Source organism: Dendrobates tinctorius, unplaced genomic scaffold (assembly GCF_039654945.1).
Source record: "Dendrobates tinctorius isolate UK_male_01 unplaced genomic scaffold, ASM3965494v1 ptg000015l, whole genome shotgun sequence".
Classification (NCBI taxonomy): Eukaryota; Metazoa; Chordata; class Amphibia; order Anura; family Dendrobatidae; genus Dendrobates; species Dendrobates tinctorius.
The window spans coordinates 27,297,679-27,441,857 of record NW_027361683.1 but is presented as its reverse complement, the minus strand read 5'-3'; positions in this window follow the sequence as shown (position 1 = coordinate 27,441,857).

Genomic DNA, 144,179 nt, shown 5'->3' with positions numbered 1-144,179 from the left:
GATGTACTTAAACAGTGGAAGCTCCCCACAAGTGACCCCATTTTGGAAACTAGACCCCCTAAGGAACTTATCTAGATGTGTGGTGAGCACTTTAAACCCCCAAGGGCGTCACAGAAATTTATAATGCCCGGGCATGAAAATAAAAAAATTGTATTTTTTCCACAAACATGATCAATTAGTCCCCAATTTTTTTATTTTCCCAAGGGTACCAGGAGAAACTGGACCCCAAAAGTTGTTGTCCAATTTGTCCTGAGTACGCTGATACCCCATATGTGGGAGAAAACTACTGTATGGGAACACGTCGGGGCTCGGAAAGGGAGGTAGTGACGTTTTGGAATGCAGACTTTGATGGATTGGTCTGCGGGTGTCGTGTGCGTTTGGAGAGCCCCTGATGTACCTAAACTATTGAAACTCCCCACAAGTGACCCCATTTTGGAAACTAGACCCCCCCATGGAACTTATCTAGATGTGTGGTGAACACTTTGAACCCCCAAATGCTTCACAGAAGTTTATAACGCCCGGGCGTGAAAATAAAAAAAACATTTTTTTCCACAAAAATGATATTTTTGCCCCCAATTTTTTATTTTCCTAAGGGTAACAGGAGAAATTGGACCTCAAAAGTTGTTTTGCAATTTGTCCTGAGTAGGCTGATACCCCATATGTGGGGGTAAAACACTGTTTGCGCGCATGGCAGAGTTTGGAAGGAGCACCATTTGACTTTTTCAATGCAGAATTGGCCGGAATTGAGATCAGACACCATGTTGCATTTGGAGAGCACCTGATGTGCCCAAACAGTGGAAACCCCTAATTCTAACTCCAACCCTAAGCCCAACACACCCCTAGCCTTAACCCTAGCCCTAACCCTAACCCTAGCTCTAATGGGAAAATGGAAATAAATACATTTTCTTTTAATTTTATTATTTTTCCCTAACTAAGGGGGTGATAACAGGGGGGTTTGATTTACTATTTACAGCGGTTTTTATTTTTGGCAGCTGTCACACGCTAAAAGACACTTTTTATTGTAAAAATAGTTTGTGCATCACCACATATTGAGAGCTATAATTTTTCCATATTTTGACCCACCGAGTCATGTGAGGTCTTATTTTTTGCGGGACAAGTTGGTGTTTTTATTGGTACCATTTTCGGGCACGTGACATTTTTTGATCGCTTTTTATTTTGTTTTTTGGGACGCAGAATTTACAAAAACCAGCGTTTCATGAATTTCTTTTGGGTGGTGCGTTTACGCCGTTCCGGGTGCGGTAAAATTTATAAGGTGGTTTTATTCTTCGGGTCAGTATGGTTACAGCGATACCTCATTTAATGCTTTTTTTATGTTTTGGCGCTTTTATGCTATGAAAACAATTTTATATAAAAAATAATTATTTTTGCATCACTTTATTCTGTGAGCTATAACTTTTTTATTTTTTCACTGATGATGCTGTGGGCAGCTCGTTTTTTGTCGGACAAGATGACGTTTTCAGCGGTACCATGGATATTTATATGTGTCTTTTTGATCGCGCGTTATTGCACTTTTTGTTCAGCAGTATGATAATAAATCATTATTTTTTGCTTCGTTTTTTATTTTTTAAGGGCTTCGCTTAAGGGGTTAACTATTGGGACAGTTTTATAGGGCGGGTCGTTACGGACGCGGCGATACCAAATATGTGTACTTTTATTGTTTGTTTTTTTTTTAATTTCCAAAAAATGAATTGATTGGGGAATATTTTTTTTTTTTTTTTATTTAGCGATTTTTTTAAAATTATCTTTACACTTATTTTTTTTTCTTTTTACTTTATTACAATGTCCCAGGTGGGACATCACTGTCCTGTGATGGATCGCTGATCTGTCACGTCACAGATCACTGTGACAGATCAGCGATCTGTCACAGGCAGTCCAGAAGGCTTCCTCATGCCTGCGCTTTGCAGGCACTGAGGAAGCCAGCTTCCTGCAGGCCCCCGGAGGTCCCCGCCGCCATATTGGATCCGGGGACCTGCAGGAAAGGAGCCCCCCGCAGCAGCACTGCACATTGCGCTGCTGTGGGGGGCTCAGGGAAGCACGGAGGGAGCCCCCTCCCTGCCGATGCTTCCCTTTAACCCCCGGTACACCGCGATCGTGTTTGATCGTGGTGTGCAAGGGGTTAACGTGTTGGGGGCGGTCCGTGACCGCCCCTGACACATTGTGCCGGGTGTCAGCTGTGATAATCAGCTGACACCCGGCCGCGATCAGCGGCGCTCACCACGTAGGCGCCGCTGATCGCTGTGACGTAATATTCCGTCCATGGAAATTAGGTTCAGGGTCACATGGACGGAATTTTACGTCCATTGTAGGTAAGGGGTTAAAGGGATCAATGGTATGCAAGTCAGGGCAAATCCATTCAGTGCTTTGGTTCTGACCCAAGGCCTCTCTTAAAGGGATCTTCGGTAAGGAAGTTAGGGTAAATCCCTCAGCGCTCTGATTCTCACCCCAGGCTTCTATTAAAGGGATCATTGGTATGCAAGTCAGGGCAAATCCACTCAGCGCTTTGGTTCTGACCCAAGGCCCCTCTTCAAAGGATCATTGGTATGGAAGTGAGGGCAAATCCACTCTGTGCTTTGGTACTGACCCCAGGCCTCTCTTAAAGGGATCTCTGGTAAAGAAGTTAGGGTAAATCCCTCAGTGCTCTGATTCTCACCCCAGGCTTCTATTAAGGGGATCATTGGTATGGAAGTCAGGGCAAATCCACTTAGCGCTCTGGTTCTGACCCCAGGCTTATGGGATATTAGGGGTAGTAGTCCGTTGGTTCTGGCTAACGGGATGATGTGGGATATTAGGGGTAGTAGCCTGGTGGCTCTGGCTGATGGGATGATGTGGGATATTAGGGGTAGTAGTCCGGTGGCTCTGGCTGACGGGATGATGTGGGATATTAGGGGTAGTAGTCCAGTGGCTCTGGCTGATGGGCTGATGTAGGATATTAGTAGTCCAGTGGCTCTGGCTGCCGGGACGATGTGGGATATTAGGGGTAGTAGTCCAGTGGCTCTGGCTGACGGGATGATGTGGGATATTAGGGGAAGTAGCCCGGCGGCTGTGACGGGGTGATGTGGGATATTAGTGGTAGTTGTCTGGTGGCTCTGGCTGACGGGATGATGTGGGATTTTAGGGGTAGTAGTCCAGTAGCTCTGGCTGACGGGATGATGTGGGATATTATAGTGAATGTGACTATGCGGAGTGGGCGGGGCTCTACACTCAGCTTTATATATATAGATATAATCATTATAATTTGTTTTAACTAACAGTATTTAGTTACTATGCCCGGTGCAGCGCCGTGTTCTTCAGCTAGTAGGAAATAAAAAAGAGAGAAGCCCTCAACAGTTTTTACTGGCTTCCCATGGGCATACCCACCGTGGGCGCAGCGACGTGCACCTATCATGATGAGGCCACCTGTTTTTCCTGCCGCCGGCCCTTTAAATCTTCGGGCACGGCGGCTTTACAGGTGCGCGCCTTCGCGCAAGCATCAGTGACTCAGTGGCCAGGTGCCCTACACATAGGGGTTAAGAGCACCTGACGTTAAGAGCGCTCTGCTGTCCCCGTCTCCCTCCCCTGGCTGCAGCGTGCCGCTGAACGTATCAGGTCAGGCATCTGGAGGAGCTCCTAGTACCCGCGCCTCCAAAGGCAATCACTGTTGTTCTGTTTGGTCAGTGACATCACGCCGGGTCTGGGTGAGTGAGTGCTGGCTGGGCTGATGTATATACAGGGGCTGGCTGTGGCTGATGAATATACAGGGGCTGGGGGCTGGCTGTGGCTGGGCTGATGTATATACAGGGGCTGGGGCTGGCTGGACTGATGTATATACAGGTGGTGATGGGCTCAGTGGGCTGAGCAGGACCTGGTGATGTACATACAGGTAGTGCTGGGCCCAGTGGGCTAGGGCTGGACCTGGAGATGATGTATATGCAGGTGGTTCTGGGCTCGGTGGGCTGGGGCTGGACCTGGTGATGATATATACACAGGTGGTGCTGGGCTCAGTGGGCTGGGGCTGGACTTGGTTATGATGTATATACAGGTGCTGGGCTCAGTGGGCTGGGGCTGGACCTGGTGATGATATACTTTATATACAGGTGGTGCTGGGCTCAGTGGGTTGGGGCTGGACCTGGTGATGATATATATACAGGTGGAGCTGGGCTTAGTGGGCTGGTGATGATGTATATACAGGTGCTGGGCTTGGTGAGCTGGGGATGGTCATGATGTATATACAGGTATGGGGCTCATTAAACTGTATGGAGCAGTTTCAGTCGCCTTTTCGTTCTAAAATTTTACAACCTGAACGACCATGGCTTGCCCGCCCCCCCTAGTTTTGATCCTGAGTACGCCCATGCAACTTCCTGAGGTGTTTCCCAGCATGAGAAACACCGGCACGGTTGTTCTTATCAGCGGTAACCCTACTGCCAGTAAGACCATCAGTCAGAGCGCTGCAGGGTCATGCTGTCAGATGACCCCGCAGCTGTGACTGTGACCCACAGCGGTGACCTGTGGTAAAAAGCTTACAGCAGGTCAGCAGGCGTGGGCTGATGAGACTACTGCTCCCATCAGGCTATGTCTGCTGTCACTGATAACAGTGACAGCAGGAGCCTCTGACTGGAGACGTAGTCTCATCAGCTGGCACATGTGCTCACAGTTAAACAAAAAAAAATGTCATAATTACTGTATTTTTCGGATATTAAGACGCACTTTTCCCCAAAAATTTGGGAGTGCATCTTATAATGCAGATATACCTTACTGGCTGCAGTGGAGCAGGGTCCCAGGGTCATGACTGGAGGAGGCAAGAGTGGAGCCTTGCTGCAGGCCGCAGGCTGGGATGAGAGGGTGTTCGGATGTGCGACGCACCGCTACTGGTGTTCAGTGCTGCAGGTGTACAGTGCTCCGGGTGTCCAGTGCTGCGGGGGCTTTGCCCACATTTTGTGAAAGGCCAGAGCCCCCGCAGTTGTGGCTGCGGGGGGTGGCGCATGCGCAGATTGAGATCTCGGCACAAAGATCTCGGGAGAGGAGATCTAAGCGCTGAGATCTCCAGCAGCGACCCTGGGACCTCGCTTCACCGCAGCCACCACCCCCGGTAAGCAATAAGACACAAGGATTATAAAAAGCACTACCATTTTATTAAAAAAAAGTATTTTTCTATTTTTTGTCTCAAAATTTGGTGTGCGTTCTATAATCCGCAAAATACCGGCATACACATAAAAAAATTAAAAAAAATTATACTCACCTATCACCAAATCCCCGATGACCTCGTCTCCTAGAAAAAATGGAAAATAATAAACCAACATATACTAACCTGTCCGCCGTAGTCCACATAATCCCCAGTGTCCCACAGTAATTTCACTTGTAGAATAGTCACATCAGCAAATGTGACTGCTCTACCTGGCCGCCGGCAATACACTGACAGGAGGTAATCGCTCCTGCAGTATATCACTGAGCTGCTGTGAGAGAGTTCACAGGAGTTCATCAGCTGATCAGCTCCGGTGCTCTCACTTATGGCACCGCTGCATGAGAACTTTTTCACGGAAGCTCAGTGATACTCTGCGGGAGCAATTACATCCTGTCAGTGTATCGCCGGCTGTCTCTGAGAGCAGTCACATCAGTGACTGCTCTCAAAATGATCAGGATCATCGTGGGACATTATGGATTATCTTCTCTGCAGACAAGTGAGGAATATTATGGTTTATTTTATTTTTGTTGCAGGAGATGCTGGCGTCAGTGGATTAGGCGTTTGGTGAGTATGGTTTAATTAAGATTCATTAAATGATTCTGTCATTATTTCAAATAGAAGACTTTATTCTGGGTGTGTGTATTTTATGCAATATCACTTTGGGGTTACTAATGGATATGTGTCTTGTAGACGCCTCTCCATTACTAACCTGTGGGCTTGATGTCACCTGACAATATAAAGGTGACATCAACCCCACAAATATGAACCCAACTTGCAACCACTACAAGTTGGAAGAGTGAGGCTAAGCACCAGATTTGGCACACCTTATAGATGTGCCTTTTCTGGGGCGGCTGAGAGCTGATGTTTCTCGTCTGGGAGGGAGCCAATATCTATGACCTCTTCTTAGGCTATTAAAATCAGCCTGCAGCAGTCTGCCTAGCCTTTGCTGATTAGATTTTATAGTGGGCCCTATGTCAATTTTTTTCTGGGGTACCCCTGTAAACTATCCAGTAAATGCGAAGCAAACAGCTGTGAGCTGATTAATTGCCTGGGAACCTTTATGGCTTTTGGCTCCTTTCCAGAATATTAACATCAGCTCTCAGCTGTCAGTTTTCCCTCTGCTGGTTTTTAAAATTACATGGGAGCCCACAAAATTGATTTTCATTTTTTTCTTTTACAGTTGCTGTTTGGTTACAGCCTATGTATGTTAACAGAATGTTAACGCTTCTGCATAGGCTGGTGACAATGTGTGTGTTTGTTTGTGTGTGTTTGTGTTTACTTATCGGCTTAGTAATGAGGGTGTCAGACTGACACCTTTTCATTACTAAAGCCCCCGTCTCACATAGCGAGCTCACTAGCGAGATCACTGAAGCGTCACCGATTTTGAGACGCAACAGCGACCTCGCCAGCGATCTCGCTACATGTGACGCAGTGGCGACCGCCCCCCCCCCGCTGGATATCACTGATCGTGCTTGAATGTCCTGGGCCATTTTTTCATTGTCAGTGTCCCGCTGGCCAGCATGCATCGCTGTATTTGACCCACGATGAGCGACCTCGTTGGTGACACAGAACTCAGGGACGCAGGCTGGAATCGTTCAGAAAAGCTGCTGTGTGACAAGGTACCAACGACTGCCGAGGATCGCTGGATGGTTGCTGCATCACTGAAGAGATCTGCCTGTTTGGCAGCTTACTAGCGACCATTTAGCAACGCATCAGCGATTCTTACTAGGTCGTATCGTTGTCGGGATCACTGGTGTGTCGCTAAGTGAAATGGGACCCTTAGCCTAGGGTTAGGTGTCAATGATAACTGCTGACACCAAGCCCTAATCCCATTACCCTGATTAGAGATGAGCGACTTTGCCTTTTTTCGAGTCGAGTCGGGTTTCACGAAACCCGACTTTCACAAAAGTCGGGTCGAACGAAATCAGCCGATTATTGTGGAAAGTCGAAGTCCGACTGAAACACGAAACTTAATGTAAGTCAATGGGGAAGAAAAGTCGGCAGTGAGTGGAGGACTGCAAACACACCTAGAGTGCCCATTTTAATGCCAAAAACATCAATTCTTATTCCTTAAGCTTGTCAACCTTAATTTACTTTATAATAATAGTTAGACATTGAAAACTGGGGGTTATTTGGCTAAAGTTGTGGGGGGGGTAGTGCTGGCTCCAGATTTTCATGGGCCCAGGGCCAAAGAGTGTCACTGGGCTCCTTTAACACATGACACAATTCATGATCCTTTGATACGGCAGAGAAATAGCGGCACAGTACAATGAAAAATTCTTCAATTCTTAAATCACATGACTGATATCCATTTTAAATTCTCCAATAGCTCCAAAAACAGACAGTATATTCCTCCATACAGTATTATGGCCACCGCATAGTGCGCCATACAGAGTAATGAGGCCCATATATTTCTCCATACAGAATCATTGGTCCCATATAATGTTCCATACAGTATATGATGAGCTCCACATAATGCTACAGTATATGTTGGTCCCCATGGATGAAGCTCCAGTGTCTTATGGGCCCAAATAATGCTCCATATATAATGGGCCCCATTTCTAATGCTCCAGTGTATAATGGGCCCTGTAAATGCTGCTCCAGTGACTGATGTCCACCTTTGGAATGCTCCAGTGTATGGTGGGTCCCAGATATCATTCTCCACAGTATCGTGCTCCCCAAAAATTGCTCCCAACCTTTAAAACAATTAAATAAGTCTCCTTGCTAGGGAATCTCTGTATTAGTCTGGACTCCTCGTCGTCCCCATCTTCCATCTCTCTGCACTTGGGCTGTTTAGGCAGAGGGCGTACAGACGTGATGTCATCGCGCTCTTTGACCAGAATGTCACTGTCAGAAAAAGTGTTTGGTTTCCATGGGCAGTCTGGTTGCAAAGCTGAACCTTAAAGGAATGTCCAGAAGGGAACCACCAGGAGTGGAGCCTGTGGCTTAATTGGACTCAACACGGGCAACCTCAACCATGCCATCCACAAAAAGGCTGCACAGATTGCAAGCTTAATTCCGTTAACGAACGAGACTCAGTCATGCCCCCGCGGTCCGCGTCCAGCTTACTAGAGGGACACGCGAGGCTCTGGCACGCGAGATCGGCCAATAACAGGTCTGTCATGCCCTTACATGTCCGGGGCTGCACGCGTGCTACAATGAAAGGACCATTGTGTATCGCTTACAGGTGCGGATAACACGCTGAACCCCATTAGTGATGGGGATCTGGGATTACAATTCTTCCCCGCGAACAAGCATTTCCCAGTAAGTGCAGGTCAACCGTAATTCCGGAATTAGGCCTAAACGGCATTCCAGAAAGAATGTGAAAAAATTAAGTGTCCAAGCCACAGTTGCTGTAGCTTGCTTAACAGCTGGGCTCCTCTGCTGAGTAGCACACAGTTCTTACATAAACAGGCGGCATAGCTTGGTTCATGGGTGGCCAACTCTGCTGAGTAGCATACACAGTTACTAGGCCCAAAGTATTAAGTGGTGTAAATGCAGTCAAAAACTGATTCTTTCATAAACAGGCGGCATAGCTCGGTTCACGGGTGGGCTCCTCTTCTGAGTAGCAGACACAGTTACTAGGCCCAAAAGGATTTTCAGGACAATATGTGGTAAAAAATTATTAGAAACACACATGGTGTAGCTCCTTCACAGGTGTACTACACCGCTGGCTACCAGACACAGCTACTATCCCCTAAAACTGTCTATTATCATTGAAAACCATTATTAATGTGAAAAAAAAGATACGCTTTAGTTTAACGAAACGTTCTCGAACAGCCGAATTTTAATCAAAGTGTTGTAGTTCAACGAACGGATCTAACACCGCCCAAAACAGCTAGAATTTGAACTTGGCCAACAGTTCCACTCAAACACCACTCATCTGTAATCAGGAGGCAGACTCAGACGGTCTCAGGCACAGTATGAATTCAAGAAGATTGCAGAAAGTTGAGAAAGGGTACAGTATCACCAGATAACAGGTATATATAGCATAGTTTAAACATTTAAAATCTCCGTGTTTATTTCCGGAGTCCGACAAAAACAATCACAGCCTCAGTATGGATTAGACAACAATCTAAAAAGTAGAAAAAAGGAAAGTTTTTGAAGCGTACACCAGTATACACTGTTGGGGTATTTTTAAATCTTCAAATATATATTTCTGTCTCAGTAAGACAGTCCAGACTCTCCGCAAGAGGAAACGAGATGGATAAAAGTACAGACATAAAGTCGAGTGATTGCAGAAATTTAGGGATTACTAATCAGTGGAAAAACTCCCGGGAGAGTTCTCAGAGGCGATGCTGACCCTCAATTACTTTGTGTTTGGAGACAGCGAAAACAGTTCTTTGTGAAGAAAGGGTTGCTGTATCGCAATACCGTTAATCCCATCACCGTTACTCATCTCCATCAAATTTTGATCACAGGGAGAGATGTAGACATGGTCCTCACTGCCTATCATGATCTGTCAAGTAACTTTGGAGTGCAAAAGACAGAAGCCACAGGCTGTAGGCGATTCTATTGGATTGGCATGAGAGGGCACATTTAAAAATGTGAGCAGGAATGTCACACGTCTGTGAGTAGGAAAACTGTGAAAGCTGATGATAAACCACCACTACATCTCATTGTGAGTCGACGTCCATAAGAAATGGAAGCTATTGATCATCTGAAGCTAGAGCCCGGCCCGCAGGACAGGGCATAGCTACGTCTTAACCATCATCTATCAGTTCACCAAATTTGTAGTGGCAGTCCCAGGGAAGGATTTGACAGCCCAGACTACACAGCGGAGGAGCAGGGAGAGGTAAATATTGCAAATGCTGGGGCCCTGCCCAAGCAAGGGGGGCCCACTCATGGGCTTCGGTACTGGCACTGGGCCCCTCATAGTACGCCGGTGTGTCTGATGGCGGGTGTGCACCCCACTGTCAGAGACACTTGATTGCACTATGAGGGACCTTGTGCCAGTGCCGGCGCCCAAGAGTCAGCCCACCCACCTGTCCAGGGCAATGGCACTCACACGGTTGTGTGCGCTAGGTGGTGACCCCAGGCATGGGGGGGAGGCAGCCCAGTTAGGGAGGTTTAAAAAAATGGCATATGTTGATGTTGGACATTCAGTAGCTGCAAATGGAGGAATTGGAGAAGTCCGAGGAAGAGGAGGACAAAAGCTAGCCATTTTTCTGGCAACCTATGTGTCATCAGGGGAAGGTGGGACAAAATCCTTTGAAACCCATGCATGGTCATGTTAATGAAGGTTAGATCATCAACATTTTGGGTTGACAGACGGGTCCTTTTTTCTGTCAGGATTCAGCCAGCAGCACTGAAGACTCTTTCCGATAGCACACTAGCAGCAGGGCAAGCGAGCTCCTGTAAGTCATATTGTGCCAACTCAGGCCAGGCGTCCAGTTTAGAGGCCCAATAGTCAAAGGGGAATGACCTGTGAAGGAGAACATCGATATGGGACGAGAAGTAGTTTGTAACCATAGTTGACAAGTGCTGTCTCCTGTCACTTTCAATCGATGCAGTATTACCAGTCTTGTGAGCGGGACATGAAAAATCAGTCCACAACATAGTCATGAAACCCCTGTCTCCAAAGCCACTTCTGATGTGTGCACCACGAACACCTCTTCCATGTTGCCCCCTACGGCTCGTTGGAGAACCATCACCGCTGCTGTGTGCTGGGAATGCCTTAAACAAACGGTTTACCAGAGATGCTTGTTTGTTAGCCAATATTAGGTCAAGGTTCTCCTGTGGCATGATGTTTTGGAATTTGCCTTTATAGTGTGGATCCAGGATGCTGGCCAACCAGTAGTCGTCATCATTCATCATTTTGGCAATGCGGGGGTCCCTTTTTAGGATCTGCAAGGCATAATCTGACATGTGGGCTAATGTTCCAGGTGTCAATGATACACTGCAAGTGCTGGGTGGAGGACCACTTTCTGGCAAATCCACATCCCTCCAGTCATGCACAAACCCTGTACGAGACCTTGCCATGCCAACATTTTCTCTTGCCCGATGAGAAGCATCCCCCACCCCTAAATAATCATCCCCATCATCATCCTCCTTCTCCTCTTCCTCTTCTTGCTCCACCTCGTCCAGGAGAGATCCCGGAGCAGACAATGGCTGACTGTCATCAAGGCTTCCCTCCTCCTCTTCCTCATCCTCCTCGGCTGCAGACGCCTGCTCCTTATTGTGCGTCAAAGTTTGCATGAGCAGACGCATAAGTGGGATGTTCATGCTTATGATGGCGTCGTCTGCACTTACCAGTCGTGTGCATTCCTCAAAACACTGAAGGACTTTACAGAGGTCTTTCAGCTTCGACCACTGCACACCCGACAACTCCATGTCTGCCCTCAAAGTGTCTGGCTGTGTATCCTCCCACAAATGCATTACAGCCTGCCTCTGTTGGCACAGCCTCTGAACCATGTGCAGGGTGGAGTTTCACCTTGTTGCAACGTCGATAATTAGGTGGTGCTTGGGAAGTTGGAGCAATCACTGCAGCTTCTGCATACAACTGGAGTGTACGGGCGACCGGCGGATGTGCGAGCACAGTTTTTGGACCTTCTGGAGCAGGCCTGTTAACTCCGGATAATTATTGAGGAAGCACTGCACCACCAGGTTCAAGGTGTGAGCCAGGCAAGGTATGTGTCGGAGTTTTGAAAGGGCTATGGCTGCCACAAAATTCCGGCCGTTATCACTAACTACCTTGCCTGCCTCAAGATGTAGACTGCCCAGCCATGACTCAGTTTGTCGCTGCAAGTAGTCGGCCAGTACCTCCGTGGTGTGTCTGTTGTCGCCCAAACACATCATCTTCAACACAGCCTGCTGACGCTTACCACTAGCTGTTCGATAGTGGGACACCTCATGTGCAACACTGGCGGCTGCGGATGGAGTGCTCGTGCGACTGCGCTCTGTGGACGAGCTTTCGCTTCTGGAGGAGGAGGAGGGTCGAACGCCTACAGCCAACTGTTTCCTATACCGTGGGCTAGGCAGCACTGTCCCACCGCCGCTGTCCCCTGTGGACCCTGCATCCACAATATTAACCCAGTGCGCAGTGATGGACACGTAATGGCCCTGGCCATGCCTACTGGACCATGCATCTGTTGTGAGGTGCACCTTTCCACTCACTGATTGCTTGAGTGCATGGACAATGCGGTCTTTCACATGAAGGTGGAGGGCTGGGATGGCTTTGCGAGAAAAGAAGTGCCGACTGGGTAGGTCATAGCATGGTACTGCGTAGGCCATAAGTTCGCGGAAAGCTTCACTTTCAACCAACCGGTAGGGCATCATCTCTAATGAGATTAGTTTGGCAATGTGGGCGTTCAAACCCAGTGTACGAGGATGAGAGGATGAGTACTTTCTTGTCCTACACATAGTCTCTTGTAGGGTGAGCTGGACTTGAGAGCTGCATATGGTGGAACTAGCGGTGGACATGGCAGACAGAGAGAGGGTTGATGATGGTGATGGAGTTGGTGTTCTTTCTGATGGCCTAGATTCAGTCTTTCATTGCAATAACATTGTGATTCCCTGACTGCTTTGGCCTTGCAATCTGCATATATAAAATGCCTCCCAGTGGATGGCCATGGAACAAGGAGGTGGAATAAGATTCTGCAGGTGAACAACTGGCTACTTCGCTGGTGCCGTCAGCAAGGACTTGGGTTTCTGGACGACGGAGTGAATTACCTATGTGATGGGCTACTTGCTACCTTACAAAGACTGGAAAACATGAATTTGGAAGTCGCCTAGCTACACTTATAAGGAGATCTTTAAACTAGAACAATGTGGGAAGGGAAGAAAAAGGCCAGAAAAAGCCATACACCTGACAAATACTATTGAGAATTCTGCTATTAGAAGTGGAAGGGAAGAACAAAGGCAAAAAAATCTAAATAATAAAAATATTGAAGAAAGAGAAACCAATCACAAACTAAAATGTTTCTTTACAAATGCACAAAGAATATGACTTCATTGGAATCGGTGAAACTTGTTGGGACGATACACATGAATGAAATAAAAGGCTAGAAGGATACAACTTATTTGCAAGAAACAGACTTGATAAACGAGGAGGAGGTGTAGCATTGTATCTTAGAAAAGTGTATATCTGCATAGAGATTGAAGCTTCAGAGACTGGGAGTTCTGTGGAAACTGTTTGGGTAAGAATACAAGGAAAGAACAATGGAAAGGACACCATTGTAGGCATTTACTACAGGCCTCCTGTGCAAGCTGAAGATATGGATGACCTCTTTATGCATCAGATAGCCAAGTTCTCCAAACAATATGACATAGTGGTCATGGGAGATTTCAATTATCCAGACATATGTTGGGAATCTCTCAGGTAAAACTAACAGGTCAAGGAAATTCTTATCCTCTCTTGCTGACAACTTTATGTTCCAAAAGGTAGGGGAGAAAACAAGGGAATCTGCTACCTTGGATCTAATCCTTATAAACCGGAAGGAAATGGTTGAGGAGGTAAGAGTGGCTGGGACCCTAGGAGGTAGCAACCATGCTATTTTAGAATTTTGGATAATTAGAGGAGGAAGTCCTGTGAAGACTCAGACGTCAAGGTTAGAATTCAGAAAGGCAGATTTTAAGGGACTCAGAAAGAGAATTGGAGGGATTCAATGGCTGGATATCCTTAAGGAGAAAATTGTCCAGGAAGGATGGGAAATCTTGAAAAATGAGATTCTCAAAGCACAATCGTTAACAATTGCGAAAAGAGGGAAGAATAAGTAGCATTTAAGGAAACCAGGATGGATGAACACATAACTTAAACACATGCTAAAAAGGAAGAAAGAAATGTTTATCAAATGGAAAGAGAGAGGCATATCTAAAGAAGAATGTAATGCTGTCTGCAGAACCTGCAGGGCACAAATCAGATTAACTAAAGCTGACAATGAATTAAGGTTTGCAAGAGACATCAAAAGCAATGAAAAAGGATTTTGGGAATATGTCAAAAGTAAAAGAAAAGTCATAGATGCTATAGGATTTTTACAGGATGAAAATTATGAAATGGTAAGACAGGATGTTGAGAAGGCCGAACTTTTAAATTCCTATTTTGCATTTGTTTTTCTCTCAGAAAGGAAATGTAACATCAACTGATCTTCACTGTCCTATTAAGGGAATAGAATAATCCAGGATATCTATAAACAGAAAGATAGTGAGGAAACACTTACATAATCTAAATGAATTCAAGTCTCCAGGTCCAGATGAATTACATTACTGAAGGAGATAGCAGAAGAAATTTTTAACCACTCTCCATAATCTTTGAAAATTATTGGAGAACAGAAGTCCCAGAAGACTGGAGAAGAGCAAATGTTGTTCCTATCTTCAAAAAAGGGAAGAAGGTGGACCTAGGGAACTATAGGGTGGTGAGTCTGACCATCTATACCAGGAAAGATCTTTGAGCAAATTATTAAACAACATGAATGTAAGTACATGGATAAGAATGAAATGATTAAACAGAGTCAGCATGGTTTTGTAACTAAAAAGTCATGTCAGACTAACTTGATTTCCTTCTATGACAGAATCACTGACTGGGTGGATCAGGGAAATGCTGTAGATACAGTATATCTTGCCTTCTGCAAAGCATTTGACAAAGTATCTCACACAATCCTTACTGAAAAAGTATGGAATGAGCAAGGCAACTGTTAGGTGGTTTCATAACTGGCTTAGTGATCGGACCAAAAGGGTGGTCGTAAATGGCTGTACATCCAGTTGGAAGAATGTCTCAAGTGGGGTACCATGGGGCTTTGCCCTGGGCCCTGTATTGTTCAACATCTTTGTCAATGATTTAGATGACGGAATTGAGGGTAAACTGATTAAATTTGCTGATGACACAAAGCTGGGAGAGATAGCTAATACTAGATAAGAGAGAGAGGATTCAAAAAGATAAATAAACTGGAGCTGTGGGCAGCAACTAACAGAATGTTTTTTAACAGAGAAAAATGCAAAGTAGGCAATAAAAATTAAAAATGGATATACAGAATGGGAGGCATAGGGCTAAGCAACAGCACATGTGAAAAAGACTTGGGTAAACTAATAGATCACAGACTGAACATGAGCCAACAGTGTGATGCAGCAGCAAAAAAGGCAAATACAATTCTAGGATGTATTAACAGAAGCATACAGTCTAGATCATGTGAAGTCATTATTGCCCTCTATTCATCTTTGGTCAGACCTCATCTGGAATACTGTAAACAATTTTGGGCACCAAATATTAAAAAAGACATCAAGAAACTGGAGCAAGTTTAGAGAAGAGCGATCAGAATAGTGACCGGTCTGCAAACCATGTCCTACGAGGAACAGTTGCAGGATTTGGGAATATTTAGCTTGCAAAAGAGAAGACTGAGAGGAGACTTAATAGCTGTCTACAAATATCTCAAGGGCTGTCACATTGTAGAAGGATCATCTTTATTCTCATTTGCACAAGGAAAGACTAGAAGCAGTGGGATGAAACTGAATGGGAGGAGACACAGATTAGATATTAGAAAAAACTTCTTGACAGGGTGATCAATGACTGGAACAGGCTGCCATGAGAGGTGGTGAGTTCTCCTTCAATAGAAGTCTTCAAACAGAGGCTGGACAGACATCTGCCTGAGATGATTTAGCGAATCCTGTTTTGAGCAGGGGGTTGGACCAGATGACCCAGGAGGTCTCTTCCAACTCTACCATTCTATAATTCTATGACATACAGTCATGGCCAAAGGTGTTGGCACACTTGAGATTGTTCCAAAAAAGAAGTATTTCTCTCAGAAAAATATTGCAATTACTCATTTTGTTATACACGTTTATTTCCTTTGTGTGAATTGTAACAACACAAATAAAAGCAGAAAAAAGACAAATTGGACATAATTTCCCACAAAATCCCCAAAATTGACTCTACAAAATTGTTAGCACCTTTCCCTAATTGTGGGTAAACAATTGTTGTTTCAAGCATGTGATGCTCATTGAAACTCACCTGTGGCAAGTAATAGGTGTGAGCAAAATGAAAAGTACACCTGAAATTTGAAATTTTTGCAATTTTCCAACTTTGTATTTTTATGCCCTTAAATCACAGAGATATGGCACACAAAAAACTTAATAACTAACATTTCACATATGTTTACTTTACATCAGCACAATTTAGGAGCAAATTTTTTTTTTGTTAGGAAGTTATAAGGGTTAAAAGTTGACCAGTGATTTCTCATTTTTGCAACACAATTTTATTTTTACGGACCACATCACATTTGAAGTCACTTTGAGGGGTCTATATGATAGAAAATACCCAAAAGTGACACCATTCTAAAAACTACACCTCTCAAGGTGCTCAAAACCATATTCAAGAAGTTTGTTAACCCTTCAGGTGCTTCACAGGAATTTTTTGAATGATTAAAAAAAAATGAACATTTAACTTTCTTTCACAAAAAAATTACTTCTGGTCCAATTTTTTTTATTTTACCAAGGGTAACAGGAGAAATTGGACTGCAAAAGTTATTGTGCAATTTGTCCTGAGTATGCTGATACCTGATATGTGGGGGAAACCACTGTTTCGGCAGAGCTCAGAAGGGAAGGAGCGCCGTTTGACTTTTTCAATTCAAAATTGGCTGGAATTCAGATCGGACACCATGTCACGTTTGGAGAGCCCCTGATGTACCTAAACAGTGGAAACCCCCCACAAGTGACCCCATTTTGGAAACTTGACCCCCCCAAGGAACTTATCTAGATATGTGGTGAGAACTTTGAACCCACAAGGGCTTCACAGAAGTTTATAACGTACAGCCGTACAATTAAAAAATCATATTTTTTCCACAAAAATTATCTTTTCACCCCCAATTTTTATTTTCCAAAGGGTAACAGGACCCCAAAAGTTATTGTGCAATTTGTCCTGAGTACGCTGATACCCCATATGTGGGGGTAAACCACTATTTGGGCGCATGACAGAGCTCAGAAGGGAAGCAACGCCATTTGACTTTTTTGGCTGGAATTGGGATGCCGCGTTTGGAAAGCCCCTGATGTGCCTAAACAGTGGAAACCCCCCACAAATGACAACATTTTGGAAACTAGACCCCCCAAGGAACTTATCTAGATGTGTCGTGAGCACTTTGAACCCCCAAGGGCTTCACAGAAGTTTATAATGCCCGGGCGTGAAAATAAAAAAATCATATTTTTTCCACAAACATGATCTTTTAGTCCCCAAATTTTTATTTTCCCAAGGGTAACAGGAGAAATTGGACCTCAAAAGTTGTTGTCCAATTTGTCCTGAGTACACTGATACCCCATATGTGGGAGAAAACAACTGTATGGGCACACGTGTGGGCTTGGAAGGGAAGTAGTGACATTTTGGAATGCAGACTTTGATGTAATGGTCTGCGGGTGTCATGTTGCCTTTGGAGAGCCCCTGATGTACCTAAACAGTGGAAACCCCCCACAAGTGACCCCATTTTGGAAACTAGACCCCCTAAGGAACTTATCTAGATGTGTGGTAAGCACTTTGAACCCCCCAGTGCTTCACAGACTTTTATAACGTCCGGGAGTGAAAATAAAAAAATCATTTTTTTCCACAAAAATGATTTTTTTGCCCCCAATTTTTTAATTTCCTAAGGGTAACAGGAGAAACTAGACCCTAAAAGTTGTTTTGCAATTTGTCCTGAGTAGGCTGATACCCCATATGTGGTGGTAAAACACTGTTTGGGCGCATGGCAGAGCTTGGAAGGGAAGGAGCACCATTTGACTTTTTCAACGCAGAATTGGCTGGAATTGAGATCTGACGCCATGTTGTGTTTGGAGAGCACCTGATGTGCCCAAACAGTGGAAAACCCCAATTCTAACTCCAACCCTAATTCCAACACACCCCTAACCCTAATCTCAGCCCTAACCCTAGCCATAACCCTAACCCTTGCCCTAACCTTAGCCCTAACTCTAGCCCTAACCCTAGCCCTAGCCCTAACCCTAACCCTAACCCTAATGGGAAAATGGAAATAAATACTTTTTTTTTATTTTATTATTTTTCCCTAACTAAGGGGGTGGTAAAGGGGGGTTTGATTTACTAATTATGGTGAGTTTTTATGTTTGGCAGCTGTCGCATGCTAAAAGACGCTTTTTATTGTAAAAATAGTTTTTGCATCATCACATTTTGAGAGCTATAATTTTTCCATATTTTGACCCACAGAGTCATGTGAGGTCTTATTTTTTGTGGGACGAGTTGACATTTTTACTGGTACCATTTTTGGGCACGTAATATTTTTTGATCGCTTTTTATTCTGATTTTTGGGATGCAGAATGAAGAAAAAACAGCATTTCAAGAATTTCTTTTGGGGGGTGCGTTTACACCGTTCCACGTGCGGTAAAATTGATAAGGCGGTTTTATTCTTCGGGTCAGTACGATTACAGCAATACCTCATTTATGTAATTTTTTTATGTTTTATGCAATGAAAACAATTTTATATAAAAAATAATTATTTTTGCATCGCTTTATTCTGCAAGCTATACCTTTTTTATTTTTTCGCTGATGACACTGTGTGGCGGGTCGTTTTTTGCGGGACAAGATGACGTTTTCAGCGGTACCATGGTTATTTATATCCGTCTTTTTGATCACGCGTTATTGCACTTTTTGTTCGGCGGTATGATAATAAAGCATTATATTTTGCTTTGTTTTTTATTTTTTAAGGGGTTCGCTAAAGGGGTTAACTAATGGGACAGTTTTATAGGGCGGGTCGTTACGGACGTGGCAATACCAAACATGAGTACTTTTATTGTTTTTTTTTTATTTCCAAAAAATGAACTTATTAGGGAATTTTTTTTTTATTTATTTTGAGATTTTTTATAAATTATTTTTACACTTTTTTTACTTTATTATACTGTTCCAGGGGGGACATCACTGTCATATGACAGATCGCTGATCTGTCACATCACATATCACTGTGACATATTAGCGATCTAACACAGGCATTGAATCAGGCTTCCTCATGGCTGTGCTCAGCAGGCAGTGAGGAAGCGGGCTCCCTGCAGGCCCCCGATGGTCCCCGCTGCAATATTGGATCCGGGGACCTGCAGGGAAGGAGGCCCCCGAAGCAGCGCAGCACATCGCGCTGCTCTGGGGGGCTCAGGGAAGCACGGAGGGAGCCCCCTCCCTGCCGATGCTTCCCTAAACCCCCGGTACACTGCGATCGCGTTTGATCACAGTGTGCCAGGGGTTAACGTGTCAGGGGCGGTCCGTGACACATAGTGCCAGATGTCAGCTGTGATAATCAGCTGACACCCGGCCGCGATCAGCGGCGCTCACCCTGTGAGCACCGCTGATCGCTATGACATACTTTCCCATCCCTGGGAATTAAGTCCCAGGTCACATGGATGGGATAGTATGTCATATGGCAGACAGGGGTTAAAAGACTTTTTAATGTCTGTGTGTGTTTTTTTAACCCTTTCACAGTCTAGGGTTAATAATGGATCGGTGTCTTATTGATACCTCTCCATTATTAATTGGCTTAATGTCACCTTCCAATCAAATGGTACCATTAACCCTTTGTTATTAACCCGTTCGCCACCACTACAGGGTAATGGGAATAAAGAAGATAAGTGTCAGAAAAGGCACATCTTATAGATGCACCTTTTCTGGGGTGTCTGGGGGAAGATTTTTGTAGCCTGGGGGGGGGCAAAAACAATGGCCCTCTCAAGGCTCTTAAAATAGCACTTACCTGGTTTACCTCTCTGGTTGACAAATTACCGCGGGAGCCCACGCAATTTTTTACAACGAATTAACACCTTAAATTAACACCTACACCTCCCAAATTTTACGCACAAACCCTCATCTAATTACCAGTGAAAGACATATAAAAAAAATCATGAAATGAAATGGTTTACTGTATGTAAACCATGTGTGGTTTGGGAATGATTTTACAGAAGCCGACAAATGTTTCAGCGGCTATTCGGCTATGTAGAACTATATGAAATATAAATATATATATATATGTGTCTCTATGACATGTGTGTGTATGTATGTGTATATATATATATATATATATATATATATATATATATATACAGTTAGGTCTATAAATATTTGGACAAAGACAACATTTTTCTAATTTTGGTTCTAGACGTTACCACAATGAATTTTAAACAAAACAATTCAGATGCAGTTGAAGTTCAGACTTTCAGCTTTCATTTGAGGGTATCCACATTAAAATTGGATGAAGGGTTTAGGAGTTTCAGCTCCTTAACATGTGCCACCCTGTTTTTAAAGGGACCAAAAGTAATTGGACAGATTAAATAATTGTAAATAAAATGTTCATTTCTAGTACTTGGTTGAAAACCCTTTGTTGGCAATGACTGCCTGAAGTCTTGAACTCATGGACATCACCAGACGCTGTTTCCTCCTTTTTGATGCTTTGCCAGGCCTTCACTGCTGTGGTTTTCAGTTGCTGTTTCTTTGTGGGCCTTTCTGTCTGAAGTTTAGTCTTTAACAAGTGAAATGCATGCTCAATTGCGTTGTGATCAGGTGACTGACTTGGCCATTCAAGAATATTCCATGTCTTTGCTTTAATAAACTCCTGGGTTGCTTTGGCTTTATGTTTTGGGTCATTGTCCATCTGTAGCATGAAACGACGACCAATCAGTTTGGCTGCATTTGGCTGGATCTGAGCACACAGTATGGCTCTGAATACCTCAGAATTCATTCGGCTGTTTCTGTCCTGTGTCACATCATCAATAAACACTAGTGACCCAGTGCCACTGGCAGCCATGCATGCCCAAGCCATCACACTGCCTCCGCCGTGTTTTACAGATGTTGTGGTATGCTTTGGATCATGAGCTGTACCACGCCTTTGCCATACTTTTCTCTTTCCATCATTCTGGTAGAGGTTGATCTTGGTTTCATCTGTCCAAAGAATGTTCTTCCAGAACTGTGCTGGCTTTTTTAGATGATTTTTAGCAAAGTCCAGTCTAGCCTTTTGATTCTTGATGCTTATGAGTGGCTTGCACCGTGCAGTGAACCCTCTGTATTTACTTTCATGCAGTCTTCTCTTTATGGTAGATTTGGATATTGATACGCCTACCTCCTGGAGAGTGTTGTTCACTTGGTTGGCTGTTGTGAAGGGGTTTCTCTTCACCATGGAGATTATTCTGCGATCATCCACAGCTGTTGTCTTCTGTGGGCACCCAGGTCTTTTTGCATTGATGAGTTCACCAGTGCTTTATTTCTTTCTCAGGATGTACCAAACTGTAGATTTTGCCACTTCTAATGTTGTAGCAGTTTCTTGGATGGGGTTTTTCTGTTTTTGCAGCTTAATGATGGCTTGTTTCACCTGCATGGAGAGCTCCTTTAACCGCTTGTTTCCCTCACAGCAAAACCTTCCAAATGCAAGCACCACACCTCAAATCAACTCCAGGCCTTTTATCTGCTTAATTGAGAATGACATAACGAAGGGATTGCCCACACCTGTCCATGAAATAGCCTTGGAGTCAATTGTCCAATTACTTTTGGTCCCTTTAAAAACAGGGTGGTGCATGTTAAGGAGCTGAAACTCCTAAACCCTTCATCCAATTTTAATGTGGATACCCTCAAATGAAAGCTGAAAGTCTGAACTTCAACTGCATTTGAATTGTTTTGTTTAAAATTCATTGTGGTAATGTCTAGAACAAAAATTAGAAAAATGTTGTCTCTGTCCAAATATATATGGACCTAACTGTATCTGCATTCTATGTGTCTATATCTATTCTTTCGTTTGTGTTTGAAAATCTGTCATAGGGCTACATTATATGTCCATTTTGCAAGCCTTTCGAGAAAATCTCGGCATATGGATGACTACGAATTATATACGGATGCTTACATGTGCAAAATACGCGACCACACCTTGATTACGGATGACATACGGCGCACTATTTAGGGGACATTTCTCTGTATTACGCATGTAAAATACAGACCGCATTTCTCGTCGGTTAGTGTGACCCCAGCCTAACAGAGATACCAGTGTCCGTGTGTGTAATACTTGTGGCATACATGTGGCAACCATGTGCCACATCAGTACCACACGTACTGGTGCCTGGGAAGCAGTGGTACAGTTAGTGCTGTTCCCCGGCGCTGGGTGCCTGTTGTGAGCTCATTTTCGGGTTTGCCTCTGGCTTCTGGTGAGGGTTGTGAAGCTGGCTGTGTTGACAGAGGAGTAGTGAGTTCTCTATCTGGACTCCCTCTGTTGGTGAAGGGAGGTAATGAAGCTGATCTAAATGGCAGAGACCGGCCAGCTGAGGAAGAGGACTGCGATTGGACATCAGGAGTTTCTGATTGGATTTAAGGCAGCCGACTCCCTAGTTTCTTGCTGGTGATTTTTCCTGACTGTGGCTTCTGGTTTCCAGTTTGGTTCCTGCCTTCCTAAAGCTAAGTTTTCTATGCTATTTTTCATATGAGTTTTGTCTGGTTTACTTAGTTTTTGTGTTCAGCCAGCCCTGGCTGGGACTGGGCTGAATCCCCATTTTGTCTCTGATCAGTTGATCTCTTTTGCTCTGTCTTCAGAATATACCTGAGTGCTGATATAGTGATTTGAAGTCTAGCGACTTCAGGACCATTTTCTATCAGACGTGTTGGACATTTTTTTTGGCAGGGTTTTTTGCGTGATTGCAGACAGCAGCTTTTCTTTCCTGTCCTTTCTAGTTAGTGAGGGCCCCATCGTTTGCTCTGCCTATGATTCTACCTGTGTCTGTGTTTTCATCTTGTTTCACCGACAATACATGTTGGGGGCTGTCTATTGCTTTGGGGTCTGCTCTGGGGCAGTTTAGATTTTCCCTTTCTTTATTTAGGCTTATTTAGTTCTCCTGCCATGACGAGGCATCTAGGACCACCGTAGGCATGCTCCACGGCTACTGCTTGTTGATGTGGATAGGATCAGGGGTCTGCAATCCGCTAGTTACCAACCTCTCCGGTTTTCTGGGCTTAGTTTGCTTTTTGTTTATTCCTCCTCGGTGACTCATTCATAACAGAATCACCAGCCACACCGCAGATTCTAGGGTACTCAAAAGCAGGAGAGAATTGTAAAAAAAAAAAAGTGTCAGAATTTTTTTTTTTTTGTATGTATATTTTCTCCTCTTTTTTTTTCTGGGGCCGTAGTAGGAATTCTTTTTTTTTTTTTTCTTTTTCTCCTTGATGGAGATTAAACAATTGTCTGATCATGTGGAGCAGCTCGCTGCTGAAGTGTGGGGGTGTGGGGAATTTCTGCCTATCTCACTCATTCACATGCTGTTGAACCAAGGATCCCTACTCCTGATGTGTTTTCTGGGGATCGGTCTAAATTTTTGAATTTTAAGAATAATTGTAAATTATTTCTTGCCTTGAAGCCTAACTCATCGGGGAGCTCTGCGCAGCAGGTTAAAATTGTCATCTCCTTGCTGCACGGTGATCCCCAGGATTGGGCGTTTTCTTTGACACCTGAAGATCCTGTTTTGACTAATGTGGATGCATTTTTTTCAAGCCTTGGGGTTGTTATATGATGAACCTAATGCTATTGATCAAGCTGAGTGAGCCCTGTTGGCATTGAACCAGGGTCGGGATTCTGCAGAGTTATACTGTCAGAAATTCCGAAAGTGGGAGGTCCTTACTACATGGAATGATAGTGCATTGACAGCTCTCTTTCGGAAGGGTTTGTCTGAAACTTTAAAAGATACTATGGTGGGATTTCCTGTTCCCTCTGGTCTTGACGATTCTATGTCATTAGCCATTCAAGTTGATCGGCGTTTACGTGAACGCAAGACTACACGGGAGGCGCTGCCACATTTTGAACAAATGTCTGAACCTATGCAATGTGATGGAGTTTTGTCTAGGGCGCAAGGTCAGGAGTTTAGAAGGCGTAATAAGCTGTGTTTTTTCTGTGGAGATGCCTCTCATGTTATTTCTGTCTGCCCTAAATGAGAGAAACGTTTTGCACACACATTTGCTGTGGGTGGTGTACAACCTAAGTTTCTTTTGGCAATTACTCTGATCTGCTCCTTATCCACATTTTCCGCGAAGGCTTTTGTGGATTCAGGAGCGGCCTTAAATCTAATGGACTTGGATTTTGGTAAAAGTTGTGGTTTTCCTATGACACCTCTGCGGACGCCTATTCCTTTGAGGGGTATTCATGCTACTTTGCGAAGAATAAACCTCAGTTTTGGACCAAGGTGATAATGCGGGTCGCCCCAGGCCACCAAGAAAATTGCATAATTTACATGATACTATTGTTCTGGGTTTTCCCTGGTTGCAAATCCATAATCCGGTTTAGGATTGGAAATCTGTGTCTGTGGTGATCTGGGGTTGTCGGTGTGCTCTTGGCGACTCTCCTGTTTTCTCCACCTCTCCCCAGTCACATGATGTTCCTGACTATTTGGCTGATTTTTACGATGTATTTAGTAAGAGCAAGTCTGTGTCCTTGCCTCCTCATAGGAGTTATGACTGTGCAATTGAGTTGAGACCTGGGTGTAAATTTCCCAAGGGTCAACTTTTCAATTTATCTGTACCCAAACACGAGGCTATGCGATCTTATATTAAGGAGTCGTTGGAGAAGGGTCATATTAGACCATCCTCTTCGCCCTTAGGTGCTGTTTTTTTTTTCATGGCCAAGAAAGATGGTTCATTAAGGCCTTGTATTGACTATCGTTCCCTCAACAAAATTACGGTTAAATTTCAGCATCCGTTACCCCTGATTTCTGATTTATTCTCCACAGTTAAAGGTGCTTGGCTTGCTGGTTTACTAAGCTTGACCTCAGGGGGGGCGTATAATCTTATTCGCATCAAGCATGGGGATGAATGGAAGACGGCGTTTAATACTCAGGAGGGACATTTTGAGTACCTGGTGATGCCTTTTGGGCTCACTAATGCCCCTTCTGTCTTCCAATCCTTCATGAATGATATTTTCTGGGACTTTGTGGATAAGTTTTTGATCATCTATCTGGATGATATTTTGATCTTTTCCAGGGATTGGGATTCTCATGTGGAACAAGTTCAGACTGTGTTCCGGATTTTGAGAGAGATTTCCTTGTATGTTAAGGGATCGAAGTGCTTTTTTGGTGTACAGAGGATTTCATTTTTGGGATTTATTTTGTCTCCGTCAACTATTGAAATGGACCCGGCCAAGGTACAGGCCATTTATGATTGGGTTCAACCCACTTCTTTGAAGGCTCTCCAGAAGTTTTTGGGTTTTGCTAATTTTTATCGTAAATTTATAGCTAATTTTTCTGGTATTGCTAAACCACTGACTGATTTAACTAAGAAGGGTGCTGATGTGCTGAATTGGTCTTCAGAGGCTGTTTCGGCCTTTCAGGAGCTGAAGCGGAGGTTCACTTCTGCTCCGGTTTTGCGGCAACCTGATGTCTCACTTCCTTTTCAGGTGGAGATAGACGTTTCAGAGATTGGTGCAGGAGCTGTTTTGTCCCAAAAAGATCCGGTGACGTCTAAAATGAATCCCTGTGCCTTCTTTTCCTGAAAGTTCTCCCCATCTGAATGCAACTATGATGTGGGGAATCGGGAATTGTTAGCTATGAAATGGGCATTTGAGGAGTAGAGACATTGGTTGGAGGGAGCTAGACATCAAGTTGTGGTCCTCACTGACCACAAGAATTTGATTTACTTTGAGTCGGCCAAACACTTGAATCCTAGACAGGCTAGGTGGGCCTTGTTTTTTACGCATTTTAATTTTGTGGTCTCTTTTCTTCCAGGCACTAAGAATGTTAAGGCAGACGCCCTTTCAAGGAGTTTCTTTGCTGATTCTCCTATTGTGACCAAGCCTACTACCATCCTAGGTGAGGGGGTAGTTCTTTCTGCCATCTTGCCCGATATAAGACGTGCTCTGGAAGAATTCCAGGAGGACAAACCTTAGCGTTGTCCTATGGGAAAATTGTATGTTCCTGACCAGTGGAGGAAGAGAGTGATGTCAGAAGTTCATTGCTCCGCATTGGCAGGTCATCCAGGTATTTTTGGTACCAGAGATTTGGTGAGTCGGTCTTTTTGGTGGCCTGTCTTATCTCGTGATGTCAGGAATTTTGTGCAGTCCTGTGGGACTTGTTCCCGGTCTAAACCCTGTTCTCGCTCTAGTGGGTTGTTGATGCCCTTGCCGGTGCCTAAGAGGCCATGGACCCATATTTCAATGGATTTTATTTCTGATCTTCCTGTCTCTCAGAGAATGACTGTTATATGGGTGATTTGTGATAGATTCTCTAAGATGGTCCATCTTGTACCACTCCCAAAGTTGCCATCTTCCTCAGAGTTGGTACCCTTGTTTTTACAACAGGTGGTTCGGTTGCATGGGATTCCTGAGAACATTGTATCGGACAGAGGAGTTCAGTTTGTTTCCAGATTCTGGAAAGCCTTTTGTTCCAAGCTGGGAATTCAGTTGTCCTTTTCCTCTGCGTTTCACCCTCAGACCAATGGGCAGATGGAGAGAACAAACCAGACTTTGGAGTCCTATTTGAGATGTTTTATATCTGCTGATCAGGATGATTGGGTTTCATTTTTGCCCTTGGCCGAATTCGCTTTAAATAATGGAGCTAGTTCTGCCACCTTGATTTCGCCCTTTTTCTGTAACTTTGGGTTTCATCCTCAATTTTCTTCAGGGCAAGTGGAATCTTCAGCCTGCCCAGGTGTTGACACTGTGGTAGAGAGAATGCAGCAGATTTGGGACCAAGTAGTGGATAAGTTGTCTCTCTCCCAGGAAAAGGCCCAGCAGTTTTCTAACCGGCATAGGACCATTGGTCCCCGGTTTAAAGTGGGTGATATGGTATGGTTGTCATCAAAGAATATCTCTATGAAGGTGGCTTCTCCAAAGTTCAAGCCAAGATTTATTGGACCTTATAAGATTTTGGAGATTCTTAATCCGGTTTCTTTTCGATTGGCTCTTCCTGTTATGTTTAAGATCCATAACGTGTTTCATAAGTCGCTGTTGAAGAGATATGTTGAGCCAGTAGTGCCTATGGCTGCACCTCCTGACCCTGTATTGGTTGAAAGTAATGTGGAATATGAGGTAGAGAAAATACTGGATTCTCATCTGGCTAGACGGAGACTCCAATGGTCAAGTGGAAGGGTTATGGCCAGGAGGACAATTCTTGGGTCTCTGCCTCTGATATTGATGCCGATAGACTAGTTCGTGCTTTTCATCGAGCCCATCCTGAACGGCCCGGTGGCGTGGATGAGGGTTCGGTGACCCCTCCTCAAGGGGGGGTACTGTTGTGAGCTTATTTTCGGGTTTGCCTCTGGCTTCTGGTGAGGGTTGTGGAGCTGGCTGTGCTGACAGAGGAGTAGTGAGTTCTCTATCTGGACTCCCTCTGTTGGTGAAGGGAGGTAATGAAGCTGATCTAAATGGCAGAGACCGGCCACCTGAGGAAGAGGACTGCGATGGGACATCAGGAGTTTCTGATTGGATTTAAGGCAGCCGACTCCCTAGTTTCTTGCTGGTGATTTTTCCTGACTGTGGCTTCTGGCTTCCAGTTTGGTTCCTGCCTTCCTAAAGCTAAGTTTTCTCTGCTATTTTTCATATGAGTTTTGTCTGGTTTACTTAGTTTTTGTGTTCAGCCAGCCCTGGCTGGGACTGGGCTGAATCCCCATTTTGTCTCTGATCAGTTGATCTCTTTTGCTCTGTCTTCAGAATATACCTGAGTGCTGATATAGTGATTTGAAGTCTCTATGAGACGTGTTGGACATTTTTTTTGGCAGGGTTTTTTGTGTGATTGCAGACAGCAGCTTTTCTTTCCTGTCCTTTCTAGTTAGTGAGGGCCCCATCGTTTGCTCTGCCTATCTTTCTACCTGTGTCTGTGTTTTCATCTTGTTTCACCGACAATACATGTTGGGGGCTGTCTATTGCTTTGGGGTCTGTTCTGGGGCAGTTTAGATTTTCCCTTTCTTTAGGCTTATTTATTTCTCCGGCCGTGACGAGGCGTCTAGGACCACCGTAGGCATGCTCCGCGGCTACTGCTAGTTGTTGTGGATAAGATCAGGGGTCTGCAATCCGCTAGTTACCAACCTCTCTGGTTTTCTGGGCTTAGCTTGCTTTTTGTTTTTTCCTCCTCGGTGACTCATTCATAACAGGTGCCAAAGAAGGATCCCATAATTCTCCCATGCTCTGCCAGCGATCAGCGTGAGCAGGGGAGAATGATAAGAGTTATATTCAACTGATTACAGTGACAGCAGCGGTTGATGGGACTATTACTCTCATAAGCCTACCTCTGCTGTCACTAATAAGAGTGAGAGAAGGCGACAGCTGATGGGAGTAATTCATTAGCCGCCGCCTGCGCTATAAATAAATAACATAGTGTGGGTTCCCCTGTATTTTTGATAACCAGCCAGGCAAAACTGACAGCTGCAGACTGCAACCCTCAGCTGTCAGTATGAGCAAGGCTGGTTATCAAGAATAGAGCGTTTCACATGCCATTTCTTAAAATTATTTAACTTAATCATTAAAAAAAAACGTGGGGTCTCTCCTATTTTTGACAACCAGCCAAGCTAAAGCCGACATCTCTTGGCTAGTATTCTCTGTCTGGTAAAGGGCCATGGATATTGACCCCCACAGCCTAAAAATAGCAGCCGCCCAAAAAAAGGCACATCTATTAGATGCACCAATTCTGGTGCTTTGCCTGGCTCTTCCTGCTTGCCCTGTAGCGGTGGCAAGTGGAGTAATATTTGTGGGGTTGATGTCACTTTTGTATTGTCTGGTGACATCAAGCCCACAGGTTAGTAAAGGAGAAGCATCTATAAGACACCTATCCATTACTAATCCTATAGTTGTACTGTAAATAAAGACATAGCAAGTATAAAGTCCTTTATCTGGAATAAAACAAAACACACATTTTTATTTAAAAATAAAAATATTTCACTATCCACTATGACTAAGGGCGCACTCAGCTCCAGAAACGAGTCAGAGTGTTTTTCTGTCACCAACATGGAATTTTAAGTATTTAACTACTATGAAATAAAATTTGGATATTTTATCTAATCTTGGATGTGCCAGTCAATTTTCACCTTTTTTATCCACTTTTCTGATAGTCAGCAATATTGAGATGGCACCCGACATAATAAGGACAGCTTCATCTCATTGCCTGATGAGCAACCATTTTATTTTTTTAGTGTTTAAAGGAAGTTGCTAGATATATGCCTCTCCAGAGCATCCCAAACATGCTCAATGGTGACATGTCTGGTGAGTATGCTGGCCATGCCAGAACTGGGATGTTTTCAGCTTCCAGGAATTGTGTACAGATCTTGCAACATGGTGTTGTGAATTATCATGCTGCAACATGAGGTGGTGGTCGTGGATGAATGACATAACAATGGGCGGCCTCGCCATGTTATCTCTGTGTACTCAAAATGGCATCAATAAAATGCACCTGTGCTCGTTGTCAAGAACATATACCTGCCTATACAATAACCCTATTGCCACCATGGGCCACTCAATTCACAATATTGTCATCAGAAAACCGCTTACCCATTCAATGCCATACACTCAGTCTGCAATCTGTCCTGTACAGTGAAAACCAGAATTTATCCATGATTAGAACACCTCTCCGACGTGCCAGATGCCATAGAATGTGATCATTTTCCCACTCAATTGTAGGGTGAGGCTGAGACGATGACATTGTGGCAAGGTGTTGTTAGGTTGTTATGATGAAGTTTTATATATTAATGTTATATGTGTGATAAAAGTAATGTTATGTTTTAGCCCTATGTCCAGTGTGTGTTTGGTTTTCCTACAGGCTATGCCTAAGGCCGTCCCTAGGAATGCGGGAGGTCTGTCCACTAGGGGGACCATACAGTAGATAAATATACAATTTGCACTACACTAAGGATAAGATCGTTAATAGAGTTGGAATTATCCCACAGTTTGGGAGGGGTTAGATCAGGTTTTATAGAAAATGTTTCCGGGTTAGAGGCAGTCTGTGAATCAGTTAGTCAAAGTCAAGGACTCAGTCAAGTCAAGTGCAAGTTCTGAGTGGAGTAAAGAGCAAGACTAAACATAGCAGAGCTAGCAGGTCCTAGTGCAGTGAAGGTGCAGCAGAGAAAAACTAGTTAAGTCAGTGCAAGTTTCCTAAAAGAATGAGGGCACATCTCGAGGCACGTCTGGACACCGGGACAGTCTTGGGACTAAGGTCCAGAAGAGGTATAGAGAGTCATGCCTCTGACTCCGTGATGAGGAAGATGTCTGCCGACTTGCGGAGTGGGATGAAGATAGTGGGTCTTAGGACAGGATGGGGACAAAGAATGATGAAGCACCAAAAGAGACTTTCATTTAATCTGTATGATGCTGCCATGTGTAAATTAATTGTACAGTAAAGTTGGATCTGCTAACCCGGACCCAAGGTTTTTTGTCTTGTTTGTAGCTGGATCCGTTCCTATGAATGGGAAGGTAACAAGTAGTGATGAGCGAATTTGTTCGGAAAATGATCGCCAAACATAAATTCAGCACGAATATGGCACATTCGGATTCGTGATTGGAAACCCGAGCAAAATTTTATAAAATCGGTAAAAATTGGTAAAAGTGTGGGAAAATATTTTCAGCACTTTAGCAACGATAATGGTGGTGTATAATGAGCGTTTGGCACCTGTTTAATGAGGGGAGGGGGTTTGCAGAGCTCAGAGGCGCAGCATTTTTGCAAGCACATCAGTCATTTTATTTTCCTAACTTTATCAGTGCACATTGCGGCTAGCCAATCAGGGCGCAGGAAACACCAACAATGTTTTGACACAACGGCTTGTGTCATTGGCTGCTGAAATCACATGTCCGTCTGCATATAAATAGCGGACATCTTGTTTGAGCGACATTGTGACACTGATACAGCACAAAGAGACTGCTCCTGATGCTGCCACTGTTACTAGCAAGATTTCAGCTACTTAGGTTAGGCGGTTGTATATCAGTCAGATAGTGTAGCTAGATAGTATCCAGTGAGGCTGTCAAATTTACCTTCCATATAATTTTTTTTGGGGGGGTATTTCTGACATTCTCAGAGAAAGCCATCTGGGCACATGTCCTACAAGTGTGCTGTGCATTGCTTCTATAGTGATCCATGTACGAGTATAGCATTCTAATAATATTATTTCACTAGCTAAACATGAAAAAACCTGCATGTCCCACATTGTAGCTAGTTAGAGAGGTGGTTGCATATTAGTCAGATAGTGTAGCTAGATAGAGTTCAGTGTCCCTGTAAAATGTACCTTTTTTATGGGGGGGGGACATTTCCGAGTTTGTCAGACAAAGCCGGCAGGGCACAAGTGTGTGTTGTGCAATGCTTCTATTGTGCTCCATGCACAAGTATAACATATTAAATAATATTTTTTCAGTAGCTAAATGTGAAAACGCCTGCTGTATCCAATCTTGTCATTTATTACTGTGGTGATATGAAACTGTCTGCAGACCTAAGGCACATAGAAAAAAAAATTCCAATTTTTTCTGTTGCTGAATGAGATACAGCCTGCCGTATCACACATTGTCATGATGTGGCGATGATATGAACCTGTCTGTAGACCTAACGCGTATTTAAAAAAAATTCCAATTTTTTATGTTGCTGAATGTGATACAGCCCGCCGTATCACACATTGTCATGTTGTGGCAGTGATTTGAACCTGTCTGCAGAACTAACGCGCATTAGAAAAAATTCTAATTTTTTCTGTTGCTGAATGTGATACAGCCTGCTATATCCAAACTTTAAAAAAATGCTATTTTTTTTCTATTGCTGAATGTGATACAGCCCGCTGTGTCACATATTGTCATGTTGTGGCAGTGATATGAACCTGTTTGCAGACCTAAAGCGCATTAAAAAAATTCTAATTTTTTTTGTTGCTGAATGTGATACAGCCCACTGTATCACACATTGTCATGTTGTGGCAGTGATATAAACCTCTCTGCAGACCTAATGCGCATTAAAAAAAAATTCTAATTTTTTTCTGTTGATAAAGGTGATACAGCCTGCTATATCCAAACTTTTAGTTTAGTGCCGTTGAAATTCTTCTGTGTGCAGAGCTGTTGCACATTAAAATTATTTTTTTATTTTTTTTACAAACGTGATACAGCAGGCGAGATCTGAGTTTGAAATTGTTTTGAGCTTGTCTTCTAGATTATGTGCTTCTTTGGCATCCAATTTCTCATGGGCGTCTTTTATACCTAGCTTGAGACACGCATCTGATATACCTATCTTCTGACGAGCAGCAAATGCTCTCTGGTAATTGGTATTGGGTAGATGAGTAATAGTTGTAGGCTGGATCCTGGATCTTGTACTTCCCATAGCCGCCCTGTTATTGATCCTGTTGTACGTTCCCATTCCCTCCCAAAAAAATTCTTCTGTTACTAACGTCATACATCAGGGGACATTTCACTTTTAAATTGTTTTGAGCATCAACTTAATCTTTAACAGTCCTTATCGACAGGCCCAAATATTTCTTCAGTTACTAACGTCATACAGGAGGGGACATGTCACTTTTAAATTGTTTTAAACATCTATTCAATCTTTAACAGGCCTTATCAACAGGCCCAAAAAAATTCTTCTGTTAGTAACGTCATACAGCAAGGGGACATGTCACTTTTAAATTGTTTTGCGCATTTATTCAATCTTTAACAGGCCTTATCGACAGGCCCCCCAAAATTCTTCTGTTACTAACTTCATACAGTAGGGGAAAATTCACTTTTAAATTGTTTTGAGCATCCACTCAATCTTTACCAGGCCTTATTGATAAGCCCCAAAAAATTCTTCTTTTACTAACGTCATACAGCAGGGAACATGTCACTTTTAAATTGTTTTGAGCATCTATGCAATCTTTAACAGGCCTTATCGGAAGGCCCAAAAATATTCTTCTGTTACTAACGTCATACAGTAGGGGAAAATTCTTTTTTAAATTGTTTGGAGCATCCACTCAATCTTTAACAGGCCTTATCGACAGGCCCTGTTAGGTGTCAGATTCCTGACTCTGCACAGCAGGAATCCAGAGCCAGACATCCAGCGGTCTCCCATTCTCCGACCGCTCCGGGTGGTGCTCAGCAATCACGGCGAGCCAAGCGTGCTGCTCAGACTTGCTCTGACAGCCTGGATGTTGCTGCCACCTCCGGTGCAGCAATGGTAGCGCAACCTGCTCTGCAGGGAACCGCTCCAGAGGCTAAGTCCTCATGCCGTGCTACTGGGCATGCCCGCAAGGTGACCTCTCACTGGAGAGCTGGGGTCACATCTTCAGGTCCTGTGTCGGATCTGATCAGGGTACTGGAAGGTCCCGGAAGCGCATGGCTATAAAAAGCCCGCATGGCGGCTCGGCCATGCGCTAGTGTAGCATATTATGCTGTGTATGTATGGTGATGGATGCATGGATTGGTGACTGACTTATTATGAAACCCCTTCCCTTGGATACTATGAATGGTGACTGTGTGTTGGGTTAGTCAGCTCCAGATTGTGGCAAGCTACACGCCACTGTTCTTTCCACGCCTACACTAGCGTCCGTCGGTGCCCTGTTCTCGGCGCCGACGCTTGCGGCTATAGTTGCCGCAGCGCTGCATTAGCAGCAGCTATTGGTGTTCGCGGCTTCGACGCCACACGCCGGCTCCTGTGACGTTAACAGGGCCAGCGTCTTTACATTTATTTCTGCCAAGCGACTCTGTGTCTGCACAGAGCAGCTCCTAGCATTCGGGTGACGTTAACCCGTGCGCACTACTTCACTTTCTGGTGCATCTGCCATTACCCAGCAGCGGTCGTACCATCTACTGCATGGTGGACCCCGGGCGGCAAACGCACCTCCTATTATTTTATATCTGGTACGTTCCGCCGACCATAACATTACACTAGCATCAGGGTCTGGCTGGTAATGGCAGATGTGCAGCAGTTGCAGCGCTATATTCGGCAGCTGGAGAGCAGGTTGGCGGCTATTGAGAGCGCCAACTCAGCTGCGAATACCGCGTTGACTGACGCTCAGACAGTTGCTGAGGCTGTCTCACGTGTGCCCACACTATTGCCCACGCCGACAATCTCTCGCCTCCCGCTCCCCGACAAGTTCTCGGGTGACAGCACCACCTGTAGGGGATTTATCAGCCAGTGCTCAATTCAGCTCGAGTTACTGGCTACGCAGTTCCCTACAGAGCGGGCTAAGGTGGGATTTATCGTCTCTTTATTGTCTGGCAGAGCTTTACAGTGGGCTACACCTTTGTGGGAACGTGATGATCCGGTGGTTCAGGGTGCTGCCCAGTTCCTCGCGGCCCTGAAGCAGGTCTTTTTGGGACCCCGAATCACGCACAACACCTCTTTACAATTACTCTCCCTAACACAGGGGTCACTCTCGGTCAGCCATTATGCCATCCGGTTCCGGACATTGGCTTCCGAATTAGAGTGGCCGGACAAAGCTTTAGTCCCGGTGTTTTGGAGAGGGTTGGCTGAGCACGTTAAAGACGCTCTAGCTACCAGGGAGATTCCCACAAGTCTGGATGAATTGATTGCAGTCTCCACCCGCATTGATCTCCGGTTTACGGAGCGTGGGCTGGAACGTGCACAATCCAGACGAAGGGTTAATTTGGCTCCCACCTTCACCGAGCCGCTGAGATACCCCGCACAGGAGCACGTACCCTCCGAACCTATGGAGGTGTCCCGCACAGACTCCAAGCCGCCACTAGTTATGTACGTTGCTACCAGTGTCGACAACTTGGACACTCGGCCAGCACATGTCCTTTGCAGGTGAAAAAACGCCCACGTCCTGTGGTCATAGGAGGTGGTCAGTCCAGCATGAAACCTTTCTCACCCAAACCGGTATTCCGGGGTACCTTAGACAGTGGCCCCCTCACCTGGGAGGCGGAGGTTATCGTGGATTCCGGGGCCGAAGGGAATTTTATGTCCTCAACCTTCGCCCAGAAACGCGCTATCCCTCAGGTGTTGCTGCCTCAACCACTGACCATCATGGTGACCCATCAGACAGTCCCACTCGGGCTTTCTATCTCTCCGTCCCATCGAGAGATCTTATCCCTGCTCATTTTGCCAGACGGTATTGACCAAGTGCTACTTGGTCTTCCCTGGCTCCGTTGCCACTCTCCTCATTTTGAGTGGGCATCAGGGAAAATACTGGCCTGGAGCAAAAATTGTGAGGGAAAGTGTCTGAAGGGCAGTCTTCAGGTGGCTTCCACTGAAGTGCCTGCGAATCTCTCCACACTTCCTAAACCCTACCATCAGTACGCGGACGTCTTCTCCAAAAAATCTGCTGAGACGCTCCCGCCACACCGCTCATATGATTGCTCGATAGATCTCATGCCAGGCACAGAACCTCCTAGAGGCTGTGTGTATCCATTATCACTCCCTGAGACAGAAGCTATGTCACAATACATCCGGGAGAACCTGGCTAGAGGTTTCATCAGGAAGTCGGTGTCGCCGGCTGGGGCAGGGTTCTTTTTCGTTCAGAAAAAGAGCGAGAGTTACGTCCCTGCATTGATTACAGAGGTCTCAATGCCATAACAGTGAAGAACAAGTACCCTCTTCCGTTGATCTCTGAACTGTTTGACAGGTTGCGAGGGGCCCGGATCTTTACAAAACTAGATCTACGGGGGGCATACAACCTGATCCGCATTCGCGAGGGAGACGAGTGGAAGACAGCCTTTAACACCAGGGATGGCCACTATGAATATCTGGTCATGCCCTTTGGCCTATGTAATGCGCCAGCTGTCTTCCAAGACTTCGTCAACGACATCTTTCACGATATGCTGTCTACTTCGGTGGTGGTCTATCTGGATGATATACTCATCTTCTCGCCAGATTTGACCACTCACCGGAGAGACGTATGCAGGGTCTTCGACCGTTTACAGGCGAACTCTCTATACGCCAAGCTGGAGAAGTGTCAGTTTGAGCAGGAATCCTTGCCGTTCCTGGGCTATATCATCTCGGCCCAGGGATTGGCTATGGATCCGGCCAAACTTCAAGCGGTGATGGACTGGCAAGAATCCCATTCACTCAAAGCGGTGCAGCGCTTCTTAGGGTTCGTAAATTATTACCGCCAGTTTATACCGCACTTCTCCACATTGGTGGCTCCTTTGGTTGCTCTCACCAAGAAAGGAGCTAACCCTAAAGCTTGGTCAGAACAGGTCTCCAAGGCCTTCTTGTCTATCAAATCCCACTTTGCTGGCGCTCCCATCTTACATCGTCCCGATGTGAACAAGCCATTTATTCTGGAGGTAGATGCCCCTTCCGTCGGTGCAGGAGCAGTCCTCTTCCAGAAGGATGCTCAAGGTCGGAAGCATCCTTGCTTCTTTTTCTCAAAGACCTTCTCACCGGCGGAGAAGAATTACTCCATCGGTGACAGGGAGCTGCTGGCCATGAAGTTGGCCTTTTCTGAGTGGAGACATCTCCTGGAGGGGGCTCAGTTTCCCTTCCAGGTATACACGAACCATAAGAATCTGGTCTATTTGCAAACGGCCCAGCGCCTGAACTCCCGTCAGGCTAGGTGGTCACTTTTTTCTTTTCCCGCTTCCGCTTCACCCTGCATTATCTCTCCGGAGAGAAGAATGTCCATGCGGATCCTCTTTCAAGCTCGGTGGTTTCGGCGGAAGAGGGAGAGGCTGTTCCTCAGCTTATTCTACCGTCGGAGAGTCTTACAACCGTGGCTCCAGTTTCACTCGAGTCAGTGCCAACGGGCAAGACCTTGGTTCCTCCTCAGCTAAGGCCGGAGGTCCTCGCCTGGGCACACGCCTCCAGGGTAGGTGGTCATTTTGGCAATAAACGGACCACCGAACTCCTGGCTAGGTCATATTGGTGGCCACATATGGCTCGAGACGTTAAGGAATACGTGCAAGCATGCATTTCGTGTGCTCGGAACAGACCCTCTAGACAGAGGCCGGCGGGGCTGTTATATCACCTGCCAGTGGCGGATAGACCGTGGGAGATGGTTGGCATGGATTTCATAGTTGGCCTGCCCAAGTCTGGTGGCAGTGCGGTCATCTGGGTGGTCACCGACCATTTTTCCAAAATGGTCCATCTGGTGCCACTCGCACGGCTGCCTTCCGCCCGTGATCTTGCCACTTTGTTCATAAAGCACGTGTTCCGTTTACATGGCATGCCGGACAAAATCGTGAGTGACTGAGGTCCCCAGTTTGCGTCTCGGTTCTGGAGGGAGCTCTGCAGCCTACTCCGCATCGAGCTAAATCTGTCCTCCGCCTACCATCCCGAGACGAACGGCTTGGTCGAGAGAGCCAATCAGACCTTGGTTACCTACCTGCGGCATTTTGTCTCTGCCAGGCAGGATGACTGGGCATCCTTGCTACCTTGGGCTGAATTTGCCCTAAACAATGCGGTGGCTGAATCCACTGGTCAGACGCCCTTCCTCCTAAACTACGGTCAACATCCATGCGTTCCTGTCCCGATACCAGTGTCCTCCACTGACTCCAGGGTGGCAGACTGGGCAGTGGAGGCCCGGGACATTTGGGATCGCACTCAGGATGCTATCCGTGCTTCTAAAGATAGGATGAGGGCGTCCGCCGACACGTACCGGCGACCCGCTCCAAGCTTCTCCCCTGGCGACATGGTGTGGCTCTCCACCCGAAACATCAAACTACGGGTCGAGTCCCCTAAGTTCGCGCCGCGATATATTGGACCATACAAGATCCTTGAGTCAATTAGCTTGGTGGTCTACCGCCTGGCTCTTCCTCCACATTTAGCCATTTCTGATGTGTTTCATGTGTCCCTCCTCAAACCAGTTCACATGGTCCGGTTTTCTGAGTCATCAGCCGGGTCGTCAGACTTATCATCTGACGAGTTTGAGGTTAAAGCCATCGTAGGGCGCAGGTTTGTCCGTGGCAAAAAGTTTTATTTAGTGGATTGGAAGGGTCATAGGCCCGAGGCTCGAACCTGGGAGCTGGTAGAAAACATCTACGCACCGCTCCTGATCGCAGCTTTTGAGCACAGTGAAGCACAGAGGGGAGGGGGCCTTAGGAGGGGGGGTAATGTTAGGCGTCGGATTCCTGACTTTGCACAGCAGGAATCCAGAGCCCGACATCCAGCGGTCTCCCATTCTCCTCCGAGTGTTGCTCAGCAATCACGGCGAGCCAGGCGTGCTGCTCAGACTTGCTCTGACAGCCTGGATGTTGCTGCCACCTCCGGTGCAGCAATGGTAGTGCAACCTGCTCTGCAGGGAACCGTTCCAGAGGCTAAGTCCTCATGCCGTGCTACTGGGCATGCCCGCAAGGTGACCTCTCACTGGAGAGCAGGGGTCACATCTTCAGGTCCTGTGTCGGATCTAATTGGTCCTTTCCAGGGTACTGGAAGGTCCCGGAAGCGCATGGCTATAAAAAGCCCGCATGGCGGCACGGCCATGCGCTAGTGTAGCATATTATGCTGTGTATGTATGGTGATGGATGCATGGATTGGTGACTGACTTATTATGAAACCCCTTCCCTTGGATACTACGAATGGTGACTGTGTGTTGGGTTAGTCAGCTCCAGATTGTGGCAAGCTACACGCCACTGTGCTTTCCACGCCTTCACTAGTGTACGTCGGTGCCCGGTTCTCGGCGCCGATGCTTGCGGCTATAGTTGCCGCAGCGCTGCATTAACAGCAGCTATTGGTGTTTGCGGCTGCGACGCCACACGCCGGCTCCTGTGACGTTAACAGGGCCAGCGTCTTTACATATATTTCTGCCAAGCGACTCTGTGTCTGCACAGAGCCGCTCCTAGCGTTCGGGTGACGTTAACCCGTGCACACTACTTCACCTTCTGGTGCATCTGTCATTACCCAGCAGCGGTCTTACCATCTACTGCACGGTGGACCCCGGGCGGTGAACGCACCTCGTATTATTTTATATCTGGTGCGTTCCGCCGACCATAACAGGCCCAAACAAATTATTCTGTTACTAACGTCATACAGCAGAGGACAATTAACTTTTAAATTGTTTTGAGCATCAACTCAATCTTTTACAGGCCCCAAAAAATTATCCTGTTACTAAAGTCATACAGTAGAGGAGATCTCAATTTTAAATTTTTTGTCATACAGGCCTCATCTACACCTAAAAATTTTGTTTTACTGTGACTAACTTGATTCAGCACGTCATATTTTAATTTCTCATTTAGTGCCAGTGAAATTCAGCTGTGCAGAGTAAAAAATGTAATTTTTAGTTGCTAATACTGTGCTTATAGCACACTATGTGAGCAACATGACTGAAAAAGCGAGGTCATGGTGGATGGAGTATTAGGCTCGGTGTTCGAGGTCTAAATGGGGTAGGTGGTGACATTGATGCCACTTTATAGGTGTCTGGCACTAATTTTTGGAAATATGTCCACTCTTGGTTTGGTTTCCATTTGCTGGGTTAGCAGTAGTGGAAGATGCATCGGTCCCTATTATACTAATTATGCTGTGGTGAAATTGATGCCACTTTGTTGGTGTCTGCCACTAAATTTTTGGAAATGTGTAGACTCCTGGTTGAGTCTCCTGAGTGTGTTGCCTGTAGCAGTAGACCATCGAGATTGACAGTCATCCATCGTCATTAAGTCAACTACCCGTTTTACTATTTTTACATTTTTCTGACAATAGTGATCAACGAAACTGATATTTGTGCCACCTAAGTGTGGCTGAGCATCAATTTAAATTTTTTTTACCACTTATATAGCGCCAATGATTCAATATTCGCTTCACAGAAATTCACATACATTATTGCAACTGTCACCTTTGGAACTCACAATCTAAATTTAATAACTGTATGTCTTTGGAGTGTAGGTAAAAAAATAAGTACTGGGAGGAGACCCTTGCATACATGGTTAGAACATAAAAGCTCTTTGCAGATGCTGTCCTTGGTGGAATTGGAACACAGGACTCCAGCGCTGCAAGGCTGCTAATGTTTTTGCATTGGGGACTCAACATTTCTATGGTTGGAAGCCTATCACTGTGATGCAAACTGTGTGTGTCACTGCTGTCTTGGGGAAACCCACTGTCAATATTGTCTTCAAACATATTTTGATACTGCAGATACTGCGTCCCTTTTTCAGTTGGGGAGGCAACTGTCAAAATGTACTTTTGTATTATGGATAGAACACACTGGCACCCAGAAGTTAGCACTATTTTAGAGCATAACTATACGGGTCATAATCATGTTGCAGATAGTGCTGTAAGAAGGCGCCCATGGGTCTGTCTCTTTCATGAGGTCCAACTCCACAGTGTGTTTGTGGTGGGATGACAGTCAAGCTTTCTTCGTTCACCCCCTTGTGGCAACCATGGACAACAGAGAGGGAATCATTATCCGGTTCATCTCCTAACTGGTGCGCGTCCATCACCTTCCTTCTCATCTTTTTCATGGTCCTTCTCCATTTGTTCCTCCTCCATTTGTTCCTCTCATGGTAACTGCCTGTAAGACGACATTATAAATATTGTTAACCCTAAAGGCATCCTTCTCTGCTTCCTCGTCTTCCCCCAGGATCACCAGCACCTCCTCACCCAGACTATTTAATGTGTGGTCCAGCATTTACATGACAGTAATAGTGATTCTGATTATAGCATCGTCACCGCTAAACATCTTATCAGCCATTTCGAAAATATGTAGAAGGGTGCAAAGGTCCTTCATCTGTGTCCGCTACGCAAGTGTTATTTGCACCACGTCCCTACTGTGATGTGCCAGGCTATGCAAAATGTCATACTGCACCACGTCAGAAGTCAATAAATGAACAGTCGCACTCAAAAACGAATTATTCTTGCAAAAGAGTCTTTGAAAAAATTATTATGATCTTTTTATATTTATTTGAATTTTTCAGTAGAACAAATAGTGAAACACCGCAAACAAAGGAGATATTCCAGATGTGAGTATTATATGGTTACGTTTCAACCTAACCCTAGGTTTTTCTCAAACCATACTGCAAGATGAAATGTAAAAAATAATTACAACACTGAACAAAGTGAACAAAATATCAGAAGAAACTGTAAACATAATGGACATAATTATGTACAAAAAGTAGAAGAATTAAAAAGGGTGTTGTTGAAAGACCCGATACATACAACACAAAATCACATATATAGAAAAGGTGACAACATAGGGATCTAGGAAAAACCCAAAAAGATGTAATGTTGGTCAGAAAATAAACTTGGAGGGCGTTACAGGCTACTGGCAAAAACAATGCTTTTATTTTATTATGCTTCATAAAGAGTATGGCCGAAGGGTGGTGGAGGTAAGTGGCAGACACAGAAAAAGTATGGCAAGTATCGAGTGTACTGGCCTCAATAGAAGTTTCAAGGTGTAGGATAGGGAGATTTGTGTCAAAGTCCCAGTTAGGGGCTGTGGAAGAAAATGCAGGTAATAAGATAAGGAGAACGGAGGAGAACAAGGGTGCCAAGAGGTGCTGCTGTACTGACCTGGTAACATGTGAGCGGCAGGAGTCTGCGGTGCTTATGAGTATAGGCTCAGAATGGCGCTGTTTATAATTTACACTACACAGCCGCGCAGGTGCCCTGGTTCCCTCCTGCCCTGACTCTCCACAGCGCATGCTCCACTGGGCCACTTTCTCCCCATACGTCTCAAGCCTCATATCGGCGTCATGACGCTCTAGCCTCCCACTGGTGCTGTGACGCATGCGCTCTGCATCTCCCCTCCTCCTAGCCTCTCAGTGATTTTGAGCATTTATAAACCGCGCCATTCTGAGCCTATACTCATAAGTAGAGTTGAGCGAAACGGGTCAAAAAAATTCAAAAGTCGCCGACTTTTGGCAAAGTCGGGTTTCATGAAACGAAACCCGACCCTAGGATGAGGTCGGCCACGAGGTCGGCGACTTACGCGCCAAAGTCGCGTTTCAAAAGTTTGTTTTGCGCTCTTTTTCAGCCAATCAGGATCCACGGACACTGTGGGCAACGTGATGACATAGGCACGGGTCACCACCATCTTTCAGAAGGGCATGCAAGTGATTGGCTTGCTTTGGTGGGCGTCACAGGGGGTATAAAAGGGCGTGCACGCCGACCGCCATCTTACTTCTGCCGATCTTAGTATAGGGAGAGGTTGCTGCTGATTCTGTAGGGAGAGCGTTAGGCAGGGAAGAAGACAAAAAAACTGCTTCTGCTGCTAGCGATTTGGCCTGCACAACACACCAGTCACTGTGTGTGCAGTGCAAGGGGAGGCTATATAGTGGTGTATCAGTGGTGTTGGTTGTTGGGCTGCCTTCTAAGGCTTCCTGACATTCCTGCATTGCTGTTTACCCACTGCTCCGCAAACTGCTTTTTTAAAATCAATCCCAATTTTTTTTTTTGTCCTGCTGAGACGAAAAAAAAACTGCTTCTGCTGCTAGCAATTTGGCCTGCACAACACACCAGTCACTGTGTGTGCAGTGCAAGGGGAGGCTATATAGTGGTTTATCAGTGGTGTTGGTTGTTGGGCTGCCTTCTAAGGCTTCCTGACATTCCTGCATTGCTGTTTACCCACTGCTCCGCAAACTGCTTTTTTAAAAGCAATCCAATCTCCCTTATCCTCTAGTCACTTTTGTCACAGCTGTGCCATCGAGCCTGTCACATAGCGCTCAGATATTCATTGGGCCTCACACAATCCAAAAGTGTCCAGTGTCCAAAAGTGTGTGCAGAGATTCAAAATCTCCCTTATCCTCTAGTCACTTTGGTCACAGCTGTGCCATCGAGCCTGTCACATAGCGCTCAGATATCAGTGGGCCTCACACAATCCAAAAGTGTCCAGTGTCCAAAAGTGTGTGCAGAGATTCAAAATCTCCCTTATCCTCTAGTCACTTTGGTCACAGCTGTGCCATCGAGCCTGTCACATAGCGCTCAGATATCAGTGGGCCTCACACAATCCAAAAGTGTCCATCCAGTGTCCAAAAGTGTGTGAAGAGATTCAAAATCTCCCTTATCCTCTAGTCACTTTGGTCACAGCTGTGCCATCGAGCCTGTCACATAGCGCTCAGATATCAGTGGGCCTCACACAATCCAAAAGTGTCCAGTGTCCAAAAGTGTGTGCAGAGATTCAAAATCTCCCTTATCCTCTAGTCACTTTGGTCACAGCTGTGCCATCGAGCCTGTCACATAGCGCTCAGATATCAGTGGCCTCACACAATCCAAAAGTGTCCATCCAGTGTCCAAAAGTGTGTGCAGAGATTCAAAATCTCCCTTATCCTCTAGTCACTTTGGTCACAGCTGTGCCATCGAGCCTGTCACATAGCGCTCAGATATCAGTGGGCCTCACACAATCCAAAAGTGTCCATCCAGTGTCCAAAAGTGTGTGCAGAGATTCAAAATCTCCCTTATCCTCTAGTCACTTTGGTCACAGCTGTGCCATCGAGCCTGTCACATAGCGCTCAGATATCAGTGGGCCTCACACAATCCAAAAGTGTCCAGTGTCCAAAAGTGTGTGCAGAGATTCAAAATCTCCCTTATCCTCTAGTCACTTTGGTCACAGCTGTGCCATTGAGCCTGTCACATAGCGCTCAGATATCAGTGGGCCTCACACAATCCAAAAGTGTCCAGTGTCCAAAAGTGTGTGCAGAGATTCAAAATCTCCCTTATCCTCTAGTCACTTTGGTCACAGCTGTGCCATCGAGCCTGTCACATAGCGCTCAGATATCAGTGGGCCTCACACAATCCAAAAGTGTCCATCCAGTGTCCAAAAGTGTGTGAAGAGATTCAAAATCTCCCTTATCCTCTAGTCACTTTGGTCACAGCTGTGCCATCGAGCCTGTCACATAGCGCTCAGATATCAGTGGGCCTCACACAATCCAAAAGTGTCCAGTGTCCAAAAGTGTGTGCAGAGATTCAAAATCTCCCTTATCCTCTAGTCACTTTGGTCACAGCTGTGCCATCGAGCCTGTCACATAGCGCTCAGATATCAGTGGGCCTCACACAATCCAAAAGTGTCCAGTGTCCAAAAGTGTGTGCAGAGATTCAACATCTCCCTTATCCTCTAGTCACTTTGGTCACAGCTGTGCCATCGAGCCTGTCACATAGCGCTCAGATATCAGTGGGCCTCACACAATCCAAAAGTGTCCAGTGTCCACAAGTGTGTGCAGAAATTCAAAATCTCCCCTGTCCTATAGACACCTTGTACCTTGTTTTACATTACTATATAGTTTGTTGGATTTTGTCTACATTTCTACCAAAAATGAGGAAGGCTGGTGGAAGAGGCTGTGGAATTGGGCGGGGGTTGGCAGCTGGTAATGATGGTGTTGGTGGTGGATCTGATGGTAGTGGCAAGAGCAAAATAGGACCGAATGCAGGAGGTGCTGACCCTGCGTCATCGTCTGGCTACATAAGGCCTCGAACGCTTAGTTTTCTAGGAGTTGGCAAACCGCTTTTAAAGCCAGAGCATCAGGAAAAAGTTTTGTCTTACATTGCTGACTCAGCCTCCAGCTCTATCGCCTCCTCTTCTTCAGTTGTAAAAAGTAAAAGCACTGAGTCGTCATTGGAGGCTCATGTTCATGAACCACACCTTTCCTTGTGTCCTTCACCCCAACCAAGATTGAAGGATGACGCAGGCCATACTACTGATTACTCCATGGAGCTGTTTTCACATACCATGCCTGGATTATCAAGTGAAATGGTGAATTACCCAGGCCAAGATGAATCTGACATGGAGTGCACTGATGCACAGCCGCTGATGGATGATTCTGCTGGTACATTGTGACGTCCGCCTGCGGGTCTGGGCTGCAGACAGACAACACCCCGAGAAACACTGATACCCTTTACCCCTATACAGGGATCTGGATTTATAGCAGAGCCCAGGAGGCGCTGTCTGAATAGGAGCAGTGACCAGAGCAGGACGGTCGTCAGAAAGGTGTTCCAATACAGGACACAAACGTGGAGATATGCGGGTCTAAACCAGTCGGGCAGCAATGGTACAAAAACGGTAGACAGAAGCAGAGTCAGATTCAGGCCGAGAGTCATAAACCAGGAGAGTAGCAGAGGTACAGAATCGTTAGGCAGAAGCAGAGTCAGATTCAGGCCGAAAGTCATAAACCAGGAGAGTAGCAGAGGTACAGAATCGTTAGGCAGAAGCAGAGTCAGATTCAGGCCGAAAGTCATAAACCAGGAGAGTAGCAGAGGTACAGAATCGTTAGGCAGAAGGAGAGTCAGAAGTCCAGGCCAAAGTCAGTCAGTCAGAAAGTAATTCACACAGCAACACACAGGGGAACCAAGAATATATCCGGCGGCTTGCAAGACCAGTCCCAAGGTATTTCAGGGATCAGGTCACCCCTCATAGGTTCCTGGACTGATGATGTCATCAGTACCGCCCCCAGGACCAGGCCAGATGGAGATGCAGTAACCTCTTGATGACTGACAGAGGGGTGGAGCCTGCGTCCACTAGATGCCTGCGCAGGTGCCCTTACTCTGTCAGCACCATAACTCCCGGGCGAGCCATGGCGCCTCCTAGTGACCGCGACAGGAGCAGCAGACCCAGAATTTAACGGCGACGTGACAGACCGGCGCCTCCTAGAGGCTAAAGCCGGGACAGTAGGCTCTGAGCCTGACGTGACAGAACCACGGCCCCTTCCAGTGGCCGAGGCAGGAACAGCCGTCCCTGAGTCTGACGATAAAGTGGCGGTCCGGCGCCTCCTAGTGGCCGCGACCGGAACAGCAGGCCCTAAGTCTGGCGGAAACGTGACATACATTCACTCAGAGCACTACATTGTCCTCGCAGTGTACAGAGCCAGATTCTGACCCTGATGAGACTCAGGTGCCCCTTCCCGCACACTATACCACCATACACGGTGACACAGAGGATGGTGCACATGACATAGAAGAGGAGGTGATGGATGACCCAGTTGTTGACCCAGATTGGCATCCATTGGGGGAAGAGGGTGCTGCTTCCAATAGCTCAGATGAGGAGCATCCACAGCAGACATCGACATCGCAACAGCTGTTATCTGGCAGGTCCGGAGCACTCCAAAGACAGGTTCCAAACATCAAAAGAGTTGCTGGACAGCTTGTCCAGAGGGTCAAAAGATCACAGCGTGCTAGGCCGCAAAATGTCTGCCAAAGTAGGAAGAGTGCAGTGTGGCACTTTTTTGACCAAAATCCTCATGATCAGGCCAAGGTTATCTGTAAGAAGTGCGCAAAGACCTTTAGCCGAGGGAAAAATCTGAAAAATTTGAATACCAGTTGCATGCTTAGACATTTAACCAGCATGCACTTGCAAGCGTGGACACAACACCAAACCTCAAGTGCCACATGTGCAACTGATCACAACGAAGGTAGTCAGCAACGCTACATTGTTTCCCCCACTGTAAGCCCACCGGTTAGCACAGCAGCAAATGCTGAGGTGTCGTTGCAAGACCACAGCAGTCAGGGAATCCCACTGTTATATCAACGAAAGACTGATTCTAGGCCATCAGAAAGAACACCAACTCCATCACCATTATCAACCCTCTCTCAGTCCGCCCTGTCCACCGCTACTTCCACCATATGCAGCTCTCAAGTCCAGCTCACCCTCCCAGACACTATGAGTAGGTCAAGAAAGTACTCAGTCTCTCATCCGCGTACACTGGGTTTGAACGCCCACATTGCCAAACTAATCTCGTTTGAGATGATGCCCTTTCGGTTGGTGGAAAGCACAGCTTTCCGCGAACTCATGGCCTATGCAGTACCACGCTATGACCTACCCAGTCGCCACTTCTTCTCTCGCAAAGCCATCCCAGCCCTCCACCATCATGTGAAAGACCGCATTGTCCATGCACTCAAGCAGTCAGTGAGCGGAAAGGTGCACCTCACAACTGATGCATGGTCCAGTCGGCATGGCCAGGGCCGTTACGTGTCCATCACTGCGCACTGGGTTAATGTGGTGGATGCAGGGTCCACAGGGGACAGCGGTGGTGGGACAGTGCTGCCTAGCCCACGGTATAGGAAACAGTTGGCTGTAGGCGTTCGACCCTCCTCCTCCTCCTCCTCCTCCAGAAGCGAAAGCTCGTCCACAGAGCGCAGTCGTACGAGCACTCCATCTGCAGCTGCCACTGTTGCACACGATGTGTCCCCCTATCGAACAGCTAGTGGAAAGCGTCAGCAGACTGTGTTGCAGGTGATGTGTTTGGGCGACAGACACACCGCCGAGGTGCTGGCCGAGTACTTGAAGCGACAAACTGAGTCATGGCTGGGCAGTGTACATCTTGAGGCAGGCAAGGTAGTTAGTGATAACGGGTGTAATTTTGTGGCAGCCATAGCCCTTTCAAAACTCAGCCACATACCTTGCTTGGCTCACACCTTGAACCTGGTGGTGCAGTGCTTCCTCAAAAATTATCCGGAGTTAACAGCCCTGCTCCAGAAGGTGCGAAGACTGTGCGCGCACATCCGCCGGTCGCCTGTACACTCCGTTCGTATGCAGAAGCTGCAGCGATTGCTCCACCTTCCCAACCACCGCCTCATTATCGACATTGCAACAAGGTGGAACTCCACCCTACACATGGTGGAGCGGCTGTGCGAGCAGAGGCAGGCCATAATGCATTTGTGGGAGGATACACGGCCAGGCACTTTGAGAGCAGACATGGAGTTGACAGGTGTGCAGTGGTCGAAGCTGAAAGACCTTTGTAAAGTCCTTCAGTGTTTTGAGGAATGCACACGGCTGGTAAGCGCAGACGACGCCATCCTAAGCATGAGCATCCCACTTATGCATCTGCTCATGCAAACTTTGACACACCTTAAGGAGCAGGCGTCTGCAGCCAATGTTGATGAGGAGGAAGAGGAGGAGGGAATCCTTGATGACATTCAGCCATTGTCTGCTCAGGGACCTCTCCTGGACGAGGTGGAGGAAGAAGAGGAGGAGGAGGATGATGATGGGGATGATTACTTAGGGGAGGAGGATGCATCTCGTGGGGCAAGTGAAAATGTTGGCGTGGCAAGGTCTGGTACAGGGTTTGTGCGTGACTGGAGGGATGTGGATTTGCCAGAAAGTGCTCCTCCACCCAGCACTCGCAGTGCATCATTGACACCGGGAACATTGGCCCACATGTCAGATTATGCCTTGCGGATCCTAAAAAGGGACCCCCGCATTGCCAAAATGATGAACGATGACGACTACTGGTTGGCCAGCATCCTGGATCCACGCTATAAAGGCAAATTACAAAACATCATGCCACAGGAGAACCTTGACCTAATATTGGCTAATAAACAAGCAACTCTGGTAAATCGGTTGCTTGAGGCATTCCCAGCACACAGCAGCGGTTATGGTTCTCACACGAGCCGTACGGGCCAGGGGCAGCTTGGCAGAGGTGTTCGTGGTGCACACAGCAGAAGTGGCGTTGGAGACAGGGGTTTCATGACAATGTTGTGGACTGATTTTTCAAATACCGCTCACACAACTGGTAATACTGCATCGATGGAAAGTGACAGGAGACAGCAGTTGTCAACTATGGTTACAAACTACTTTTCCTCCCATATCGATGTTCTCCCACACAGGTCATTCCCCTTTGACTATTGGGCCGCTAAACTGGACACCTGGCCTGAATTGGCCCAATATGCCTTACAGGAGCTCGCTTGCCCAGCTGCAAGTGTGCTATCGGAAAGAGTCTTCAGTGCAGCTGGATCAATCCTGACAGAAAAAAGGACCCGTCTGTCAACCCAAAATGTGGATGATCTAACCTTCATTAAAATGAACCACGCATGGGTTTCCAAGGATTTTGTCCCACCTTCCCCTGATGACACATAGGGTGACAGAAAAATGGCTTGCTTTGGTCCACCTCTTCCTGGTACTTCACCTATTTCGCCTTTTGCATCAGCTGAATGTCCAACATCAACATATGCCACTTTCTAAAACTCCCTAACTGTGCTGCCTCCCCCCCCATGGCCGGGGTCACCACCTAGCGCACGACACCGTGCGAGTGCCGTTGCCCTGGACAGGTGGGTAGGCCGACTCTTGGGCGCGGGCACTGGCACAGGGTCCCTCATAGTGCAATCAAGTGTCTCTGACAGTGGTGGTGCACACCCGCCGTCAGACACACCGCTGTACTATGAGGGGCCCAGTGCCAGTACCGACGCCCACGAGTGGGCCCCCCTTGCTTGGGCAGGGCCCCAGCATTTGCAATCTTTACCTCTCCCTGCTCCTCCGCTGTGTAATCTGGGCCGTCAAATCCATACTGTGCCTGACACCGTCTGAGCCTGCCTCCTGATGTATAGACATATATTTTGAATGTGTACGCTATCCATACATGTTATCCGGGGATACGGTACCCTTTCTAACCTTTGTGCAATCACGTGCAATCCATACTGGGCCTAACACCGTCTGAGCCTGCCTCCTGAGACATATATTTTGAATGTGTACGCTATCCATACATGTTATCCAGGGATACGGTACCCTTTCTAACCTTTGTGCAATCACGTGCAATCCATACTGGGCCTAACACCGTCTGAGCCTGCCTCCTGAGACATATATTTTGAATGTGTACGCTATCCATACATGTTATCTGGGGATACGGTACCCTTTCTAACCTTTGTGCAATCACGTGCAATCCATACTGGGCCTAACACCGTCTGAGCCTGCCTCCTGAGACATATATTTTGAATGTGTACGCTATCCATACATGTTATCCGGGGATACGGTACCCTTTCTCACCTTTGTGCAATCACGTGCAATCCATACTGGGCCTAACACCGTCTGAGAATGATAGATGGGGCCCACCATACACTGGAACATTCCAAAGGTGGACATCAGACACTGGAGCAGCATTTACAGGACTCATTATACACTAGAGCATTAGAAGTGGGGCCCATTATGTTTGGAGCATTATTTGGGCCCATAAGACAGTAGAGCTTCATCCATGGGGACCAACATATACTGTAGCATTATGTGGAGCTCATCATATACTGTTTCAAACATTATATGGGACCAATGATTCTGTATGGAGAAATAGATGGGCCTCGTCATGAGATGTAAAAAGTGAGGTATTTTTCATTGTACTATACCGCTATTTCTCTGCCGTATCGGAGCATGATGAGTTGTGGTATGTGTTAAAGGGGCGCTCTTTCGCCCAGGGCACATGAAAACCTGGAGCCAGCCCTCCCCCCCCACAGTCTGTAGCCAAATAACCCCCATTTTTCAGTGCGTAACTTATATTATGAAGTTAATTAAGGTTGACAAGCTTAAGTAAGAAGAATTGATGCTTTTGGCATTCAAATGCGCACTGTTGGTGTGTTTCCTGTCCTCTCACTGCCGACTTTTATTCCCCATTGACTTACATTGGGTTTCGTGTTTCGGGACGACCCCGACTTTTTCCTATAATCGGACGATCTTGCTCGACCCGACTTTTGGAAAAGTCGGGTTTCACAAAACGAAACGCGACCCTAAAAAAACAAAAGTCGCTCAACTCTACTCATAAGCACTGCAGACTCCTGCCGCTCACATGTTACCAGGTCAGTACAGCAGCACCTCTTGGCACCCTGGTTCTCCTCCGTTCTCCTTATCTTATTACCTGCATTTTCTTCCACAGCCCCTAACTGGGACTTTGACAATAATCTCCCTATCCTACACCTTGAAACTTCTATTGAGGTCAGTACACTCAATACTTGCCATACTTTTCTGTTTCTGCCACTTACCTCCACCACCTTTCTGCCATACTCTTTATGAAGCATAATAAAATAAGAGCATTGTTTTTGCCAGTAGCCTGTAACGCCCTCCAAGTTTATTTTCTGACCAACATGGCATCTTCTTGGGTTTTTCCTAGATCCCTATGTTGTCATCTTTTCTATATATGTGATTTTGTGTTGTATGTATAGGGTCTTTCAACATCACCCTTTTTAATTCTTCTACTTTTTGTACATAATTATGTCCATTATGTTTACAGTTTCTTCTGATATTTTGTTCACTTTGTTCAGTGTTGTAATTATTTTTTACATTTTATCTTGCAGTATGGTTTGAGAAAGACCTAGGGTTAGGTCAAAAAGTAACCATATAATACTCACATCTGGAATATCTCCTTTGTTTGCAGTGTTTCACTATTTGTTCTATTGAAAAATTTAAATAAATATAAAAAAATCATAATAATTTTTTCAAAGACTCTTTTGCAAGAATAATTCATTTTTGAGTGCGACTGTTCATTTATTGACTTCTACCTGTGGTTTATTCACGCTCAGTCAGCACCTATCTCCATAGCACGAGTGCGCGTCTTTTCTCTTCTACTAATACTGCACCAGGTCTCAGCGCTACTGCCACAGTCACTGCAACATGTGCAGAGTTGAATTCCATGGTGTGGTAACTTCGCATATCAATCGGTTAACTGGTAGTCCGAAAGATGGCTATATCCACTTAAGTGTAATGATGAAAGTGGACACACAACGACAGTGTTTTCTACAGCAGCGCATCCATGCTGGGACAGTGGTGTAGAAATTGCTGTACCATCAGGTTGAAGATACGAGCCATAAAAGGCACGTATGTAAGGTTGGCCCTGTGTAGGCCAGATTTGCGCTGTTATTACACATGACCTTCCCTGGCTACAGGTTGAGTGTAGGCAGCCACTGGTCAACCTCGGCATGGACAGCTGTCCACAACTGTTGATCTGTATGACTGCGATTTCCAAGGCATATTAATTTAAAAGCTACCTGATTGTGGTGAGCCATGGCTGCGCAGTACACAGCTGGGGGGATTCCCTCTGCAGTGTTGTAACATTTGTTTCATTAAAGCCGTGGTTGAGGGCACAGGTGGAGGCCCTAAAGGGATTGGAGGAGGCAGAAGCACTGGAGCAATTATTACATGCAGAGGTTTGTTCTGCAAGTCTTTGGGATTCAAAGACTTGGTGTCTAGTGACACCTTGCTGTCTAGTGCTTAAAGTCTCCATCCCCTGGTGTGTAGTAGTTTTCTTCTCCTAGTCAAGCTGTTTAGTAGTTTAGTTCTCCAACCCCTGTAGTCTAGTAGTTTAGTTCTCCATGTTCTAGTGTGTATTTGTTTAATTCTGCAATCATAGCAGTTTAGTAGTTTAATTCTCCAACCCCTGTTGTCTATTAATTTAGTTATCCATCGTATGTTGTGTAGTGGTTTAGTACTATAACCCTGGCTGTTTAGTAGTTTAGTTCTCCAACCCCTGTTGTCTATTAGTTTAGTTTAGTTATCCATGTTCTGGTGTGCATTTGTTTAGTTCTGCAATCATAGCTGTTTAGTAGTTTAGTTCTCTAACCCCTGTTGTCTATTAGTTTAGTTATCCATCGTATGGTGTGTAGTGGTTTAGTTCTACAACTCTAGCTGTTTAGTAGCTTAGTTCTCCAACCCCTGTTGTCAAGTAGTTTAGCTATCCATCTTATGGTGTGTAGTGGTTTATTTTTCCATCCCCAAGAGCCCTGCAAGCCTTGGGGATTGCAAAACTTGTGGAGCAGACCCTTCCACGACTCCAACTACAGCCACCAGTCACCCAATACCCAGTCATCTAGCTGTAATTCCCCTGTCCATGCTTGTGCGTCCAGGTGTCATTGTTGAAATGCACAATGGCAGATATAGAATTTTCAGGGAAAAGATGATGATGTCTGCGACTTGTTGCTGTAGTGCAGGCACATCTAATCTTTGAGAAATAATGGTGCCAGTGCAACTGTTATTGGGGAAACTGCGACGGCCATCAGGTTTCTGAAACCGTCTGTATCCATAAGGCGGAAAGGTTGCATTTCCATAGCCAACAGATTGTAGTGGCTTTGCAATAATCACAGAGCTCACAGGCCATGAGTCATGCAGAAACAAGCGCTGTGATCTTAGTAGTGAATAGCTCTCAGCTGGCCCCTATGGTCCAGACAATGACACAATTGGGCCATGAACCATCCGAGGAGGCTGCAGGCTGTTCACAATAATTAGTTCTCAGAAAACTAATAGTGAGGGTACGGTTTATCCACGTCCAGATTGCAATACATAGAATAAGCGTATATCGCGATGTACAATCATTGCTAACTCCACGATAACTCTACACTCGTCACTGCCAGCAACAATCCTGTTTGTAACCCAATAAATAAATGCAGGCCGATTGGACGCCATTGTTCTTTTGAGGTACACACCATTAGGGTGTTCCATCCCTTCTTCCTCAGAGTAGCAGTCATATACAGGCCCCTAGGCTCACCCACCCACTTCCTTGACCACTTTTATGCATTGCGTCCACACTTTATGTTCGCAGAATTGACAAACCTTATCCTGGGAGACTTCAACAGCTCCTCCTCACCAACTGCATTCCAGCTTCTATCTCTAGCCAATTATCGTGGTCTCTCACAACTTTCAAACTCTGAGACACATAAAGACGGTAGCACCCCTGATCTGGACTTTATACGGTTCAGTTCAATCTCCTACCTAGATGACTCACCTCTTACCCTTTGTTCCCCCATGAATCTAGGAGTATAACCACAGTTTAGACATTTTTAGGTGCCCCCTAAAAGCACATCTGTTTAGGGCGGCCTATCAAGTTCCCTAATCAAAGTCCTTTTTATATACAGCTCTGGCAAAAATTAAGAGACCACTGCAAAATTTTCAGATTGTCCGATTGTTCTCTTTATAGGTATACTAGCTGAAGAGCCCGGCGCCGGCCTGGCATAGTAACTAACTGTGGTTAGTTATAGCAAATTATAATTATTCTTCATCCCATAGTCGTGTGCCCATATACCCATCACACATCCTCCATCCCATAGGCCCGTGCCCATAAACCCATCATACATATCCTCCATCCCATAGTCGTGTGCCCATATTCCCATCTTACATATTCGCCATCCCATAGTCGAGTGCCCATATACCCATCATACATATCCGCCATCCCATAGTCCTGTGCCCATATACCCGTCATACATATCCTCCATCCCATAGTCCAGTGCCCATATACCCATCACACATCCTCCATCCCATAGTCCCGTGCCCATATACCCATCATACATATCGGCCATCCCATAGTCCCGTGCCCATATATACCCATCATACATATCCTCCATCCCATAGTAGAGTGGCTATATACCCATCATACACATCCTCCATTCCATAGTCCCGTGCCCGTATACCCATCACACATCCTCCATCCCATAGTAGAGTGCCCATATACCCATCATACATATCCTCCATCACATAGTCGAGTGCCCATATACCCATCACATATCCTCCATCCCATAGTCCCATGCCCATATACCCATCATACATATTCGCCATCCTATAGTCCCGTGCCCATATATACCCATCATACATATCCTCCATCCCATAGTCCAGTGCCCATATACCCATCACACATCCTCCATCCCATAGTCCCGTGCCCATATACCCATCATACATATCGGCCATCCCATAGTCCCGTGCCCATATATACCCATCATACATATCCTCCATCCCATAGTAGAGTGGCTATATACCCATCATACACATCCTCCATCCCATAGTCCCGTGCCCGTATACCCATCACACATCCTCCATCCCATAGTAGAGTGCCCATATACCCATCATACATATCCTCCATCACATAGTCGAGTGCCCATATACCCATCACATATCCTCCATCCCATAGTCCCATGCCCATATACCCATCATACATATCCTCCATCCCATAGTCCCGTGCCCATATACCCATAATACATATCCGCCATCCCATAGTCCCATGCCCATATACCCATCACACATCCTCCATCCCATAGTCCCGTGCCCATATACCCGTCATACGTGTCGTACATCCCATAGTCCCGTGCCCATATACCAGTCATACATATCCTCTATCCCATAGTCCAGTGCACATATACCCATCACACATCCTCCATCCCATAGTCCCGTGCCCATATACCCGTAATACATATCCACCATCCCATAGGCCCGTGCCCATATACCCGTCATACATATCCTCCATCCCATAGTCGAGTGCCCATATACCCATCACACATCCTTCATCTCATAGTCCCATGCCCATATACCCATCATACATATCCTCCATCCCATAGTCCCGTGCCTACATACCCATCATACATATCCGCCATCTCATAGTCCCGTGCCCATGTACCCGTCATACATATCCTCCATCCCATAGTCCAGTGCCCATATACCCATCACACATCCTCCATCCCATAGTCCCGTGCCCATATACATATCCGCCATCCCATAGTCCCATGCCCATATACCCATCAAACATATCCTCCATCCCATAGTCAAGTGCCCATATACCCATCACACATCCTCCATCCCATACTTCTGTGCCCATATAAATATCCGCCATCCCATAGTTCCGTGCCCATTTACCCGTCATACATATCCGCCATCCCATAGTCGAGTGCCCATATACCCATCACACATCCTTCATCTCATAGTCCCATGCCCATATACCCATCATACATATCCTCCATCCCATAGTCCTGTGCCCATATATACCCATCATACATATCCTCCATCCCATAGTAGAGTGGCTATATACCCATCATACACATCCTCCATCCCATAGTCCCGTGCCCGTATACCCATCACACATCCTCCATCCCATAGTCCCGTGCCCATATACCCATCATACATATCCTCCATCCCATAGTCCCGTGCCCATATACCCATCATACATATCCTCCATCCCATAGTCCAGTGCCCATATACCCATCACACATCCTCCATCCCATAGTCCCATGCCCATATACATATCCGCCATCCCATAGTCCCGTGCCCATATACCCATCACACATCCTCCATCCCATAGGCCCGTGCCCATATACTCATCATACATATCCTCCATCCCATAGTCCCATGCCCATATACCCATCATACATATCCTCCATCCCATAGTCCCGTGCCCATATACCCATCATACATATTCGCCATCTCATAGTCCCGTGCCCATATACCCGTCATACATATCCTCCATCCCATAGTCCAGTGCCCATATACCCATCACGCATCCTCCATCCCATAGTCCCATGCCCATATACATATCCGCCATCCCATAGTCCCATGCCCATAGACCCGTCAAACATATCCTCCATCCCATAGTCAAGTGCCCATATACCCATCACACATCCTCTATCCCATAGTCCTGTGCCCATATACATATCCACCATCCCATAGTTCCGTGCCCATATACCCGTCATACATATCCGCCATCCCATAGCCGAGTGCCCATATACCCATCACACGTCCTTCATCTCATAGTCCCATGCCCATATACCCATCATACATATGCTCCATCCCATAGTCCCGTGCCCATATACCCATCATACATATCCGCCATCCCATAGTCCCGTGCCCATATACCCATCATACATATACTCCATCCCATAGTCCCGTGCCCATATACCCGTCATACATAGCCTCCATCCCATAGTCCAGTGCCCATATACCCATCACACATCCTCCATCCCATAGTCCCGTGCCCATATACATATCTGCCATCCCATAGTCCCATGCCCATATACCCATCATACATATCCTCCATCCCATAGTCCCGTGCCCATATACCCATCATACATATCCTCCATCCCATAGTCCAGTGCCCATATACCCGTCATACATATCCTCCATCCCATAGTCAAGTGCCCATATACCCATCACACATCCTTCATCCCATAGTCCTGTGCCCATATACATATCCGCCATCCCATAGTTCCATGCCCATATACCCGTCATACATATCCGCCATCCCATAGTCGAGTGCCCATATACCCATCACACGTCCTTCATCTCATAGTCCCATGCCCATATACCCATCACACGTCCTTCATCTCATAGTCCCATGCCCATATACCCATCATACATATCCGCCATCCCATAGTCCCGTGCCCATATACCCATCACACATCCTCCATCCCATAGTCCCGTGCCCATATACATATCTGCCATCCCATAGTCCCATGCCCATATACCCATCATACATATCCTCCATCCCATAGTCCCGTGCCCATATACCCATCATACATATCCTCCATCCCATAGTCCAGTGCCCATATACCCGTCATACATAGCCTCCATCCCATAGTCAAGTGCCCATATACCCATCACACATCCTCCATCCCATAGTCCAGTGCCCATATACCCATCACACATCCTCCATCCCATAGTCCCGTGCCCATATACATATCCGCCATCCCATAGTCCCGTGCCCATATACCCATCACACATCCTCCATCCCATAGGCCCGTGCCCATATACTCATCATACATATCCTCCATCCCATAGTCCCATGCCCATATACCCATCATACATATCCTCCATCCCATAGTCCCGTGCCCATATACCCATCATACATGTTCGCCATCTCATAGTCCCGTGCCCATATACCCGTCATACATATCCTCCATCCCATAGTCCAGTGCCCATATACCCATCACGCATCCTCCATCCCATAGTCCCGTGCCCAAATACATATCCGCCATCCCATAGTCCCATGCCCATAGACCCGTCAAACATATCCTCCATCCCATAGTCAAGTGCCCATATACCCATCACACATCCTCCATCCCATAGTCCTGTGCCCATATACATATCCGCCATCCCATAGTTCCGTGCCCATATACCCATCATACATATCCGCCATCCCATAGTCGAGTGCCCATATACCCATCACACGTCCTTCATCTCATAGTCCCATGCCCATATACCCATCATACATATGCTCCATCCCATAGTCCCGTGGCCATATACCCATCATACATATCCGCCATCCCATAGTCCCGTGCCCATATACCCATCATACATATACTCCATCCCATAGTCCCGTGCCCATATACCCGTCATACATAGCCTCCATCCCATAGTCCAGTGCCCATATACCCATCACACATCCTCCATCCCATAGTCCCGTGCCCATATACATATCTGCCATCCCATAGTCCCATGCCCATATACCCATCATACATATCCTCCATCCCATAGTCCCGTGCCCATATACCCATCATACATATCCTCCATCCCATAGTCCAGTGCCCATATACCCGTCATACATATCCTCCATCCCATAGTCAAGTGCCCATATACCCATCACACATCCTTCATCCCATAGTCCTGTGCCCATATACATATCCGCCATCCCATAGTTCCATGCCCATATACCCATCATACATATCCGCCATCCCATAGTCGAGTGCCCATATACCCATCACACGTCCTTCATCTCATAGTCCCATGCCCATATACCCATCACACGTCCTTCATCTCATAGTCCCATGCCCATATACCCATCATACATATCCGCCATCCCATAGTCCCGTGCCCATATACCCATCATACATATCCTCCATCCCATAGTCCCGTGCCCATATACCCATCATACATAGCCTCCATCCCATAGTCCAGTGCCCATATACCCATCACACATCCTCCATCCCATAGTCCCGTGCCCATATACATATCTGCCATCCCATAGTCCCATGCCCATATACCCATCATACATATCCTCCATCCCATAGTCCCGTGCCCATATACCAATCATACATATCCTCCATCCCATAGTCCAGTGCCCATATACCAGTCATACATAGCCTCCATCCCATAGTCAAGTGCCCATATACCCATCACACATCCTTCATCCCATAGTCCTGTGCCCATATACATATCTGCCATCCCATAATTCCATGCCCATATACCCGTCATACATATCCGCCATCCCATAGTCGAGTGCCCATATACCCATCACACGTCCTTCATCTCATAGTCCCATGCCCATATACCCATCACACGTCCTTCATCTCATAGTCCCATGCCCATATACCCATCATACATATCCGCCATCCCATAGTCCCGTGCCCATATACCCATCATACATATCCTCCATCCCATAGTCCCGTGCCCATATACCCATCATACATAGCCTCCATCCCATAGTCCAGTGCCCATATACCCATCACACATCCTCCATTCCATAGTCCCGTGCCCATATACATATCTGCCATCCCATAGTCCCATGCCCATATACCCATCATACATATCCTCCATCCCATAGTCCCGTGCCCATATACCCATCATACATATCCTCCATCCCATAGTCCAGTGCCCATATACCCGTCATACATAGCCTCCATCCCATAGTCAAGTGCCCATATACCCATCACACATCCTTCATCCCATAGTCCTGTGCCCATATACATATCTGCCATCCCATAATTCCATGCCCATATACCCATCATACATATCCGCCATCTCATAGTCGAGTGCCCATATACTCATCACACGTCCTTCATCTCATAGTCCCATGCCCATATACCCATCATACATATGCTCCATCCCATATTCCCGTGCCCATATACCCATCATACATATCCGCCATCCCATAGTCCCATGCCCATATACCCATCATACATATCCTCCATCCCATAGTCCAGTGCCCATATACCCATCACACATCCTCCATCCCATAGTCCCGTGCCCATATACCCATCATACATATCCACCATCCCATAGTCCCGTGCCCATATACCCATCACACATCCTCCATCCCATAGTCCCGTGCCCATATACCCATCATACATATCCTCCATCCCATAGTCCAGTGCCCATATACCCATCACACATCCTCCATCCCATAGTCCCGTGCCCATATACCCATCATACATATCCACCATCCCATAGTCCCGTGCCCATATACCCATCACACATCCTCCATCCCATAGTCCCATGCCCATATACCCATCATACATATCCTCCATCCCATAGTCCCATGCCCATATACCCATCATACATATTCGCCATCCCATAGTCGAGTGCCCACATACCCCTCACACATCCTTCATCTCATAGTCCCATGCCCATATACCCATCATACATATCCGCCATCTCATAGTCCCATGCCCATATACCCATCATACATATCCTCTATCCCATAGTCCAGTGCCCATATACCCATCACACATCCTCCATCTCATAGTCCCGTGCCCATGTACATATCTGCCATCCCATAGTCCCGTGCCCATATACCCGTCAAACATATCCTCCATCCCATAGTCAAGTGCCCATATACCCATCAGACGTCCTCCATCCCATAGTCCTGTGCCCATATACTCATCACACATCCTCCATCCCACAGTCAACCATTCTGACATCATAATGAGCGGCGGCAGGGCTTGATACGCACACACTGCTTCCCCATTATGCAAACAGGGGCATTTTGACATCATAATGAGGGGTGGGGCTTGACGCGCACACACTTTTTCCACAGTATGTAGATAGGGGCAAAATTGTTTGGTGAATTGGAACGCGTGGGGTTAAAATTTCGCCTCACAACATAGCTTAGGACTCTCTCGGGGTCCAGACGTGTGACTATGCCAAACTTTGTGGCTGTAGCTGTGACGGTGCGGATACCTATCCCGGACATACATACATACATACATACATACAGTACACACATACATACATACGTATACACATACATACATACATACATACACACTTTGAGCTTTATATATTAGACTAACTGAAGAGCCCGGCATTGCCCGGGCATAGTAACTAACTGTGGTTAGTTATAGAAAATTATAATTATCCTCCATCCCGTAGTCCCATGCCCATATACCCATCATACATATCCTCCATCCCATAGTCGAGTGCCCATATACCCATCACACATCCTCCATCCCATAGTTCCATGGCCATATACCCATCATACATATTCTCTATCCCATAGTCCCATGCCCATATACCCATCATATATATTCGCCATCCCATAGTCGAGTGCCCATATACCCGTCATACATATTCACCATCCCATAGTCCAATGCCCATATACCCATCACAAATCCTCCATCCCATAGTCCCGTGCCCATATACATATCCTCCATCCCATAGTCCCGTGCCCATATACCCATCATACATATCCGCCATCCCATAGTACCGTGCCCATATACCCATCATACATATCCTCCATCCCACAGTCCAGTGCCCATATACCCATCACAAATCCTCCATCCCATAGTCCCGTGCCCATATACCCATCATACATATCCTCCATCCCATAGTCCTGTGCCCATATACCCATCACACATCCTCCATCCCATGGTCAACCATTTTGACATCATAATGAGCGGCGGGGCTTGCAACCTATGATGACATCAGCGTCACCATGGCAACCATTGTGACATCATAATGAGGGGCGGGGCTTGACGCACACACACTTTTTCCCCATTATGTAGACAGGGGCAAAATTGTTTGGTGAATTGGAACGCGCGGGGTTAAAATTTCGCCTCACAACATAGCTTAGGACGCTCTTGTGGTCCAGACGTGTGACTGTGCCAAATTTTGTGTCGGTAGCTGCGACGGTGCGGATGCCAATCCCGGACACACGCACACGCACACACACACACACACATATACACATACACACACACACACACACTTGAGCTTTATATATTAGATTTTTGAGTAAAATGTAAATTGCTCTTTTGTTCTATAAACTACTGACAACATGTCTTCAAATTTCCAAGCACTAAATTTTGTATTTATTTTTCAGAAAATGAGAAACGGTCAAAATAGCAAAAAAAAGCAGTGATTTCAGACCTCAAATAATGCTAAGAAATCAAGTTCATAATCATTTAGAAACAACAATACTAATGTTTTAACTCAGGAAGAGTTCAGAAATCAATATTTTGTGGAATAACCATGATTTTTAGTCACAGCTTTCATGCGTCTTGCATGCGTTCCACCACTCTTTCACACTGCTTTTGGGTGACCTTATGCCCCTCCTGGCACAAAATTTAAGCTGTTCTTCTTTGTTTGATGGCTTGTGATCAATCTTCCTCTTGATTACATTTCAGAGGTTTTCAGTGGGGTTCAGCTCTGGAGATTAGGATGGCCATGACAGGGATTTGATGTGGTGGTCCTTCATCCACACATTGATTGACCTAGCTGTGTGGCATGGTGCATTGTCCTGCTGGAAAAACCAGTCCTCAGAGTTGGGGAACATTGCCTGAGCAGAAGGAATAAACTGTATTTCCAGGATAACCTTCTATGCGGCTTGATTCATACGTCCTTCCCAAAGATTAACCTGCCCAATTCCAGCCTTGCTGAAACATCCCCATATCATCACTGATCCTCCACCAAGATTCACTGTGGGTGCAAGACACCGTGGCTTGTACGCCTCTCCAGGTCTCCATCTAACCATTAGACAACCAGATGTTGGGCAAAGCTGAAAATTAGGCTCATCAGAGAAGATTACCGTACTTAAGTTCTCTCTGGTCCAATCCTTATGGTCTTTGGCAAACTTCAGAATGGCTCTCCTTTGCTTCTCATTGATGAAAGGCTTTTTTTCTAGCTTTACATACATGACTTGAGCCCTGCCTCTAGGAGCCTGTTACAAACTGTCCTTGCTGTGCACTTCACACCAGCTGCCATTTGCCATTAGTTTTGTAGGTCACATGATGTCATCCTGCGGTTGCTGAGTGACATTTGAATAAGATGACGGTCATCCCGGTCAGTGGAGAGTCATTTTTGCCCTCTGCTGGTCTGTAGCTTTGTTATCCCCAATGTCTGCTGCTTGATCTTCTTGTAATGGACTGCCGCAGTCTTAGAAAGTTTAAGGATGGAGGCAACATGATGCTCACTGTATCCCTCTACTAGTAAAGCCAGAATTGAGCCCTTCTTTTCCTTGGACGCCATTGTTCTTTTGAAGTTCACACCATTAGGGTGTTCCATCCCTTCTTCCTCAGAGTAGCAGTCATATACCGGCCCCTAGGGTCACCCACCCACTTACTTGACCACTTTTATGCATTGCATCCACACTTCATGTCCTCAGAATTGACAAACCTTATCCTGGGAGACTTCTACAGCTCCTCCTCATCAAGTGCATCCCAGCTTCTATCTCTAGCCAATTATCGTGGCCTCTCACAACTTTCAAACTCTGAGACTCACAAAGACGGTAGCACCCCTGATCTGGACTTTGTACGGTTCAGTTCAATCTCCTACCTAGATGACTCACCTCTTACCCTTTGTCCCCCCATAAATCTAGGAGTATAACCACAACTTAGACATTTTTAGGTGCTCCCTAAAAACACATCTGTTTTGGGTGGTCTATCACGTTCCCTAATCAAAGTCTTTTTTGCATACAGTATATAGCTTATTCTCTACTTCTCTGAATATAATTCACCATCAAACTCAACCGTACCCAAAAGGCTCATTCAGCTTTTATCTACCGCCCATTTCCTCAAGATGGTTGTGCCATCATTGTAATAAGCACCTGTAATTGTTGTCACCCCCACTTCATTGCAGATTGAAAGCTCTGAAGACCAGGGTTGTAATTATTTTTGCTTGAATTGTTTGATTATCTTAAACTGACTCATAAAGCTATGCACAATGTGTTTGTGATATATACAGTAAATAAAGTTTATTATTATTAGTAGATTGAAGATGGTGAAATTCAAATTGTTAAAGGGAGGTTTGGCCGATATAAGATAAGGCCACTGCCTTTCAGGGCTTATCTACAGCATTCTATAATGCTTTAGATTGGCCCCCGGTCCGCCTTAAAAGATAAGAAGAATAAGTTTTATTATACACACCCGGGGGTTGATCCGATGCGGTCCGGTCCGATGGGTGTCGCAGGTCCGGTTCAAGCGATTCCCATTTTCTTGCGATGCTGCCCTCATGTTGCTTCATCGCTCCCTGGCATCACGCTCCTGCAGGTGTACTTATCTGCCCTCTTGAGGGCAGAGTAAAGTACTGCAGTGCACAGGCGCTGGACCTCTCTGACCTTTCCCAGCACCTGCGCACTGCAGTACTTTGGTCTGCCCTTAACAGGGCAGATACGTACACCTGTGCAGGAGCACAATGCCGGGGAGCAATGAAGCAACAGGAGGGTGGCATCGCAAGAAGATGGGAGGCACCAGACCTGCAACACCCATCGGACCGGACCACACCAGACTACCCCCTCAGGTGAGTATAATAAAACGTATTTTTCTTATCTTTCAGGTCGGACCAGGGGCTTATCTACAACAATATAGAATGCTGTAGATAAGCCTTGAAAGGCAGTGACCGTATCTAAAATAGGCCAAAACTGCTGACAGGTTCGCTTTAATTGTGCTATGTGTAGGAGTGAAGAATCTTTTATGTGAGCACAACTGCAGAAACGAGGGTTTGCTGCTGTACTGACACAGGGTGGAGGAGGGTGAACACGACAAGCTGCTGGACTGTGAGCGAGGTGCAGGTGGGGATGTTACGGTGGTTTGAGAAATATGTCATCTACTTGGTAGGTAAAATCAGTCAAAAACAGCAGGCATGTCCAATTCCGTATCAGCTGACAGGCTATCAATAACCGCAACAGAAGGTGTAAACAAGTGGAGGTTCTTTGGTCAGAGACCTGTGTGACAAGACTTGCCATGGTAAGGGAGGAGGAAGAATCAGAAGATGCGGTTGATGGGGTGGACGGTGGTTGGCGAGACCATAAAGTCTGCATTTTAGCACAATGACATTCCCAGATTAACGCATGTTGATCATGCATGTGGCAGGTCATGCATGTAGTACTGAAATGATTTTATTTTTTTTACTATACTAGGTTGTTTTTAAAAAAGTTGACAGATAACATGATTTTTAAGATTTCTGCCAATATGAAAAAAAGACCCAAGCTATGCAACTGCAGAATGGAGAACACAGCTGTCCACTGCCAGAGTTGGGTCTCAGGATGCATTGGTTGTCATGATTGCATAACTCTGTGTGTACGTAACCTCCTCATCTTCATCCTCCTCTGTTGAGCTAATCAGCTGTGTTGTGAGTTCATTTTCCCCTTCGTCACTGAGGTCTGGTGAACTCCCTATTCTGGTAAAGGAAGGTAATGAGCCTGATTATCAGGCACCTGAGCCTAATGATGATGACTGGCTGAGTGGAGTCACGGACTGGATATAAGGCTGCCGACGCCCTTCTGCCCTGCGGGTGATTTCTCTTTGGACTTCTAGGAGACCAGTCTGATTCCTGCTCCTCTAAAGCTAAGTTTTCTGCTTTGCCTTTTAGCATTTGTTTTTGTTTTGCCTTGCTTTTCTGGATTCTGCCATTCCCTGCTGGGGTGAGCTGAATCTCCTTTTGCCGGTTGCTCTGTCTTCAGAATATTCCTGAGTACTGACATAGTCTTTTTGAAGCCTAGCGTCTTCAGGGCCTTTTTCACTGTCAGTCTGTTGGCTCTTATTTTCATAGGGTTTTTCACGGATTGCAGACAGCAGCCTTCCTGTCCTTTCCTATCTAGTTAGTTTGGGCCCCGTCTTTGCTCAGTCTATCTTTCTGTCTGTGTTAGTGTTCTTTCTTCTTGCTTCACCGTCATATGTTGGGGGCTGTCTGTTGCTTTGGAGTCTGCTCTGGGGCAGTTTAGATTTCCCTTTCTGTCTTTAGGCTATATAGTCCTCCGGCTGTGATCGAGGGGTCTAGGGCATCGTAGGAACCCCCCACGGCTACTGCTAGTTGTGTTGATAGGTTCAGGGGTCTGCAATCCGATAGCTGCCAACTTCTCTGGTTTCCTGGACTTAGCTAGCATTTCTGTTTTTGCCTCCTACGGTGACTCATTCATAACACAGCTGCATGCCTCTTGCTTTACAACAACTGTTTTCTACTACCTCTTTGTCATCCTCTCTATTCTCCTACTCCTCACCCTGAGAGTCAGCCTCCTCCTCTTCCTGCCTTGACTTCAAAGTACAGTCCACGGATGCCTCAAATATCTGAATTTCATCACAAATGGATCTCCTTCACCCAATGGGGTTAATGTCTGTTGAAGAGGGTTTGGTTTATGCTCGGACAAAACTTTGTCCAGCCATAGATCCATAGATCTAAGTCAGAAAATATTTGGTCAGATGATTTCCTCCTCTTGACTCTGTGAATGTTTAGAGCAGACCTCTGATACCCATGGAATAGAATGTGTGAAGAGCACTGCAGAGTGGCCCATCTGTGGATTCCCACAGTCAGTTGGGCACTTGGGGAGTTGTGACATGGGGGAAAAAAGGTTAATTGGGATTTCACCACAGAGGACTGTACTGTGTGTGATGTTAAGGTGGAGGAAAAGGAGCAGAGGCCAGTTGATGCAGGGCTTGCCATCTACTGGAGCTCATGTTCTTTCTGGCCCTCATCTACAAAGCGTACCGTTGTACAGCTGCCAAAGAAAGGGAGCTGAGTTGCCCATCCAATAACAGAAGTTGTAAAAATACTGCGCAAATTCTGACTGCAGCAAAACAAACCGACTTCTCTTCCCTCATATCATACCTGTCTCACAACCCTGTGACGAGCGTCAGCTTACACTGAGTCGTTCTTCTTTGAAAGAGTGGACCCTCTGGCCGTGGCACCCACCCACCTAGGGCGAGCTGACCTAATGAGAACCACCCCCTATACAGGGAGTGTCAGGGGCAAGACCAAGGGGGTAAGCCACCACGGCAGCTGGACCAGACGGCCGGCTCAGGGAAACAAGACAAGGCAAGACGAGTCGTTAATTCAAAGAAACTTCATTAAGGAAGACTTCAGGTACAACAGGTGCAAAACGTGGACACACAGAACATAAATCAAGGTGCGTGCAAGAGCACACCGAGGTCCAAGACTTGATGAACTCTTCAGGGTGCAACAGGAGCAAACGTGAACACACAGAGTTCGTGGAACAGGGTGCGTGCAATGGCACGCCGAGGTCCAAGCATGGAACGTGCCGATGGTACGCGGACATCGGACTCCGGACAACAGTCCACGATCAACCAGGACATCAGGGTCTGTAGCTCGGCAGGATCCGGACATTCAGAAGTCAGCCAGGGTTCCATGCAAGGAAACAAGATAGAGTTAGTGACATGGTGCGTGTCAACGGACACGCCAGGATCAGGTTCACAGAACAGAGACCTGCGCATGCCAAGGGGCATGCCAGGGACGGGTCAGGTTCACAGGACGGTGGCCTGCGCATGCCAAGGGGCATGCCAGGGAGAGGCACAGAGTAATCTTTCTTTTTCTTTCTTTCTTTTTTTTTATATAGCGCTAACATATTCCGCAGCGCTTTACAGTTTGCACACATTTTCATCACTGTCCCCGATGGGGCTCACAATCTGAATTCCCTATCAGTATGTCTTTGGAGTGTGGGAGGAAACCGGAGTGCCCGGAGGAAACCCACGCAAACACGGGGAGAACATACAAACTCCTTGCAGATGTGGTCCTTGGTGGGATTCGAACCCAGGACCCCAGCGCTGCAAGGCTGCAGTGCTAACCACTGAGCCACCGTGCTGCCCTAATCGGAATCCAAATGCTGGCATCGACCGACAGGGTCCAGGTATCTGGCTATGGACATCAGCTTCGGACATCAGGCCGCAGTCATCTAGGTCCGGACCTCTGGCAGCGGTTGGCAGGTTATGGAATCCGGCAGGCAAACTAGGGGTCAGAGAAGAGCAAAAGAGACAAAGGCTTTGTGCAAGAGTAGCGCGAAAAGGCACAGTGTGAGAACCAGCGTGAGTGCAAGGAAGCACAGAGACCATGGCTGGGAGCACCGGCAGGTGGTACCGACGATGGCAGTTGCAAGCGGGCACGACTAGAGGTGGCACCGCTGCGGGGCCACGCAGCCAGACCACTATAGCACTGGACGGGGCACGGCTGAGGCACACAGGCGAGCACGGCTAGAGGCGGCACGGCTGAGGCACACCAGGCAGGCACAGGTGACCAGGCACAGGTGACCAGGCACGTACACAGAGGCACGGAGCCACAAGGCAGGGCTAGGCAAAGGGTGCAGGACAAAGCCACATGCGAGACAGCATGGCAAAGCCTAGTACGAAATGTGCAAGAGCGCACGAAACAACAGGGACAAGACAAAGAACGAGGCAGAGACCTGCGCATGAGGAGAACATGCCAGGGACAGGGACAGTCTAGCAGCGGAGCATAGGCCGAAGCCCAGAGCCGGGCCAAGGATAGACCTTGGGACTAGACAGGGTACAGTGCGAGGCCTGCACATGTAGAGACACGCCAGGGAGAGGTTCAGAACGGAAGGCCTGCACGTGTAGAGACACGCCAGGGACAGGGACAGAGACGAAGGCCTGCACGTGTAGGGAGACACGTCAGGGCAGGGTACAGAGACGGAGACCTGCACGGGTAAGGACACGTCAGGGCAGGGTACAGAGACGGAGAGCTGCACGTGTAAGGACACACCAGGGACAGAGACAGAGGTAGGGTGCCTGAAGCCACAAAGCAGAGCGAGACATGACACGTGGACAGAAACACGGGACAGAATCAGAGCAAACAAGGACTACAAGGCAAAGCAGAGCAGGGACAAAACATGGCACGAAGGACAAACACTAGACAAGACCAGAGACAGAATACGAGCACGGAGCGTGTGCAGAGACGCACTACAGAGCTAGTTGCAAGGGCACAGAATAGAGGGCGCGCCCCACAGAGCAAGCAGCCATGCAGGGACACCACACAGTACTCAGGCCCTGAGCATAGGAAGGGGCGGCCTGATATAGGGCATAGCACCTCCTCTTCCAGGTCAGGACCAGGGGAGCACTTCCGGGTGCAGATCCACAGGATAACATAGCGCAGTCACATGATCAAAGTTCCAGACATGACGAGACGACTGCAGATCCAGTGCTGAAACCTAGACAGGTCACATGATCAGAGTTCTAGACATGACAAGATGATTGCCAAACCAGACAGTGCAGGATCTTTAGGAAACGTCACATGATCAGCGTTTCAGACATGATGAGATGATTGCAGAACCAGATAGTGCAGGATCCTAGGAAAGGTCACATGATCAGCGTTTCAGACATGACGAGATGATTGCAGAACCAGACAGTGCAGGATCGAGGCAGGGACACATGATCAGGGATTCTAGACATGACGAAAAGATCACAGAAGGTAAAGCAGAAACGCAGGCATCTTGCAGCTCAGCAGACATGAGGTGAGTGTGCACACTGCTCTAGGGAACAAGCAGGATAGCAGACAAGATATGCGCATGCACATCGCTCCAGGAGTTCTTGAGACAAAACAGACATGACAGACATGGCAGACATGGCGGACATGACAAACCCTAAACAGCTGTTCAGCACTTTCAATTATTTCCTGTGTCCACCAAGTTCCCCCTCCCTCTCCTCTCATCTGAATACTTTGCCTCACCACCTGGGAACATGACACAATAACTTCCCACTTCATTCTAATCTTTACCACAGTCTTCATCACAAGCATAACCCACCTCTTCAACCTGTCACTAAGAACTGGTGTCTTCCATCCTGACTGAAACATACCTCGATCACACACATTCTCAAAAACCCCACCCTTGACCCATCCTCTGTGTCTACCTATCGCCCCATATAATTTCTTCCCTATGCCACCAAACTACTGGAACAACATGTTCATTTTGAACTGTCCTCCCACCTCTCCTCTTGCTCCCTTTTTGATCAGGTACAATCTGACTTCAGAATGCACCATTCCACTTAAACTGCCCTGACTAAAGTTACCAATGACCTACTAACCGCCAAATGTAAGCGATGCAAGTTTGACCTCCTTCTCCTGGATCTGGCATCTGTCTTTGACACAGTGGACCATTCCCTCTTACTATACATGCTCTGATATTTTGACATTACAGACTTTGCCCTTTGTAGGATCTCCTCGTACCTAACAGACAGGACATTCTGTATCTCACACTCACACACCACCTCCTCATCTCGCCCCCTATGTGTCCGTGTCCACCAAGGTTCAGTTGTAGGACCAGGAGCTATGCTCAGAGGGCGCATTTGCACACTCCCTCCCTCTTAAAGGGACCTCACACATCAACCTAAAGTATTTCCAACCTATAACTGGGCAACATCTCCTATTTAAGGCTTCTCCTCCAATATGGAGGTGCCTGAGCTACATTGTTAGTTTGCCTTGCCTGCTTGCTAATTGTCAGGTTCCCCAGGTCAGTCTGTCTGCTCTTACCTGTCTATGCCCATCTGTTTGTACCTGTCTGCGCTCTTCTGTCCATCAGCCAGTCCAGATCGCATCTGCCAGCACCCATCTAACACCCGGTCCAGACCGCACCTGCCATTGCTTTTCTGTTCCTCAGCCGTCCGATCTGCACCCATGGTTCCAGAGTCCCTACAGTGCCTGCATTTTTCATCCCTTCTTTGGGTCTTACCAGCTTACCTGATGTAGGGGGTCAGCTGTCTCATTCTGTAGGTCAGCCATGGAGTATCACTTGGTGCCACCTCTTTGTACCTCCTTGGTTCACAGTTTTCTCCTGCTACCACTTGTCCGAGTAGGGATTTGGTAGGCCACTGTAATGGTAATGTAAAATATGACGTAAGATTCCCTGGATTATCACATTGCAGAAACTTCTATTTACACACTGAACTATGCTATGTCAGTGTGGGGGCTTGGCCCCCCTTCCATTCCTTAGCTTGTCACACCAATGTGTGCCTGCAGCACACACACGCTCTCTGTAACACTACACCAGGTCTTTCCTGTCTCCCCCCTCTCCTCCTCACTGCAAGGAACGTTAATTAGCTAGTAGAAAGACTTTTCTTTGTCTGAGCACATGTGGTCGTACATAAGTTTGGGAAATATTAAAGAGACTGTATCTCGGACCCCGTCCGTGACAGAAATATGAAACTGACATATTGGGACGTGCTCCGATCAGGCTTCACTACCGTGGTTCTTGCTATTATCAACAGAACCAGAGAAAGGGATTTCTCCTGAACGGTGTGGAATAACTCGTTTGAGTCTGGTCTTGAATTAATGCCAGCGACAGGCTGGAAAAGATGATGCTATGTGCATCTCTACATGAGGTACCCTCTATGAGTTATGGTTATGATAAGCTTTTCAGTCAGATTGCAACTGTAAGAGCAGGGGGGAGGTCGGTCACCAGACAGCCCCTTTGGTGATGTCACAAGCTCAGACTTATAAGTCTGCAACTGAGCCCCCCTAGGTAGTTGCTGCTTGGGAGCTTTGTGCCATAAGATCTCATCCATGAGCTACGATGTCTGGCTCCACCCCCAGCATAGTTTTGCTTAAAATGATCTAAGCATCATGTGAGTGTTCATTTTCTGTTTTCATCCTCTTTATTTTGTAGTTTGCATTGTACATATATTATTGTCTCATTTCGTAAAACACTTTTTATCTTCTGTAAACACTGCCCATCTTTTGGGTATTAACTATAAAATTTATTAGTTCTGCCTCCATGCTCTGTCACGAATTCATGTGTCTGTAAACTAATTACGCTACTGATTCAGGTTTGTTACGAACCCCTCTATTAATTTTAAATATTAATATGAGGAATCATTAGCTGGTGGCAGCGAAGTATGGTCTCGGTTGGGTGGGTGAAGCTGGCAGCGACGGAAGGGGTTTTATAAGCTTTTGTGTGGCTGCGGCCAGAGCATTGATAATTCCCTCGCTGCAGCGCGCCTACCAGCCAGTCCACAGTGAGCGGCCCGTCCAGCTACCAATTATCCTAGGTGTAGTTCCCTGACTGACCTGAGGGTAAGGGGGCGCCGGAGAGCTGCGAGTTCCAAAGTGGAACTGAAAAGTGCAATATCCATAAATCCCGACAGCTAACATATTGTGGCAGGGGTGGGATAACCAAAATAGACCTCCCCTGCAGTAAATTGTTAGGGCAAGACTAGCTTGCTGTTTTTTTATCACATGGTGCCAGCGGTGGAATAAGCCCCCCTGTGTCTGTGATAGCCATGTGCGGCAAAAGGTCACGTACCCCTGTTCGTGACATACTGATGTCAGTGGTGGGATCGTGACAGCCACCTAGTTACTCATCTTCCAGGCTTTCAGAGGGATATGGAACAGTGATTCCACCACCTAGCCCGTTACGGTCTCCATCTGCTTGGTTGGCTGTAGTGGAAGAGGTGTCGGTCCCCGCTATACTAATTCTACTTTATTGCAATTGATTTTTCTGACAATGATAGTCTGCAAAACTGATATTCATGCAACCTGAGAGTGGCTCAGCATGAAATCAGGTAGAGGTGTTGCATTTGGTGTCAGGGCTCCCAGCAAAGGGGTCCTACATCGATTCCTCACCCACCTTGTCTTACTGCAACGTTCATTGAAAAGCTTTAAATGCTGTCCCAGACCCTGATACCTCATGTCTGACTGATAGCTGGAGTTCAATGCTGCAATTTGTTCAGTGGGTGTTAGCACCACACCGGATTCCTGGCGTGTCAGTTCACTCACCTGCGCTGAAGTTGGTTCCTTTCTTCCCCATGCTCCGCATGCACCCAGCAGCACTTTTAGCCGGGTCTCTGGCCATGTTCTAAGGGCACGCGTGTGCGCGCACTCTCGCCCTCTTAAAGGGCCAGCGCGTGCACTTGCTATTTCCTCCTCAGCCAATGGTTTTGTGGCACTATGTATATATTGCTTCCTCTCCACTGGGAAGGTGCCTGAGCAACCTTCCTGTTTAAGTCTATGTTGTGTAAGGTTGCATACCAGTTCAAAGCCTGCCTGTTGTACTCCAAGTACAAATCCCGACTGCTGTACTGTAAGTACAAATCCTGCCTGTTGTACTCTAAGTGGAAATCCTGCTTGCTGCACTCTGAGGCAAATCCCACCTGCTGCACTCAGAAGCAAATCCTGCCTGCTGCACTCTGAAGCAAATCCCGCTTGTTGCACTCTGAAGCAAATCCCGCTTGCTGCACTCTGACACAAACTCTGTCTCTGACTCAAAATCTGTCTACTGCACTCTGAGACGAACTTGGTCAGCTGCACTCTGATACAAGCATTGCATGTTGCTCCATCCAGTCTGTCCTTCGGGTCCAGCTGCTGCATGACCGTTGGTATGCCCTGAAGTGGCACCTGGCGTTCATCAGGAGCCAAGTCTAACCTCACCATCAGAGGTTCTAGTGAATAGTTAGGTGATCGCTTAGTCACGCCCTCCAGGCTCTCCGCAATCCGTGGCACAGTGGTTCCACAAACCACAGTGGGTGAATTGAGGCCACTTTCCTGGTGTCTGTTTCATTTGATGTTTTTTGGCAGCATTTGGGGCTATTTTAAGGTGTTGTGCATGCGTTTGTTTTTGCTTCCCATTGAGGTGAATGGCGTTCAGTTATAATTGGCAAATATTTGCAAATTCAGCTAGCATAATCCGAACCGAATATTGAAATATTTGCTCATATCTAGTAACAAGAGCTCCCGAAGCAAAAATGAGTAAGGAACATATGTGGCGCCCCCATGAGTATGGTCACCACAGTGGTATTGCCTTCCTTCTAGGGAGTGTGATGTCATGCTTGGAAGCAAAGAAGGGTCTCTCTATCAGTTAAATACAACACACAGCACAGTTCCCACTCCAGGCCAGCAGAGGGAGCTCTGAACCAAACTGGGGGAGGAGCTGCTCTCTGGGGTCGGGAAGGGGAAGTTAAGTCAGTTCTGTGAGAAGGGCAAAGTGTGTGGAAGTGGAAAAGAGGAGCTGGAGGATTGAGGGGAATTCAGGCCCACTTCTGGCTTCATGCACATGGTTCAGAGTCCGGTATCTGAAGTTGTATGGATGCTGATGGTCCTGCAGCACAAACCGGAGGAACAGAAGGCTGTAAATGCTCTGTTCCCAACTAAGACTTGGAGGCACAGCAGTAACGTGTGTGAGCCAGAAGAGATAGAAGGTTATGGCTGCCTGCTATACGAGGGTGTCATGATCTGAGTTTGACCTGACAGAGTTAATGTATATAGTGAACTTTTTTTTCCTTGGCTGTGTGCCAAAGGGAGTTTTTGCCCCCGGTGGCCATTAGGGTCATTACACGTGGTGTCGTTTGGTCTAAGTTACCCCAGTGGTGGTTAGTGGTATTACACTTTAGTTAAAGTGCACATGATTAATACAGGTGTGACGCTCTATAAAAGCGTTCAGGTGTGTTTAATCATGGTTGGTGATAGTTGTGCTTTTGCAACCAACCTTGGTGGAGGAAGGAGCTGGAGAGAGTTCTTTACACTTTAGTGGAAGGAGTCACAGAAAGGATTTCCTTGCTGCTCTGTCAGAGCTTGGTGGCAGCTATTCAGGTGGAAGGCTCCATTTGGTTGCTGGAGCTAAGTGTTTCTTTATCCCTGTTTGTGACTTTCCTTATCTGTGTTCTAGTACAGTGGTGGGATTAGTTTCCGCACCGACCAAATCCCTAGTGAGGGACTAGGTGCAGGGCGAGTCAGGGTTTCTAGGTTACCGATCGGCGCCCGGTGTGGAACCGGCATAGGGTCTGTTGAGGAGTGCAGGGTCACTGGCTCAGGGGAGTGCAGGAGGTCTCCTCGTCCCCATTCCCTAGTGCAGGGTCCACCACTGTAATTGTTCCCTGTGTTTACCCTTATTATTTAAATTCGCCAGCTGGAGGCGGGGTATCCAGTTTTATGTGTACTTCTTAAATTCGCCAGCTGGAGGCGGTGTATCCGGCTGCACGTCCCATTATTATTTAAATTCGCCTGGCTGGAGGCGGTGTATCCAGGGTCACGTGTGCCATAAATTCGCCCTGCTGGAGGCGCTGTGTCCAGTCACATGTTGATCATTACATTATCACCAACCCTAAAACTTTTTTTTCTGCTGAGCCATGGACCTAATGTAAACCTTTACCCAGGTTCTGAAGACCTTTACTGAAGAGATTAGGGGGCTGCGCAGTGAGATGGTGCAGCAACTGCAGCTGTTGGTGGGCTTTGGAGGTTTGATTCAGGCACAGACTCAGCCGGAACCTAAGATATCTCTCCCGGACCGGTTTTCTGGAGGGAGAGATCAATTCTTGGTATTTCAGAAAGCCTGCAAATTGTATTTCAGGCTGCGCCCTCATTCATCAGGGAGTGAAGAGCAACGGGTGGGAATCATTATGTCCCTTCTGAAGGGGGATCCCCAATCCTGGGCCTTCTCCCTGCCAGACGATTCACCATCTTTAGAGTCCGTGGATGAGTTTTTTGCAGCTTTGGCGCTTGTGTATGGGGATCCTGATGGCGTCTCTCTGGCAGAATCCCGACTCCGTAGGTGTAAACAGGGAGCCTGGGTTGCTGAGGAGTACTGCTCAGAGTTTAGGAGGTGGGCCACTGACACTCAGTGGAATGACCCTGCGCTCTCGAGTCAATTTGTGCAGGATCTGTCTCCAAAGTTGCAGGACACTCTGGTGCAGTGCGCCGCCCCCAGGTCGCTGGAGGCAGCCATGTCCCTTGCCATCCAGGTGGATAGACGCCTTAGGGAAAGACATACACAAAATGTGCCCCCTGTAGTCCTCTCCAGGGGGGAGGACCCACCAGTGCGGTTGGTGGAACCCAAGCAGCCCGGTGGTGTTGGTACAAAAAGGGGGTTGCCTGCGGTTCGCCGTGGTGGGGGGGTAAGCTGTTCCTGTGGGGAGCCAGGCCATTTCATGAAAGCCTGCCCAGTGCGTGCCAAGTCTCCGGACGAACCTATGCAAGTAGGAGGTGTTGGGTTGTGTTCAGGCCTGCCTACGGTTCAGGGAGTGGTGTCGGCATGTTTTTTCTGTGGGCAGACTGGTCATGTCCTTAAGGCTTGCCCATTGCGCGCCAAATTATCTGTGACATCTCAGAAGCCGCATACCCCTTGTCGTTTGGAGGGAGACGACCAGGGCATGTACATTTCTTCCATTTTGCCCTCCCAAGGTATCATGTCTGCAGAAGTGTTGGCTGGCGGGGTACCGGAGGTGGTACCGGTGCTTGTGGACAGCGGAGCAGGAGTCAGTCTGGTGGATGCTCGCTTTGTCCAGACTCATGGCCTGAAGTGTAGGATGCTGGCCCAACCTATAAGTGTCCAGGCCATTAACTCTGTTCCACTGAGCCAGGGGAGCCTTACCCAAGTCGTAGAAAACATCCATCTGCGTATAGGACATCATGAGGAGTCCTTGTCATGCTACGTCTTGGAGGGAATGTCAGTACCTATCGTTTTAGGCTTCCCTTGGCTGAAAAAACACAACCCGGTGATAGATTGGCGAGCGAGGGAAGTAGTCAGCTGGGGGCAGTCATGTGAGGGCTGCTGTCTAGGGACTACTGTCTCTGCCATCTCTCTGCAACGGACCCCTTCCTCTCCAATGAGAGCAGCGGATGTGCTGCAGGAGAGTAGGGGCAAGTCTCAGCCCTCGCCGCTAGCCAACCCTGTGAGTCGCAGACCTTGTGGTGGAAAGGGTTGGAGGGTGGTGTACCCCATGGTTAAGTGCGGGGGTGAGAGTGTGGTGACACAGGAGGATGCCTCTGTTGTCAATTCCAGAAAGAGGTCTCCAAGTGGTGACAAACGATCAAGTGGCAATAAACGTTCAGGTCCGGACCTGTGTGTGAACGAGCATGCATGGGTGGCCACCAAAAAACATCCAGTGGAAGTGTGTTGTGGAGTCTTACCAGCTCATGCCAAACATACACATACACAACTCGTTCTCCAGGTCGACACTTCGGAGATGTATGGTACCTCCAGAACATACATTGCCAATACCAACGGTACTCGTTTGTCATAAGCCTGAGGTTCAGGTAGTGGGGGTGTTAAACTCTAGATCTGGGCGTCCCCGCTCTAGGGTGTTCCCTAATGAGGGGCAGTCTTGAGGGTCCGGAGGCCCCTCATTAAGGGGAGGGTACTGTCATGATCTGAGTTTGATCTGACAGAGTTAATGTATATAGTGAACTTTTTTTTCCTTGGCTGTGTGCCAAAGGGAGTTTTTGCCCCCGGTGGCCATTAGGGTCATTACATGTGGTGTCGTTTGGTCTAAGTTACCTCGGTGGTTGTTAGTGGTATTACACTTTAGTTAAAGTGCACATGATTAATACAGGTGTGACGCTCTATAAAAGAGTTCAGGTGTGTTTAATCATGGTTGGTGATAGTTGTGCTTTTGCAACCAACCTTGGTGGAGGAAGGAGTTGGAGAGAGTTCTTTACACTGTTGTGGAAGGAGTCACAGAAGGGATTTCCTTGCTGTTCTGTCAGAGCTTGGTGGCAGCTATTCAGGTGGAAGGCTCCATTCGGTTGCTGGACTCTGTGCTGGAGCATTAACACAGAGAAAGCTAAGTGTTTCTTTATCCCTGTTTGTGACTTTCCTTATGTGTGTTCTAGTACAGTGGTGGGATTAGTTTCCGCACCCACCAAATCCCTAGTAAGGGACTAGGTGCAGGGCGAGTTAGGGTTTCTAGGTTCCCAATCGGCGCCCGGTGCGGAACCGGCATAGGGTCTGTTGAGGAGTGCAGGGTCACTGGCTCAGGGGAGTACAGGAGGTCTCCACGTCCCCATTCCCTAGTGCAGGGCCCACCACTGTAATTGTTCCTTGTGTTTACCCTTATTATTTAAATTCGCCAGCTGGAGGCGGGGTATCCAGTTTTACGTGTACTTCTTAAATTCGCCAGCTGGAGGCAGTGTATCCGGCTGCACGTCCCATTATTATTTAAATTCACCTGGCTGGAGGCGGTGTATCCAGGGTCACGTGTGCCATAAATTCACCCTGCTGGAGGCGCTGTGTCCAGTCACACGTTGATCATTACAGAGGGGCGTTCTAAAGAGAGCAAGCAAGGGGAACTTCAGTGTAACTCAGTACTGCAAGTGCCTCAGATAAGCGCTAGGAAGGAGACTACACAACCCATCTGCATAGAGAGATTCCTAAGTTGCTTCCAGGCTAATCAACTCCTGTTCCATCTGTGATCTGGATCCTGGACTGCACTGACAAAGCACAGTAAAGGTAAAGGAAACTGCACCCTGTTGTGTCATTGCCTTCTTCCTGCAACCCCTTCAGCACTGCTACATCTCTGTGCCTAACGCTGCACCCTGTCACGTGGACCCATCCTGTGTGACACGACCCGTAAGCCGGTAACTCAGACAACAAGACACGGCACGTGTAACTGTCCTGTGTGACACGGCCCGCAGGCCGTTACTAAAACAACAAGACACGGGGAAAGGGGCAATAGTCACAACGGTGGGCCCTGTGATAGGGAACGGGGACGTGGAGACCTCCTGCACTCCCCTGAGTCAGTGTCTCTCCACTCCTAATGATCCCTAGGCCGGTTCCACACCGGGCGCCGATCAGGATACCTGTCATCCTAGCACACCCTACACCTATCCCTTGCTAGGGAGCTGGGTGGTGCAAGCACTGGCCCCACCACTGTACTAATACAAACCTGGTAAAAATACAAACAGGGGAAACACCAAAAATACTTATCTTGCTCCCCTGCAGCACCAGGCAGCAGAGTGCATCACTGGATTAACTATTCGCAGTGGCTCGACACCTCAGAGCCAGCTGCCACCTTCACCATCTCACTCTGCTGCGGACACCGGGCAGCCAGAGTTCAACACCAGTTTCAGCAGTGGCTCCAACCTTCAAGCCAGCTGCTAACTTCACCAGGTTTCTGCAGTGGCTTCACACCTCAGCCAGCTGCTCCCTTCACCGTGGTTGGAATCCCAAAAAGACGCTATCACCAACACCTGCTCATAGACCATGTGACCCTATATAGGAAAAGGGAATGGTCAAATGATCAGGGGCTAAAGGCTGCTATAATCCCAGTGACCACCGGGGGCAAAAGGCAAAGCAAAGAAAACATCAAGTGCAATGACCCTAACGGCCACTGGGGGCAAAACTAGAACTGAAACCACCAGCTTAAGGAAAAAAAAGTTTACTAGTGCTTTTTATCTGTCATGATCCAGCATGGATCATGACAGTATCCTCCCCTTAATGAGGGGCCTCCGGACCCTCAATACCGCTCCCCATCAGGGAACCACCTACAGCGGGGATGCCCAGGTCCAGAGTTCACCCCAGCAACTACCTGCACTTCAGGTTTATGACAAACAAGCACCGCTGGTATTGGCAAAGTATGTTCCGGGGGCACCACCCATCTCCAAAGTGCCGATTTGGGGAACGAAAGGTGTATGGGCAAGTATGCGGGTAACTCCAGCTGGTAAGTCTCCGGGCCCTGGATAGCCAACACCAGATACGGTCCGATCACCTGAGAATTCCAGACCCCCGCAACACACTTTCACTGGATGTTTTTGGTGGCCACCCATACATGCTCGTTCACACACAGGTCTGGACCTGAACATTTATTGCCACGCATTCGTTTGTCAAAATAGGGTGAACTCTTTCTGGCACTGACAACAGAGGCGTCCCCCTGTGTCACCGCACTCACACCCCCGCAATTCACAAAGGGAAACACCACCCTCCAACCCCTCCTACTGCGAGGTCTGTGCCTCTCAGGGTTGGCTAATGGCGAGGCTTGCCCCTACTTTCCTGAAGCACCTCAGCTGCTACCACTGGAGAGGAAGGGGTCGTTTGTAGAGAGACGGCAGAGACAGTAGCCCCTAGGCAGCAGCCCTCACACGACTGCTCCCAGCTGACTACTTCCCTAGTCCGCCAATCTAAGACCGGGTTGTGTTTTTTAGACCAAGGGGGGCCCACAACGATAGGTGCTGGATTTCCTTCCAAGACGTAGTATGGCTGGGACACATCCTGATGTCCGCTATGCAGCTCAATGTCTTCTACGACATGGTTTAACCCCCCCTGGCTCAGTGGGACAGAGTTAATGGCCTGGACGCTTATGGGTTTGTCCAGCATCTTACACCTCAGACTATGAGTCTGGACAATCTGAGCATCCACCAGACTGACTTCTGCTCCACTGTCAACAAGCACCGGTATGCCCTCAGGAACCTCGCTAACCATCACCTCTGCTGACATAGTACCATCTGAGGGCGAGGAGGAAATATACACTCCCAGGTCGTCTTCCTCCACACGACCAGGGGGGTACGGCTTCTCTGGTAGTACAGAAATTTCGGCGTCAGTACCAAGGACTAAATCATTAGTCTGCTCACTACAGGGATGTACCCCTTCACCTTGGGGAACACCAGGCAGAACCATGGGGACACCGACTCCACCCACCTGCCTGGGTACGTCCGCCTATATAAGCAAGTCCTGCTCCCCAGCAGGGACTCCACGGCACATCCTCGCCAAAGCCGTAAATGGACCCTCTAGTTGAGGCAGAGGATAGGCCTCAGACCCATAATTCCGCTGCAGGTGCTGCTGAAACACATCATTCAGCTCCCCACTAATCTCAGAGCCAGCAGCAACTGCTCACTGGACTGCACTTGGCCCATGGCTCAACTGAGAAAAATGTGATGGTTGGTGAGAATGTCACGTGGACCCATCCTGTGTTACACAATTCATAGGCTGGTAACTCAGACAACAAGACACGGCACGTGTAATTGTCCTATGTGGCACGGCCCACAGGCCGGTACTAAAACAACAAGACACAGGGAAAGGGGCAACAGTTACAACGGTGGGCCGTGCGATAGGGAACGGGGACGTGGAGACCTCCTGCACTCACCTGAGTCAGTGTCCCTCCACTCCTAACGATCCCTAGGCAGGGTCCGCACCGGGTGCCGATCAGGATACCTGTCACCCTTGCACACCCTACACCTATCCCTTGCTAGGGAGCTGGGTGATGCAGGCACTGGCCCCACTACTGTACTAATACACCAGGGAAAAATACAAACAGGGGAAACACCAAAAAGACTTATCTTGCTCTGCTGCAGCACCAGGCAGGAGAGTGCATCACCGGATTAACTTTTCGCAGTGGCTCGACACCTCAGAGCCAGCAGCCACCTTCACCTTCTCACTCTGCTGCGGACACCGAGCAGCCAGAGTTCAACACCAGTTTCAGCAGTGGCTCCAACCTTCAAGCCAGCTGCTAACTTCACCAGGTTTCTGCAGTGGCTTCACACCTCAGCCAGCTGCTCCCTTCACCGTGGTTAGAATCCCAAAAAGACGCTATCACCAACACCTGCTCATAGACCATGTGACCCTATATAGGAAAAGGGAATGGTCAAATGATCAGGGGCTAAAGGCTGCTATAATCCCAGTGACCACCGGGGGCAAAAGGCAAAGCAAAGAAAACATCAAGTGCAATGACCCTAACGGCCACCGGGGGCAAAACTAGAACTGAAACCACCAGCTTAAGGAAAAAAAAAGGTTACTAGTGCATTTTATCTGTCATGATCCAGCATGGATCATGACACACCCTCTCCCTCAACACCTATTACTACTGCCCTGGGACTACAGCTCCACCTGTGGGGAGCTCCAACATCATTGCTGCACCACACCATTTGTCCTAGAGAAGCTACCCTGCAACGCTGGTCAAACTGACCAGAAACCACAGGTGACGTCACAAATCATCTCAATAACTTTATCCCCATCACTCTACCCCTTTTACATTGACTGCCTGAGGCCATGGAGCGGGTCACTGCCACTGTGACATCTCCCATTGAAATCAACAGGCCCGGCACCGAGTACCCTACTGCCTCCGGGGCGGGTCATTTTTGGCATCACGAACAGGATTTACGAAGCCCGGTGCCACCGGGTCCTGTGTGCCAGAGACTGTGCTGTGTGCCGTGGACTTATTGTGCATTTGCCGCCATTACCCCGCAACTTGGCGCATGTGGGAAGCCGGCCCACTGTCCTGACAGCCAGAGGGGTAGTTGATGTTCGCAAAGGGAGAGTACCTGTACGCCTCTTGAATTGTGTGGATGAGGAGGCCACAATACCTTGGTATGCTACAGTCGCTAAGCTGTTTACTGTCAGTAACAACGCAATACAGGCAGCGGAGCCCTTGGTCTCATCCGACCAGGCAGGGGACAATGGCTCTGTAAAGCAGCTGAAGGAGTGGTGTCAGCAGCTGCATGTGGGAACTGACTCCACCGCTTCATACCAAAATAATGGGGTTTACCGAGTGGCTCAGGAGTATGAGCGGGTATTCAGCAAACACCCTCTAGACTTTGGGAAGGCAAAAGGGGTTCAACACCATATTCCCACTGGAGATCATCCACCCATTAAATAAAGGTACCGACCTATACCGCCAACACAATATCAATGTGCCAAAAGTATGTTGCAGGAAATGAAGGAAGCTGGGGTGTTCAGAGATAGTTGTAGCCCCTGGGCAGCTCCAATAGTCTTTGTGAAAAAGAAAGATGGTACCATGAGATGCCTACCCATTACCCAGAATTGAAGAGTTATTAGCTGCACTTAAAACTGCTAACTATTTTTCCACCTTAGATCTCACTAGTGGGTATTGGCAGGTTCCCATGGCAGAGGCAGACAAGGAGAAAACAGCGTTTACTACACCAATGGGTCTCTGCGAGTTGAACTACATGCCGTTTGGGCTCTGCACCGCCCCAGAGACTTTTTAACGGCTAATGGAGTGCTGTCTTGGACACAAGAACTTCGAGACAGTTCTGTTGTACCTTGATGATGTCATTGTTTACTCCAAGACTTATGAAGACCATCTGGAGCACCTGGCTGAGGTGTTTGAAGCCCTGTCCAACTTTGGCCTGAAAGTGAAGCCATCCAAATGCCACCTCCTGAAGCCCAAGGTGCAGTTCCTCGGTCATGTGGTGAGTGCAGAAGGTGTGGCACCAGATCCTGACAAAGTCACTGTCATCCGGGACTGGCAGAAGCCCAGCAACCTCCATGAGGTACGTCAATTCCTCGGGTTGGTAGGCTACTACCAAAGGTTCATCAAAGGCTTCACTGAGATAGCCATGCCTATACAAAATCTTCTGGTGGGCCGCCCAAGAAAGCCAAGAAGAAGAGTCCTACATTTGAATGGAATGAGGAACTGGAGAGGTCGACTGAAAATGGCTCTCACAGGAGATGAAGTTTTGGCCTACTCAGATTACGACCAACCATTTGTTCTGTATACTGATGCCAGCAATGTGGGACTGGGAGCAGTACTGTCACAGGTACAGAATGGCAAAGAAAGAGTGATCTCCTACGCCAGCAGGAAGCTTCGTCCCACTGAAAGGAACCCTGACAACTACAGTTCCTTCAAACTGGAGTTCCTTGCCATAGTCTGGGATATGACTGAACGATTCAAGCATTACTTAGCTTCAGCCAAGTTTACCACCTTCACGGACAACAACCCGCTGACTCACTTGGAAACTGCCAAATTAGGTGCACTGGAGCAGTGATGGATGGCCCGGCTGTCTAACTATGAATTTACCATCAAGTACCGAACGGGGCACAAGAATGCCAATGCTGATGCGCTGTCCAGGATGCCCAATCTGCCAGATGGGGGAGAAGACCCTGAGGCACTCGAAGAAATAGAGTTACCTGCCTTCCACCGGCCAATTGCGGCCCAACGTGCCCAAGGAGTGAGAAACAGACAATCTATCGTGAAAGAAGCCACCCTAAATCCATTGCCTCATCATGACTGGGCAGAAGCGCAGGATAGCGACCCCACAGTCCGCCTGGTAAAGGAGCTACTGTCACAAGCTGACTCACGCCCAGGTCCAGATGCTCCTGAAGAAACCCAGCAGTTGTGGAAGGAAAGAGGCAGGCTGTTCATCTATGAGGGAAAGCTGTGTCGGAGGAGTATCAGTGACCGCACTCATGAGCTGGTCTGGCAGGTGGTAGTCCCAAAGAGTGAGGCATCAATGGTCTTGGAAGCATACCACAATGGAGCTGGACACTTCGGATGGAAGAAGTTGGAGGCTTTGATCCGGGAGTGATTCTATTGGGCTGGTATGGGGAAGGCCATTGAAAATTGGTGCCAGGAGTGTGGACAATGTAACCTGTGCAAGAAGGACCGTAACAGCCATCGAGCTCCTTTGCAGCCAATAATAACCAAACAGCCACTCGAGTTGGTAGCCCTGGTCCATGTGAAGCTGGTCCCAAGCCGTTCAGACTACGTTTATGGTCTTACTATCGTTGACTATTACTCGAGATTCCTGGTAGTCGTGCCTGTCAAGGATCAAACAGCCAGGACAGCAACCAGAGCATTCCAACAGCACTTTTGTTGACCACACGGATATCTCGAGCGAGTACTTACAGATCAAGGTCCAGTCTTTGAGGCAGAAAGTGTTCCAGGAATTCTGTAACTTGTACGGTTGCAAGAAGATCAGGACAACACCGTACCATCCACAGAACAATGGCATGTGTGAAAAGATCAATCAGGTGGTGATCAATCTACTGAAGACCTTGCCTTTGGAAGAGAGGAATTTGTGGCCAGAGAAGTTGCCAGATCTGGTAGACCTCTACAATCACATTCCTGTGAATTCCACCAACTGCACTCCAGCCTACCTAATGAGAGCGAGGCCTGGCAAGTTGCCTATTGATTTGGATATGGGAGTCCTTACCTCTGAGGTGACATCACCAGATGCTGACTGGGATACAGAACGGCAGCAGCAATACCGAAGAGTACAAGAGTGCGTGGAAAAGAGTCTAGCACAGGCAAGACAAAAGCAGGAAAAGAACTTCAATCAACATGCACCTACAGTTCCCTTGTCACCAGGAGACCAAGTCCTAAAGAGGAAAAGGAGGATGCATAAATTGGATGACCAGTGGGAAGCTGAACCCTACACTGTCCTACCATCAAACTTTTACAACACCAAGGTGTGCCTTATCAGTAAGGATGGAGGAGAAACCTCATCAGCAGTGTCGAGGGATCATCTGAAACTGTGCCCTGACCAACTAAAGGACAGGATGGAATAGCAAAACAACCTTCAGCCCATAGAGGAAGAAGAGAAAAAGGTAAGCATTGTACTCGGAGAATTTCCTGCAAATTGGACTAGAGCGAATCAGGCCTTAGTTGTGTCAGTTTTGACCTTTCCCCAACAGGTAGTGCAAGAAGAAGTGACTCAAGACCACCCTGAAAACCAGCAAGTACAGGCAGCAGATGCCACACCAGCAGTGGAGCAAGAGAATCCTCACCCTGCCAGTGGTGAATCTGTCATGCCCACGGTGAGTAGAAGTGGTCCTAGGAAATCTAGTATCCCCATGCTGCGCAGAACCACCAGTTGTGTAGCCGGTACAACACACACTACACCAGTAGTAGTTAACACAAGGCATCCAGTAAGGTCCCCAACAACACCAGTGCTACGTAGGTCTGTCTGCAGTACCCAAGGTATACCACCCCTAAGGCTATGTGCACACGGTGAGGATTCTGCTGCGTTTCCGCAGCGGTTTTGGCCCTGCGGAAACGCAGCAGTTCCGCAGACCAAGTACAGTACAATGAAACCCTATGGGTTTTCAAAAACGCTGTGCTGACGGTGCGTTTTTTTCCGTGCGGTTTTGCTGCGGTTTAAAAACCGCAGCATGTCAATTGTTTGGGCAGTTTCCGCAGCGGTTTAACACCTTTAGCATAGTAGAGGTGTGAAACCACAGGGCAAAACCGCAGACCAAATCGCAGGAAAACCGCATGTCACTTTACCTGCAGTTTTACCTGTGGTTCTGCGCGGAAAAAGCCGCAGGTGAATCTGCAGCGTGTGCACATAGCCTTAGGTTTCATATATAAATAAGTTATGTAAATGGTAAAATGTAAATATGCAACTTTTCAAGCTTATGTGCCTACAGAGACTCTGTAAGAATCTTTTGAGCAATCTCAGTTTGTTTTTGATGGACAATTGGGCCACAGGACTATGTGTGTCCAAACCTATCTTGTATATAGTTACCAACTGCTCAGGAATTGGACCATGGACATTGACGCATGGACTAATCATCACAAGGACTATTTTTGAGCTTTGGTTTTTATAATTTTTCATTTTTTAAATCTTGTAACAGTTACAATTGTTCATTTGTTAGTATGTTTTGCATATTTTCTTCAGTTCGGGAGTACTGAATTGCACTAGGGGGGAATGTGGCGCCCCCAGGAGTATGGTCGCCACAGTGGCATTGCCTTCCTCCTAGGGAGAATGTCATGCTTGGAAGCAAAGAAGGGTCTATCTATCAGTTAAATACAACACACAGCACAGTTCCCACTCCAGGCCAGCAGAGGGAGCTCTGAACCAAACTGGGGGAGTAGCTGCTCTCTGGGGGCCGGGAAGGGGAAGTTAAGTAAGTTCTGTGAGGAGGGCAAAGTGTGTGGATGTGGAAAAGAGGAGCTGGAGGATTGAGGGGAATTCAGGCCCACTTCTGGCTTCAAGCGCATGGTTCAGAGTCCGGTATCCGAAGTTGTATGGATGCTGATGGTCCTGCAGCAGAAACCAGAGGAACAGAAGGCTGTAAATGCTCTGTTCCCAACTAAGACTCGGAAGCACAGCAGTAACGTGTGTGATCCAGAAGAGATAGAAGGCTACGGCTGCCTGCCATACGAGGGGCTTTCTAAAGAGAGCAAGCAAGGGGAACTTCAGTGTAACTCAGTACTGCAAGTACCTCAGATAAGCACTAGGAAGGAGACTACACAACCCATCTGTATAGAGAGTTTCCTAAGTTGCTTCCAGGCTAATCAACTCCTGTTCCATCTGTGATCTGGATCCTGGACTGCACTGACAAAGCACAGTAAAGGTAAAGGAAACTGCACCCTGTTGTGTTATGAATGAGTCACCGGAGGAGGAAAAAACAAAAATGCAAGCTAAGTCCAGAAAACCGGAGAGGTTGGTAGCTAGCGGATTGCAGACCCCTGATCCTATTCACAACAACTAACAGTAGCCGTGGAGCGTTCCTACGGTGGTCCTAGACGCCTCTTCACAGCCGGAGAACTAAATAAGCCTAAAGAAAGAAAGGGGAAACCTAAACTGCCCCAGAGCAGACCCCAAAGCAATAGACAGCCCCCAACATGTATTGTCGGTCAAAACAGATGAAAACACAAACACAGACAGAAAGACAGGCAGAGCAAACGATGGGGCCCAACTAACTAGATAGGAAAGGACAGAAAGATGCTGGCTGCAATCCGCAAAAACCCTACCAAAAATGTCCCAACACGTCTGATAGGAAAGACGGCCCTGAAGTCACTAGACTTCAAAATCCCTATATCAGCACTCCGATATATTCTGCAGACAGAGCAAAAGAGATTTAACCGATCAGGGACAAAAATAATAATAATAATAATAATAATAATCTTTATTTATATAGCGCCAACATATTCCGCAGCGCTTTACAGTTGAACAGTTTCAAACACAACAGTCATAAGTAACAACGTTAACAATACAATAATTAAAGCGAAATAAGACGACCCTGCTCGTGGAGCTTACAATCTACAATGAGGTGGGGGGGATACAAAGCACAGGTTTGTATTTACAATGATGTATTTACAATGACGGTCCAGCCATCTTCAGGGGGTGGGGGTTAGATGGAGATAGTGAATGGGCTACACACACACAAACATGACTTTGATTACTGAATGTGATAGGCCGCTCTGAACAAATGTGTTTTGAGCGAGCGCCTAAAACTATGCAAATTGTGGATGGTCCTAATATTTTGGGGTAGAGCATTCCAGAGGATTGGCGCAGCACGGGAGAAGTCTTGGAGTCGGGAGTGGGAGGTACGGATTAGGGCAGAGGTTAGTCGAAAGTCATTTGCAGAGCGCAGCGGTCGGTTAGGCCGATAGACAGAAATGAGGGAGGAGATGTAAGGGGGTGCCGCACTGTGGAGAGCTTTGTGGGTGAGAACAAGTACACAGATGGAAATTCAGCAGAGCCCCAGCCGGGGCTGGCAGAACACAAAACTAAGCAAATCAGACAAAATCTCATGGAACAATAACAGAGCAAAACTTAGCTTTAGAAGACAGCAACTGAACTGGAGGCTAGAGCTCAGAGCAGAGAAATCACCAGCAACCCTAATGGGCGTCGGCTGCCTTATATCCACTCAGAGATTCCGGATGTCCAATTGCAATCCACCTGTTCAGGTGACAGGTTTCTCCCATCCAAATCAGTTTCACCACCTCCTTTCACCAGCAGAGGGAGTTCATCGGATATCAAAGGTGAACGAGAAAATTAGCTCACAACACTGTTGTGTCATTGCCTTCTTCCTGCAACCCCTTCAGCACTGCTACATCTCTGTGCCTAACACTGCACCCTCTTCCATTACTACTGCCCTGGGACTACAGCTTCACCTGTGGTGAGCTCCAACATCATTGCTGCACCACACCATCTGTCCTAGAGAAGCTACTCTGCAGCGTTGGTAAAACTGACCAGAAACCACAGGTGGCGTCACGAATCATCTCAATAACTTTATCCCCATCACTCTACCCCTTTTACATTGACTGCCTGAGGCCACGGACCGGGTCACTGCCACTGTGACATCTCCCATTAAAATCAACGGGCCCGGCACCGAGTACCCTACTGCCTCCAGGGAGGTTCACATACTCCACCACACACTCCACCCAGACATCTTCTGTTTAGAAGGGGAGCTGCAGGGCAAAGAGAACTCAATTCCGGCCCACAGCAAACCAGCTCTGATCCTTAGTTCACAAGTCAGTAACGATGACGAACTGCAGTCTGGCGGAGACCCCAATGAGGATGACCAGCATGCAGATGAGCTTCCTTGAGATGTCTTTTAGCACTTTGTGCAGAAATAGTTTGGTTATGCAAACCGATTGTTGCAGCAGCTGTCCGAGTAGCTGGTCTCAGACGATCTTGGACTGGATGTTGAGGTCCTAGGCTGTTGTGGTTAAACGTGGTGTGTGGTTGTCAGACCGGTTGGATGTACTGTCAAATTCGCTGAAACACCTTTGGAGATGGCTTATGGTAGAGAAATCGACATTCAATTCATGGGCAACAGCTCTGGTGGACATTCCTTCAGTCAGAATACCAATTGCATGCTCCATCAAAATTTGCGACATCGGTGGCATTGTGCAGTGTGATAAAATGACATATTTTAAAGTGGTCTTTTATTGTGGCCAGCCTAAGGCACAACTGTGCAATAATCATGCTGTCGAATCAGCACATTGATATGACATAACTGTGATATGGATGGATCATCTTAGCAAAAGAGAAGTACTCGCTAACACAGATTTAGACCAATTTGTCAGCCATGTTTGAGAGAAAAAGACCTCTCGTTTACATAGAAAAAGTTTTAGATCCTTGAGTTCAGCTCATGAAAATTGGGAGCAAAAACAAAAGTGTTGCGTTCATATTTTTGTTATATATATATATATATATATATATATATAAATATATATATATATATATATATATATTAGCTGAAGAGCCCATAGTAACTAACTGTGGTTAGTTTTAGCAAATTATAATTATCCTCCATCCCATAGTCCCGTGCCCATATACCCATCATACATATCCTCCATCCCATAGTCGAGTGCCCATATACCCATCACACATCCTCCATCCCATAGTCCCATGCCCATATACCCATCACACATCCTCCATCCCATAGTCCGATGCCCATATACCCATCATACATATTCGCCATCCCATAGTCGAGTGCCCATATACCCATCACACATCCTTCATCTCATAGTCCCATGCCCATATACCCATCACACATCCTCCATCCCATAGTCCCATGCCCATATACCCATCATACATATTCGCCATCCCATAGTCGAGTGCCCATATACCCATCACACATCCTTCATCTCATAGTCCCATGCCCATATACCCATCATACATATCCGCGATCCCATAGTCCCGTGCACATATACCCATCATACATATCCTCCATCCCATAGTCCAGTGCCTATATACCTATCACACATCCTCCATCCCATAGTCCCATGCCCATATACCCGTCATACATATCCTCCATCCCATAGTCCAGTGCCCATATACCCATCACACATCCTCCATCCCATAGTCAACCATTATGACATCATAATGAGCGGCGTGGCTTCCAACCTATGATGACATCAGCGTCGCCATGGCAACCATTATGACATCATAATGAGGGGCGGGGCTTGATACAGACACACTTTTTCCCCATTACCGAGATGAGATCCTCAGACCCCTTGTGAGACCATATGCTTTTGCAGTTGGCCCTGGGTTCCTCTTAATGTTGGACAATGCCAGACCTCATGTGGATGGAGTGTGTCAGCAGTTCCTGCAAGATGAAGACATTGAAGCTATGGACTGGCCTGCCCGTTCCCCAGCCCTGAATCCAATTGAACACATCTGGGACATCATGTCTCGCACCATCCACCAATGTCACGTTGCACCACAGACTGTCCAGAAGTTGGCAGATGCTTTAGTCGAGGTCTGGGAGGAGATCCCTCAGGAGACCATCCGCCGACTCGTCAGAAGCATGCCCAGGTGTTGTAGGGAGGTTATACAGGCACATGGAGGCCACACACACTACTGAGCATCATTTCCTTGTCTTGAGACATCTACACGGAAATTGGATCAGCCTGTAATTTGATTTTTCACTTAGATTTTGAATATCTTTCCACATACAGATCTCCACGGGATATTAACTTTGACTTACATTGATCATTTTTGTGTTTTATGGTTTTCAACAAATTCCACTATGTAATGAATAAAGATTTGCAATTGGAAAATTTCATTCAGTGATATCTAGGATGTGGTATTTTAGTGTTCCCTTTATTTTTTTGAGCAGTATATACAGTATATATATATATATATATAGTTGTGGCCAAAAGTATTGACACCCCTGCAGTTCTGTCAGATAATACTAAGTTTCTTCCTGAAAATGATTGCAAACACAAATTCTTTGGTATTATTATCTTCATTTAATTTGTCTTAAATGAAAAAACACAGAAAGAATTGTCTTAAAGCCAAATTGGATATAATTCCACACCAAACATAAAAAAGAGGGTGGACAAAAGTATTGGCACTGTTTGAAAAATCAAGTGATGCTTCTCCAATTTGTGTAATTAACAGCACCTGTAACTTACCTGTGGCATCTAACAGGTGTTGGCAATAACTAAATCACACTTGCAGCCAGTTGACATGGATTAAAGTTGACTCAACCTCTGTCCTGTGTCCTTGTGTGTACCACATTGAGCATGGAGAAAAGAAAGAAGACCAAAGAACTCTGAGGACTTGAGAAACCAAATTGTGAGGAAGCATGAGCAATCTCAAGGCTACAAGTCCATCTCCAAAGACCTAAATGTTCCTGTGTCTACCGTGCGCAGTGTCATCAAGAAGTTTAAAGCCCATGACACGGTGGCTAACCTCTCTAGATGTGGACGGAAAAGAAAAATTGACAAGAGATTTCAACGCAAGATTGTGCGGATGTTGGATAAAGAACCTCGACTAACATCCAAACAAGTTCAAGCTGCCCTGCAGTCCGAGGGTACAACAGTGTCAACCCGTACTATCCGTCGGCATCTGAATGAAAAGGGACTGTATGGTAGGAGACCCAGGAAGACCCCACTTCTTACCCCGAGACATAAAAAAGCCAGGCTGGAGTTTGCCAAAACTTACCTGAAAAAGCCTAAAATGTTTTGAAAGAATGTTCTCTGGTCAGATGAGACAAAAGTAGAACTTTTTGGGCAAAGGCATCAACATAGAGTTTACAGGAGAAAAAAAGAGGCATTCAAAGAAAAGAACACGGTCCCTACAGTCAAACATGGCAGAGGTTCTCTGATGTTTTGGGGTTGCTTTGCTGCCTCTGGCACTGGACTGCTTGACCGTGTGCATGGCATTATGAAGTCTGAAGACTACCAACAAATTTTGCAGCATAATGTAGGGTCCAGTGTGAGAAAGCTGGGTCTCCCTCAGAGGTCATGGGTCTTCCAGCAGGACAATGACCCAAAACACACTTCAAAAAGCACTAGAAAATGGTTTGAGAGAAAGCACTGGAGACTTCTAAGGTGGCCAGCAATGAGTCCAGACCTGAATCCCATAGAACACCTGTGGAGAGATCTAAAAATGGCAGTTTGGAGAAGGTACCCTTCAAATATCAGGGACCTAGAGTAGTTTGCCAAAGAAGAATGGTCTAAAATTCCAGCAGAGCATTGTAAGAAACTCATTGATGGTTACCGGAAGCGGTTGGTCACAGTTATTTTGGCTAAAGGTTGTGCAACCAAGTATTAGGCTGAGGGTGCCAATACTTTTGTCTGGCCCATTTTTGGAGTTTTGTGTGAAATGATCAATGTTTTGCTTTTTGCTTCATTCTCTTTTGTGTTTTTTCATTTAAGACAAATTAAATGAAGATAATAATACCAAAGAATTTGTGTTTGCAATCCTTTTTAGGAAGAAACTGAGTATTATTTGACAGAATTGCAGGGGTGTCAATACTTTTGGCCACAACTGTATATAATATCAGGGGTTGGACAAAATAATGGAAACACCTAACGTTTTGGCATCATAATCTTCGAACATGTTATAAACATGCAAACCGTGACATATTGTAATGTTTTGTAGTTGATTATTTGTGTTATGTGACATGTGTATGTAAATTAACTGTTTGTTTTGCAGAATTGTAAGAACATTGATGAGAACCTGATACCAATGGCAGACCTCTCGAATTTTCAAAGAGGCCAAATTGTTGGTGCTCGTATGGCAGGCGCTAGTGTAACAGAAAGTGCCCGAATGCTTGGCGTGTCAAGAGGTACTGTCTCCAAAGTAATGACTGCGTTTGAAACAGAAGGAAAAACGTCTGCAGCAAAGCACAGGTCCAGCCGAAAGTCGAAGTTGACTGAGAGAGACCGTTGGACTCTAAAGTGAATTGTGAGAGAGGATCACAAGACCACGGCTCTGAAAATCACTACTGAGCTCAATGAACACCTACAGAACCCAGTTTCCACGAAAACTATTCGTCGGGAGCTGCACAAATCTGGATTCCATGGAAGAGCTGCAATTAGAAAACCGCTGCTCTCAATGACAAATGTTTCCAAGCGTTTAGAGTGGTGTAGAAATCTCCAGAATTGGTCCCTCGAGCAGTGGAAACATGTGATATTCTCAGACGAATCATCGTTTACCCTATTTCCGACCTCCGGCCGAATGTACGTTTGGAGACAGCCGAAAGAAGCATTCCATCCAGACTGCCTTCTCCCAACCGTAAAACATGGCGGAGGTTCTGTGATGATCTGGGGTGCTATTTCGTGGAGATCTGACGGGCCAGCCGAGATTATTTAGGCATTTTGGGCAAGCATGTGCATCCTATGGTTCAAGCACTGTTCCCGGAGGGGAACGCCATCTTTCAGGATGATAATGCACCAGCTAGAATCGTTAAAGCATGGCACGAGGAACATTCTAATGAAGTTGAGCATCTCATCTGGCCTCCACTATCCCCAGACCTCAACATTATTGAGCATTTATGGTCGATTTTAGAGATTCAAGTTAGACGTCGATTTCCGCCGCCATCGTCGCTCAAATAACTGGAGGGTGTTTTAACTGAAGAATGGGCTAAAATTCCTTTGGAAACAATTCACACCTTGTATGAATCCATACCTCGGAGAATTGAGGCTGTAATCACCGCAAAAGGTGGACCTACACCATATTAGGCCTCTTTCACACATCAGTATTTTTGATCAGTATTTGATCAGTATTTGTATGCCAAAACCAGGAATGTCTCCAATATAAGGAACAGGAGTCAGTTCCATTCCTGGCTTTTGCATACAAAAACGGATGCAAAATACTGACCAAACACTGACGTGTGAATGAGCCTTTAAACTAACTTTTGTTGATGCTTCCAGGTGTTTCCATTATTTTGTCCAACCCCTGTATATATAGTATATTGTATAGTGTATATATATACTGTGGGTATGGAAAGTATTCAGACCTCTTTAAATTTTTCACTCTTTGTTTCATTAAAAACACATGTGACATGCACATATGAGAATAGGTCGGTCGGACAGTGTTCACACCACCCACTGACTGAAACACAAAAAGAAAGCACAGAATGACAAACGTGCAAAAATACTCTGTAGTAAAAAATATAACAGGTGTCAGCTAGTGCTAGTAGAAAGATGATAACAAATACAGGGTATTTAGTCGATATGGTTTTGCAAAAAAATGTATACCAAGCTACTGCACCTCGTCATGGTAAAGCTGGAGTCACACACAACGTAGAAAAATACGGACTGTATTGTACGGCCGTAATACGCATAAATGGTCCCTAAATAGTGATCCGTATGTCATCCGTTGTCAGGGTGTGGCCGTGTATTTTTCTCATGTAAGCATCCGTATGTAATCGGTATAGCGTTTGTTTCTCGCAACCTTGCAAAATGGACATTTAACGTTTTTGAGGCCTACACATAATTTAAATCATCAGCACCAACCCTATTTATTGCCTCAACATCAGGTGGCAGCCTCCAATCTGCCCATTTTGGTGCTGTGCTTGTGTTGGTGTCTTGGTGGTTGTTAGCAAACATGTCAGACACACTTCAGTTCACCCCAACTGACCATATTCTCTTCAACCGGGTTTTGTCCCACCGCTTTGGCCAGCCATACCCAGTGATTGTGGATCCGAGGAGGAGGAGACACATGTCGGTCCATCCACTTTTGAGACTCACAAGAGGTCATTTTCACCGCCTCTATTCATCTCTGTGGGATCATCCGGAAAAATTTTACCAATACTGTCGCATGAGCCTTGCAACATTTGATCTACTCTTGGAGACAGTGCGCCCTGGGATAACCTTTCAGGACACAAGGATGCGCAAAGCTATATCTGCAGAGGAGTGACTTCTACTCACACAAGAGAGGGGTGGGGATCTCCCAAACCATGCATAAGCAAGGAAATAATGGATTAAAAACACATGTGACATGCACATATGTGAACAGGTCGGTCGGACAGTGTTCTCACCACCCACTGACTGAAACACAAAAAGAAAGCACAGAATGACAAATGTGCAAAAATACTCTGTAGGAAAAAATATAACAGTCAGCTAGTGCTAGTAGAAAGATGATAACAAATACAGGGTATTTAGTCGATACGTTTTTTGCAAAAAAAATGTATACCAAGCTACTCCACCTCGTCACGGTAACCCTTAACGGAGCAGTCCCTATCTAATGTATTTAAAACCTGAACATGTGAACAGTACCTAAATGAGCAGGATTCAGACAGGCGCTTCCTGATGTGGGCACGTGGTGTAAGATAGCTTTTTGGTGGTGTGAACACTGTCCGACCGACCTGTTCACATATGTGCATGTCACATGTGTTTTTAATCCATTATTTCCTTGCTTATGCATGGTTTGGGAGATCCCCACCCCTCTCTTGTGTGGCATGCATTACACGCGGACTACACGTGTGACTTGCGAGAAATACGCAGGACTTCTCCTGGTGATAGGAAATATTCCAAGCAATTATCAGGAAGCATAGACATGCTAATTAGCTCAAAAAGCTCTCCAGGCATCCAGGAAGTACGCCTTCATGGAGTACAGCATCATGGCACTGTAGGGTTGAGCAGGTTCTCAGGATGCAGTGATGAGACACGAGACAGGATATGATTTGTGAAATCAACGTTTATAACTTGGAGCCACTGGGCCTATGCTGAACAAATAAAAGGGGTAACAGCAATCTGTACTTGCAGGGACTCAACAACAATAATTTTTCTTATATTAAATGCGACTAATCCGGCTAGTCTGGGTGTTGAAAGCCACATATGGCCAAAATATGGGTCCTTATTTCCTATAGTCGACTTATCCTTCCAGGCATCGTTCAGGATCGCAGACGCGGCCTCTTAGAGGTCGCTGATGCGGTTGCCTTGACACCTCGATATTCCAGGATGATTTGGGCGCAACAGGCCCAGAAGAATCTGTGCCGGAGGGGCACAACAGGCCCTGAAGAATCTGTGCTGGTGGGGCACAACAGGCCCTGAAGAATCTGCGCTGGTGGGGCACAACAGGCCCTGAAGAATCTGTGCTGGTAGGCCTTTCAGGACGTCTTTACCGGCTCCAGTCTCACAGCGCAGTAATGACGCAGTTTGCCAAATGACGGTTGGCCGGCCTCTGCTCAGGGTCCCTTTGTAGATGGGACGTGGGCCTCTATTGTCGCCTATGGCGAGGTGGCGTCCACTGAAGCTGGTGATGACAGGGCCGCAGCTGTGGGAGAAGGCAGGGGGGCAGTGTCCAGGCTGCTGTAGCTGTTAGATGTGGAGTCGCAGCGGCGACTTGAGGTAACGGACCTGTCTCAATGGGGCGGGGAACAGCGGGCGCGGCTGTGTGCGACCGTGTGCGGGGAGCAGCCTCCGGTGAAAGTCTCTCAAGTCTCACTTGTCGGTGAGTGAGTCGCTTACTCCTTTTCAGACTCCTGACGGTGTCTCCAAAACTCACCGCCCGTTACCCCATTTCTCTCTGTCACTCGGCTTCCTACCTTCTGTCACACTCTCTGCCAACTGCCACCTGAGCGCGCCCTCTGCTCCTTTTATGTTCGCCCCGCCCCCTGTTGCCCTGACACCTTCAGTCGTGTGTCTCCCTTTGTTGCCCCCCGGTGTTATTCCTTCAGGAACCCTGATGGCGGTCCCCTGGGTTCCGGCCCAGTCATTATCTGGGAGTCCTCCTCCCCACATTCCCACACCCTGTAAGCTCGCCAGTCCTCGGGCGAGGGCCTTAGTCTATTGAGATCGGTCTGTATGGGTATCAATGTTCGTTGCCATACGAACTGATCTTGTTCATATCGTTCAGGGGGTTTGCCGGCTGTTGACCGCTCGGAGCGTCTTAGCTCGACTGGGGAAAAGTCTTCTGGGGTGGTGGACATTGGTGGGCTGATTGGTGCATGCGGGCTAATTGTTTCGCTGGTTCATTATTGAGTGGAGGGCCTCTGGGTCCTGGAGGAAAATCTTTGTCGTCGTCCGGGTCCCAACATATGGACGACGGTTCAGATGTCGACGGGGCAGGCTCCAGTTGCTTCAGGTCGGTGGAAATACACGGGCGTAACATATTATGATGCACAATACGGGTGAGCAGTGTCTCATCCTCCTTGGGTCGTATTTCGTACACAGGTCCTTCCGGATGGATGCGGCGTAAGACCCAATAAGGACTCTCTTCCCAACGCGGCTCTAGTTTGTTCTGGGGGCGTTGATCTAGTACAAGCACACAGTCCCTGCTTTGGAGGTGGGGAGGTGGGGTTGCATTCTTCCCTGGGTGCTCCCAGTCTCGGAGCTTTGTGTGTACGATTCAGTGAAGAGTTTGCAGCCGGTGGCGATGATTTCGGACCCAAGACGACACTCCGGTCCAGGGCTGAGGTTCTTCGGGGTCCAACTCCACCTCCATGATCCCTTTACCCTCTCGTCCAAACAGGGAGTAGGGGGTATAGCCAGTAACTCGATGTACCCGATTTTTATAGACCCATACTAATTCAGAAACATATTCGGGCCAACGGGCCATCTTGTCACTCTCCAGAGTGCGCAACATCTGAATCAATGTCCGATTAAATCGTTCACAAGCCCCATTTCCTTGTGTGTGATACGGTGTGGTCCGGGATTTGTCAATTCCATAGAGATGATGTAGTTCCTCCATAACTTTTCCTAAAAAACATGCTCCCTTATCGGAATGTATTCGTTGAGGACAGCCATATACTTGTATAAAGTTTCTACAAATTGCGGAGGCAGCTGACTCTGCGGTCTGATCCCGAGTGGGGGTGACCACAGCGAACTTGGTGAAATGATCTACCATAACGAGACAGTGTTCGTATCCCTGGAATGCGGGCCTAATGGTCAGGTAATCCACCATCAGGAGCTCAAGGGGCGCTGAGGTCACAATGGTCTGTGTTGCGGCTCGCTGAGCGGGTGGTTTGGCTAATTCGCATAAGCGGCAGGTCCGGCAAATTTCATCCACAACAGCTGGCAAGCGCGGGTGGTAAGCTTTCTGTTGCAGCCATTGCAAGATCTTTTTTGTTCCAAAAGTGAGCCCCTTTTCGTGAGCCTCCCGAGCCAGTACATGAAGTTGGGCTCCTGGCGTAACCACCTGCCAAACCGTCATTGAGATTGTTTGTGATGTTATTTTATGGTACAATAGTCCCTTTCGGATAACCAACCTCTCCCATTGTCGCGGCATCAACGACAGGTCTTGAGTCAAGTTTTGTCATTGAGAGTCAGTGGGTAATTGGCCAGCGGCCACCCACGTCCTGAGAAGGCCAACTTCTTCATCGTTTTGTTGTTGTTGTATCCACTTATCCCGGGATTGTTCCAATATGCCCCTTGGGGTCTCGGGGGAAGATATTTTTTGATTGGCAGTTGTGAGCACGGCAGCAGTGAGAGCGAACGGTATTTCCTCTCCTTCTAATTCTTCGTCTCGATCCTGTCCTGGAGTTGTATGTCGAATCCTGGAGAGGGCATCCACATGGACATTCTCGACCCCTTTTTTGTAGATAATTTTATAATTGAACTTCGCCATCCAGGCCACCCATCGCTGTTCCTGAGCCCCCAATTTGGCATTTTCCAAATGAGCCAGCGGGTTGTTGTCAGTTCACACCACCTCGGAGCCCGCTAGGTACTCTGCGAATCTCTCCATCATGGCCCACACCACTGCAAGGAGCTCGAGCTTGAAGGAGCTGTAATTGTCAGGGTTGCACTCGGAGTCATGGAGTGAGCGGCTTCCATATGCGATCACTCTCTCCTGGCCATCTTGAACTTGTGACAACACAGCCCCCAGCCCGTGAAGACTCCCGTCAGTGTGCAAGATGAACGGTTGTGAGAAATCCGCATAAGCCAACCCTGGGGCATCCAAGAGCGCAGCCTTGAGGTCTCGGAAGGCCTCTTCCTGAGGGCATTGCCACTGGATTCTTCGCCCATTGGCCCCAGCGGGAGCCCCCTTCACCAGGTTGTGCAGGGCTCGAGCTCGACATGCAAAATTCTTTACGAAACTATGGTAGTATCCGGCTAACCCCAGAAAAGCCTGCACATCTTTTACCGTCTCGGGGTAGGCCATTCCTGGATAGCAGCAACCTTCTCCCGGGATGGCCTCACACCCTCTGCCAAAACGACATGACCCAGATACTCAATGTGGGAGCGAAATAGGTGGCATTTCTGAGGCTTCACCTTCAACCCGTACTTTTGCAACCGGCTGAGTACCTGTCCCAACCGCTTTAGATGGTCCTCGAATGTGGCGGCATAGATGATTATGTCGTCCAGGTAGATCAACGTGGCCTCAAAACTGAGATCTCCCAGACACCGCTCCATCAACCGCTGAAAGGTACCGGGGGCATTGGCCAGCCCAAACGGCATTCGATTAAGCTCAAATAGTCCCATGGGCAATATGAACGCCATCTTGGCTCTATCTTCTTCTGACATGGGCACCTGCCAGTACCCAGTCCTGGGTCAAAAAATATGTTGCCTTCCCCAAGGCGGACAAGGATTCTTCTATGCGGGGCAGTGGGTATGAGTCTTTAATAGTGCAAGCGTTTAGTTTACGATAATCCACACAGAATTGTAGTGTACCATCTTTCTTCCGGACCAACACGATTGGAGCCGCCCAGGGGCTTTAACTTTCCCGTATCACCCCTTTTCGCAGCATCTGGGCCAACAAAGTTTTCACCTCTTGATAGAGTTGTGGCAGGATCTGTCGATATCGTTCCCGGATAGGGGCCGCTCCCGCTGTGGGGATTTCATGAGTGATGGCGGTGGTACACCCAAAATCGTCCTCATGACTAGCAAATACTTCATGGTACTGTCCAAGCAATGTTTTTACCTGTGAGAGTTGGGCTGCAGTTAACCCAGAAAGCTTGGCCCACATCTGCTCCAGAATATTTCGACCCTTCTCCTGTGCCGAGACTTCGTTGGCCTGTAAGGTTCGAATTGTTACTTCCCAAGGATCCTCGGGGTGTACTTGCAATTGAACCGCAGGAGCTGGCACACTTCCTCTAAAAACTTTACTAGTTTGGCCAGTTCAGTCCATGCTTTCAGAACGGTGTCTTGGTCTTCAAGGTTAACGCAGCGTACCAGGACGGTTCCTTTTTGCACTGTAGCCAGGGAACGGGCCACCAGTATGCCAGGAGTTAAGTGCTCCGAGTGGCACAGCTCCCCCTGCACCTCCACGCCCTCCAAAGGTATCGGGGCTCGAATTGGCAGGGCCACCACAGTCTGTCCAGGAGGTAGCACAAGCAGGGGAGCCGCTGATGCGATGACCTTGCCCAGAGCCTCGCCCTCCTGGCAGTCCTGATGCACCCACGCACCTCGCACTAGCTGCTGGAATACCTGTCCCTGAGCTGTGCGAGAACCCCACTGCTTCAGAATCTTCTGTGTGGGATCATTTAGTAGTAAGTTGCCGAACTCTCGTAAAATATTCATGCCTAGGGTGACTGGGTGCCGTTGATCAGCTTCTCCTTAAGTTAGCACCACCCCTCTGCGACCAAGGGATTTACTGCACAATGTCACCTGCACCCACACTACCCCAGCAACCGGGACCGGCAGTTGGTTGGCGGCTATTAGTCTGATCATGGGCCCCCACTGAGGTCTCGCTGCCTCCGGTAAGTTTTGTTGAAAGTACGTTGCGGGCATGGTGGTTACTTGTGACCCCGTGTCTACCAGACACCGGACGGCCCGGCCTTCCACTTCTGCCCAAACCACCAGACACTTTGCTACCAAATCTTCGGGACTTCCACCACCCCTAGTTGTGGTTTTCGGCTCCGAGCGGCGTCCCCCCAGCCCGGAGTCCTTTAGTTTAATGGCCGTCGGGGTGGGTATCTCCCACGCCGCGGACACTCTCGGGCAAAGTGGCCTGGTTCTCCACACTCATAACATCGGGCCTGTGTAGGCTGACCACCCCGCAGGGAGCGTGATCCCCAGGGGCCGGGGTTAAAGCTAGGTCATCCAGTCCCGGTCTCGGTTCTTCTCTTTACTTCGTCCATCTCGCCCTTAATATTTTTCAACTCTTGCTTCATCTCCTCCACACACTGAGGCTCCTCGACTGCATTCGCAGAGGCCTCCACACCTCGGACCTTCCCCACGGGGACCGCCATCCCCTGCTCTTGCTCTCGAGCCCGTGCCTGACTTCCCACCTCTGAAAAGTCTATTCGGGGATTCATTCTGATCTGCTCCCGCAATGCCTGATTTATTAATGGATCTCGCAAACCAGTCACCAGTAGGTCACGTAGGGTAATGTCAATAGGTCCTACCCCTACCCCGTCCTTTCTTTCAATAGCTGTATGCAATTCTTGGAGGACATTCATGTACTGAGTGATCATCTCCCCCTCTGCCTGCATCTGACTAAACAAACGGGTCCTTAACTCTCCCACATTTGTAGGGTCCCCATGGGTCTGTTCTACTATCTGTAACACTTTTTCAAAAGTGTTGCGGTGCCCTGGAGGTTTCAACATCACTGACCTCCGCACCTCCCCGTCGAGTGCCATGAGTGACATTTCGGCTTCCAGATCATGGGTCATTGGGTGCATCCGAAAGAGCCCCCGCATCCGCTCTGTCCAGCTCCATAGCATAGTATTGGAGCCAGAAAATCTAGGCAGGTTGTTCAGCATGGCCCCCAATGAAATGCTGGAGCGGGGACCCTCATTAGTTGACAGCTCCACCCTGATCGGGGGCACCACTGTCCATGCTCGGAGACTGCATCCTGCCGACTACGCCAAGTGTAGGGTTGAGCAGGTTCTCAGGATGCAGTGACGAGACACGAGACAGGATATGATTTGTGAAATCAACGTTTATAACTTGGAGCCGCTGGGGCTGTGCTGAACAAATAAAAGGGGTAACAACAATCTGTACTCGCAGGGACTCAACAACAATAACAATAATTTTTCTTATATTATATGCGACTAATCCGGCTAGTCCGGGTGTTGAAGGCCACGTATGGCCAAACTATGGGTCCTTATTTCCTATAGTCGACTTATCCTTCCAGGCGTCGTTCAGGATCGCAGACGCGGCCGCTTAGAGGTCGCTGATGCGGCTGCCTTGACGCCTCGATATTTCGGGATGATTTGGGCACAACAGGCCCAGAAGAATCTGTGCCGGAGGGGCACAACAGGCCCTGAAGACTCTGTGCTGGTGTGGCACAACAGGCCCTGAAGACTCTGTGCTGGTGGGGCACAACAGGCCCTGAAGACTCTGTGCTGGTGGGGCACAACAGGCCCTGAAGAATCTGTGCTGGTGGGGCACAACAGGCCCTGAAGGATCTGTGCTGGTGGGGGCACAACAGGCCCTGAAGATTTTGTGCTGGTATGCCTTTCAGGACTTCTTTACCGGCTCCAGTCTCACAGCGCAGTAATGACGCAGTTTGCCAAATGACGGTTGGCCGGCCTCTGCTCAGGGTCCCTCTGTAGATGGGACGTGGGCCTCTATTGTCGCCTATGGCGAGGTGGCGTCCACTGAGGCCGGTGATGACAGGGCTGCAGCTGTGGGAGAAGGCAGGGGGGCAGTGTCCAGGCTGCTGTAGCTGTTAGATGTGGAGTCGCAGCGGCGACTTGAGGTAACGGACCTGTCTCAATAGGGCAGGGAAGAGCGAGCGCCGCTGTGTGCGACCGTTGCGGGGAGCAGCCTGCGGTGAAAGTCTCTCACGTTTCATTTGTCGGTGAGTGAGTCGCTTACCCCTCACAGACTCCTGACGGTGTCTCCAAAACACACCGCCCGTTACCCCGTTTCTCTCCCGTCACACTCTCTGCCAACTGCCACCTGAGTTCACCCTCTGCTCCTTTTATCTTCGCCCCGCCCCCTGTTGCCCTGACACCTTCAGTCGTGTGTCTCCCTTTGTTGCCCCCCCCGGTGTTGTTCCTTCAGAAACCCTGATGGCGGTCCCCTGGGTTCCGGCCCAGTCACTATCTGGGAGTCCTCCTCCCCACAGCACCCTACCTGAATCTGAATGTAGAGATCCTAATTGTTCTTGTGCAGGATCGCCCAGAATTATGGGACCAACGGGATGCACATTATGCCGACTGGGCAAGAAAGGAGGCTGCATGGAGGCGCATATGTCACCAAATGTTCCCTGATTTTGGTGATCAGACACGTGAGGAGCAGCAGCACATAAGTAAGTGCCCATAAATTACTGTATGTATGTCAAATTACCTGCCATCAAAAAATTATTTTACACGTAGGCCCCCCACATCCTGTGCTTCTGATATTGGGCTCTTGTGGCTTGAATATTATTTTTGGACCCACTGTTTGACCCTGAGAGAATTTTCCACTGTCCCCAAGCTCCTCATAATGCCTAGCAAAAACAGTTTAAAGAGTTGCTACTTGCCACATGAGCTACTGTGACCCTGTGCATCTGGCCTGGTTGCACCAATGCTATATGCCACCCTGGGTAGAACTCACACCCTAGTAGGCCACATGACTTTGATACTAGTTCAAAAACTTGTTTTAGGCAAATTGCAATTTTTCATTCTTTTATGTCACATTGCAGTCGAAGATGTGATGAGACGCTGGTGCAGCATCCGCGACCAGTATCGCCGTGAGCGCCAGCAGCGGGCAAGAAGTGGTTCTGCGGCCCCCACAAAGCGGAAATATGTTTATTTCGACCGGCTCTCATTCCTCGCTCTAATTATGGATCTCAGACCGTAAGTATACCAAAAACACCACATGACACAAATGTTTTATAGGGCCGATCCAAATTTTCCTTTTTCTACATTTTACATTTAATCACAGAACTCAGTCTAACCTCACTGAAAGGGAGACAGGGTCTGATTCAGAGGCCATCCTGGATCCTGTAGGTGGAGGGGTTGAGGTGTCTGGCCCATCTTGTGACTTTCCAAGGAGCCAGGCCCAAGTGACTTCTCCTGCTCAACCTGAGCCTGCCCTAGAACCTGGCCCGCCACCAGAAATACCACCACCAGGAACAGAGCCACTACAAGGACCGTCAGCTGCAGCACCACCCGACATCCAGGATGAACAGGGCAACAGCAGCAGCCCAACTGTAGAGGGCTCCCCCCAGCCTGCTGTGCCATCCCGGCGAGGTAGACGGAGGCGCCATATCCCTGCCACTGATATCAGGACCAATGTGGATACAGGGGACCAAAATTATGTTACCAGAGTTGCCACTGATGATGGGGAGGAGGCGTACTCACGCAGCCTTGCCCATTATCTTCGGTCCCTTCCCCGTGAGGTGCGGCTACGTGTGCGAGGATCCATTCAGATCCTAACTGATGCAAGCACACCCCCCAATACCCCTTATGAGATGTTTGAGTTTCTGGAGAGGTGGCAGCTGTCACCCAGGAATCTCATGCGTCTTAACCCACACCCCCAAGTGCTTGCTTAATCAGGGTCTCCTACACGTGGGCCTACACCTCGCCCCCTTCCCCCCCACCTAACATTGGCAACATCATTCACAAATGTCAGGCTATAACCCAGCACACCAATTTGGCCACTTGTTCCCAGCCAATGTTGAAGGCTGGTCCCAATCTGGTTGGGGACGACATGGCCATTTTGGTGGTTTAGACTCACGGCCCTACCAGCCCCAACAGGAGAGTTGTCTCCAATATCATAGTGCCCAGTATCCACCTCAAGCCCATGAGCCAGCCCACTACCTCCATCATGGTCAAGAGTATGCCCCCACATAGGCCGAGGGACAAGTTGGACAAACTAGCCATCAGGCAACACAGGCTGGGCTGCCACCTTCTCCCACCCTACATAATACAATTTATAAGTTTGTATGTTTTTTTTTGCTAATGCTGTATTGTAACATTTTAACATTTGTTTTTGTTCTAAGGCCAATTGTGGCCATTTTGCTAAATACCATATGGCTCGAATATGGTTTCACAAGGCCTTGAAAAAAAGGATACATAAAAAGTTTTAACTTTCAATTGTTGTTGTCTTTATCAATGATGCACTTACATCACGACATGCTGCCATATGCTTACACATTGATTTAGAAATAGAGAAAAGACATAAGGGGTTGTAATATATATATAGTTTCCCAAAGGCCAAAAAGAAAAATTTACAACATAGACACAGCATGCTCTTGCCAAGAAGTTTCCCCCTCAAGTGACATAAAGTAATTTGTGAAAATATCACGCAATTTGAGCCCAGAGAGTGGTCTCTGTTGAGGGTTGACAGGTGGTCTCACCCTACGTACATTGTCTGACCCACGCACAACACCAGCAGAGGTGGAACAATCATGTATCCTGGTGAAGTTATGAAGAACACCACATGCTTTAATTACTTCATTTACATTTTTTTCACTCAGCTGAATGGCAGACTGGAGGACCCGTCATTTGGCCCAAAGAATGTTGAAGGAACACTCCACCAGTCGCCGACCACGTGATCGGCACAAGTTAAAAATTCTGCGCCGGTGGTCCAGGTTGCCCCGGGGATATGGCCTCATGACATTGCGCGTTAACTGAAACGCCTCATCTGCCACAAGGACGTAAGGGACTGATTCTTGAGTGGAGCCTGGTAGCTGGCGTGGTGGTGGTAGATCCAACTGGTTGGTGCGCAGCTGCTGACCCATAATGGAAGTATTGAAGACTCTAGAGTCTCCCGTCCTTCCATAGGCCCCAATGTCAACAATTATAAGCTTGTATTGAGGGTCGGCCAGAGCCAACAATACAACAGAAAAGTACTGTTTTTAATTGAAGAATTGGGAGCCAGAGTTCGGCAGCTTACGCACCCGGATACATTTGCCATCAAGGGCCCCAATACAATTAGGAAACTGACATTCCTCCTCAAAGTCCCTTGATATCCTCAACCAGTCTTCCGTCCTGGGCTGGGGCACGACGAGTTGATGTAGTCTTGACCATATTTGACTACATGTCGACCTGACTATGCCAGAAATGGTAGATCTTCCAATGAGAAACTCATGGTGGAGGGCGGCATAAGACAGTCCAGTGGACAGGAAGCTGAAGAACAACAGAAATGGAACATTTTAGAATGCACAAATTAACAAAACACCAGGTACATACATACCAAACTTGTTAGTGATTCATATCTACTAACACACATACTGTATATTTGGTCGCACAATCACTATGTGATATTCAGTACATATTACACATAACATTCTGGTCTGTAAGTTTATATATATCTGGAATAAGATGAGGGCATTAAACTTAGTAAAAAATAAAAAAAAATACATACTTTGGGTAACACATCATGAACATAGAGAATGTGGTTGTGTAGTACATACCGTAATGTGAGTAGAAGTCGCTCCTCTGCAGATATAGCTTTGCGCATCCTTGTGTCCTGAAAGGTTATCCCAGGGCGCACTGTCTCCAAGAGTAGATCAAATGTTGCAAGGCTCATGCGACAGTATTGATAAAATTTTTCCGGATGATCCCGCAGAGAGGAATAGAGGCAGTGAAAATGACCTCTTGTGAGTCGTTGCCTCAAAAGTGGATGGACTCACATGTGTCTCCTCCTTCTCGGATCCACAATCACTGGGTATGGCTGGCCAAAGTGGTGGGACAAAACCCAGTTGAAGAGAACACGGTCAGTTGGGGTGAACTGAAGTGTGTCTGACATGTTTGCTAACAACCACCAAGACACCAACACAAGCACAGCACCAAAATGGGCAGATTGGAGGCTGCCACCTGATGTTGAGGCAATAAATAGGGTTGGTGCTGATGATTTAAATTATGTGCAGGCCTCAAAACCGTTAAATGTCCATTTTGCAAGGTTGTGAGAAAAAAACGCTATACGGATCACATACGGATGCTTACATGAGAAAAATACGCGGCCACACCCTGACAACGGATGACATACGGATCACTATTTAGGGACCATTTATGCGTATTATGGCCATACAATACGGTCCGTATTTTTCTACGTTGTGTGTGACTCCAGCCTTACCATGACGAGGTGGAGTAGCTTGGTATACATTTTTTGCAAAAAATGTATCAACTAAATACCCTGTATTTGTTATCATCTTTCCACTAGCACTAGCTGACTACTGTTATATTTTTTACTGCAGAGTATTTTTGCATGTTTGTCATTCTGTGCTTTCTTTCTGTGTCTTTGTTTCATTGCAGCCATTTGGTAAATACAAAAAAGTTCATTTTTTCTCATTAATGTACACTCTGCACCCCATCTTGACTGAAAAAAGTACAGAAATGTAGAATTTTTTTGCAAATTTATTAAAAAAAAGTATAGAAAAATCTGTGTGTTGGCAAGACTCGCCTGCAGAGGACATCACAAGTCTTCACCTCTACCTGGAGCCACCTTCTGGAGAGCTTCCTATCCAAACAAAATGTACAATACAGAGAAAAAAATACAGTAGCTGAACATTTAACTCCCCAGCCACACCCTTGAGGTGGACATATGGTGAGTAGGCGTCTTGCCCATCTCTAACCTACTCACTGAAAACCCAGTTCCTGACAATTGCTGGTTAACCCCTTCAGCACATAGGATGCCGGAGAGAAACTTATGGGTTTCAGAAGAAAGCAATCTTCGGGACACAAATCTCCCCTCACATATAGTGCCAGTGACCCTATAGAGTTAACCCACACACAAACATAACATGTACATGGACTTTGCTATGCTGAGGCTACACAACATTTTGGTCAAAATATAGGTCAAGCTGCCAAACATGGTTCCATGCTGCTGCAACATGGTAGCCTGATGCAGGTGAGTAATGCCACATTGCAACCCCTGCGATGATGTGACAAGTTCCTCATTTTTGCAGTCTGCTTGTGGTAACTTAAGGAACACAATGTGACCCTTTTCACTTTATTTCTGCTGTTGTAAGGAGGAAGACTGGGCTGCGGGTACCTGTGCTGAGCCAGGTCTGGAACTGTTGAGACTGCCTCCCATGTTGCCCGGGGAAAGGAATGAGGTACAGGATCAACCTCATGACACGGGTAGGAGGGGCGATATAAAAATGTGTACAGCGGCGAGGGTTTTGGCGCAAAGGGACAGGACACAGCAGGCTGAGCAGCGGGCTCCATCTCCTGAGCACCGGTGCTGCGATAGGCTGCGATTGCTGCCTCCCCTCGCCATCAGCGGGAGTATAAGAGAGAGAGGTGCCGAGCACCCAGAGACTGTGAGTACTGCACACGGGCGGAGGAGAGAAGGCCGCATACCGGACATTCGTTTGCGGCCTTCCCTGTTGACGTTTGACTCTGAGATTGCTGCGGCCTGGTTTGCTTTGGCCGCACAAGTTCATGGACTAGGGGCTCAGCAGAAGGTACCAGAGACCGACCGCTGCTGCCAGAAGACAGATCATCGTTTAAAGGACCCCCGGTGGACATCCTTCCCTCTGTTGCTGGCGCTACAACCCCTGTGGGATCATCTGTGGAGGAGGGACATAAAGGGACCCGATAGGTTTGACAACTGACTGCTGTTATTCTGCCCTTGTGTTTCCACTATCTATCCTTTAACCATTTATCTCCCTGCGGGGAGTTTATTACACTGTTGGATAAAACGTTTAAATTTGTTAACCCTTGCTGTGCCTCTTGTTTGTCACTGCATCCCACTACCTGCTTTCACCCTTATGTATACACTATCCGATTTGCATACTTGGGGTCTCATGGAGACTAAGGGTCCCGTTTCACATAGCGACACATCAGCGACCCCAACAATGATACGACCTGGTAAGGATCGCTGGTGCGTCGCTACATGGTCGCTAGTAAGCTGCCAAACAGGCAGATCTCTTCAACGATACGGCGATCCGTATAATGACCTCGGCGGTCGTTGGTACCTTGTCACACAGCAGAAATTCTGACGACTTACGCCTGCGTCCCTGAGTTCTGAGTCGCCAACGAGGTCGCTCGTCGGCGTCAAACACAGCGATGCATGCTGGCCAGCAAGACGCCAGCAATAAAAAAAATGGCCCAGGACATTCGAGCACGATCAGCTATATCCAGCGGGGGGAGCGGTCGCCGCTACTTGTCACATGTAGCGAGATCGCTGGCGAGATCACTGTTGCATCACAAAATCTGTGACATTTCAGCGATCTCGCTAACAATCTCGTTATGTGAGATGGGGCCTTAAATGTACCTGGCTTCTCCCAATTCGTGTCTAGACTGCAGGTGACCATAAGTATGCAATTTACATTCATGCCGCCATGTGAACACTCTGCTCTGGGAATTGGACAACCCTTTTAATGTCCCCTATATGGCACCCTTTATGATACACACAGAATAGGAAAAAAAAACTTTAATTGGAGTGCTACTTTAATATTGTACATTACAATTGTTATTGATGCTAATACTTTTTTGCATGGTAATCTTTCCCTGCAGTGTTCTGAGCCTCTTTGTCATTCTGTTACACACAGGAATTGTTGCCAGCAAGTTGGATCCATACTAAATACATTTATCATCTATAAACAGAATAAGTGATTAATGCATGATCGCTGAGGGTTCAACAATTGGGACCAAATTTCTCTTTGTGAATGGAGTGGTAATGTGCATGTGTGAATACCACAAAATTCACTTTTATGGGAGTGTTGGTAACTAGTGATGGGCGAACACTAAAATGCTCAGGTGCTCGTTAGTTAAATCAAGTGAATCGTAATACTCGGGTGCTCCTTTCGAATGACGAGCATGATGGAAGTTATGAGAAACTCAAGCATTTTTCCGGCATACTTTACCAGGGGGCTGGGGGGGGGTCAGAAAATCACTGAAATGGATGGCAACTTTTCTGAAATGGAATAGGAACAGCATGGGAAAGACTCCTGGACGCATCTCTGACTCCAAGGTCGCTGCTTGGAGCAATGTTGTCAGAGTATTATACCACTTTTACGGACTGAGAATGAAACATACAAAACTGAAAATAAAATGGATTTTACAAAAAAAATTGTTAGGAAATATTCTTTCCTGTATAATGACTTGCATATGCTGCATAATAAAATAGAGAAGGAAAAAAATCCCCACACCATCTCTCACCACATTTCCCATTTGTAAATAATTTTAAAAAATGGCATGGGGACCTTCCTATTTCTAATCACGAGCTAAGGCGCAGCAGACAGCTGTGGGTTGATATTATCAGGCTGGTAAGGATCATGGTTATTGGCCCTTTCCCAGCCAAAAAATACCAGTCCGCAACCGCCCCAGAACTGGCACATCACATTACATGCATCAATTCTGCCACCCTGTCTCAGCTCTTCCTGATTGCCCTGGTACAATAGCAATCGGGGTAATGGGATTTGGGGTTGTTGAAAGCTGTGATTTGTCAAAAATCACAGCTGGCAAAAATCACAGTGGGCCTTTCAGCTGCCTCTCGGCAACTGTGATGCCCGGAAAACTTAAAGGAGCCTTTAAGGGAGACTTTAAGGGTACTGGAGTTCCCAGCTGCTGCAACGCTTGGAAGCTGTGAACTCTGGTAACCTTAATCCAAAGCCTCCAGGTGTCCCATCAGCTGTAAACTCCAGTAACCTTAAAGTCTCCCTTAATGGCTCCCTTAACTTTTCCATGCCTCACAGCTGCCGGGACACCCAGGGACTGTGAATTCCGGTAGGGATGCTGACTGTCTTGCTCTGTTCCTGGTCCTGAAGACGACAAATGCGTTGTTTGAATCCTGTTGTGCAGTTTTATATGTCAAAGTGATGTACGTCTTATGCAATGTATCATGGTGATGCACAGCACGTGAAGTGTTAATGCTTAATGTGAGTAGAGTATAGTAAAGGATATGCTTAGGCTAGTATAAGTACAGCTTATACAGTAAGTGGTTTGGCACCCCCTTACATCTCTTCTCTCATTTCTGTCTATCGGCCTAGCCGATCGCTGCGCTCTGCAAACGACTTTCGACTAACCTCTGCACTAATCCGTACCTCCCACTCCCGACTCCAAGACTTCTCCCGTGCTGCTCCTATCCTCTGGAATGCTCTACCCCAAGAAATCAGGACTATCCACAATTTGCATAGTTTTAGGCGCTCCCTCAAAACACACCTGTTCAGAGCGGCCTATCACATTCACTAATCAAAGTCATTCTCTGTGTAAGTGTGCGTGCGTAGCCCATTCACTATCTCCATCCATCCTTCACTCCTGCAAGATGGCTGGACCTTCATTGTAAATACACCATTGTAAATACACACCTGTACTCTGTATCTCCCTCACCTCATTGTAGATTGTACGCTCTCACGAGCAGGGTCGTCTTATTTCGTCTTATTTTGCTTTAATTATTGTATTGTTAGCGTTGTTACTTATGACTTGTGTTTTGAAACTGTTAAACTGTAAAGCGCTGCGGAATATGTTGGCGCTATATAAATAAAGATTATTATTATTATTATTATTATTATTAATAGCATATGAGATATGGAAATGGTTAATGATAGAACTATCCCAGTTAGCATCTCCTGAGAAACAAGTCCAATTGTCCATTTATTATCTTCTACACCCCTGGACCATTATTTATACAGAAGCACGGATGATACCCACAAAATTTCCATTTTTTTTACCAAGATTCGGTCATCAGCCTGACCTGTGGATCTGCAGCAGTTGTCAAACTCCAAGCAGTTTATATACCTTATTTTCAAAAAAGATTAGGTGAGTGCAAACTGATTATATATTTGAAATAACAGTCAGATAAGACCCTATTGGCACTTCCCTTTCCTGTAGTGTTTCTTTTATCCTAGTGGGAAGGCACAAGTGATAATAAAAAGGGGCGCACATCCTGATCGTGTGGGTTCAGTGAGAGACAGTAAAGTGCTAAGTAAAGGCCAAATTCAGATGCAGTGGGTTGCTAGGGGCAGCATTTGTTGCTTGTTCAAGGTAGTGGGAGGCATTACTGGGATCCCGAGCGGTCTCTCCTGTCACTTTCAGAGCCTAAGGTATGGCATAGGAGCTGCCGGACACATTGCATCCACTGGCTTACAGTGGAAGTTGGACAGGGACTCACGCATACGGAAGGTGATGGCCAGTCCCGGGTGCACTGCCGAAGTGGACGAGTTATCCCTGAGACAGATAGAATCAATGAGCATAGGGTTAGTTCAGGACAAGCTAGTGACATGACAGGACTGAAGAAGTGTTGTGCTAAGTGTGATGTTGTCACATCTCCTGCTGTTTGTGGGCTGTTGCCCTTGTTTGCATTCTTTGCCTAGTAACAGTGATGTAGGGGAGAGGAGGAGTCGGGGGAGGGACGTGGAGAGGAAGGAGGAAGTAAGGAAAAAAAAAAAGCACGGCCTGGCAGCCAAGCACTAGCACATCCGTGTATGTCTCTGAATTCTTTATCGCCGACATCACAACACTACAACTGGCGACGAGGAAGCGTTCATTCATCAGCCACAGGTATTTCAGTCCCACGAACAGACTACAAGGCTATCAGCACTCACTATGGCTTGTCTACCCGCATTTCCTGCTTTTGATGTGCATCAGTCCCAAGCAAACCTGGCAGTATCTTGGGATAAATGGCTAAAGCGATTCGAGATATTTCTGCAAGCCATGAATGTCTCTGATGATACCCGGAAAAAAGCCATGCTGTTACACTACGCAGGGGAGCAGGTTTACGATATATTCACTACTCTGCCAAATACAGGGGAGGACAAGGACTATGAGCTCAGCAAAGCTGCGTTAAGCAAGCACTTCTCCCCTCACAGAAATCCGGCATTTGAAATTTTTAAGTTCAGGCAGTCAAAGCAGTCGCCAACAGAAAGCATGGCTGAGTATCATGTCCGGCTACGACACCTTGCAGCGCACTGTGAATTTGCGGAAGTAGACAAAGAAATCCAAATGCAGATCGTACAAGGATGTATTTCCTCCAAGTTAAGGAGACAAGCACTCAGAGACCCCACCATGACGTTAGCGAAGTTGCTAGATACAGCGCGTATAAATGATGCTGCAGACAAACAAGCTAAACTGATAGAGAACATCGAGCATGAGCCAGACGCGACATCTTCTATAGCAAAGCTTACACAGAAACCAAATGTGCCTCGCATGCAGGCAGCCACATGTTACAACTGCGGTGGATCGTATCCTCACCAGAATGTCTGCCCAGCAAAGGGAGGAACTTGTCATAATTGCGGAAAGCAAAATCATTTTGCAATGGTGTGTAGATCCAAGCCACAATCTCCTCATACCACCGCACAACCTAGGCCACCGAAGATCCAAACACTGCAGATTAATGACGAGTCCCACAGCACCTATTTATTCTCCGTGACGGAAGAGGGATCTAATACTGTGCACGCAGTTACTAATCCAAAACGAGTAATCCTAGTGAATGGCAATCCAATAGAAGCCCTGGTGGACACGGGGGCATCAGTCAACGTCATCAGTCATACAGTCTACAACCAGCTCCTAAACAAACCTACTCTACAAAGTACTAATATAAAGATTTTTCCTTATGGCTCAGCAGCTGCACTGCCCCTGTGCGGAAAATTTCAGTCAGAAGTTGCAGCTGAAGGAAAGTCCATCACTGACACCTTTTATGTGGTAGAATGCTCTGCGGACACACTTCTCAGCTGTACCAGTGCAATATCTCTGGGCCTTGTGAACCTTGTCAACAGCATTACAGGTCCTTCGGCCCACCACATTATGCAGAAGTACCCAAATCTCTTTAAAGGCCTAGGTAAGCTAAAGGATGTTCAAATAAAATTGCATATAGATCCGTCAGTACAGCCCTCTATTCAGCCCCACAGGCGCATTCCATTCCATGTCCGCAAGCTTGTGGAGCAAGAACTGCAAGACCTGGAGGCGTCCAATGTCATCGAACGCGTTGAAGGCCCGACCCCCTGGGTTTCACCAATCGTTGTTGCACCTAAACTGAAGCAGCCAGGTAAAATCCGACTATGTGTGGATATGCGCCACGCCAATCGGGCGATCCAAAGAGAAAGGCACATCACGCCCACTATTGATGACATTCTCGCAGACCTGAATGGTGCGAAGGTATTTTCAAAAATTGACCTAAACTCAGGCTATCATCAACTTGAATTGCATCCAGACTCCAGGTACATTACAACTTTTAGCACGCATGTGGGCCTGCGCAGATTTAAGAGATTGAACTTTGGCATCTCATCGGCCGCAGAAATTTTTCAGAATATCGTCAGCCAGGTTCTGTCTGGCATTGCAGGAGTCCTCAACGTCAGTGATGACATTCTCATTTATGGCACAACCCAAGAGGAACATGACAATCGCCTAGAACAAGTGTTTCAAAGACTCCAAGCCTGCAATCTCACTGTCAATCCGTCGAAATGTGAATTTAACCAAAAATCATTAACTTTTTTTGGATACATCTTTTCTGAACAAGGAGTTTCAGCTGACCCACAGAAAGTGGCTGCCATAAAATCGGCTAGCCCACCGCAAAATGTGTCAGATGTTCGCAGCTTCCTAGGACTGGTCACATACTGTGGGCGATTTATACCTGACCTAGCCACTGTTTCAGAACCTCTGCGAAAGCTCACAAAGAAAGACTCTCCGTGGACATGGGGTACTGAGAAGCAAGCAGCTTTTGACGCATTGAAAACCAACCTAACCAGCGACACTGTCATGGCCTATTTTGACCCGTCAAAACCCACACAGCTACTGGTGGATGCTAGTCCAGTAGGCCTAGGGGCAATTCTCACACAAGTGTCTAGCGCAGGCGACATATCCACAATCTCATATGCCAGCAAGACACTAACGGATACAGAGCAGCGATATTCACAAACTGAGAGAGAAGCCCTGGCAGTTGTGTGGGGGTGCCTTCATTTCCATTTATACCTTTTTGGACACCAATTCACAGTGATAACTGACCACAAGCCACTCGTTCCAATTTTCAATAAGCCCTTGTCAAAGCCTCCCCCGCGTCTTGAACGCTGGTTGCTCCGCTTACAGAACTATCATCTCCAGTTGAGATACGAGGCGGGAGCTGGAAATCCCGCAGACTATTTCTCGAGACACCCAGCACCACAGCCCACCACAGACGACATCCCCGCGACGATTCTGGCGGAGGAGCATGTCAACTTTGTCGTCGCCCATTCGGTACCGAAAGCTATGACCATACAGGAAATTAAGCAAGCGCTGGATGCCGATCACCAACTTCAATTTGTGATAGAGACGGTTCGGTCCAAGAACTGGAGCAGTTTTCTCGCTGAGGCCCGCCTTCACCCTCCTGATCAGGCTTTGTACCTGGAGGTTTTCTTTAACGCGAGACATTCACTATCAGTATCAGACTCAAATATGCTCTTAAGAGATAATCGCCTGGTGATACCTCAGAATCTTCAGAGCAGGGTACTGGATCTGGCACATGAAGCTCATCAAGGGGTCGTGAAAACGAAGCAGCTACTTCGGGAGAAAGTGTGGTTTCCCGGACTTGACAAAAAGGTAGAGGCACTCGTTGAAACATGCATACCGTGCCAAGCCACTACAGTTGCCCATAGACGTGCACCATTACAAATGACACCCCTGCCAGCCGGCCCATGGATAGCTGTTAGCATCGATTTCTGCAGTTTACCAGATAGCTCCTATCTGCTGGTGATCATGGATGACTTTTCAAGGTTTCCAGTCATCGAACATGTTTCTACAACCTCGGCCAAGGCTGTTTTACCAAAATTAGACAAGATCTTCTCAGCATATGGCATACCTGAGATCGTGAAATCTGACAATGGACCGCCTTTCAATAGCACAGACTTTCAGTCCTTCGCAACCTACCTGGGTTTCACACACCGGAAAATAACTCCTTGCTGGCCTCAGGCCAACGGTGAAGTCGAACGATTCATGCAATCGCTCAACAAGACCCTAAGGATTGCTACCATGGAGCACAAGGACTTACAGCAAGAGTTGAACGCATTCCTCAGACAGTACAGGGCTACACCCCATTCTACAACGGGAATACCACCTGCAACGGCACTGTTCAACAGGCCCTTACGGGTCAAACTTCCAAGCATTCCAGCAATCTCCGTCCAGACCCCGATTTCTATCAATGACTCCATATCAAAGGAAAAGATGAAACGGTATGCAGATAAGCGCAACCATCGAGGCAGACAGCCGGCAATACAGGTGGGCGATTGGGTCCTGGCACAAAGGTTAAAAGCGACTAGCAAGTTTGTGTCACCGTACTATCCGGAACCCTTTCAAGTTATAGACGTTAAGGGCACCATGGTTACTGCCCGGAATCAAAGTCGTCAGGTCACACGGAATGTGTCCCGCTTTAAAAAACTCCGGGGCCACGTCCCAAAAACCACGCCTAGTGAGGAAGCGGAGAGCGACGACTCCCTGCCAGAGACTGGAGATGCCGTAAGCCTAACAGGGGATGTCTCCGGGGATACTCAGGGCTCATCTGGTGATGGGCTGTCTCACCGCTATCCGACTAGGACCTATCGCAGACCACCTGCCCACCTTACAGACTATGTTCTGCAGTGAGACTTAATGTTTGAACGACAATATTCTTCAAATGTTTCAGTTTTTTTTTTGTTGTGAGAAAAGAAGAGGTGTGATGTTGTCACATCTCCTGCTGTTTGTGGGCTGTTGCCCTTGTTTGCATTCTTTGCCTAGTAACAGTGATGTAGGGGAGAGGAGGAGTCGGGGGAGGGACGTGGAGAGGAAGGAGAAAGTAAGGAAAAAAAAAAAGCACGGCCTGGCAGCCAAGCACTAGCACATCCGTGTATGTCTCTGAATTCTTTATCGCCGACATCACGACACTACACTAAGGAGGAAGAAAATGCAAATTGCTGTGTCCTATCCCGCCTGTCACCACCTGATGAACGTGGACTGTTTAGTACAAGTTTACTTGATGAAAAGAACTAGATGTCCCATGCACTGTGTGCTTTGGCTCCTCAGAATGGAAGCCTGGAGGCAGCAGAGGCCTGCAGCCTACAAGTGAGTGTGATTCACTCCACACCCTACATCACATTGGGACTGGGACACCCCTTGCCTGTAAAGTGCCAGAGCGAAACCGGACAATAGCCCGGTTGCAACTAGCACTGTGTTACCATAGTTCACAGCAACCCGAGCACTCAACAGCTGAAAGGCCCAGAAACCTTAAGGGAACTTTCAGGAAAGAGTTTAAGTTTACTGGAGTTCCCAGCTGCTGGAACACCTGGATTTTGTCAACTCGTGAAGGCAGGTGGAGGCTGGAACACCTGGAGGCATGTGTCAAAGCAGCTTGGAACTCTAGTAACATTAAAGTCTCCCGGCTGTGTGCACATAATGCTTGTTTATCGCGTTGTTTTATTTTTTTTTTTTTACCTACATTTTGTACAGCAATGAATGCTGTTCAAAGATAGTTGAATAAAAAAGGCAAAAAGCCAAAAAGGCTTAAAGAGAAAAATAGAGGGTTCAATAGATAGATAGACAGACTGACAGATAAGTAGAAAGAGAGAAATAGCTGGCAGATTTCTGGCACCTTTCTAGGAATAAATAAATTTTTTTAAAAATGGTGAAGTGTCCCTCCTATTTTTAATAACCAGCTAGGGGACGAACAGCTACAGGCTTATATTATCAGCCTAAAAATACAAGCCCGTAGCTGCTCCAGAAGTGGTGCATCATATTTCTATATTTATCTTGATTGCCTGGGTGCGGGGGCAAGCGGGGCAATTGTTTTTAGGGGGTTAATGTCTGCAGCTGCCGCAGACACCAAGCCCCGGGGTTCGTAATGGAGAGGCGTCAGTGAGACACCCTATTTCTAACCCTGAAATAAAAACCAATGAGTACACACACAGAAAAGTCCTTTATTACAGAAACAACAGGATACCCTCTTTCACTAATTTATTTCCCCCCAAAATCCCACGCCAGTCCGCTATAGTCTTGTAGGGAAGGTGGCCTGATTGATGAACTTGTCTGTAGGCAGAAGGGATGGTTGGTGCACTGTAGATGGACGTTTATAATAATAGAAGGGAAACAGCTGGGGGAAAAGGGAATAGGAGTGCAGTACCTAAGTTTGACCACAAGATGGCAGGGGGGAGCGTAAGTACAGAACTTGACAGCAGCTTATGGCTTTAGAAACCGCTTAGTCATGGGGGGTGGGGAGACAGGAACCCAGGACGGGATTTCCTGAGGAGGGAGATAAATAGGACAGGAGAGGTTTCCAGAGGGTTCCAGTCCTGGGAGGAGCTCAGGAGGAGAAGAGACAGTGAAGGAGAACGAACAGCAGTGGGCAGCTCGAACGTCACTACGGAGGCTGTCAGGAGGACAGCCAATAAACTCGGATCTATTGTACCCGAAATCTGCCTCCGTGTCGTGTCTGTGTCATCTGTTCGTGATAAGCAGTGGACCACCCCCCAATCCGGGCCATTACTACAGTCTTATGAATCCACTGTAATCCACATCAATGTCTGACTTCGAGCACCTTTCAAAATTCCAGCAGATGGAGCACTGTTCAGAGAACAAATCTTCACAGGCTGTCACACCAGCGCACACTGCCGGATCTCGCAGCACTCCATGATAGCCAGCAGTGTCTGTGACCGGCAGTAACGTTACTTTCTAGGTATTTTTACTGTATTAAATAATTAATAAAAAAACAACAACATTGGGTCCGTCACATTTTTAATAACTACCTGTAGCTAGGGACAAGCAGGTAGCTGCAGGCTTATATTAATAGGCTGGGAATGCCCATGATTATTGGGCCCTTCCCAGCCTAAAAATACCAGCACTCAGGTATTTGATGCACCAATCCTGGCGCTTAGCCTTGGCACTTCCTGATTTTTCTGGAGCGTTGGCAATCCGGTTAATTGTCTTTGGGGTTGATATCATACCACTGACACCAAGGCCAGGGGATAATAATGGAGAGGCGTCTGTTGTGAGCTCATCTGTTCATTCACCTTTTGTGTCCGAGGATCTCCCTATTCTGGTGAAGGAAGGTAGTGAGGCTGATTTGGATGAAAGAAACCAAACAGGTGGATTGTGACTGGGTAACAGGAACTTCAGACTGGATATAAGGCAGCCGACGCCCTTCTGAGTGGCTGGTGATTTCTCTGTTGGATTCTTGGAGACCAGTCTGATTCCTGCTTCCCAAAGATAAGTTTTTGCTCTGCTACTGAACTTATTAGTTTTGGTTTTGTTTACCTTGTTTTTTGAGTTCAGCCATCCTTGGCCGGGGGTGTGCTGGATTCTTATTCCTTGATCAGTGTTCTCTTTTGCTCTGCTTTCAGCATATTCTGAGTGCTGATATAGGGTTTAAAGTCTAGTGACTTCAGGGTCCTTTTTGCTTATCAGTTGTGTTGGTAATATTTTTAGCAGGGTTTCCTCGGATTGCAGACAGCAGCTTTTCTGTCCTGTCCTTTTTAGTTAGCTTGGGCCCCATCGTTTGCTCAACCTATCTTTCTATCTGTGTTAGTGTTTTCATCTTGCTTCACCGTCATTATATGTTGGGGGCTGCCTATTGCTTTGGGGTCTGCTCTGGGGCAGTCAGTTTTTCCCTTTTCTCTCTTTAGGCTTATTTAGATCTCCGGCTGTGACGAGGTGTCTAGGATCACTGTAGGAACACTCCACGGCTACTGCTAGTTGTGTGATAGGATTAGGGGTCTGCAATCCACTAGTTTCCAACCTCTCTGATTTTCTGGGCTGAGCTTGTGTTTTGTTTTTTCCTCCTCGGTGACTCAATCATAACCGGCATCAGTCAGACACCCCCATTACTAATCCAGTAAGTAAAAAAGAAAGAAAACGCACACACAAAAAAGCCCTTTTTTTAAAGTCCGACGTAGTCCACATCGAGGTCCCATGATGATCTACAACTCTGCTAGATCCGTCGGCTGTGTCTGGAAGGTTAACACCGGTCACACTGAGGGCAATGTGGAAACTGATGGCTGTGATCAGCGGTAACCTTCCTGATGTCACCGATCGCCACAGCGGCTGGCTCTCACGCTACCCTCAGCATATGGACAAGGCTTCATATACTGCAAACAACATCGGAGTTGTGATTGTGGTGCTGTGGACTACGTCAGGCCTTTACTTTAGCAAAGTTCCTTTGAGTATTTGCAGTGTTTTTTTTCTGCAGCATGAATTTTTCACCCATTGACTTCAATCGGGTGAGTCATATCCACAGCAAAATGCAGGTATGAAAATGTTTGCAGATTTTTTTGTTTGTGTTTTTACTGGCTTCCTATGGTGTTTCCCATGCTGTTATCTGTGTGACAGTGTGGGAAACACCGGCGTGGAGGTTCTTATCGGTGGTAGCTCTACCGCTGGTAAGACTGTAAGTCAGAGCGCTGTTGGGTCATGCTGTCAGATGACAGCATCACTACCACGGGTCAGCAGACATGGGCTGATGAGACTACTGCTCCCATCAGGTTTTGTCTGCTGTAACTGATAGCAATGACAGCAGGTGTCGCTGATGGGAGATGTAGTCTCATCAGCCAGCACCTGTGCTCACAGTTAAAAAGTAAAATACATACATATTCAAATAAAAATTTAAAAAAATTATACTCACCTAACACCAAATCCCTGATGCCCCATTTTCCTAGAAAAATTGTAAAATAATAAACCAACATATACTCACCTGTCCGCCATAATCCATGTAATCCTGAATGTCCCACGGCTATCTCATGTGTAGGATAGTCACATCGGGAGATGTGACCACTCTACCCAGCTGCCGGCTATGCACTGACAGGAGGTAATCGCTCCCACGGTGTATCACAGAGATGTCTTGAGAGAGTTCACCAGAGTTTATCAGCTGATCAGCTCCGGTACTCACTTACTGCACCGCTATTTGAGAACTTTCTCACAGCAGCTCAGTGATACACTGTGGGAGCAATTACCTCCTGTCAGTGTATCACTGGCCGACTTTGAGAGCATATCAAAATGAGAAAAATGGTTGCACTCAATTGCATTAAGACATGTCAATATGAAATATATGAAGTGTGAATAGCATAATTGCTTTTGAAATTTAGAAAAAACATATGAGATGCTTGGCACAAATTTTGGCCAAAATGTCACATGTCTTAATGCAATTGAGTGCAACCATTTTTCTCATTTTGATATGTAAGCTGTTTTTTGGTATGCGCCTCTTCAGACTAGTTCTTGATGTGCCGTCACATCAGTGACTGCTCTCAAAATAATCAGGATCATCGTGGGACATTATGGTTTATCTTCTCTGAGGACAGGTGAGGAATATTGTGGTTTATTATTTTATTTTTGTTGCAGGAGACGTTGGGTTCAGTGGATTAGGCGTTTGGTGAGTATAGCTTAATTAAGATTCATTAAAGGAGTATGTGTCATTATTTCAAATAAAGGACTTTGTTCTGGGTGTGTGCTTTTTATACAATATCACTATGGGGTTACAAATGGATGGGTGTTTTATAGACGCCTCTCCATTACTAACCAGTGGGCTTGATGTCACCTAACAATTCAAAAGTGGCATAAACCCCATAAATATGAACCCCACTTTCCACCACTACAGAGCAAGTGGGAAGAGTGGGGCTAAGCATCAGGTTTGGCGCATCTTAAAGATGCGCCTTTTCTCGGGCAGCTGAAAGCTGATGTTTTTAGACTAGGGAGGACCAATATCGATGGCCCCTTCCGAGGCTATTAATATCAGCCCACAGCTGTATGCCTAGCCTTTGCTGGTTAGATTTTATTGGGGGACCCTAAGTCAGTTTTTTTTCTGGGAAACACAAGCCACGGAGACACCATCACGTTTCTCAAAGCAAGCAATGACTAGCCAGGTCTTTCCCCGGGAAGGAACAACCACGGGAAGGGCAGTCTCCAATGAAGGGAACCACCTATGCCAAAACATGGTATCCATCCACAGACGGCTGTTTCAGGGTATTGCCCCTCATCAGTGTGGAGTAGGAAACTGGCTAGTAGGAGCAATGCCTAGTAAAAGACTGTGAAAAAAGAGGATGAATGAAATCATGGAGATCAACATTCAACACTGCGGAGACTCCATCATATGTTTCTCAACGCAGTGATTCTAGAGCAATGCCCCCATCCCTTATGGGAAATATGCAAAAACATGCAAAACACAAGCCGCGGAGACACCATCACATGTTTCTCAACACAAGCAATGACTAGCCAGGTCTTTCCCCGGGAAGGAACAACCACGGGAAGGGCAGTCTCCAATGAAGGAAACCACCTATGCCAAAACATGGTATCCATCCACAGAAAGCTGTTTCTTTTTTTTTTTTGTTAAACCATTCAGGTTAGTTATAAACAACTCAATATAAGCTCATCAACTTAAACGTCGTTGTTTCAACTCTCATCATCATGGTTCATATTTATTTTAGTATAACAAACCAAGGGTATACACAAAAGACATCATGAACATCAATAAACATCACTAAAATTCACTGATATTTGATCAGGTGCTGCCATTTTTTACATTTCCAGACACCCTCTGCATCAGAACCACCACCGCCTTCGCTGTCTAATTTATAAATCAAGTATAATCTAGAAAGGATCAGCCCGACAAACTTATTCACAGATACATGCTTCTCTTTGAAAATTCCTAAATTCCTCACATCCCACAAACTGTGCATCACACAAGTCATAATTAACCATAGGATTCTATTTTTCACACGACCACATGCACCAATTCCAAACATTGCAACACGCCAGTCAATAAAACTCACACCCACTAACTCCTTACACAACCCACCTACACACTTCCACACACTGCATGCGTAATCACAGTCCCACATAGTATGCCACACAGTGTCACATCCACCACATCCTTCCCTCGGGCACACAACCGTTCTGGTCAGACCTCGTCTCTTCTGAACCTGTCGCACAGGCAAAATATTGTGCAAGGACATCCATACAATATCCTTTTGTCTATTAGACATCCCGTGCGTTCCCAAACGCTTCCATGCAACTGAAAATTAATTCCCTCTCAACCCCACAATATTACATTCCACATCATTCTTACGTATTATTATTTTCATCACATTCTTAGCCATTCTAAAATCATTCATCGGCACACTCAGTAAATCATGCTTCCTCACAAACTTCTCAATCAGCTCATACCAGACCGGACACTGGAAAGCAACAGGCACTCTAGCATCCCTCTTTCTCCAACATAAGCCATATAACATCCAACCAGCAGAATAACATATACGCCCCCTTATTTCCTTTATTCAGCAAAATAACAACAGTTTTGATATACTGAAGCCTCAGAAAAATCTCAATGTTTGGAAAGGCCTTGCCACCATGGTGACACACCTTGAAAAGACTCTCTGTCACGGCTGTGGCGGTAGCCGCTGCCGATACTCACCCATCCTTGCCTCGCCGCACTATGGCTGCCTCCTCATCGCTCCCGACCCTCGGCGCCTGCGGGCCACGTGCGCTCGTTCTAGGGCACGGGCTCTGTAGGTTCCTTAACCCTGCAGCGCCCGCCCAGAGCTCTGGCCACCAATCAGACCACTGCACTTGCTATATCAGGCATCTCCAAGATGGAGGAGACGCCCGATTATCGTGTGCTTTTCCTGCGGTATTCTGGCCAAGTTGTAGGGGCTCTCCCTGCAACTCTACCTCTGTACCTCTGTCCTGTACTCCATACCTCAGTCCAGTACTCCGTACCTCAGTCCTGTACTCCGTACCTCCGTCCTGTATTCTGTACCTCCGTCCTGTACTCTGTGCCTCGGTCCTGGACTCTGTGCCTCGGTCCGGTACCCTGCATTCAGTCCAAAACTCCGCCAGCTCCTCTCTTGTCCCTTGAGCCGCCCCTCTTGGTTCTAGCAGTCGCAGTATCTGTCTTCCGAGGGTCTGCCCCTAACGGTCCCTGTATAGGGGTTGGCACCACCTGGCGCGCACACCCCCGGGAGCTCCAGTGCCGCGATCCAGAGGGTCCACTCTCGGACGTTACCTTCCCGGTTGTCACAGTATAATCAGGCCATGGACCCTGCTAGCGCCTCGGCGGCCACGCAGAAAGAATTACTCTTTTTGCGTGAGAACCAGACCAGAATAATGTCCTTTATGAAATCCATGGACACCCGCCTCTCCGCCTTACAAACTGCTGATCCAGGGAATGCCCCGTTGCTAGCGGGACTCCAGCAGGAGCTTGCACAGCAGCGTGACGCCCAGTCCCACATTCTGAGCTACATGGCGTCCGTGGACGACCGACTCTTGTTCCTGCAGTCCTCTGCTGCCGCTTCAGCCCTATCTCGGGACCCCATATCCCACCCGCCACCGCGCTTGGGGAAACCTCCCAGGTATAGTGGCAACCCCAAGTTGTGTCGGGGGTTTCTAAACCAGTGCCGGTTGCACTTTGAGCTCCTGCCTCAGCAATATCCCTCTGATCGAGCCAAAGTAGCTTTTATTGTGTCCCATCTTGAGGGGGAGGCCTTGGCTTGGGTAAATCCCCTGTGGGAGAGAGTTGACCCGGTGGTATCAAGTATACAAAACTTCCTAGATACTTTCTGCAGGGTATTTGATGAGCCTGGACGTGTGGCTTCCACCACTGAGGCTCTTTTCAATCTTCGCCAGGGTTCCCTCACTGTCACGATCTGGTTCAGGTTGGAGCCAGTGTTATTGCAACCACTAGAGGGAGCAAGGCAGGAAGCGTAGTCAGGTGAAGCCGAAAGTCAGTACACTGGATAAGCAATACTTTAGCAATGGAGCAGGCAGATAACGAAGTCAGAGGAAAAGCCAGAAGTCGGTACACGGGATCAGCGATACTTAGCAGATGGAGCAGGCGGATAACGAAGTCAGAGGAAAAGCCAGAAGTCGGTACACGGGATCAGCGATACTTAGCAGATGAGGCAGCAGCAGCAGGAGAAGGAGCTTGACTACAGGCTGTAAGCACAATAATCACACAATGAGGAAGTGTACTGGCTGAGGTTATATAGGGTGGGCAATTAGCAATCAATGGGCCAATTAGGAGAGCACAGGGTGGAGCTGATCAAGAACAAGAATCACTGGTATCTGGTTTCGCATGGGATCTTCCAAGCAGCCGCATAGCTCAGATGGAAGATTCTTGTTAGCCTAGAAGCATGAACATTTTCCTCCGGTTCCCATGAGTTTTCTTCTGGTCCGTAACCCTTCCATTGCACAAGATACTGCAGGTTACCTCTGATTCTCCTAGAGTCCAGAATCTTCTCCACACTAAATTCTTCCTCGCCATGGACCCTTTCAGGTGGAGGAGGAGGCTGAGTTCTTCCTGGAAATGGATTTTCACAGAATGGTTTGAGCAGAGATACATGAAACACTGGGTGAATCTTAAGACTGCTGGGAAGTTCCAACCGGAAAGCAACTTTGTTAATTTGTGCAGCAATTTGGAAGGGTCCTGTGAATTTTTGTCCCAATTTAGAAGATGGCACGTGTGTTTTTAGGTTTTTAGTGGACAACCAAACCTTGTCACCCACGTGCAGATTAGGAGGTTCTCTACGGTGTTTATTTGCTGCTTTTTTATAGTCTTCTTGGGCCTTTTGCAATATCTCAATTAATTTCTCCTGGGATTCCTTTAATCTGTTGAGTCGGTCAGCAACAGCAGGGGTAGAAGTTTCTAAAGGAAGATTAGGAATACATACTGGATGCAAGCCATAGTTAGCATAAAAAGGACTTTGGGCTGTAGAGCTGTGTTTAGCGTTGTTATAGGCAAATTCCGCTGTTGGTAAATAGTCCACCCAATCATCTTGAAGATATGAAATGAAGCAGCGGAGGTATTGCTCGAGAGTCTGGTTCGTCCTCTCCGTCTGGCCATTTGATTGCGGATGGAAAGACGTAGAAAGATTCACAGTGACTCCCAGGGCTGTACAGAAGCTTTTCCAGAATTTTGATGTGAACTGCACCCCTCTGTCGGAGACTACATTATCAGGAGTCCCATGCAGCTTAAAAACCTCTTTTATCATTAACTCAGCAGTTTGTTCCGCAGTAGGAATTCTTTTAGTTGGGATGAAATGGGCCATCTTTGTGAGTCGGTCTACCACAACGAGAATCACAGTCATCTTTTTAGATGGAGGTAGATCCACGATGAAATCCATTGAGATTGATCCCCAAGGTCTGGATGGAACTGGAAGAGTTTGTAGAAGTCCTAAAGGAGAGGAACGTGGTGTCTTGTTACGTGCACATGTTACACAGGAGGACACATATTTTTTCACATCCCTTCTACAATTAGGCCACCAAAAGGAACGAAGTAGTAGTTCTTGGGTTTTCATGACTCCGGGGTGTCCTGCAAGTTTAGAATCATGGACTAATTTGAGGACTTCGAGTCTCACCGATTCTGGGATATAAACCCTGTTGTTCAGCATCCAAAATCCCTTCTTGAAAAAAAGATTGACATCTTTAGGAGGATGGTTAAGAAAAGGGTCGTTGTGGTAGCCATTTTTAATCTGAGCAAAAAAAACTTTAGAGTCCAATATTCCCAAAAAATTTTTGGGGCCCAGAATAGTACTGTCAGTATTAGAACTCTCCTGAGGTTCAGAACAAATCCTGGACAGGGCGTCAGCTTTGCCATTTCTCGAACCAGGCCGATAGGAAATTACAAAATTAAATCTTGAGAAAAACAAGGCCCACCATGCCTGTCTCGCAGACAGTCTTCTTGCTGTGCGTAAAAACTCTAGATTTTTGTGGTCAGTGAGGACGGTCACCGGATGATTGGCACCTTCTAGGAGATGTCTCCACTCGGAGAAGGCGACTTTTATGGCTAAAAGTTCTTTATTTCCAATGTCGTAGTTCTTTTCCGCCAGTGACATGGTATGAGAAAGAAATGCGCATGGATGAAGCTGCATCTTATCTCCAACTCGCTGAGACAGAATGGCTCCCACTGCAGAATCCGAGGCATCCACTTCAACAACAAATGGCAGTTCCGGATTTGGATGGACTAGTAGTGTTGCGGAAGTAAAAAGATTTTTTAATTTGTCAAAAGCCTCCTGTGCCTCTGTAGACCAAAAAAAAACTTGGGTTTTCTTGGTTAGCAAGGTGATTGGCAGAATAATTTTTGAAAAGTTTTTAATGAATCTTCTGTAGAAGTTGGCGAAGCCAATGAAACGCTGAACGTCTTTCAAATTCTTTGGGGGTGGCCAATCCACCACTGCATTGATCTTACCAGGATCCATGCTCAGACCTTCTGGGGAGATGACATATCCTAAAAATTGGATCGTGGGTTGTTCGAATTCACATTTCTCAAGTTTTATGTAGAGATGATTCTCCTGTAGACGTTCCAAGACTAACTGGACTTGCCTGCGATGCTCCTCCAAGGTATCTGAAAATATAAGAATGTCATCGAGATAAACAACAACAAATTGATCCAAAAAATCTCGAAACACATCATTAATGAAGTGCTGAAAGGTGGCTGGGGCGTTGCTAAGGCCAAAAGGCATCACTAGGTACTCAAAATGTCCGTATCTTGTTCTGAAGGTGGTCTTCCACTCATCTCCAGGGCGAATCCGTATGAGGTTGTAGGCCCCTCTCAGGTCCAGTTTAGTAAAAATTTTAGCAGAGCGGAGTCTTTCTAATAACTCTGGAATCAACGGAAGTGGGTAGCGATTTTTTACGGTAATTTTATTAATTTCCCTGTAATCGATACATGGCCGCAGAGATGAGTCTTTCTTTTCAACAAAGAATAAGGGTGCCCCAACTGGAGATGTAGAAGGTCGGATGAAGCCTTTCTCTAAGTTTTCATCCAGATACTCTCTCAGTACCTTCAGTTCTGGTTCAGAGAGATTGTAAATTCGCCCGAATGGAATAGTTGTTCCAGGAAGCAGCTCGATGGGGCAGTCATACGGACGATGAGGAGGCAATTGATCAGCTTTTTTCTTGCTGCAGACATCAGAAAATTGTTGGTATTGTGGTGGTAGTTTATCTTCCTTCGTATGAGAAATCTCAGATACTTGGATTTGTTTAGGAACAGGTGGATCACTATGGCAATTGTTCTTACAGTATTCTGAAGGGAAGGTAATGGTCCTTGAAGCCCAGTTGATAGAGGGGTTATGAGTTGAGAACCAGGGAACTCCTAGGATAACGGGAAATTTTGGAGAGGAAATCAGATGGAAACTGACAGTTTCGTGATGATCAGGTTCCATACAAATCTCAAGTTCAATCGTTTCATGAGTAACAGGTCCAGAAGATAAGGGTGATCCGTCCACCGTTTCCATTTCGATTGGTATGGATTTAGTTCTGCTTGAAATATTATTATCCAATGTGAATTTTAAGTCCATAAAATTCCCTCCTGCTCCAGAATCTAACAAGGCCGAACATCGTACTGTTTGGTTGCCCATTATGACCTGAATGGGAATGACAAAATGAGATGATGATGCACACATCTTGTTTTTCTCCTGCGTTACTGATGAAATCTTCTGCATACTAGGATATGGCTGTTGGGAGAGGTCTGTATCGCTTGCAGTCATGTCGCTTATGAAGGCTATAGTCCTTTTATTAGGACAATTGATGGCGAAATGACCTGAGCCCCCACAATAGAGACATAAATTTTCAACCCGTCGCCTCTGCTTTTCTTGTGCTGAGAGCGGTTTTCGAATAACATCGATTTGCATCGGTTCAGACACACTTTGCGTCTTTTGTTCATGATTAGACGAAGAGAAAGAAAAGGCAGGGTTATTTTCCAGTACTCAAAGTCTCTCCTTTCTCCGCTCGGTGAGCCTCTGGTCTATTCGAACACATAGGTGAATAAAGTCTTCCAACTGATCAGGGGTTTCGCCCCTGGCAAGCTCATCCTTTACTGACTCTGATAATCCTCGTCGAAACTGACTTCTCTGGGCCGCTGAGTTCCATGTGGTGTCGGCCACCCAGCGACGGAACTCTGATGTATATTCAGCGACCGAGCGTCGTCCTTGGCGTAAATTATGCAATTTGGTTTCTGCTGTGGCACAACGGTTTGGATCATCAAAAACTTGATTCATAGCTGTGATGAAGGAATCTAAGTTATTAAGGATGTCATAGTTCTTTTCCACATATGGTGAAGCCCATGCAAGAGCTTCATCAGTCAGGAGATTAATCAGAAAAAATACTTTCTTCCTATCGCTGGTAAATGGAGCAGGTTGCATTTGGAAGTATATCCGGCATTGGTTGAGGAATCCTCGGTACTGCTGACGATCCCCACTGAATTTTGCAGGCAGCGGCATTCGTGCGTTTGATTCTGGGCTTGAATTGCGCATGTCAAGAAGTTGCCTTTGTAGTTCAATTATTTCCTTTTGTTGGCCTGATACTACTGTTTGTAGTTTAGAATATTTTTCTTGGTAAGTGGTACAAAAACTTTGAGGTTCAGAAACTTGTTTTGTCAGGGTGGCTACAACGGACTCCATTTTGGCGCGTGATTATTCTGTCACGATCTGGTTCAGGTTGGAGCCAGTGTTATTGCAACCACTAGAGGGAGCAAGGCAGGAAGCGTAGTCAGGTGAAGCCGAAAGTCAGTACACTGGATAAGCAATACTTTAGCAATGGAGCAGGCAGATAACGAAGTCAGAGGAAAAGCCAGAAGTCGGTACACGGGATCAGCGATACTTAGCAGATGGAGCAGGCGGATAACGAAGTCAGAGGAAAAGCCAGAAGTCGGTACACGGGATCAGCGATACTTAGCAGATGAGGCGGCGGCAGCAGCAGCAGGAGAGGAGCTTGACTACAGGCTGGAAGCACAATAATCACGCAATGAGGAAGTGTACTGGCTGAGGTTATATAGGGTGGGCAATTAGCAATCAATGGGCCAATTAGGAGAGCACAGGGTGGAGATGATCAAGAACAAGAATCACTGGTATCTGGTTTCGCATGGGATCTTCCACGCAGCCGCATAGCTCAGATGGCTGAGCTGCTGGCCAGCAGACAAGAGGTTCCAGGTTCGATTCCTGACACTCACCATAGGAGAGTATGCTATCAGCTTCCGGACACTGTCCTCTGAATTGAGATGGAATAATGAGGCCTTGGTCGGGGCCTTTTGGAGGGGACTCTCCGGTAAAATAAAAGATGAGCTTTCCGGCCGAGACACTCCTACCACCCTGGAAGATCTTATATCCCTAGCCACCCGTATAGATTTACGGTTTCAGGAACGCTCCCGGAAGTCAGTTAGGGAGGAGATCTTTTAGGCTATACCAAGCGCCCATTCCCCGCTCTCCGGCGTCTTCTAGTAATTCCACTCCCGAGCCCATGCAAGTGGACCGAGTAAGGTTATCAGAGCAAGAACGCAGGGAGAGAAGGATGCAGGGGCTATGCCTTTATTGCGGCGGGGTCAATCATTTTGTGCGTACTTGCCCAGTGCAGCTGGGAAATGCCTTCGCCTAGGTCAGGTAAGAGAGTCCTTCCTAGGTAACACCGATTACTCTCTGCCCCTTACTATTTCAGCTTTAATTGTTTCAGGTCGAGAGCGCAGGTCTGCGGAGGCATATGTGGACTCGGGTGCGGCTGGTAACTTCATCCGGCTGAAAGAAGTTGACCAGTTTCGGATTCCGGTGGTTACGCAAGAGAATCCACGCACCATCGCCTCCGTGGATGGTAAACCGCTACCAGAACCCATCACCATGGTCACTGTCGAGGTTGAGATACAAGTTGGAGCTCTTCACCGAGAAAGGATCTCCTTTTATGTTTTGCCCAGTTTATCCCACGCTGTGCTTCTCGGCTTACCTTGGCTTCGCCTACACAAGCCTGTTTTGGACTGGCGTTCTGGGGAGATCCTCTGCTGGGGACACTTCTGCCACGAACGTTGTCTGTTGCCGGTATCTTGCCCTGGTCCGCAGCCAGCTCCTACCGATCTTCCTGGGCTTCCTACGGCCCACCACTTGTATGCCGATGTCTTCAGTTGAAAAGAGGCTGAGACCCTGCCGCCGCATCGTTCATACGACTGCCCAATTGAGTTGATTCCTGGAGCAGTTCCTCCCAGGGGAAGAACTTACCCTCTGTCTCCAGCAGAGACCGTGGCCATGTCCGAATACATCCAGGAAAACTTGGCTCGGGGTTTTATTCGGAAGTCATCCTCCCCTGCTGAAGCAGGGTTCTTTTTTGTACTGAAGAAAGACGGATCCCTTTGGCCATGTATTGACTACCGAGGCCTGAACAGTATCACCGTCAAAAATAGGTATCCCCTTCCACTGATCCCTGAACTCTTTGACCGCCTGAGAGGGGCCTGGATCTTTACCAAACTGGATCTGTGGGGAGCCTATAATTTGATCCGAATCCGTGCTGGGGATGAGTGGAAGACGGCCTTCAATACTCGGGACGGCCATTATGAGTATTTGGTTATGCCTTTAGGTCTCTGCAATGCTCCGGCGGTTTTCCAAGAATTCGTGAATGAGATCTTCCGAGACCTACTCTACTCATGTGTCGTCGTGTATCTTGATGACATTCTCATCTTTTCGTCTGACTTATCCACCCACAGGAGGAGTGTTCGGCTGGTTTTGCAACGTTTACGGGAAAACCGACTCTAGGCTAAACTAGAGAAATGTCTGTTCGAGCAAACCTCATTGCCCTTCCTAGGGTATATCATCACTGACTCCGGAATGAAGGTGGACCCCGAAAAGTTGTCTGCTGTATCAACTGGCCATGTTCGGTCGGAGTAAAGGCCATCCAACGGTTCCTAGGTTTTGCAAACTATTACAGGCAGTTCGTTCCCTACTTCTCGTCAGTGACCAAGCCCATCTCCGCTTTGACCTGGAAAGGGACCAAACCAAATGTCTGGACTCCGGAGGCTGAAGAGGCCTTCCTTGCCTTGAAATGGTCCTTTGCTACAGCCCCGATTTTACACCGGCCGTTAGTTAATAGGCCCTTCATCCTAGAGGTGGATGCGTCCTCTACTGGGGCAGGGGCGGTCCTTTCCCAGCGAACATCTTCTGGTCAATTGGTGCCTTGTGGGTTCTTCTCGAAATCATTCTCCCCCGCAGAATACAACTATTCAATTGGAGATCGGGAGTTACTGGCCATTAAGATGGCTTTGGAGGAGTGGCAGTATCTTCTGGAGGGGGCAGTCCATCCATTCATAATCTTCACGGACCACAAGAATTTGGCATATCTTCAGTCGGCACAAAGGCTCAACTCCAGGCAAGCCAGGTGGTCACTATATTTCTCCCGGTTTGATTTCAAACTCCATTTTCGACCTGGAAAAAGAAACATCAAGGCGGATACCCTATCCAGGTCCTTGCAGTCACCTGAGACGGAGGAGGTTTCTTCTCACATCATTGAGCCTGCCAAAGTTATCTCCGTGGCACCCGTGACACTCTCCCCCATTCCGCCGGGCAAGACCTTCGTCCCACAGAATAAGAGGTCGGAAGTCCTAGACTGGGGGCATTCCTCCAAGGTTGCGGGCCACATCGGGGTCAAGAAAACCCTTAGCCTTCTCTCTCGCTACTATTGGTGGCCTTCTCTTCATCAAGATGTGACAGATTTCGTAGCCTCCTGCACGACTTGTGCTCTGAACAAAGTACCCAGAAGTTTGCTGGCCGGCCTGCTTCACCTTCTGCCTCCTCCTGAGGCCCCTTGGCGACAGATTGGTATGGACTTCATTACTGATCTACCTCGCTCTTCTGGGTGTACTACCATCCTAGTAGTGGTCGACCGCTTCTCCAAAATGGCCCATTTTATCCCGCTGCCCGGATTACCCACGGTACCTGAATTAGCCAAGGTCTTTATCGACCAGATCTTCAGGCTTCATGGACTTCTTCAAAGAATTGTCTTCGATCGAGGAGTTCAATTCACCTCCTGATTCTGGAGGGAGTTCAGCAAACTCATGGGTATATCTCTGGACTACTCCTCTGCCTATCACCCTCAGTCCAATGGACAAGTGGAACGGATTAACCAGGTACTGGCAGCCTACCTGCGTCACTTTTCCAACGCCCATTAAGACAACTGGGCGTCTCTCCTGCCATGGGCAGAGTTCGCTCATAACAATCATCCTAATGAGTCCACCACTAAAACACCCTTCTTCGTGGTTTTTGGCCAGAATCCGGGTGTTCCGCTACCTCTCTCCTCGCCTTCTGGTGTTCCCGCAGCAGATGCGCTTTCTTCTGAGTTTTTTCAAGTCTGGAGAGAGACTAGAGAAGCACTTGAAAAATCAAGTATCCGGATTAAGAGACATGCTGACAAGAGACACAGGGACCTTCCGCCATACCAACCTGGCGACAAAGTCTGGCTGTCAACTAAGCATATTCGCCTAAAGATGCCCTCTTACAAACTGGGTCCACAATACATCGGTCCATTCGAGATTCTGGGACGCATTAACGACGTGGCTTATAAATTGAGGTTGCCGGCTTCACTCCGGTTCCCTAACGCCTTCCATGTCTCGCTCCTTAAACCTGTTGTTCTTAATCGGTATTGTCCTGTACCACCTCCTTCCCCTCAGCCAGTAGGGGCCGATAACATCTTCGAGGTTAGGGATATCTTAGCCATGAAAAGACTTCGGGGGCGAACCCTCTTCCTTATCGATTAGAAAGGTTTTGGTCCTGAGGAGAGGTCTTGGGAACCCAGGGAGAATGTTAATGCTCCTCTTCTTTTAAAAAAGTTTTTGTCCAACCTCAGGAGGGGGAGACGTAAAGGGGGGGTACTGTCACGGCTGCGGCGGTAGCCGCCGCCGTTCCAGCAGGGTGGGGTCCGCCGCTGCCGATACTCACCCGTCCTTGTCTCGCCGCACTATGGCTGCCTCCTCCTCGCTCCCATCCCCCCGGCGCCTGCGGGCCACGTGCGCTCGCTCTAGGGCGCGGGCGCGAGCTCTGCGGGTTCCTTAACCCTGCAGCGCCCACCCAGAGCTCTGGCCACCAATCAGACCACTGCACATGTTATATCAGGCATCTCCAAGAAGGAGGAGACGCCTGATTATCGTGTGCTTTTCCTGCAGTATTCTGGCCAAGTTGTAGGGGCTCTCCCTGCAACTCTACCTCTGTACCTCTGTCCTGTACTCCGTACCTCAGTCCAGTACTCCGTACCTCAGTCCTGTACTCCATACCTCTGTCCTGTACTCCGTGCCTCAGTACTCCGTACCTCAGTCCTGTACTCCGTACCACAGTCCTGTACTCTGTACCACTGTCCTGTACTCCGTACCTCAGTCCAGTACTCCGTACCTCAGTCCTGTATTCTGTACCTCAGTCCTGTACTCCATACCTCCGCCCTGTATTCTGTACCTCCGTCCGGTACTCCGTGCCTCGGTCCGGGACTCCATTCTCTGTCCGGTACCCTGCATTCAGTCCAAAACTCTGCCAGCTCCTCTCTTGTCCCTTGAGCCGCCCCTCTTGGTTCTAGCAGTCACGGTATCTGTCTTCCGACGGTCTGCCCCTAACAGTCCCTGTATAGGGGTTGGCACCACCTGGCGTGCTCGCCCCTGGGAGCTCCAGTGCCGCGATCCAGAGGGTCCACTCTCAGACGTTACCTTCCCGGTTGTCACAGTATAATCAGGCCATGGACCATGCTAGCGCCTCGGCGGCCACGCAGAAAGAATTGCTCTTTACTTAACCCTACTCATAGACGCAACACTTTCACTCACAGCCACAACATCATCCATATATCCAAGAACTTTCACATGCTTCCCACCACTCCCAGGTACCAACAAACCTCGCATCATTTTATCACATCTCACCAAGCACAACAGAGGTTCAATCACATATACAAACAAGGCAGGGGACATGGGACACCCTTGCCTTACACCAGAATTAATATTCACTTTCTCACTCAACCACCCATTAACAAGAAACTCACTTGACACACAATCATACAAAGGCATTATCCCATTCACGAATTTTTGAGGAAAACCCATTCTCTCCAGAGCTTTTAACAAAAACACATGCGAGACTGTTATGGATGAGTCACCGAAGGAGGAAAAAAACAAAAATAATAGCTAAGTCCAGAAAACCAGAGAAGTTGGAAGCTATCGGATTGCAGACCCCTGAACCTATCCACAACAACTAGCAGTAGCCGTGGGGGGTTCCTACGGTGCCCTAGACCCCTCGATCACAGCCGGAGAACTAAATTAGCCTAAAGACAGAAAGGGGAAATCTAAACTGCCCCAGAGCAGACCCCAAAGCAATAGGCAGCCCCCAACATATAATGACTGTGAAGCAAGATGAAAAAACACTAACACAGATAGAAAGATAGGTTGAGCAAATGATGGGGCCCAAGCTAACTAAATAGGACAGGATAGAAAAGCTGCTGTCTGCAATCCGCAAAAACCCTATCCAAAAATGAACCAAGCGACTGATAGGAAAAACAGGCCCTGAAGTCGCTAGGCTTCAAAAAGACTAAGATTATACGCCCCCCTGAGGTCAAGCTTGGTAAACCAGCAAGCACCTTTAACTCTGGAGAATAGATCAGAAATCAGGGGTAACGGATACTGATATTTGGCAGTAATTTTGTTGAGGGCACGATAGTCAATACAAGGCCTTAATGAACCATCTTTTTTAGCCACGAAAAAAACCCCAGCACCTAAGGGTGAAGAGGATGGTGTAATATGACCCTTCTCCAACGACTTCTTAATATAGGATCGCATAGCCTCGTGCTCAGGTACAGATAAATTGAAAAGCCAACCCTTGGGAAATTTACACCCCAGGCTCAGCTCAATTGCACAGTCATAACTCCTATGAGGAGGCAAAGACGCAGACTCATTCTCGCTAAATACATCATAAAAGTCAGCCAAATAGTCAGGAACATCATGCGACTGGGGAGAGGTGGAGAAAACAGAAGGATCACTAAGGGCACACCGACAACCCCAACTCACCACAGACACAGATTTCCAATCCAAAACTGGATTATGGATTTGCAACCAGGGAAACCTCAGAACAATGGTATCATGCAAATTATGCAACACCAAAAATCTGCAATTTTCTTGATGGTCTGGGGCGACCCGCATTACCACCTGGGTCCAAAACTGAGGTTTATTTTTTGCCAAAGGAGTCGCATCAATACCCCACAAAGGGATAGGCGTCTGCAAAGGCGTCATAGGAAATCCACAACGTCTAGCAAAATCCAAGTCCATCAGGTTCAGAGCTGCTCCCGAATCCACAAAAGCCTTGGCGGAAAATGTGGACAGGGAGCAGATCAGAGTAATTGCCAGAAGAAACTTAGGTTGAACACCACCCACAGAAAATGTGTGAGCACAACGTTTCTCTCGTTTAGGGCAGACAGAAATAATATGCGAGGCATCTCCACAAAAAAACACAGCTTATTATGCCTTCTGAACTCCTGACGTTGCGCCCTGGACAAAACTCTATCACTTTGCATAGGTTCAGACATTTGTTCAACAGGTGGCAACACCTCTCGTGCGGTCTTGCGTTCACACAAACGCCGATCAACCTGAATGGCTAATGACATAGAATCGTCAAGACCAGAGGGAACAGGAAATCCCACCATAGTATCTTTTACAGTTTCTGACAAACCTTTCCGAAAGAGACCTGCCAAGGCATCATCATTCCAGGTAGTAAGGACCGCCCACTTTCTGAATTTTTGACAGTACAACTCTGCAGAATCCCGACCCTGGCTCAATGCCAACAGGGCCTTTTCAGCCTGATCAATAGCATTAGGTTCATCATACAACAACCCCAAGGTTTGAAAAAATGCATCCACATTATTTAGAATAGGATCACCAGGTTTCAAAGAAAACGCCAAATCCTAGTGATCGCCGCGCAGCAAAGAGATGATAATTTTAACCCGCTGCATGGAGCTCCCCGACGAGTTAGGCTTCAAGGCAAAAAATAATTTACAATTATTCTTGAAATTCAAAAATTTAGACCGATCCCCAAAAACACATCAGGAGTGGGGATCTTTGGTTCAGCAGCATGTGAATGAGTAAAATAGGTGGAAATTCCCCGCACTTCCGCAGCGAGCTGCTCCACACGATCAGACAATTGCTTCATCTCCATTGAGAGAAAAAAAAATTCCCCCTACGGCCTCAAAGATATAGAGGAAAAAATATATACAAGGAAATTCTGACACCTTTTTTTTTTTCTTACAATTCTTTCCTGCTATTGAGTACCCTAGGATCTGCGGTATGGCCGGTGATTCTGTTATGGATGAGTCACAGAAGGAGGAAAAAACAAAAATAATAGCTAAGTCCAGAAAACCAGAGAAGTTGGAAGCTATCGGATTGCAGACCCCTGAACCTATCCACAACAACTAGCAGTAGCCGTGGGGGGTTCCTACGGTGCCCTAGACCCCTCGATCACAGCCGGAGAACTAAATTAGCCTAAAGACAGAAAGGGGAAATCTAAACTGCCCCAGAGCAGACCCCAAAGCAATAGGCAGCCCCCAACATATAATGACTGTGAAGCAAGATGAAAAAACACTAACACAGATAGAAAGATAGGTTGAGCAAATGATGGGGCCCAAGCTAACTAAATAAGACAGGATAGAAAAGCTGCTGTCTGCAATCCGCAAAAACCCTATCCAAAAATGAACCAAGAGACTGATAGGAAAAACAGGCCCTGAAGTCGCTAGGCTTCAAAAAGACTATATCAGCACGTAGGTATATTCTGAAGACAGAGCCAGAGATCAACAGATCAGAGACAAAAATGGAATTCAGCTCACCCCCGGCTGGGGAAGGCTGAACTCCAAAAAACAAGGCAAACAAAACCAGAACTAAAGTGTACAAAAGGCAGAGCAAAACTTAGCTTTGAGAAGCAGAAATCAGACTGGTCTCCAAGAATCCAGCAGGAAAATCACCGGCAAGGCAGCAGGGCGTCAGCTGCCTTATATCCAGTCATCAGTTCCTGTGACCCAGTCATCATCTACCTGCTCACCTGTTTGGTAATCAGCCTCACTACCTTCCTTCGCCAGAAGAGGGAGTTCATCAGACCTCACTGGTGAAGGGAAAAATGAACTCACAACACGAGACCCTATCAAACGCTTTCTCAAAATCAATTGACTGAACCCTACACTTCCGTTTCCTTCCCATACAGTCTCCAATCAAATCCCTTAATAACAATAAGTTATCACTCATACTTCTTCCAGGCACAGCACACACTTGATCCTCATCCACAACACTACCAATCACCTCACGCATACGATTCGCCAACAATTTGCTATAGATTTTGTAATCTGCGTTCAGCAATGTTATAGGTCTCCAATTCTCTAAACACTTTCTCTCACCTTTCTTATGCACAAGCACAACCACCCCCTCTTTCATCGATTCACACAACTTACCACTCTCCCACATATACTTACATATCTCAGTCAAATCAGCACCCAGAAAATCCCACGCCTTCACATAGAATTCTACCGGCATTCCGACTTTACCTGGAGTCTTATTCTTTTTAGCACTCTTCATCACATTTTCTACTTCTTCCATAATTACATCCTCATTCAAAATATCACATTCTCCACTATCCAACTTGTTCTCTAACCCATTCAGCACTTCTGAAACAAGACCAGAATCAATCCATTTTTTATCATAAAACTTGCTATAGAACCTATTCACCTCCTTTATCACATTCTCACCTGACACACACAAACCATTCCTATCCAGGATTTTATCCATATCAGCCTTTCTCCCATTCATTTTCTTAAAAAAGAACCTCGTGCACTTTTCATCTTTCTCAAGATATTCTATTTTGGTGCGATAGATGATTTCTTTCCCTTTTTCATCCATAACACGCTTTAATTCACTCTGTCTCAGCCAGCAGATCAGACACATCCATCCCACTTTCTCCACACTTCCTTAACCAGTCTAAGCGCCTGTTTAAATGATTAAATCTACTCCAATAAATAGCAGCTTTCTTATAGCTCCACTTTTTGAAGAATTTTTTGCAACACACCTTAACCCAATCCCACCACTCCAGTACTATATTTTTAATTCATTCATCACATCCTCATCTTCTAACAATCTTACATTCAGCTTCCAAACCCCACCCCCATACACACGGTCATCAATCGCACTAAACACACCTCTCAAACACTCATGATCAGAAAAAGGTACAGCATTTTGTTCAAAATTCATACACAACATATTTTTGGAAAACAATATTTTATCTATCCTGGATGCAATACCACCCCTATCAGCATGGTACGTTGGCGGTGGTGGGATGCCAAATTTCAGAGCAGCAACATCTAGAAGGGAAAAATCAGAAATAAGATTGGATAACTTTTTACCAGTTATGTCACAATTCCCTTCTGTGGTGCAAATAAAGTCTCCAACTAAAACTGTAGGCATTTTGCCCGAAGAAACAAACTTAATTTTTCCAAAAGAGCCAGACGCTCCTTTTTCCTGTCGTGTCCTGATGGACAGTACACATTAATAATTCTAGCCCGCCACCCCCTATAGCTAACATGTGCAATTTTACATCTACCCACATCTACCACCGTGTAGCTATCTAAACTAATCTCCCTGTTACCCATTAATATCCCTACACCATCATTCCTATTAACACATGAGCCAGACCATACATGCTGTCCGTAAGGCCAGTCCTTATCTATTGGAGCGTCCACAATCCCACATTCCTGAAGACAAAAGATGTGAGCATTCATCTGTTTAATATAATCCTGTTATGTGTAATGCTTGTGGTGAGGAGGGCCATAAGTATCGGGACTGTAAGGCCAGGATCAGTCCTAGGTCTTACGCTGAGGTCTCAGGTGGGGCAGCTGCACCCCCTGCTGCTGTTGTTGACATTCCACAGGTTTCAGACCCGGAACTTATTGTGGAACCTGAAATCATGGATGCACATGAGGAGGCCCTGGCCCAAACGGAGTCTCCCAGCCCAGAGGTGGCAGTTTTGTAAGCTACTGATGTTGAATGTGAGCTCCCTCTTCAGTCTGATGTCTGTGGGGAGGGGGAGTTGGAGAGTACTCTTGGCAATACCCCCAGTGTATATTGGTTTGCTACTGAGGAGGAGTTGGCCAGTTGTGGAGATCAAGGTGACTTCACTCTTGCGAGGTCCTCTGAGGATGAGGAGCCTGGAAATTCCTGTAAGAAGCCCAGAACGGATTGGGCAGACCCCGGTGAAGTTGGTTTAAGTCCGGTGAGTGAACGTAGTTACCCTCAGAATGTCTTCTCTCCTGACACCAATGCTTTTTTAGGCATTCCCGCAGACGTAAACAGATTCAAGGAGTTGCAGTTCCAGATGGAAGACAAAAACGGCTGAAGAGGAAGTGGCGTGTTTGTCGTTATGTAAATAACACAGTCATGTTATGGCTCCCCAAGCTGGTTGGGGCATTGCGTCCCTGAATGTCAGGCAAATTAGATCCAAATTCAGGAGGGCAATCGTTCTAGATTATATTAAACAGATGAATGCTCACATCTTTTGTCTTCAGGAATGTGGGATTGTGGACGCTCCAAGCGATAAGGACTGGCCTTACGGACAGCATGTATGGTCTGGCTCATGTGTTAATAGGAATGATGGTGTAGGGATATTAATGGGTAACAGGGAGATTAGTTTAGATAGCTACACGGTGGTAGATGTGGGTAGATGTATAATTGCACATGTTAGCTATAGGGGGTGGCGGGCTAGTATTATTAATGTGTACTGTCCATCAGGACACGACAGGAAAAAGGAGCGTCTGGCTCTTTTGGAAAAATTAAGTTTGTTTCTTCCGGGCAAAATGCCTACAGTTTTAGTTGGAGACTTTATTTGCACCACAGAAGGGAATTGTGACATAACTGGTAAAAAGTTATCCAATCTTATTTCTGATTTTTCCCTTCTAGATGCTGCTGCTCTGACATTTGGCATCCCACCACCGCCAACGTACCATGCTGATAGGGGTGGTATTGCATCCAGGATAGATAAAATGTTGTTTTCCAAAAATATGTTGTGTATGAATTTTGAACAAAATGCTGTAACTTTTTCTGATCATGAGTGTTTGAGAGGTGTGTTTAGTGCGATTGATGACCGTGTGTATGGGGGTGGGGTTTGGAAGCTGAATGTAAGATTGTTAGAAGATGAGGATGTGATGAATGAATTAAAAATAAAGTATAAAGAGTCAAGAGTATGTAAGAGGGATTTTGCGTGTGTACTGGAATGGGGGGACTGGGTTAAGGTGTGTTGCAAAAAATTCTTCAAAAAGTGGGGCTATAAAAAAGCTGCAATTTATCGGAGTAGATTTAATGATTTAAACAGGCGCTTAGACTGGTTAAGGAAGTGCGGAGAAAGTGGCATGGATGTGTCTGATCTGCTGGCTGAGACAAAGAGTGAATTAAAGCATGTTATGGTTGAAAAAGGGAAAGAAATCATCTAACGCACCAAAATAGAACATCTTGAGAAAGATGAAAAGTGCACGAGGTTCTTTTTTAAGAAAATGAATGGGAGAAAGGCTGATATGGATAAAATCCTGGATAGGAATGGTTTGCGTGTGTCAGGTGACAATGTGATAAAGGAGGTGAATAGGTTCTATAGCAAGTTATATGATAAAAATGGATTGATTCTGGTCTTGTTTCAGAAGTGCTGAATGGGTTGGATAACAAGTTGGATAGTGGAGAATGTGATATTTTGAATGAGGACGTAATTATGGAAGAAGTAGAAAATGTGATGAAGAGTGCTAAAAAGAATAAGACACCAGGTAAAGACGGATTGCCGGTAGAATTCTATGTGAAGGCGTGGGATTTTCTGGGTGCTGATTTGACTGAGATATGTAAGTATATGTGGGAGAGTGGTAAGTTGTGTGAATCAATGAAAGAGGGGGTGGTTGTGCTTGTGCATAAGAAAGGTGAGAAAAAGTGTTTAGAGAATTGGAGACCTATAACATTGCTGAACGCAGATTACAAAATCTATAGCAAATTGTTGGCGAATCGTATGCGTGAGGTGATTGGTAGTGTTGTGGATGAGGATCAAGTGTGTGCTGTGCCTGGAAGAAGTATGAGTGATAACTTATTGTTGTTAAGGGATTTGATTGGAGACTGCATGGGAAGGAAACGGAGGTGTATGGTTCTGTCAATTGATTTTGAGAAAGCATTTGATAGGGTCTCGCATGTGTTTTTGTTTAAAGTTCTGGAGAGAATGGGATTTCCTCAAAAATTTGTGAATGGAATAATGTCTTTGTATGATTGTGTGTCAAGTGAGTTTCTTGTTAATGGGTGGTTGAGTGAGAAAGTGAATATTAAGTCTGGTGTAAGGCAGGGGTGTCCCATGTCCCCTGTCTTGTTTGTATGTGTGATTGAACCTCTGTTGTGCTTGGTGAGACGTGATAAAATGATGCAAGGTTTGTTGGTACCTGGGAGTGGTGGGAAGCATATGAAAGTTCTTGGATATATGGATGATGTTGTGACTGTGAGTGAAAGTTTTGTGTCTATGAGTAGGGTTAAGTTGCTTCTGGAGTTTTTCTGTGGTGCATCTGGCTTTAGAGTGAACTGGAATAAATGCAGTTTTAAATGTTTTGGGGATGACAGGGTTAAAATGGAGGAGGGTGCTATCAAAGTGCTGGGAGTATTATTTAATAAGGACTTGGAAGGTAAGGAGAGCTGGGAGGAGTGTGGATTGCGCATAGAGCGTAAGTTAAATTTTTAGCGACTGAGAGACTTGACCTTGAGTGGTAAGATTTTGGTCATAAAAGCGGTGATTCTTCCGATTTTGCTTTTTATTGCAACAGTTTTTCCACCATCATGCAGGAAAATAAAAAGAGTGGAAAAGTTAGTTTTTACTTTTTTCTGGAGCAGTAAAATAGAGAAACTAAAGAGAGAGAGTCTTTTCAAGGCGTGTCACCATGGTGGCATGGCCTTTCCAAACATTGAGATTTTTCTGGGGCTTCAGTATATCAAAACTGTTGTTATTTTGCTGAATAAAGGAAATAAGGGAGCGTATATGGCAAGTTATTCTGCTGGTTGGATGTTATATGGCTTATGTTGGAGAAAGAGGGATGCTAGAGTGCGTGTTGCTTTCAAGTGTCCGGTCTGGTATGAGGTGATTGAGAAGTTTGTGAGGAAGCATGATTTGCTGAGTGTGCCGATGAATGATTTTAGAATGGCTAAGAATGTGATTAAAATAATACGTAAGAATGATGTGGAATGTAATATTGTGGGGTTGAGAGGGAATGAAGTTTCGGTTGCATGGAAGAGTTTGGAAATGCACTGGATGTCTAATAGACAAAGGGATATTGTATGGATGTCCTTGCACAATATTTTACCTGTGCGACAGGTTCAGAAGAGACGAGGTCTGACAAGAACTGATGTGTGCCCGAGGGAAGGATGTGGTGGATGTGAGACTGTGTGGCATACTATGTGGGACTGTGATTACGTGTGCAGTGTGTGGAAGTGTGTAGGTGGGTTGTGTAAGGAGTTAGCAGGTGTGAGTTTTATTGACTGGCGTGTTGCGATGTTTGGAATTGGTGCATGTGGTCGTGTGAAAAATAGAATCCTATGGTTAATTATGACTTGTGTGATGCAGAGTTTGTGGGATGTGAGGAATTTATGCATTTTCAAAGAGAAGCATGTATCTGTGAATAAGTGTGTCTGGCTGATCCTTTCTAGATTATACTTGATTTATAAAATAGACAGCGAAGGCGGTGGTGGTTCTGATGCAGAGGGTGTCTGGAAATATAAAAAATGGCAGCACCTGATCAAATATCAGTGAATTTTAGTGATGTTTATTGATGTTCAGGATGTCTTTTGTGTATACCCTTGGTTTGTTATACTAAAATAAATATGAACCATGATGATGAGAGTTGAAACAACGACGTTTAAGTTGATGAGCTTATATTGAGTTGTTTATAACTATCTTGAATGGTTTTTTTTAAAAAAAAAACAGCATTGCTCTAGAATCACTGCGTTGAGAAACATATGATGGTGTCTCCGCAGTGTTGGATGTTGATCTCCATGAGTTCATTCATCTTCTTTTTTCACAGTCTTTTACTAGGCATTGCTCCTACTAACCTGTTTCCTACTCCACACTGATGAGGGGCAATACCCTGAAACAGCTGTCTGTGGATGGGTACCATGTTTTGGCATAGGTGGTTTCCTTCATTGGAGACTGCCCTTCCCGTGGTTGTTTCTTCCCGGGTAAAGACCTGGCCAGTCATTGCTTGCGTTGAGAAAGATGTGATGGTGTCTCCGCGGCTTGTGTTTTGCATGTTTTTGCATATTTCCCATAAGGGATGGGGGCATTGCTCTAGAATCACTGCGTTGAGAAACATGTGATGGTGTCTCCGCAGTGTTGGATGTTGATCTCCATGATTTCATTCATCCTCTTTTTTTCACAGTTTTTTTTCTGGGGTCACCCTGTAAACTATCCAGTAAAGACTAAGCAAACAGCTGTGAACTGATATTAATAACCTGGGAACCTTTATGGCTATTGGCTCCTTCCCAGAATGTTAACAATAGTCCTCAGCCATCAGCTTTCCCTCTGCTGGTTATTAAAATTAAGCGGGAGCCCACGTAATTTTTTTTCTTTTTTTTTCTTTAAAACTAACAGTTGCTGTTTGGTTACAACCTATGTATGTTTGTTCTGTTAACACTCCTACATAGGCTGGTGACAATGTGTATTTGTGTTTGTGTTTACTTATCGGCTTATTAATGAGGGTGTCGGGCTGACACTTTTTCAATACTAAGCTTAGAGCTAGGTGTCAATGACAGCTGCTGACAGCAAGCCCTAATCCCATCACCCTGATGGCACTGCATCAGCATGAAAAAAGCCAAGAAATTACATCACAAAACTTTTTTTTATATCTTTATTTAGCTCAAAAAAGCATTCATTGCTGTACAAAAAACGCATACAATAACGCAGCAAAAACGCGGCAAAATGTGCGTATTTGCCGCAGCATTTTTCCTGCCAAGAGATGCAGAAACCTTGCAGAAATTTTTGCAATAAAATACTTGTAGGGACGGTGACCTGACGGACGGACTAGTCAGAGAGAAGAAGGAAAGGTTTGCACAGTGTAGGTAGGTGTCAGTTATTACAGTAGGGAAACAGCTAGGAAAGTGTAGTGGACGTGCAGTACCTTGGGTTGACCATTAGATGGCAGGGAGGAGTGTGAGCAAAGGACTTGACATCAGCTTAGGGCTTTAGAAACCGTTGGTCATGGGGGGCGTGGTGACAGTGACAGTTTCAAGGAACCAGGTTAGCTATAAATACTGAGGGAGGGTTCCAGAAAGTTCCAGTCCCCAGGGGGAGCTCCAGTGACAGGAGGACTGCGACAGTCTGTGCGCTGTGAGGTGAATCCAGACCAGGGGGACTGAGGAGAGAGAACAACAGGGGGGTGGTCCTGACAGATACACCGCAACAGAGACGAGTTAAAAGGGAATAGGCACACCGTGTAGAGTACGACGTCTGACCAGTGAACGGACTGTTGGTGATTTGGCTTAGGGCAGCCACAGTGTCGGAAGCTGTAACTACGTCAGGAAAGGAGAAAGGACAGGACGTATATATATGTCCCCGGCGAGAAACACGGTG